The sequence below is a fragment of the Agelaius tricolor genome, unplaced genomic scaffold, assembly GCF_023055355.1.
Source record: "Agelaius tricolor isolate 1412-34295 unplaced genomic scaffold, bAgeTri1.0.p SCAF_1, whole genome shotgun sequence".
NCBI lineage: Eukaryota > Metazoa > Chordata > Aves > Passeriformes > Icteridae > Agelaius > Agelaius tricolor.
Genome location: NW_027269261.1, coordinates 86173280 through 86317458, shown reverse-complemented (window position 1 = coordinate 86317458; position 144179 = coordinate 86173280). Strand labels below are relative to the sequence as shown.

Below are 144179 nucleotides of genomic sequence, written 5' to 3'. Positions count from 1 at the left end.
TTTGTCTGACCAAAACAACACCTAGTGACTTGTGATTTAGGGAGAAAGAGACTGGACAATAAAAGACTTATTTAGTCTGTCATATTCTGAAAGAAATGTTGTTTCAAAGTAGTCAAACAAAATTTAATGTATCTTTAAACTGTGACATAAGGACTTCCTGTGCAAAGAAATTTACTTTTCCATTACTTAATTACACTTCCTTTTTTTTTTATCAGCAGAAGAAAAAATTAGCAAATATATTTACATGTCTAAGCTAAGTTACTATGTTACGCTGTTGCAGTATATAGTAGCCTCACATCTGCTTCCTGTACTCTCAATTTTTTTTGTAAAGAAGCCATATGTTTAAAAAGGCTTCCAGCTTATTTTTGTGTGCTGAGATATCAGTTATCACACTTAACACAAACAAAAGAGGCCTGATCTCTGATTGTTAAAGTGGTTGTAAATACTAAGAAATTAATTGTTTATGACACATGAAAGAAGATTATGATGTGTAACCTAAAAATTATGTCATAATCTCCTTTCATCACTATGTAAAGTTTATGACCAAAACTGTGATATTTTCCTATCCCAGCGTGTGAGTTTCTTTTTTTAATTCTGTGGCTTATTGTTTGCAACTCAAACCATGGGATCATGCATTAGTACTCTGATTTCAGGGAAAGCTTTGGGATAGAAGGGTGGGTCCAGGCTGAATGTTCCCACTTTTGAGAAAAATTTCACTCCATCCACGTGCCAGAACAGTTTTCTCTTCTAGACTTTTCATTTTTCAGGTTCTTTTTATTACAGAATCGTAGAATTAGCTGAGTTGGAAGGGACCCACAAGGATCATTGAGTCCAACTTCTGACCCTGCCCAGGACCATTCCCAAGAATCCCACCATGTGCCTGAGTACCCATTTTTCAGCATATCTTTTACTTCTCTCTGAGGAATTCTATTCATTTGCTCTATTAGATGGTTTTAATTTTGTTACCTTTATTTTTCTTCTTCTTCCTCTTTCCTTACAAGCTTTCTCAAGTGCACTTGATATGGACCACTATACATTGTTCTATATAAAACCAGAAAGTCATGTTCAGACAGTAAAATTGGCTATCAGTCCAGTCCTCTGTTAATTTTTACATAATTACACCCTTGAAGAAGCTGCCAGAATATCGGTGAGGTCAGTACAGCCCTCTGATTGCAGTAGCACAAGTGTGGCACAAAACTGACTCTATTCCTTCTCACTTAAAGCTCTGCATACCTCTGAATAAGAGTCCAGAAAAGCTCAACTCCCCACATTTTTGTGTTAGGATATGAATGGGGTTTGAAAATCATTCATCAAGAGTATCGAGTCAACCAGCAGCTATGGTAAGCTTTCTCCTTCTTCCTTCTGGCAATTTAAAATGTGGTCTTATGGGTAAATCAAGCTTTTTAATGCAGTATCATTCTTTGAAACCTAAGCAAAAAAAAGAAAATCTAGCATAATAAAATCTCATTTGCTGCTAGGTTTAATCAAGTGATTATGTGTTTCATTCAGTCTCTAGAAACTTCTTAATGTATTGCTAGAGGTTTTTCCCCCAGAATCAATGCATCTAAACACAAGAAACTCCTAGCCTTTTGGCTGAGGCTGTAGTTTTATTTGGCTTTAGTTTGCACAGAAAGAAAGATTTACTAGTGTAGAAACATAAATCTAAAGAATGGAGGACATGACCTATGGGAAACCTACAGGAAGCAGAGATATGGAGGGGTTTCTAAATGATCTATCAACAGAATGATTAGACAGGTAAAAAGAGAGACATGGTGAGAGCAGTTGCAGAAGCAAAGACAGAAAATTATTTCAAGCAAAATAAAAAGCAGTTTAGAGGTCAAAGATGATGAAGAAATATTGTGAATGTCTAAGGTTTTGCTAAAATGTCACTTAAGATATTAACAAAAATAGTACCCTTCAATGTAAGGGATAAATTGACCATAAATAAATGGGGAAAACCAGTCTGCATTTAATGAGCTTGAAGTAAAAGGGATTAACAAGACAGTACAACAAATGAGAATACATTTAAGATAAAGGTGGGATATCTTTCAAAGAGCAAAGGCTGCCCTTTTTACATTGTTAAATAAAAGGTCCAGAAAGTAGTGAGAAATTATGTGGAAAGAAAATGCAAAGGTGAGAATTGTGTGGAAGAGTTTGAGAGTTAAAGAGAGGTCACAATAACAAGAGCAAAGTTGAGGGGAGAACTGCTAGAAAGTATGCAGATCAGCAGGGAGAAAGGAGAACTAAATGTCAGGAAGAAAACAAGGAGGCAAAACAAAGTTGAGAAGAAAGTTGTGGTGCATTTCAGTAATATCATCTTGCAAGAAATGGACAGAGTCTTACATGGGGAAGAGGAAAAGAGAGAGGGATGAAGGGAGAAAGAGAGAGAGAGAAAGAGAGGCAGGGAGGGAAGGAGAAGACAGAGGAAGGTTTGAAGTCTGAGTCAATGGTGGGGAAAAACAGATGGAACTGAGGAAATTTAAAGTAGCTGGAAAATAGTTATTTAGGTAAACAGATGGTAGAACTGAACAGAAAAAGCAGATTTGAAGTGAAAAGAGACAGCCTTCACAAGTACTTAAGAAAACATTCCGCTGTGTTGAGGAAAGTGTGAAATATGCATATTCAATGACATGAGAAAATAATAGTTAAATGCAGCAGTGGAACGCCAAGGACGCATTGATCAGGAACCGGTGTGACGACAAAAGAGAAAATAAGAGAGATGCTAAACTCAAATTTTTGCCATGTTTAGCTTTCCTTTAATCTATTTTATCTTCCTGATCAATTTATTAGCTATTCTCAAAAAGGATGCTACCACAGCTCTCTAGTTTTCTTTATTCAAAACAGTTCTGAAAAGCACTTAAAATTTTCTCTTACTCTCTTTTTAAGATAGGAAGTTAAAAGTCTCACATTATTTTTTGACTCCAAGAGATATTTAGAATAAATCTTACCACCAGCTCTGCTGCCATTTTTCCCCTGAGGAAGCACAAAGCTGGAACATCAGTAAATATTGCCTTTTTGCCTAACCTTTTTCCATGACCTTATATTGACTTAACAGAATCTTTACCACTGTAAGGGACCAAGAGTTGGTCAGGTCCACAGGAGCAGCATATGTTTTCACAATGGTAAAGAGTAGAACAATTCCCATTGCTCTAATATAGTTCATTTCCAAAAAGCTTTGTGGTTTTTAATGACATATTCTTTATGCTGTAAAACTGAGCACTAAAAAAGCCACAATACATATAAGATTTAAATGTTTGAAAAGGCTCAAAATTAGAGGAAATCTGAATATTCAAACCAGAATAACTATGCTATAAATTACTCACAAAAAAACCTTTCCTTTCAACAGTGACCTTGGTCCCAATCAAGAATTTAAGGAAAAAAAACCCCAACTCTGGGGAGTTTTTTTAAATGCATGCCTCATCAAGTTATCATAATTAAATCATCATTTTCATCAAGCAGTAAAATGTGACCAAAGTAGCATGCAAAATTATTAATCACAGCACATATAGAATTTCAATTGCAAACAGTTTAAGATGCATTTATTAAAGTTTTCCTAAGATAACAATGAAATAAAATCATGTTAATGTTTTGTTATTGGAGGAGGAGTTAGAGGTATTTTAGAAAGCTTATTATTGAAAATATTAAATCCCCAATCCTTAAAATTACTGATATGGATAAGGGATTCATTTTGATATATGTTTCTAGGATTCTTGCATCATCACTTAATAAACTGAAAAAATTAAGCATGTTCTTTATATGCTTATACACACTATAGTTAAAGTCAATGCCAAAGACAGCCAGAAATCCTTACCCACAGATTTAAGTCCTCTCTACTATAAATTTCGACATTCTTAAAAAGATTTGGTTATTTTTTTATAGAAATGGGAGGCATATTAATACACATAATCTATATATGCATGCATAGAATACCCCATGGGAAATAATTTGATTCAATTATATGAACACTTAACCTGTTATAGAAAATGAAACTATGTAATTTAGAGAATATAACTGAGATCACTTTAAGACTCGTATTCTGCAACAAGGATGTAGTATGCTAAGCAAAACTTAATGCCTGGTCAATGTTGTTTTGACAAGAAAAAAAATAGAAATGACAGAATTTCAAATTCATCACTTTAATCTCTGTAATTTTTTTTAAGCAAACATCCCATATGATTTGCCAGAACACTATTCTGTGTTGGTATTCTTTATTTCCCTTCACATCAGATTTTTTCATGGTTTTTATATTGATACGAAAAGTAGTGAACAACATTCTTATTTAGAAATTATGCCCTGTTGACTCAGAAAGCAAGACCTGACAATTAGATCTACCTTTCTAATGATAATCAGCACTGTTACAAGTTCACATATCCATATTAATTTCTTGTTTCAAGGTATACAGATGTCTTTTATCTTAACTCCACATGATCCCTTTTTTTGTTTGTCCTTTCTTCCTACTGATCTCTCTTTGGTTTAGTTACAATCACTCTGGCAAACACACAAGAGACAGTGTCTCCTCCATTCTCTCTTCTTCTGTTCTGTTCATTTCTTTTGGGAGGGCAGTTCCAGGGAGCTCAAGCTACAGTAACACCAATTGGGCCAGTCAGAAGAGCTCCACATCCTGATATACCTGCTTGTTTGTCCTTCTGTCATTCTTTGCCTTCTTTACAGAGGAAAGGCTTTCCTTCATATGAAGTGTCCTGAACCACTTCTATATTTTCTGAATGTTTTTTGATCATTGAGGAGTCTCCTTGCTGTCTGCCTATCGATTAGGAGGATTTGTTTCTTATAAAAATACAGGGGGGTTCTGATTTCTGAGAGATTGATTGTTCCTTCTGGCTTGGTCATATCTGGTGTTTTGCTGCTCTGAACTAAGTTTTCAGTGATGCATTTACCATATTTATCTGAAAGAAATAGGTGGGGCAAAACATCCTACTCCCAGGTGCTCTGGGTACATCTACACTGTAATTTTGCTGGGAGGCCACAGATGCTGCCTGAAGGTTAGGAGAGCACAACTCCTTCTACCTTCACTGCATTTGTGAACAGCCCAGGCTCCAGCTGATTCTGTAACAAACAGTGCCGAGGCTATCCTTTCTACTCAAAATCAGCCAAACCTCAGGGAGTTAGGTTGCAAAAAGAAGACAGCAATTCCAAAGTACTTTTCTCCTCCAACACTATGAAACATTAACAAATTCAATAATAAAGTATAAAAATAGGTGTGCTTTACAGATATAAGTATACTTGGAGATATTTTCCCTAAGAAGGAATACAAACTGGTTTACATCAAACTCAGACACAACTGGAGTTCTAAAAAAAACAGAGCTATTATGGAAATTTCTGACTTGAAAGGGACTAGTTTTATTTTGTTTGGGTTTTTTTCTCTTTATTTTAAATAATTATGCCAACAATGATAATGCAAGGAGCTTAATAAACAACGAGGACTGTTATTGGACTTGACAAAAAGATCATCTTTAAAATTGTAGGTTGTGATTAAAAAATGTCCCCTTTTCTTCAATTTAGTGGGCAGGTAAAATACAGTTTGGAGAGCTTTTCCTGCAATGCCCTCAATCAAAAGCAGGGTAAGCCAAAGCAGTTTTCTTGGGTCTGTGTGCCATCAAGTTGTAACATCTCTAAGGACAAAGAGTCCACAATATCCTTCTGGGAAACTTGTGCCAGAGTTCAGTTACTTTCAGAGTAAAAATGTTTTACCATGTGTTCAGATTGAACCTCCTGAATTCCAGTTTGTGCTCATTGCCTCTCATCCTGTACTTGGACATCCCTTAAAAGAGTCTGGCTCTGTCCTCTTTGCACCCTCCCTTCAGGCATTTACAGGCATTGCCAAATTATTCCTCCTCAGGTGAAAGAATTGGTATTTCCTTTTGTCTAGTTTCATGAGGTTCCTATCTGCCCAATTCTTCAGCCTACCCAGGTGAAAGGCAGCACAAACACCTAATTTATCAGCCACTCCTCTCAATTTTTTACCATCTGTGAACTTGATCAGTGTGCACTCAGTTATGTTTCCCATGTCATTAATAAAAATATTAAAGAGAATTTCACTCAGTATTGACCACTGGGGTACCCTACTGGTTATGGCCTCCAACTAGAGTCCAGTCATTCAACCAGCTCTAATTCCACCTCATTGTCTGCTCAGCCAGCTCATACCTCATCAGTTTCTCTATAAGAATCTATCTCACAGCAGACAAGGTTGAAAAAGTTACTGAAATCAAAGTAGATGAAATTCACTGCTCACCCCTCAAATACCAAGACACTCATTCATCATGCAAGGTTATCAACTTGGTCAAGCATTACTTCTCCTTGAACTTATGCTGATGTCTTGTATCTTGTACTCACCTCCTTGCTTCCATGCAAATTCTTGAGGTAACCCTGCTTCAGCTGTGCTTCATTGTATTTACTTTACCTTTCTTTCACATTGCTCCAGGCTCTTTGGGCATCAAAGGTGTCCTTCACTATCCCCATCAGACCTTCTGGTAACTTAATTTCCTCTGAAATTCCAACTTAAACCCCTCTTTACCAGGTCAGCCATCCTGCTGGCAAATATACTTTTGCCATGGTTAGTCAGGTGGATCCCATCTCTCCTAAGCAGATCTTGATCTTCAAACAGATCATGGCGATAGAAAACAAAATTCTGCTCCCAGCACCAGCTCTGCAATTAATTGTTAACACATTGAATCACTGCCCTCCTCCTTATATCCTTTGCCTTCATCAGCTGAATTCTGGAGAGCACTATCAGTCTTTCATAGCCCCAGCCGTCACCCTCTGCAGTCACTTTCCATACCCACCAGGGTGCCACTAGTGTTCCCACTTGTGTCCTTTCAGAAAAATGGGGGATTTTCAGATGGGGGTCTGAACAGGGCTCAGCAGTCTCTCCACATCCCATAACACAGCCAGTGGCAAGCAGCAAACTTTTCTAGACAACAGGCCAGCCTAACATATCCATGTTATTTATCAGTGCATTTCTTGAAAGAATTTCCACTCAGCCCAAGGTTTCCCCCTTTAAAATGCCCAAGAGTAGTTCAGACAGAATGGTCACTTGCCAACAAGAAGAAAAGACAAGGCCATGATGCTTTTTGCCATCTGTTGCCATCCTTGCTATGTCGTGCTGTTCTTCCTGAGGTCAGCCGAGAGGACCTTAGTCCATTCTCTCTTCTAGAATAAAGAGGAAATTGAGGACCTGAAATGATGGATCCCTCAGAGGAAAAGGTGTTTTTAGTTTAATGAATGTAGGAGAAGGGGAAAATGTTAGTGGCTATAAAGACAACAAGAGATGGAAAGAGAGATCATCCAGTATGTGTTTTACTTATGAATCTTAATACAACAACAAAAAGAAACGTCATATAATTCACAAGGGGTTACTCAGAATTGAATGGGTCATATACTGAAAGAATTTGAACAGAGGATGACTCTTTGTTAGTGGACTGGTTTTAAAAAAATGAAAAACATTTTCCAAGTTGGACACAGCACAAAAAGGCAAACACAGCAGGATAAAGCAAAAGAAGAATACCATAAAGGGGTTGATAGAAATGAAGATAAAACTCAAGTGTGCACTCAGCATAGAAATGAGCTAAATAAGAGATTAAATTTGAATTTATGGAGACTAATAAAAATGGATGTAAGATCATTAACAGAAGATTAGTAAAGTCCATCCAGTTATTTGCATACAAATAAATATGTGATACAATGAGCCCAAGTAGAATTTTTTTTAGAAGATAAAAACAAAAGTATATTAATATCATGGGATATAAATTGTCTTTAGAATAGACCAAAAGCACAATGATGCTTGAGCAATTAAGACAGAAAAGGAGAATGAGAATTGTGATATATAGGTAGGAGGATGATTTTGCTAATATATCTCTTGTGCATTTTTAGAATTGATGCAGTTGAACAATCACCATGAAGGCTGTATTCAGAGAGGGAAAACATGGACTCAGGTAATCACATGCTCACAGGCCAGATTGTGAACAATTTAAGATGGAGTGAAAATAATTAAAGTGCTTATCTCAGCTAGGATTTGCTAGGATAGCAACTTGTGCTATCTTATTATACATATACTAGTGTTTGTATAGGTGGTGGAGGGAATGTTATTTCAAACAAATACTTAGCTACAGCTGGACATTTTCTCCATAAACTTTATGTTCTGTGTCCAAAATCCTAGAGGCTGTGATTTAATCCTGCCTTTTTTTTTCTTTTCTTTTTTTTTTAATTTCTGCTCAGACCCTTGCATTTGTATTCCTACTAGCATTACTTTTTTTACTTGTCATTTCCAATTGAAGTTATCTCTCCTGATTCTTAAGGATAAGCAGTCTTAGACATTGGTAAGGACTATCAGTACATTTGGTTTGTTCTCCAAGGGCCCAGAGGTTGGCAGGATTCACAAAAACTTCAAAATTTACAGCTAATCCATGAGAATATCCCTCCCCTTGGAAAGGGTTAATGAAGAATTTAAGAAAGAACTTGACATCAGCCAAATTATCAACAATTCAGCATCAAGAATTTAAGCCACTTGCTTTCCAAGGGGAAAAGGAAAGGAGAGTTCATGGTGATCTTTTCACATTTGATCTGAGCACATGTACCTTATTCCTTATTCCAATCTATTTTAACTACATTTATATGCTCTTTTACTATCTCTCTTAGTTTGATGTGTTTCTTTCAAAGCTGATTACTATCTTCTTGACAATAATAAAAAGTAGTTAGATGTCTTCATTTGTCTGTGATTCAAGACTCTGGGTCTTTGAACATATCTGTGGCTTTGTATGTCTTTTCAGGGGAATTTTCAACATCCCTCAAACAATGCAATGCATTTGGTTCATAGTTCTCATAACACTGCTCGGAATCAAAAAGACAAAAAGTTAAAACATGAAATAAGCACAAAAAATATCTTTGCTGCAACCATTACTTATTTGTACTCAATATGGGAATAGATTGTAGACATGCAGCAGGATTTCATTGGAGCTTTACATTGCTTAAATATGAAAAGAAAGGATTCTTTTCAGTTCTTTTAAGAAATCACACTTTAACACATTTTTTTTCAAAGAAATTAGAATGGTTTAATTCAGCAAGTGAAGACTGGAATATGGCTACTGTGTTGGAATATGATAGGGGGAGCAAGGAACAAAGGAAGCAAATAAATTCTAACTTTGACAATTAAAGCAAATTAGTCTGGCATAACCATGAATGAATGCTGAAACTCAATGGATTTTTTTTTCCAAGCTATAAGATTAAATTGAAAGATTCTGGAACATCTTTTTATTTAGATAAAGAAATGTAAATAGCAGTTTTATGGTGGAATTTAGTACGTTTGTGAAGTGTTTGGGCTGAAAAATTTCCTAGTACTGTTCTTGGGAGACAGTCTGAAATTAATCCATCTGGAGGAAAATATTTGAGGCACATGAATGGAAGCCAGCCCATATAATTTTGTCTCAGAAGCAAAGGATGGTCTCTGGCCTGTTACATTAGTAATCTAGTTTGCAAGTCTTCACTCCTTTCTATTGACTTTCTTGTCCCCAGATGCATCTTATTCTAGAGTTCCGTGTTTTCCTTTCTTTCATAAGCACCATTTCTCCTCACAAACATCCTTATACTACCTATGCCTTTTTTTTTCTGAGTTTTCCACTCCTACCATTTCATTTTCCTGGTCTAGGGGCTCTGTGTGACCTGACTTGGCCATGACAGAAGGTCTGTGTGTGCCCATTCTTCTTTCTTCCTTTGACTTTTGTTTACAGATGATCAGAGAAATGCTTTGAATCAAAAATATTTTTAATGACACCTCTACAGGTTTAGTAGGAACAAACTTGCATATTTCCACCCCTCTAGGGTCAGGCCAAACATCCTTGGTTCTGAATTAGACATTTGTTTTGAGAGCTATATCATGCAAACTTTAGTTCCTAGACCTCATACATTATTTTAAATTAAGGAAAGAGGATTAAGCAGATGTCAATGCCCTTGTGCATGAGCTACCAGAAAGCACAACATGTAGCATTCCAAAATCATGATCACTTGTCATCAATATTTAAAGGCATATTTCTGTATTATTTCAGGAATGACAGGGGAAAAGATATTATCTTCTAGAATGATTTTAAAGAAAAAAATAAAGAGAACACATATTCAAATGTGAAGTAGGGACAGATAAGAAACAAAATTTGGCAGCACTTCCACTTTTATGATGGGAAGATAGCTTCACTGACTTAACTTTTTGCCAAGACAAAGTACTTCCACAGTATTCTTCTAGCGGAAGACAGAAATTTGACATAAAGGTACAAAATGGTTGACATCAACTTATAAAATACTTTCAGCATATTATCTGATACTGGAGATTTATATCCTTCAGTAAAAGTATGTTGTCAGTCTGTGCATTCCAGTGGGAACTTAGCTAACTCATAGATTACTTTAATATATATATCTCATAAATCAAAGATTCAAATTGAATCAAAAGGAGTGAAAATCTCAAAGAATAGAACAGAGGGGACATTTAAAAATCCCAGATATTCCCTTTTTGAAATATGGCCGTTATTCATGGGCAAACTTAAAATGAAATTTTAAACAGGCTGTCAAATTCATAATTTAATTTTGACTCAGTAAATTTACTCATATGGTAACCTGATATCTAGAAGAGAAGTAATTCTGCTAAGATCTGTTCAGACATTCAAAAAATGGTGAAGAAAACTTTAGGCATTGGAGGGAAACCCAAGTAAATTAGAAACCAAATTAAACACAAATATGAATAGAAATCATAGAAACAGAAACAAAAATAGAAATATTGCCAAGGAACTTGAGTAAACCCAAAATATACCCCATTTCCCAAGTGAGTAATATATTCTTTAAAGAAAATCAAAAAGTTGTTCACAGTAAAACAAACAAATACATGAACAAACAAACAGCAGAAACACTATCTAAAATAGCTGCTAAACAAGTCTGTGTAAGAGGCTGAACTTCTCCCTCTGCTTTCAAGAAATTCGATGCAGAAAGAAAATATTTAATCTACTTGTTTATCCCAAACCTTTAATTTTAATCACGATTAAACAAGATTTAGTTTATTAAGGCTAAATTTTTCTGTCACTGGGAACTCCTATGCAGCACAGTGAGATCAAGCTAGTATTTATGGTAAGAACACCTTTGTGAGAAACTAACAAATAAAAAACAAAAGCTCTCCACAAACATGCACATAGTTAACTCCTATCCAGCCTCCCTGAACTTCCTTCTCAGCCCCAGGTCCATTGACTGCTCAGGCCAGAGCCAAGGAAAGCCCATCATCTCCATGGTATCAGAGACAAATAGTTCGTGCCTCAAACTGACATAGAAAAGTTTTGCCCATTGTAACAAAAACTGTAAAAATGCAACCAAAGAAGCCTCCCTGAAAATACCTGACTGGAAGTTTGGACTGTGAGTTAAACCACCTAGATAAGATGCTACTGTCCAATCATTCCAGCTTAGGGAAAGTCAAACAAGGCTGAGGCAGAGGAGTGCATTCCCAAGTGATTTGTTGTGAAAGCCAAATGTAGCAGAGATTCTTCCCTGGCTGAGTTTGGGGTGGGGAGGCCACAGCCCACAGACACCAGGTTTACTTCCCCCAAAATGAGGAAGGGGAGAAGGTTTCAGGTGTAACCTCTGGTTAGAGGAAGCGAATACCCATCCTCCCTAACACAAACTGGCCAAGCTGTGGAACCCCCAACCCCACAGGCCACATCCATGGGACATTCACATGAGAGGCAGCTGAGAGGGTGTCATAATCCAGCAAAGAGCCCCTGAAGTGCCCCCCCGAAAGCCATTCCTGAAGCCTTGCACCACAGGACTGCATGTGATGCAACAAACCCGGGGTTTTAGGAGACAATGGCAAACTCTCCCCCACAGGGAGATGCCTGGGTTTTCCTACCTAGCCTGAGCATATATTAACCCATTGAATTCTGTGCTTTTTGGGGGTGGATCTTCACTGCCAAGAAGATGAGCTGGGAAGAATCAACAGAGTGTTGTTGGGAACCACAGAGTGGTGATATTTTCCTTATTCTGTCACTCTCTTTCCCCCTATCTATTTCTCTCTCTCTCTCTCTCTCTCATATTTGCTATCAAATAAAACCCATACTAATGTCACTGACATAGGGTCTTGTTTGCACCTTAATTCAGGCAGAGGCATTTGTAAGAACTTTAGTAATTGGATATTGACACATGGTCTGGGGAAGGTCGGATTCCCCTGGGCCTTTGACAGCGCCTGGGCACAGTGCAGAAGGCAGATGGCCCCACCTCTGGCATTTTACTTAACACCTGTACCCTGAAAATCTGCAAACATTCAGACCTGAAGTTAAGAATATCTGTTAAGGCAGAGCTAGAGGTGTCTATTGATGTTAGTGTGAGGTGCCTAGTGATGTTAGGCTCATATTTTCCCAGTTAAAGAAGGAAAAACTGGAATGTTTTGCTAATAAATAAATGCTGAAGACAAAAACCATCACCAGAGCTATGCAGACTATCCTGCTGTATGTGCACTGACCACTTCAAGAGGCTGAATGATAAATAGGTTTGAGCCCACAGGATGCAGAAGATGAAAATCAAACCTTTCAGAAGTTAAAATTTTGATTTTCATAATTCCCAATTATTTTGTAATAGTACCTCACAGCAGTAAGAATCCAGAACCAAGTAAGGAAAACAGCAGCGAGATATTGGAGGTTTTTCAGTTCAGGATTTTTCACTTTGTTTCATATTTTCAGTAAAAGTGTGGTTAACAGGAAGACAATTCATAAGCATTTTTTTTTGAATAATGATTTTTCACTTTCCAGTCAGCTACATGTAAAATAAAGGCTAAAGGAAAATGAAGTTCATTGAGAGAGAACAAGCCTTTTGATCCCTGAAAAACTCACGTCATTATATCTCTAAGAGACTATCACCATTATATTAACAATCATCATCTCTAGGATGAAATAGATTTTTTTATCTAAGAGACTGACCAAGCTTTCAAGCCCAATTTCTCCATTTCCTCCACTTGCTATACTTTTTTTCATGTTCTGAGAGAAGTCCTGGAGCATATAAACTCGATTACTTTTGGATGGAACTAAATTTCCTGAGCACACATAACATTTTCCAGTTGCTAATGTGCTTGCAGTCCACAGGAGCACTCTTGAGCTGCTGCAGAATAAAACTCTCAAAAGAGCAGTGTGGAAGTCAGGCTCTCAGCACCAGTCATTTGATTGCATCTGTCCTGTCCTCTGATCATACAACATGCTTATGTACAGCATTCATCAAATCAATGCTAGGATCAAAGATATTTAAATACTTATCTTCTCAGTCAATAGCTGTTAGCTGCCTCAGAACCTCTGAGTGTGCAGGAATATTCTGATGCAAAAGATTAAGAAACAGAGGAACATCAATATCTAGTGTCAGTGCAAAACTTCAAGCACCACCCAGCTGCATTCCTTGCAAACAGTACATGTTATGTTTTTAACTTTGCTTTCATTCAGTCTTAAATACTTTGACTATAATTATAGAGGGAAAAAGATATAATTCTTGTAAATAACAGCTTGGACTATTAATTTCAGTTTAATGAGACTATACTATTACTCAAAACTTAGGTATGCAATTTGATTTGGATCTATTTTTCATTTTAGTCCAACGGCATTTAAATCAGGTCACTGACCAGTACATTTGCACATCCTCAGTGAAAGCAAATTTACCCACATTATGCTTTGTGAAGCATTTTAATGTAGCAGCAAGAACTAAGATTTTATTATAAAATCATGCAGATAAGGGCATATAATTTTATCTGAATAGCAATGCTAGTTAAACATACCATGTCAGTACAGCTCTTCTCATTCCTGTTCTTTACCATTTAGCAGCAAAAATTCCTGACTGTCAGTTAACATATTTATCTACTGAGATCTCAAGAGTTAACCAAGTAAAGAAGTGGGACCAATTTAAAAGAAAATCTTGAAAACAATGCAACAATGTCTGACTTGGGGGTTTTTTGCAGCATTTGCTACGTCTGATCATTCTGCAGTTCCAACATTAGTATTGACACAAGGTGCTATATTGAACCTAAAATAAATTTCTTATTAAATGTTAGGCCTTCTATTTATCTTTAATTTTTTTTTGCTATGACACATGATATTAGATTTAATTCTCCATTGCAAAATTTTTTAAGATAGAGATTTTTTATTTGTGGAGTTGTTATTATTATTATTATTATTATTATTATTATTATTATTATTATTATTATTATTAGTTTATTCTACCTGTTATAAGGCCAGCCAGAAAATCTTATATTGTTTTATAACCTATGTAATATCCCAAAGGAGAAAAACTTTGAAAGGCACGTTTAAATAACCTTTACAATTAATTCATTTAAACATAGAAATCCTAAAATGATTGTCAAAAAAATAGAGCTTTTATGTTAATATGAAAGAAGTCTTTGGAAAGACATTAAAATCATGAAATGAGATGTGATTCTCTGCCACAATGACCAAAGTGGAATTGAACTTAAGGAAATCTAACCTTTATCAAAAAATTATTCAAACGAAGAGATATCTGATTTAGAAAGAAAGCTCCCAACAGCTATAAATTGACACTATAATTCAATAGTAACTATAAACATGTTCTTTCAGTTGAATAGCTGGAGCTAAAAAGAAAACATCCAAATGCTTAAATTTAAATATTGAACAAGAATATTTCCAGTATCTTAAGTATCGGACTTGGAATAACAGCATGCCAGTAATCTGCTACAGAAGAATTTTTTTATAAATATTAATTATAAGATATAAATTATTTTGCATCTCTCTTCATTTTATTTCAAATAAAATAAATATTGCTGACACTGAGGGGACTTTTTCACTCTAACATAATTACTACCATATGTTTTAACATTAATCTAAGACATGTAAGTTGTGTCCAATATTTTGGACTCAAAACCCAAATAGTTCTCTGATTGAGTGACCCACAGATCCCTGCTTCACCTGGTGGGCAGGATGTGTGCTGTGTCTCACTGTTGCATTGTTAGCCAGCCTCCCAGTGGGTGGAGGAGGTCTGCTGCTGTAAACCTTCATCCTCACCTGTGCAGAGATGCTGCTTTTGATGGTGTGGCTCATTGTCGGCAATTAATAAACTCAAATAAAAGAACATACCATAAAATTATGCTTTTCTTTTGAGAGAAGCAAGCTGTTATATACTTTTCTCAGTTTCCAGGCCTTAGGCAAGAGAAAGCAATCTATAAGGGACCACAAGGTACTCTGGTGATAGATTTGGGTGATATAAGTACATTCAGATCAATAATATAGTAACACCTACTGTTGCTCCAATGTGTTCAAGTTTTTCTCTTCAAGACCAGGTTGGATGGGGCTTTTGAGTAATCTGGTCTGGTGGAAGGTGTCCCTGCCCATAGTAGGGGGCTTGGAACTGGATGATTCTTAAGGTTCTTTCTGACCTGACCCATCCCATGATTCTGTTATCCAGAAACATCTGATGCCTGAGTAAAAACATAGGAGAAATAATATTTATCAATAAATATTAGACCAATAGCCACAATAAAAAAACATTTCTTTTCCTTCTAAACTTCCTCAAATTCTGGGAAAAGGACATAATACACACATATTATACAATAATCTGACTGTTAAAATATCTAATGGCTGTTTTAATATACAAAGTAATTTTTACTTAAAAATGGTCTTTATCTTTTCCTAATAGGAACCTTTTGAGGTAAAATGGATGCAATTATGAAAAATAATATTATATTTTCTCACATATAATAATCTATTTCCTATCACATTAATAGAGATTGTCAAGGCATAAGAGAATGATCTGGTTACAAAAGAATATAAAAATTTGAAAATAGGTTCATTAAGGATTTTAAAAGAAGGGAAACCTAATCAACATTCAACTTTTGTGTTCTAATTACATGATGATTGATCAGTAGTCACCATTGTCTCCTGTCACATGCACTAATAAAAATCTCTCCCAAGTGCACAATAAAGTGCCAAACATTAACTGAATTACATAGCAAGCAGTTTTTGGTTTAAACATTTTTAGTAGTCTTGGTTGCATTGTTCAGAGTTTGATTTTTCTTTAGTTATAGTGATAAGGGGACATTATAGATTCTTTCCAAAATATATTTTTAAAAAAGAAGGAAAAAAGGAAAAAAAAAAGAGAAATCTAGCATATTCACAAATGAGCTTTAGGTAATGAGCTTTAATTTATTGAGCTTTAGTTAGTTACTAGACTACTGCAGTAGCTTCAGAATAATCTCCAATAATCCTGCCAATGAGGCCATGGACTGCAATCTATGCACTGGCTTGGAGGAAATTTCCACTTCTCTCAGACAGCTCTGACAGGGAGTTTAGAACTGAAATGCCATTGAATTAATAACGTTCCAATTTATCAAACCTGCAGAGGATTCATTTTTTTTTCTCTTCTCCCCTTATAGAACAAGTGATAAGGACATTATTGATGAAATGGTCATATGCTAGTCCATCATATGGAGCATTCCAGGTCAGTCTGTAATTTATGCTTTTTGTGCAAAGAAGAAAAAAACCCAAAAACTCCAAGCCATTTTCAGAGGGTGACAAATGTCAACATTCAGCACCTTGTGATCAGTTTTAATTCCTGTATTATGTAAACACACGTGTTAATTTCCTGTCATTACAGTAATTTCAGTAAACATAATTAAAATAAATATGGATCTGCAGTTAATTTACAGTTGTACCTTGAGCTATTACTGCTATTTCTGATTCTAAATGTGTGTACCTAGCTGTAAACAGAATATAGAAATTGCACAGCTAGTTTTTACTGCACTGAAATACAAAATAGTTCTTACAGTTTGGGACTGGAACTGAACAGTCTCCTCTATTTAATGAAAAGATGAAGTGAGGAGAAGGATTTCAGAAGCAAGACATTCTCATACAAAAGCAAAAGGTTTACATTCTTGGTGTCTGCAGAGATTACCTTTACAAAAGATATTATCCTTAGGAAAGGTTAAAATAAAAGTCAGAAATTGGTTGCTAACAGCTATAACTGTATACCAAAATTAGGAAGCATAACTTTTAACAAGTACATATAATTTTGAGAAAACCAGCAAATTAAACTTTTTTTTTGAGAAAAAAGCAAATTTCTTTTGTTTGAAACACAAAACATAAGGACAAAATTCCCATACATTTAATAAAATTTTACACGACCCTGAAAACAACATGAAACACATTTTCTTGCAGACCAGATTAAATTCTTTCTTTTTCTTATAATTAGTTTTAGATGCATTTTTAATTTATTTTGTTGGAGGAGTGAAAACAGCAGGTTTAAAAGAAAAAAACTTGATTTAGATTATTTAGATTCTGAGATTTGACCTGAGCTGAGAAAAGGCTTTGGCACAGTGAGAAGATGTAGACTCTTTCTGGCAAACTCTGCAGCTTTGCAGAAGTGTTTATCAGCCTTGTAGGGCACACTTGGACTCATAAGAACAGTTTTGGCTGCGCTTCAGGACCTTAATTCCTGACTGCATGGTTCTTGCCTGTTCTCAAGATCAGCACAATAGTGTTTATGCTGCACAAGAGCCAAACTCAGCAATGCCCAGCTTTAAGCTGGCCTCCCAGCACATTCTCAAGCAGGAAAAGGACCATAGTCATTAAATCCCAAATATATTCTGTGTCTGTAGGTCACACACCAGCATTTGCTTGCCTTCACATAATAAGATGACTAGACCTCTCATTTACCTGGAACATCAAGTTACAACCAAAAGCACCTGAAGTCTTGTCAAAAAGAAAGGCACACAGCTGAGAAAAAAATGTTAAAATCTCCTTAAACTTCAGAGGATTCTCAATAATATCACTAAAGGAAGTCTCACCCTCATTGTCAGGAGTGGAAAGGGCTCCAGGCAGACTGACACCCCAGCCAAGCATCCAGAAAGCCTGCTTGATGCTGCAGATTAAATGCCTGGTTTTAGTTTTCTGAGCAAAAGAAATTTTCTAGCATTGCAACTCTTTGATACCACAGGTAGAAAAAATATGTGTGCAGCTAGACAGAACCACAGAGATGCTAGAGTCCAATTTGACTCACACCATGAGTATCTGGTGATATCATGATATCTGACACCTCCTGTGCACATTCCTTTTCCCTCCACACACACCACAGAGGAGTTGCCATGTGCTCTGCCTTTTGGTTATCCACACTGTACATTCAGAGTCCACAAATCTAAATCAGATTCTCTTTTTTCAGACCTTCCCCAGCCTTGAGAAGTAATGCTGGCCATATGGAGAAAGGAGAGACTGTAAGTTCTAAGAGTTGTAGTTTTGACTTAACTTAAGAGCATTTAGAGGAACACAGGGCAGGATCATCTCTTACTCTGAGGAGAAAAATCACCACCAGTTCTGAATATTGGTAATTTTCCAGTTTCCTGTAGTTTACAGAATCATAGAATAGTTTGGGCTGGAAGGTACCTTAAAGACCATTTAGTTCTAATCACCCCACCATAGATGGGGACCTTCCATGAGACCAGGCTACTCAGAGCCAGCCTTATCCAGTCTAGTCTTAATATGTCCAGGGATGGGAGTTCCCACCTCTGTGGGAAACATTTTCCAATTTTTCACAACCTGCATAGTAAAGAATTTCTTCCTAGTATCTAATCTAAACATTCCTTCTACCCTCCTTCAGTTTAAGGCCATTCCCCATTGTGCTGTCACTACACACCCTTGTGAAAAATTCCTCTCCAGCTCTCTTGCAGGCCCCCTTTAGGTACAGGCAGGTGCTCTAAGGTCTGCACAGAACCTCTCCTTCTCCAGGCTGAACAGCCCTCTCCCTTCAGCCTGTCTTCATAGGAGAGGTGCTCCAGCCCTCTGATCAATTTAGTAGCTCTTCTCTGGATTTGTTCCATCAAATTCATGTCTTTGCTTTGTGTAGTTATCAGTTTCTTTTTATGTATAAGTATACATTGTTTGTAAATTGTGAATTCTATTTTGGCATTCATTCTTCTTCATGTTAGAAAGCCTGCACTCAGTAAGCAGCTTGTGTAAGAAGAATTGTTTGGGAAGATTCTACTCATGAGTCCTTTAATCCTTCTTCACAGATGATGAACCCAGAGGATACTGACTGAGCTAAATCACTGCCTTCTTCTCTATGTGGGCTGGAGGGAAAAATCAGCAGTGTTAAACAACACTTTCAAGTTTCAATATTGTTGAAACATGAGTAATTTTTCTTTATTACCTTCTTTTCATAAACTATATTCTTCATCCTTTTTTTACCATCTCAGAATTCTAGAATCATCTTTACTGAATTCATTTTAAGAGTGTCTTTGACATCATTAATACTTCTTTACCTTTCCTGGAAAGAAGCATCACAATGATGATGTCCATGATAACATCTATCTTTTCATAATTAGACCCTGATGATGGCTTCTAGTCATTCTACTAGCAATGAAAGCACCTTCTTCTGTTTGCAATGTCTTAAAACAGATATGAGCCTCTATTGCTTAGGATCCATCTAGACTAAGATTAGCTTAAAAATTAGCAAAATATAATCTCTTTGATAATTTCACCTATTATCGAAACTGCATTATGTAGCAACATCATTACCTATGGCTACATGGGTTTATATTAGAAAAATATTTGTTTGAAATTACACTCAAATTTACCAAATTTCAAACTTTCATAAAGTCATTTTTCTGACTCTGCTTTCTGCCCAAGGCATTTTTATGTGTCACGGGTGAAAACACTTCAACAACTTTTAAGTACAGTGAGCAAAACAAATACTTTGTCACCATTATTTAAACATTTTAGAATGAATTTAATACCTTTGGTTTGCAATAAACCCTTGATATTTGACAAGAAAAGTCTTGGAACAATAAAAGAAAGCCCACATCTATGTGTAAACTAAGCAAAATGATTTTTAAATCCAGATATTCCCAAGTTTTCTTGGTACCAGATGTGCATCTATAACAAAGAAACTGAAATAAGGAGGAAGCTGTTAAAAAGTTCTCAGTCATTATGTTTATAGGATAAAACAGGAATTTATTTCAGTCATCTGATCTGAACAACCAAAAACCAGCTGAGAGGTTTTGCCTCACTTGTAGAGGAAGGCAATATAAGGACTAGCAGCCAGATTTACCCTGCTTAGGGGAGTCTGGTTTTGTGTTTGGAGCTTCTAAATAGCTAGTGATTGTCTCTTTGGCTTCTTTTTCACTGAATAAGAATTTATCTTGGAAGAAGAATATTAGAGCCTCTGGCTGAGTAGTCTTTGCAGACAACAAGGAGAGACTCAGGGAACATTTAAGATCATGACTTTACCAGTACACAGGATGTGCCAAGCAGCAATCTTCAAAATGACCTGTCTAGGCAAAACACTTTGATATATTCTATTAAAATATCCTCCAATATATAAGATAGCTGAGTGCAAGTTGTCTAGTGAGAGTCATCCATGGCTCATGCTAATCCTGAACCATGCCAAAAAATCTTTTGAGAAAGCGTGAGATCTAAAAGCACATCATGAGCTGCTCTGGCAACCCACAAAATGGAGTTCCAGGATGAAAAAATATTCCTTGACATTATCATGTTTGCTAGCAAAGTAGCAAAAAGATGTGGTTAAACTATACAACTTTTATGCCTTTCAGCAGGATTCATGTTTGTTTAGTTAGCTTTTATTTTCTAATGGTCTCAGAGAAGGATTAAGCATCTCAGGAGGTATCTGACTGTAAGGACACACGGTCAATATGCAGTGAGATGTAGCAGAGACGAGTTTGCTTAAGTGTGTTACCAAAGAGAGCTAGGTTTCACAGCAATGTCAGTAATGTTGGCCTGAACCTCAGACTGGTCCAAGTTTCTTGCTCTGTATCTCATTTCTGAATCTGTATTTGATGCTACGTAGGGTTAGTATAAAATCCAGGAATAATGCCGTGAGCACAGAAAAGGAGACACATCATCCATCTAACAGGAATTTTCTTCCTTGCAAAGTCATGTTTATTCTTGTATGGTCTTATTGTCTGGCAAATATTGTTACCACATTTGCACAGCCTTGCAGAAAATGCGATTCAGTGGAAAAACAGCAATGTTTTTCTACCTAAAAAAGGCCATTTTCTCATGGTTCAAATACTGTCACGTAGAGCACGGGCAGGAACACAGAAGCTGAGAAGGGAAATATATTGATTTGGAAGAACTTCAAAAGAAACTGGTAACTGCAGATGTATTGTGTGAGGAGCAAGATACTATTGGTGTGAGTTGAAATACGCTCTGAAAATTCAGCCTGAACCATTTTTGTATTGGAAAGGACCTAAAAAATCATCTAGCTCCAGCCTAGTGACCTACCATAGGCAAGGTCACTTTCTACTAGAACAGGTTGCTCATAACCCCTCCAAGCTAACTGTGACAGGGATTAGGCATGCACAGCTTCTGTGGGCAACCTGTGCAAGTGCCTCATCACTCCTACAGTAAAGAATTTCTTCCAAACAGCTAATCTAAAGCCATTCCCCCCTTGTCCTGTCACTACATGTGTTTGTAAAAAGTCCCTCTCCAGCTCTCTTGTAAGTCCCTTTAGGTACTGACTAAGCACTAAAGGCTGCTCTAAGGTCCCCTCAGAACCTTGTCCTGCCCAGGTTAAGCAGCCCCAGCTCTCTCAGCCTGTCCTCATGGGAGAGATGCTCCAGCCCTCTGGTCATATTTGTGGCCTCCTCTGGAGCTGCTTAAACGGGTCCATGCTGTTCTTGTGTTGGGGCCCCAGAGCTGGACACACCACTTCAGGTGGGGTGTCATGAGAGCAGAGCAGAAGGGTTGCATCAATTTCCACTTGTTTTATCTTTTTCCTGATATATTCTTTCATCACACTTTGATACCATAACCTTTCACTAGAGAAGGAAAGGAAATAAATGAAATTAATTGATTCTTTTCTCTGATGCTCAATTACCATCCTTATAGATAAATTCACATGCTTTAAAATTTCCCTCCCCAAACAGGTCATGTGTAGGCATGGAGAAAGATAGGAAGCAAAATAATAAGCTCCACTTACATATTCTATTTTCTGTGTAGCTTTATAATGCGCAAATTATTCAAGAGAAATAGTTTCTTGGATCAAACTGAGCTGAAAAAAACATTAGTGATTGCCTAAAGCAACATAAATAAAAGAACAAAGTTATGGTTTTTATTGAGTGTTTGACTTTTGTTCTTGTTTTCTTTTCCATTGCTGAACCACACTTCTCAACAAAAAAAAGACCCTGGGTGTTTGCAAGTCTTACATAATTTCACTTGGGGACTGTAAGCTTTAGCTCTCCAAAATCAATGTCAAATACAGCCAAAAACACAAAGAGAAAGATCCAGCACCAAGTAGCACTGGAATGTTTCCAATTTTTAATTTTGCTGTAAAGGAAATACACACTTCAGCACATAGACAAAAAGTCTACACCCTTGTAAATAAGTCCTCAAGACAACCCATACAAGACTGCAATAAGGAAGAGGTAAAATGAGGAAATTCACATGAAAAGGCAGTACTAATGGGAAGAGAGCAAGCTTGTAAAACAAGAGACTTCTCAGCTGAGGTCTTTACAAAACCTGTACACATACATCACCTGTAGCACTCATAAAACTGAGGGATTTACAAATAATTTACAGGTCATACATCTGAAAATATGGTAGTGATTATCTGACACAACTTGCCAAGCAACAAACAGACCATCTTATCAATTTTGATTTCCATTTTCATCAGTGTAACCTTGAACGTGCCCTAGACCTGTATAAACAGACAATCTGTTAAGTATTATAATTCTTATTTAAATGAAGTGAAAAAGTAATAATTCCACATATTGCAAAGCAGTTAGTGATCTCATCATCCCCTTGTGTTGTATGCATATTTGTTTATCAGCATGAAGCAGCTTCTTATCTCTTTTCAAAGCCCAAGGCAAACAAAGTAAACATTTAATTATAAACATCAGTTCCTAAACTTATTGGCATTTTTGACTTACAGTGAACTCCCAGCTCATTGACAAACACCCAAAAAACACAACTTTCTCTACAATTGTATCTACTGGTGTGGGAGAAGTCATTGTTAATATCACTGATGCCTGTTCTTATACAAGCTCCTTTATTCCAATATCATTTGAGAAAACATTAAGCAGACATGGATTGATGATTTAAACAGATAAACTCAACACTAGTTTTTAATCCCCTGAATATATATGCAAATGGATGATGATGGCTTTAATGGAAATTTTGCCTACATAAACATTGCCCTCTAATGGGAGAGGAGGAACAAGAGCTATTCAGAATTTATATTTGGATCCCATGAGTCATAAACATTTTAAAGGAATGGGTCTTATTGTGCTTTTATGTAGTGCTTTGATTAACCTTCCATCGCTCCATGGAGTTTGAGGCTTCAGGGATCTTCATCCAGACTGATTTCCTGGATAACACAGACCATTTATTTTCACCCAGCAACCCTTTTATTAGTACAAAAAAAAAATCCCAAATGTTTTATGTTAAAGCATTTCACTTCATAGAGACTGAGACTGTTGCATAGCACTGCAATGAAGCAGAGAAGCTCAGTATCACTTCAGAGCCCCACAGTAGCAGAGAACAAAATAAAGGATATACACTTCAATAATTCTGCAGGATACTCCCTGCTTCAGGTTGCCAAGGAGGAAAAAAAGAAGGAACTCTGCAGCCCTGTGAATATGAATGGCAAAAATACTTCTTTCCACTTCTAGTCCTGACAGTTGCTCTGCCTGTATTTTTCTTAACACAAATGATTGTTTTATTCCCCAGCCAAGTGACATGGTTGGCCTCAGGGCACTGCCTTACACTGTCTTGGTCACCTCTGAGGTAAGAGTGAGCAAAACAAAATAAAAATAAAGTTAAAAAAACCCCACAAACAGGAAAAAAACCCCTCCTAAACAACTAAAATGCCATACAAAGGCAAACACAAAAAATGCCCCAATCTCAACATACAAAAAAAAATCCACCAAAAAAAAAAAAAAAAGAAATCTAAAAGACACAAAACATAAACAAATGAGCAAAAAACTTCCTTGATTGTGACTAGAGGAAAACTTTCCTACGGATCCTGGAGAAAATATTAGAAGTGGCGTTCTCCAATACTAATTGTCCTAATGCTGAGTTACCCTTCTTTGGGCAATATGAATGCTCTCAAAAGGTGAAGTAAAGCTTTTTTCTTTCTTTTTTTTTTTCCTTTTTTTATTACCCAAACTAATTTATATTTCTCTGAACTATGGTGAGTCCAGCGCCTCCCCAATGTTTAATTATCTGCACAGCAAGTAAAATTCATCTTACCTTAAGGCTAATTTTTTCTAACATTAACCACCAGTCACTGAATCCTGTTCTGACTTTTTCTAAGAATGTTATAAAGTTTCCACCCATCAGGTTCACTTATGTGTGAAATGATCTTTCAAGCTGCTTTTCAACAAGCTCGAAGGGTTGAGTGCTGTAAGTCTCACATTGTTTTGCAATTCATAGATCACTTTGAGTGCCTTCCTTCAAGCTGTCTCAATACACCCTCCTTGAATTACAGAGGCAGATGCAATGGATTATCATTTCAGCCTGTACAGCAGTGCAGCTAGAGGCAAGCTCATGACCCTATATCTACTCCTTACCTATACAGGGATCACATTACTTCTTCTTGCCCCCAGCATTACACTGTGGAAGACACGAGGAGCTGGATATTCTGGATATCTTAAAGCCTTATTTTCCAAGATTTACATTCTTCCCCTGCAGACTGCCTTCTTTCTTACCTATACTAACTTATTTTTCAGCATTTAAGTGCCTTTTTTGGGGCATCTGAACACTTACCCTGGTGTTTCTATTTCTGCATAAGAATATGCAGTCCTCCTTGCTTATTTTTCCATCAATAGTTTTGTCATGGCTGCACTTGCCTGGTAAATTGCTTCATGATCTTAAAGAAAATGTTACATAAATGAATACTAAAATGATAAACCAAGGGTAGACTTTTATTATTTGCAAAAACTAAAAAAATAAATTAAGAGATTTGCAGTAGACAAGCCTTTAATTCATCTGATAGAACTCCTATTATTTCTAAGGTCAAAAATTTTTATTTTGACTTTGGTTACCACATTATACCACACAATATAAATAATAAATAAGTGTAATGCATCCAAAAGCAGTTCTTACTATACGGTTATAACAATATTTTTAAACACTAAATTTCTTTACTAAGGCTCAGTGAAACAGGAAATCAAAAAAAGACAGCAGGTCTGCATGAAATATTGAGATGTTTGATTGAGGAAGGGTGGGAAACAAATAAGAAAGGTAAGGACATGATAGGCTAAGTACACCTCAGGGTCATGATTGAAGCATCTGTCATACAAGGAGCATCTGACATATAGGGAGAGGCTTAGAGATCTGGGAATGCTGAGAGGGATCCCAGAGGGATCTGAGAACTCAGGAGAGATCTTATCATTGTTCATAAATACCTGATGAGAAGGAGCAAAAACTCTTCTCAATAATTTCCACTGGCAGAAAGAAAGGTAATGGGCAGAAAATGAAACACCTGAGAATACATCCAGGCACAGCAAAACTCCTTTTTACTGCAAGGATGGTCAAACAGCAGAACAGGTTGGCCAAGGAAGTTGCAGAGTCCCAATTCTTAAACCCAGTTGGGCATGGTCCTGGATAACCTGCTTTGGCCCTGCTTGAGCTTGGAGAGGATTATCTCCAGCAGACCTTTCCAGCCTCAATTGTTCTGTGCTTCTGTGCTTCCATAAATGTGTCATACCATTTTCGTAGTCTTTAGTCTATCAGTCTCTAATATTTCCTTGAATCTTTCTCTTTTTAGCCAGTAAGGGCAATTATATATAGCTTATCTACTCTATTTTCAGAGAAGATGACAGATTGACTGACTGAACACTGCCAGCAGCAGGGGTTAATATCCAAGGCTCTGAGGTGATGGAAAGAATATTTTCCTAAAAATCCACATACTTCAAAAAGCCATTGGTAAAAGCCAGACTGGAAAGACTAGAGGAAGGACTGTCAAGAAACAACACAATAAGTAGGTGACAAGTTGCTCAGCATATCTGAATTTCCTCATGTTTAAAACTTACATTATACCAGAGTTAATACACTTTTAAAGCACTGGCTTCAAGCTTGGAATGCTGCAATGCCATTTGATAACATTCACTCTGAAGTTCAGCTCTGATCTCAGTGCGTTGAGACACAGCTTCACCTGCAGCTGTAGTAGAGCAATTTCAAGATGACTGGTAAACACCAAAGCATTCAACTTCTATGCATTTCTATTTTTAAAACTGGACTAGAAGTTCATTCATACAGTACTCAGCATCTCAGTGTCCTCAACTAAAATGCAAACAGGAGACCCTCCCAGTAACTTTTAAGATAACTTTGTGTGCATGTATATGTGTGAGTATATTGCATGCCCAGGCTGTAGCAGCAGCAGAGGCTGCTGGGGAGCTCTGTGAGGGGAGGCCAGGACTGCCTTGAGCCAGAGATTCCAGCCCATTCCAGCCAGCTCCAACCAACCCACTACAGGACACAGCTAAGCCCCACGGATGGGGTGGGAGCACTTCTGGCAAAGTGTATGTAAGAAAGGGTAAAAATGATACAGAGGTAGTGAGGATTGAGGGGGGGAAAGTCAGAGAAACAGCCCTGTGGGATAGGGACAGGAGGAAAAAGAGAGAAGGAGCAGGTATTCCCAAAGGCACTGCCGCCATAGAAGACCTCCAGGGCAGCACAGATTTATCATAAACACTCAAACTTCTTTAGGTCTTTCTGTAATTAATGTCAGCAAAAGTACTTCAAAGGGCTTTGTCATAAGGCAAAAACACACAAAAGAGGTTGAGAAGTATGAAGTGTCAAAAAGGCGCTAAAATATCCGGACTACAGATCATTATGCAAGCCCTATTCTGTCATGGGAGGAACAGAGTGCCTGTTGCAATAACAAGGGGGAGAAGAGGAGTTGTCTTTTGAACCTGGGGAAGGAAGAGTTGTGTGTTTTCCCTCACTGTTTTAATGTTCACTTTTTTGTCTCACTGCTAATTTTCAATACCTAAATTAATAATTAAGTACTCATATCAATTGGCAACAAATGAAATTAATTTTCCCAAGTCGAGGTTTTTTTTTTTTCCCCACAAGGATTTACCAATGTAAATTATGTCCCTGTCACTATCTCAACCCATGGATTTTCTCACTCTTCTTTACCCATTTGCTCCTCTGTCCCATTGAGGGGAGGGAGGGAGGGAGAGGTGTGGCTGCACAGGGCCTTGGCTGTCAGTGGAGGCCAGTCTGCCACAGACCAGAGGCTCCTGATATGAATCTAGAACCTTGAAACCTCAGGTCTCCCAAGTGTGCTACAAAGGCACTTGGTCAGTGATTTTACTGTGTGATCACTACAGTTTGTTGGGAAAAGTATCAGTAACACTGTTGGGAGATGATGCTATTTTATGCAGAGCTATTTTTAGTGTCTGTCTCAGTATAGGAAACTTATTCTAAAGAGTGTATAAAAACTCCAGCTGGTGTTGCCTTTTGACAGTGTAGTGCATGTTAGCACACACAACCACCTGGAGAGATGGGGCTTGGTAGATATCTAGCTAATCCTGATGCACAGAAGCAGTAGAGAGAGGTTCAATGAAGCTTCCCTAATTACACCTCAATTTATGTATATATCTTTTCTATAAACATTGGTGCCTTTTCCTCCCACAATACCATTCTAAGGATCAGCATTCTACTTTTAACCACTCAAATAATCATGGTCCATAAAGGGCAAGAAACCAGGAACAAGAGATCTGCTGTTTGTCACTTAGCATTGGAGTGCTTAGAATTTAAGGAGTGGGGTTGGATGGCTTGGAGGCAAAGCCTTGCTCTCATCCATGGTCTTTGCATCATCTCCCTGAACTGCATGCATGGGTTAAGCTCAGAAGTTCTTGGAGATTGCCTGTGGGTCTGGGCTTAAAGCTGACCTTTTGCTTGAGTGCAAAAATTAATGTGCATTGCAGACTTGGTAATGCTCAAAAACTTTTTTTACTGAAGTACTGTGAATGGAAAAGTTTGTCTTCTTTGTTTTGCAGTGCATTTTCAGGGAAGTCGCTGTTGTTATTGTTTGTCACTTGTATTTCATTGGATTTCAGAAGAAGTACAATACTCTGGTCCTCAAATTTACACAGTATTCCTAAGAGACAGAAACATTGTTGAAAAACAGTGAGGTCTCAAAGGTTCCAAGACCTACTATCTTCAAAACTGTTAAGATTCCTTCCACAGAAATAACTCTTTTAAGGCTTCTTGGCAGCTGCTGATTCAGAAATACATTTCAATAAAACAGCTAGTCAAATCAAAAAAGTGGCAGTAACAAATAATGAACACTCCATTAGGAATGAGAACATCTGGTCATCCTAAGATGTGGATGTTTAAAAACTACAGCACTTAAGGCCAACCTCCCATTGTCTTCTGAATATTTTATCATAAACATCCAAACTTACTCAGCTCTTTCTCTAATTAATGTCAACAAAAGTATTTCACAGGGCTTTGTCACAAGGCAAAAACACAAAAGCAGTTAAGTGCATGAAGAGGATAATATATAACTGAAATAATGACTATAAACAAAAAGTGCTAGAGAATTAATAATTCATAACCAGACCTGTCCAACTGTCTTAGTAAAGCTAAAAAGACAGGCATATGTTTATCCAAAATACTCCTATAAAAATTACATTCTACCACAAAAATAACACTAAATCTCAGATGTTGCTTAGAGCAGACAGAATAAACCATGAAAGGTCATCATATATTTAAAAGCATTGTGGAAATACTGAGTAGTTCTGTATTGCAGCTATGAGGTATAGTGACTTGGTTTGCCTGTTTAATTTGATGCTGTGGGATAAGTGACTCTAAATAAATAATTTGTTTCAACAGACTCTGCCTGCAAATGCCAAACAGCATGCACATGTTTGTTCATCATGTCATCATTTCTGTTTAGGCTAAGGAGATTGTGAGGACTTGCATATTTTTCGATATGCCTATCTGAGTAAAACTAGTATATACAAAATAAGTAATGCCAGTACTACTGTTCTTGTCTAAATTTGATTAAAAGATTAAAAAGCAGATGAGCTGTGGTAAAATTAAGCTCACAGATAATCCACAACACATATTGCATCTGTGTACTAACATACTCTCCTTCTCATTTGAGTAAATTAGCCCTCATTTAGTGATGTGTTGTGCTGCCAAACCACTTCCAAGCAGTTTGTTTTATCTCTACTTAATCTCACAATTTAGACATCCCATAAAAATTACACATGAGTGCAGACTTTGAAACCACAGAACTAGGAAAGGAACTTTAAGAGCCTGCTCTTGTGGCAGAGAATTTGTTTCTATTATTCATTTAGCTGGGAATGAACAAACACAAGGGGACAAATAGGAAAAAAAAGGGGGGAGGAGGAGGCACTCAGTGAATTTATAACAGAAAAAGAGGGCACATTTAGGAAAAGACACTCCAGAAATATGGAATCCATATTCCAGAGATTATTTCTAAGGGTTGGGTATAACTAGAAATATACAGACACGGTTTACTTGTTTTGTACAGACCTACACATCATTTATGCCATTAAAATTAAAGAGCAGTTGTCCTGTAAACCTTTCGGCAGTCCTTCTGTTTTGTTGCTGTACTGCAAATTGACCATGAAAAGGTTTGTTTGATGGCAGATACCCACAGAGCAGCCAAGGTGGGCACTGGCACCAGGCAAGAGGGCTAGCTGGATCACAAACTGGAGTGATGAGAGGACCAGATTTGGAGCCTACAGAACATGACAGTGAGAACAAAGAAAGGTAAATTTGTGGAACCAAATTTACCTTTGGTACCACAGGAACCATAACAGTCCCCCACAGAGAGAATCACAGCAGATTTGTACATGCTGGAAATTTGGGGCTTGCAACTCTTAAAAAATCTGCCTGGCTGTTTAAAGGATAAGCTGCAGGGACAAGAATGTGCAGTACACATTTGTATATACTGATACACAAATACACAGGAACAAATATATTTCTGAAATTAAACCCTCAGGAAAATTAGTTAAGTGATCTGTGGGAATACCTGGCAATCACATGATTTTGGTACAACAGCATGAAATACTGAGGAGCGTGAGCAGCATTTTCCTGGGATATTGGTTCACAGTCCTAGAAGACAGGAAAACACTGGGCTGAGAGTTGAGCTTGCCATGATTCATTGAAATCAGAATAGGAAATGGCTCAAAAGTCATCCTCATACCTGAATTATGTTCCTTCAAATATTCTTTAAAGGTTTTCTTTGCCCCAATGGCTACAAGAACCTAGAGCACATGACACCTGTGGATGTTCAGGGTCAGCTGAGATTCTCGCACAATCTTCTACACTTTCAGCTTTTCCTGTCTCTCTGCTGCCTCCAAATTTTCAGTTCTGCAGTGTAAGGTCTTCTGTTCTGTGCCCAATTTGCACATAGTGTCCATTTCATTCATTTGATTCCTCTGTATTACAATATGAATGTATTACAGCAGAAAAACAGTTTTTCTTTATAATATGGCATATTGCAAAGATTTTCTTCTTTCAAGAGTTTCATAGAAGGTAGACATTGTTATGGGGGTTTTGTTAAAATAGGACTGTATTTTCCATACCTCTACAAATCTCCAGATTTACGTTTGATACTGTTACAAGTTCTGCTTTATGAACACCTGCTTTTTCTGTGGCTAATTTATGTAGTAGGTTTATCTGTTAAATTTTACTGTGTTTTTTTACCAGAGCCCAAACCCTTTTAAAACAATTGAGATGAAACTAGGCTTCTTGTTGGTTTATTTTATCTCTTTCAGTTAGCTCCAGGGGGTATTCTCCATCAAGCAAGTATCTACCAATCAGTTTAAAAATTAAAACAATTGTTCCCCTAACTATACCAATAGAAATATTGCATAACCCAAAAGAATTAGGGTTGTGGGTTTTTTTTAAACAAGGGTTCTGTTTCATTGAACAAATATTATATCTGAATGGAGCCTTGAAAGAATGTTCATATGCTTTCTTTAATTTCATTTTAGACATGTTTAGTGAAGAGAATAATTCAAATTATTTTAACTGTCCTTTAGGAATAAAAAGTCTGAATCTAACTGATAGTAAACTCCATTAAACTTCTAATACCTTTTCAGTGTGTTATTAGCTACACAAACAAAAGGCTCAGAAGAAAAAACAAGATATAAAAAAGCTGGTTTTATTTTTACCTCATTTATCATTCATGTACAATCACTACTTGTAACCCAAGGCTTTTTTATACTGTTGGATATTCTTTTAATTTGGCCTTCAGACAGGAAAATGTAATATATTGTTGACATTTGTTTCTACACCTGTGATATAAATGCATGATGTGATTACTGTCACTTTAGTCTTTGGAACATTTCTACATCCCTAGCAACAAGAAGACACAAAGGTGGTGGTGTTTTGTTCTGTAAAATGGTGTCACGCGTTTGTCCCTGTCATTGAATGCGTTGTTTACAAAGACAGAGTATTTGAGGTTGGAAGAAGCTTTAGAAGGTCACCCAGTGTGCAAGCAGGGTCACCTAGACCTTGTTACCCAGGTCCTATTTATCTTCAAGGGAGTCAACAGCTCCTCCCAATTTAGGAAGATGAGCAAAGCTACTGCAAATACCTTGGATTTCTGTGTCCAAGGGCCAGTACAGGGCTATGAATGGTACATAATGAAGCCTGAACTTAATTGGTGGGCACCAGGAACACAAGCTATTTTCAATAGAAACCAGTGGAAGGAAAATAAAATCTTGGTCAAGTGTTAACAATATACCCTTAAAAACAGAGTAAACTAACATAATTCCATTTTTTGCTGTTTGCTTATGTGTCCTCGAGTAGGAGCTTATTGCTTCCTACTTTAAAAGTAAATACTGTGGTGATTTTCTTGAGCCAATAGCCTGTGAACAGCTTTTTAGTGGAGGAGAGAATGAAGTGGATGGAGGACCACTGCTCCTTTTTCCTTACAGAGAGCAAAGCCCTTCTGCTTTGCAAATAACATCTTGAATAACATCAGCCATGGTTAGGTTTATGTGAGTGGGATGACACACATCACTCTAAGGAAATGAAAGAGAACATCAGCAGGCAGCCTAAATGGCAATGTATTTACTTCTACACTATTCATATATTCATAAATTCACACCAGCTGAGGATCTGGCTCCTGAAGCTCCCTTTCAGTCCAAGAAAGCAAAGTGCCTCATCACAGAGCAACAAACTGCTCACAGTTGGTGCCATTCAAGGTGCAGTTTGCAAAAGCAGAAGTACTTTGGAAATGCTGGAAAAATAGAAAGGACAGTGGTTTCATATCCAGTTCACTGAAATACTCTGTTCTCAGATTCAGGGGAATGACCAGAACAATATAGTATTTACTGCTATTTTATAAGACTCTGAGAAAGCAAAAACCTGAATAATTATGTTTGAAAATTAATAATTCTTCTGTTAACATGTATATCATATCATGAATATTATAGTGAGCAGTTTGTGGAGATGAGATTTTCTCATTTTCATAATTCAAAAAACTCCCTTTCTCAAGCAGGCAAGCCACCCAGTCAAAAAAACATACAAACCTGAAAGAGGCAGATCCCATTAAGATGGATGTTGTTTAACAGTGCAGAAAATGTGCTTTGTTACAGAAAAAAATAATTCTCTAGTAAATTATATGAAAGTGAAGTAATGATATTGGATTTCTACTTCTTTATCAGGAATTGATTGAATTTACAAGGTAGGGCCAAAAAATGCTTACAGAAGTAACATTGATCAATTATATACTGCTCAAATTGTCAGTGTATTATTTTTTCAGGATGAGTTAATTACATTTGTCTCTTTTTCTGAGCATTCTTAACATCATTGTGCTAGAAAGGATATTTTAACACAGGCTAGATTTTGGAGATGGCATTGAGCAGGAGGTCACTAATTAGTAATAGTGCCTAACAGCAGTTTTGCTGGCTCAAGGAGCAGCTTTTTTTAATAACATTTATTAAAAAAATACCTTTATACTACCTCTGCGTGGCACATACATGTGGAAGAGAAAAATATGCAGAAGAGAGAAGTCTAGCGGAGGTAAGTTAACATCTCAGCAATATTTTCCCTTTGCAGTAGGCCAGTACAGAGGCAGTCAGCGAAGAGCTGCAGTATGTGCTGCTGTGAGCTGTGCCAGCAAATAATTCTGAACAGCAGAAATGCAGAGAACCACTGAGGTGGTTGACACAGTGCTTGTAGCAGTCTGCAGTGGACCAGTGTATTGCGACACTGAGAAACTTGCCTTTGTCTGCATCTCCTCATCTCCTAGCCCTTCCATATATAAAAATTTGCACTTGATCTACCCGGTCCTTGGCAAATACTCTCATCATTTATGCTTTTTTCGGTAGGGAAAAAAAAAAAAGAAAGAAAAATAAAAAAGAAGAAGAAAAGAAGGTAAATATATAAAGGATGCAGAGAGAGACCAGGGCAGAGAGCTCATAAAAAGCAACTGAAAGGGATAGAGGACAGTATGCTAAGATCAGCATTCATTTAATTAGAGAATTTAGTTGTGCATCTTTCTCGGCAAAGATCTTTCCTCTATTCTTGCAAAAGCTCTGCAAGCAGGAGAAATTTTCACCCATATTAAACATGACAGAGCTTAAAATATCCACCTGTTCAAGCTGCCCATGTTTAATTTTTTTTACTTTTTTAAGGTAAATTTATACTCAGATTAGCAAACTCCTTTTCTAAATCACCACCTCTGAAATGAGGGGCTGAGAGGATGACAAGAGGAGTAAAATTTTCCCCAAAATGGGGAGACTCATAACTGGTCTGTTAGAAACAGCACAAGTAACAACTTTACTGCATAATTTTCTCTGGCACTGCTCCTACCCGTGGCAGGCTGAGCTTTAGGAATGAGCAGTCCAAGACACTGTGAAAAAGTCCATGTTCCTGGGCTTCTGAGCTTGACCATTACCCTTCTGCATCATCCTGTATGCCATCTTCAGCATGGGCTTTTGTTCCACCCATTTCCCTCAGGTCTGCTTTCATATAACTCCAGATAAGCTCGTCTTGGACAAGCAATTTCTTGGGCAGAGCACATGGAACCTGTTCCTGTGTGAGAAAGGTTGGAGTACCAAAGCCTTCCATGGCTGAACTTGTGCTGGGGTCTCTTTGTGCATGGGAGTGGAAATCCAAACAGCAGCTCTAAAAAAAGGGGGAGAAGCAGGATCTGGGCAAGGGGGGAGGGAGGGGTGCAGTGAGTGGGCAGCAGCATGGGACTGGCTGTAGGAAATTGAGACAAGCTAAATGATTTTTTTGGAGGGCCAGTTTGTGTCCAGGCTCTGCATCTTACCATGAAACTAAATTTTACATGTCACCATTTCTGTTATATTCTCAGCTCTGCTCTGGAATCACCAGTCTGGATACACTTTCAGAAGCCATCTGTACCCAGTGTAGGTGATCAACATGCTTTCTGCATGGCCAAGATCTGTTCTTTATCAGCTGTAAACAGTGGAAATAAAAATGATTGAATAGCATGCACTTATCTCTGCAGCCAAAATACCAGACCACTGCCTGTGCATAGCCCATATATTCACACTTTAAGATACAAGCACAAATATGACAGATTAAAACTTTCTGTGTTCCTTGTTGCCATATGTTCAAAGGATAAAAAACCTAGACAGAATCAATCATCTTTTATATAACCCAAGTATTAATTGGAGTGAGACTAATTAGTTGCCTACCTTTGATGAGAAATGAGAAATTAGTTCTCCTCCTCCTCTCTTTTTTAAACTGAAAGATTTACTACTCAATTTTAATGACATTTTAAACATTTTCTTTGCTTTTAATTTGTGGTACAAATTTAATAGTGATACCTCTGCAGCAGAAAAGCTTTCTGCAAACTGATTCTGATACATAAGCTGCAACAAGACCATTTTTCAATAAATTCTAGGAGTCAGCAGTAAGCTGAATATAATGCTCTGCTGCTGGTCAAAATTAAAAAATTTGGACCGTGGATTTAAAATGTCAACATCTGATGTAAATGCTAATAAATTATGTTATCATTAGTATATCTGACTATACTATCTCCATTCCAATCTCTCTTAAAAGTAAACAAAGAAATATATATTGCAATTTGGTGTGCTGACCCAATAAAGCCTTGCTCATTATCACAAAGTAATGAATAAGTGTGTCATAAATAGTTTTGTTGGCTTAAAAGAGCTGTACTCTATGTGAACTATGTATTAATGGCAAAGAGCTTTTCTAGTAAAAATTTACTCATATCTGTGTAATGGAAGAAAAAATATCTATACTTTTCAATGTCATTTGAGGAATGATACTCTGTATTCTCACTGTTCATGATATAGGCAGTAGTAGTATTGTACTATATATTGTAGTATATAGCTACAATGTATTGAAATATAAAATACTCATTATGAAAGTATTCTTCTCTGCTAGAAGTTAATGTAAACGAGAAAGCTGCACCTTCTGAGAATTTTTCTGTCAAGAAAATAAGTGTACAACAGTTTTCCCTCACATCATAATGGATTTGAGAGGTTCTAACACAGCTGGCAGTCTGTTGGTACATCTATTTTATCAGTTAATGGATGATAAATTCAGTAGAAAATGCTTATTGAAAGCTTCATGAACTACCCCAGGTCTCCCGAGGCTTACACAGAACAATTCTAATCTTTCATAGCATGATTTAGTAAACTGCATCAGTGCCATGCATTTCTAGCACACACAGATTTAGTGAACAACTTAGAATTGAAACAAGGCATCATTATTTTGAATAAAAACATGATAGACAGAATTTTATCAGCAAAAATGTACCAGAATTCAAATGCATCCTCAGGAACATATCTTGAATACTCATTTTCTATTGAGGAATTCTCTTTCTCATAATAATACATTCAAAGTTCATCAACCCTGTGGGGCAAAGTTTTCCTTACATAACTTTATATTTACAGGGAGAAAAAATAGTAGCATTTCTCTGTCTTTGTCTTTTTTACTATCATCAGTTTAAATCTTGTGTAAAAATTATGTTTGTATACACATAGTTTTATTTAATTGGAAAATTTTATAACATTACATATGGGATGAAAATACTGCACTCTAAAAATTACTTTCAAAAGAGAACATTCTTTATGGTGAACAATTGGATATAATAAATGGATTATGCATATAATTTTTTTATTAAGAACTAAAAATATAGATTTATGAAGTGCAGTTTTGTTCATATTATCTATACTGTAATTTCAGAAATACTCTACCTAGTGTATATTACTACTTAATATGAAATATGCTGAACATTATCAGGGAGTGTGGTTTCAATGGAATTTTGTGGGTCTGTGTTAGCTCTTGGCCTGGGTCTAGACTATTTCCACAATATCTAAGTATCAGATGATTTGTCATCAATGAGCTGCTGCTTAGCCTCCCTGAAATACTTATGAAGACTTTGCCTTCACAGCATCTATATTTACCTAGTAGAGGTCTGAATAAATATCCTCAGTTTTTTCACAAAAGAAATTAATTTTTGAGTCTCTGTATGAAGTGACACAACAAAGCAGAAATGAGCTGAAGATAAAACTGGACAGTGGGTATGCTTTAATTCTTCTAATGTTACAACATCATCCATGTTGGTTCCCAAAATAAATATTTTTTTCTGTTCAGTTTCCCTGTCTCCAAATCAAAAAGGGTAACAGATCTTGTACAATTTGTGGAAAACTTTCAATTTGCTACTGCCTTACACACTCAGTAGCCAAGACAGTGTTCAGCATACAGAAACTGCATGACAGAGAGGACCCATAAATTCTCCACCTATTGGACTGAAAGTTTGTAGTAAGAATTAAATATTGGTTTGTTCTGATAGGATTTTGCAGCTAGAACATACCACCACACTGAGATTGCAAGCAACAATTCTGACAACCACCCTGACCATCTCTGTCCTTGGTTCCATCCTCCCCCTTCTTCTGTGTGACCCAATTTCCTTGCCTGCATTCTTCACTAAGTGCCTTTCCTAATGGGAAAAAAGTGGCTTTGGGGGAAGAAAAGGGAAGCCAGGGCCAGAGGTTTCCCCAGCTGCAAAGACTGCTCATGGTAGGGAAGCCAGAGACACTGGTGCACATTTCCTGGTCCAACCATCACTCTCTCTTGCCTCTCTGCTTTCATGTATCTCTATCATGTGTCTCTACTGACAGCTGTTCAGTAAAGACACATCCAAATTCAACTAAAATGCAAAATATTAAAATGTTGAAAGAGGAAATGGAGGGGAGAGTAAGTCTCATGTGTGCTTGGAAAACCAAATGGAAAAAAGAGCTTATTGATTCCTGAGAAAAAGAAAGCTTTGCATGATTAGTGATTTACTTGGAAAGAAAAGAAAAAGTCATTTTGATATACACTTACAATAAAAGCCTAACATAAATTCATCACAAACAAAGATATTTAAAATGTACATTACATTTTAAATGTACAAAAAGCCACAGATTATTGCATTGTCAATGATGAGATAATCAAATTTATCAAAGTTTTGTTTATGCTTGGATATAGAAGAGATACATGAATGTCAAGCAACTACCATTTTGCTGAAATCAGAGAGGAAGTAAAAGCCTCAAATAACACAAACCATGACATTTTCCACCTTCCTCCTCTCTTTTACAAACTATTCATTCCAATGCAAGGGCATATAGGCTTACCTTTCTCCCTGCATAACACACTGCACAGTTGAAACTAACAGCAAATTCCTCTTCTCCCAAGAAAAAAGGGACATAGGTCCAGTAAAGTGACTTGCTTAGGAACTGTCGAAATATTATCCTAATGACAAGTGAAAGGACCCTTAAATGACTGCTGAATGACAGAGTTCTAGACTGTGGCCCTTGCATCCACCCTGAATCCTGTCCTGCTCTGCTGGGAGTCCAGATAAGGCACAGCTGGCTGAAAGGTGAGTCAGAGCTAGATTTATGGCTTAATTTAGATGCAATCATTTTAGGAAAGGACCAGTAAATTCTCATAAGTATAAATCAGTCTCAGAGCTCATCAGGTGCTTTTTAAATTTTAGTTGGAAGACTGACTAAAGTTAACCAGAGGGCTGTGGTCAAGCAGAGAGATTCAGAGAAAATGTTACACCTGAGTGAGCCTGCTAATACAGGAGAAGCTTAAAGCATTACAGTTGAAAAGAAACCCAGTTTGAAAAAACTCTGATTGGTAGCAGAAATCAAGCAACTTCAATTAGACTTGCCCTTAAGGAGATGTCTGGAGCTGCAATATGGGTACAAATTGCATTGCATTGAGAAAATACAGAAACTGTCTCTTTCAGAAACACAAAAATCTACTTTGAACAAACAATAGGCCTGCTAACATACCAAGTGGAACAAATTAAAACTGTCAACATCACAGAAACTGTTTAAAATTGGTAACTTAGCATGACCCTAAAGCGGAATAGAAATTAGATGTTCCGATAATGTTCAGAAAAATGAACAGAGAGATGCAGAGATCGGCAGCCTGCCCTAGAAACAGCAAAGTTGTAACATGCAGACCCCTTCAATGGAGTGTTGGCTCACCCACACAAAACACAGCTTTAGAAACTTTCAAAGGTTGTACAGTAATCTCCTACAGAATAATCACCCAAGGAAAAGAGGTCATTAGCACTGAGCAATCATCAGATGAGTGATTTATCACTAGTCTTCTGAAAATCATTCATGATGGTCATAAAAACATCATTTAAAATGCTATGGAATCAATATATAATCTCTGCTGTAATGTAATGTGTAATCAATAAGCACGTGGAGGGTCTAGTAACATGCAACCCTGCTGTCTTCCTAGTGCTGCTGTCTGGTTAAAAAAAAATGTATATATATATATATGCAAATTGTAGCAAAGTAAACACCTGTCCCTGGCATGTGTTTTTCAAATTCAGTTGACAAATTGACAAATTTGATAAACAGATAAGAAAATTAAGACTTTCTAAGTGTTTCCTGTATGCACAGCAACCAGTCCCACAAGAATGTAGGAATCAAACTGTTAAGCAGTGTTGTACCTAGCCTTTAGGTATTCCAGTGCAGGACAACTAGACCCACAAGAAACACTGTACCAAGCACAGAGCAGCCTAAGGGGAAGAGGTCCTGAAGAAAGGGTTTACACTTAGTAGGTGCCCACTAGTACCAGGCAGCACAGGCTTCCCCTTGGGATTTGCAACTTGGAGAGTTCTTCAACACATTTCCCTCTACCCTCAAAACAAACCAATCAAACAAGTTCTCTCAAGTAACAGCTTTTTCTAGGTGTAATTGTCTAAAATGAGAATCAGCTCTCTGCAAATGCTTTCTGAGGACACAAGAAAAAAGGCAGAGTTTGACAGATGCAAGCTTGGCCCAGGAGCTCCCTGTTCCCACCAGAGCTACAGTGCTACCAGGTAATTGTAGTGTTCTATTCTAGCTATTTAGCAAATGTAAATAATGAAGATTAGGGAGAAGCTGGATGAGGGTTTGAGGATCATGGGTTTGGTATTAGGTGTTTCCACTTAGTCTAAATCCCCCATCAGACAACATGGCCTTTTCCTAATCTTTGAATGAACAGCTTTAGGATGGCCTACAAAAGCTGCTTCATTCATTCAAAGTCAAGGAAAACAAAGTGTGAGGCTGCAGCACATTTAATGCTGGCCAGATAAATGTAATAATGTGGTATTATGCTGAACTGATATGCTTGGCTGGTTTCTTGCTGACTGGACCACAATATGCTGGAACTGCAGACTGTGACCTTTCAGGGGTGAAAGTTGTTCCACGGTGCTGACATTTACCCAGGCTTTGTGAGTTTCTGTCTCCTAATATAGTGACTGCTTTATGAGAGGTCTTGGCATATTCCATGGGAAAAAAAATAGAAGAGAAGAGAGCAGTGTAAAACAGACTTCAGCAACATAGGTTACCAGGATAAGGAAAGGAGAACGTAAGAAATCTTACATTCATAAGACATATAAACTTACTATTATCCCCAGGGAGTGGCAGCTTACAAAAACTCCATTAATTTTACAGCTGTGGCTTAAAGTAAGTGGGTTTTAATGCACAGATGAACAGTGTCTGTTCCTTGCTAGGTCTGTCCTAGTTTCACAAGATTCATTTGCTACCTCTAAACTTCTGTTTGCCAGTGTTCCTGGCTGTAGATGTTTCTTCCTGTTCTTCCACTTGAATAATATCTGTTTGCAGCAATTATCTGCAGATGATAAAACCTGAAGATCTTGAGATATTTTCAGAAAACTGCAAAATACACAAAGCTTTGACCAAAAGTTCCTGCAACATCATAGATAAAACTTATCACTTTAAAGCAGGCAGCAGAGCAGGCAGGCAGCCTTCACATGCACTAGTAACATCACACTGTGAAAGCTGTAGAGAGGATGCTGTTGCCCTGACAGATAATTTTGTCAATAACATTGCTTTTCAGCTACCATTTTTACCCAGCTGAATAGTCATTTGATATTGTTAAAAGCATTTTCTTGGATCCAAGATTTACAATTAAAGTGAGTGTCCATGCTATTACAATAAAATATAATGTAAAACAGAAAAATATGCAAAGCAAGGGAAAGTATATTGCCTTGGCTTGACTCATGTTCAAGATGACTTACAGCATTTTACTGGATTATAAGGGAAAGATTATTCAGGGTGGGATAATTCCCTAGTGGGGCAGAAAAAATGCAGCAGACCCCAGGTTGCCCTCAACCCTACAGCCAGAATAAGGAAGGAAAAGTAAAAAAAAGGGACTTATGTGTGACAGTGACATTACATCTGCCACAACAGCCACTCAGGATCGCTCACAGCAGCAGTTACATTATTGTAACTTATGCCACCAGTCTGGTCTGATACACAGCTGGCCCAGGGTCATGGTGCTGGCATCCAAAGTAATTTACAGCATCTGTGCACCTCCCCCAAGTCACACTGTGTGCCCCGCAGCTGCAATGAAGAGTTTGCATCATTAACTTTAGAGGCATTTAACTTATGCTTGCATTATGACTGCTGCCTGATGGCATCCTACTCCTCTCTCTTCCCAGGTTGCCATGACAAACTAAAAATCTTGATGCAAGGACTAGTTAGTAAATCAGATAAGTTCCATGAGAATTTAGAGGATAGTAGAGTAGCTCTGCCTCCAATATCTTAACAGATAATAATTTTCATGGCCCCTTGACAGAGGCAACAGTTATGACTTCTGCATACTGCCTCATTAGCATTTCCAGGATTCAGCATTTTCCAAAGATGCAGCCATTATTTGATTCATGAACACTGCAGCACTGCACAGAGGATACACATGGCCAAATATTCATTAGCCTGGATTTAGGCACCTGTGTATATGACCTGCATTTTGTCATTATGGATAACATTTAGCACCTCTTGGCATCATGAGAGTGTTTCTACTCTTATTCTGATAAGAAATCAGCTCCTTTTTCTCCCTTTTGTCTTCGCCCTTAACCTAAAACATTTGTTTCATGAAGTTATAAATGATCATTTTAGATGTTGATGAGTTTGGGTTTCTACCTGCACATGAGTTAAACTGCTTGATTTATGCATCTTGCTACTGAGCATATGCAGAGCTAGGTACTTCCCGGACCTAAGATTCCCCCTCAAGAAAGCAAATACTAAAGATCAATGTGAATTGAATTCTGGAAAATCTTCATTTTTATAAAAGTACTTCAAGAACATTGGTTTTTTATTCAAAAGCTATGAAAAAGAATGGCTTGTATTACTCTTGTCAAGAACAGCAGTATTATGTGCAAATTATGTTAATAAGTATATAAAATTTTTCTTTAGAGTAGCAAGCTGCCATTATGGCAAGAACAGCATATTTTTTTGTATAAAGAACTTATTTATGAGTTTATAGCTAAAGATAACAGATCTGCCATGTTAAGCTTACATTGCATTATTGTATATTGCAGTAAGTAGACTATTATGTGAACATGACCAAGAAGGCTTCTAGCACAGATGAGAACATTGCTGTACCTGGAAATCAAACTTCCATACAAATGATTGTTTTGGGGTTGGTTTCAAGCAGTCCCTTTTCTAAAATATCTTGATTCTCACACCATTTTAATTACACATGGCATAAAAGTAATCTTATTGTGTTCATAAATTATTAACTATCATTCTTCAAGTTTATGATAAAATTACAACCCAGGGATGCTCACCTCACACCCAGTGGGACTTTCTGCAGCCCATCAGAAAGAAGAATCCAGTGTACAGCTGCTTTCTCTTCAACCAGTTCAGCAGCAATCCAGAGCAGGGTTAATTCTAATAAATTGATTTGCTTCTGTCATGTCGTGAGGGAACAATCACAAGGGAAAATGGTGGTGAGGAGCAGATTGCAATTCTAACAAGGACAGTTCCTGTAGCCAGTCTTTTCTGACTCTTTCCTGACACCTCCAAAGAAAGGGGCTCCATAGCAGATAGTTTGCCAAGTTGCTCAGATAATTTGCCAAGTTGCTCCAGGGGCAGCAACCAACTCCAGGATGTTCTTCTTTGGGTGCATCTGGGGAGACCATATTTGTGAATAATGTGGTTGAACTGGACAGAATAAGTCCAGTTCTCTTGAGAAGTATTAAATGCCCTTGGCTTCCCCTGGCCCTGAAGGGCAAACTTTTCTATTTGCTGCCTCTTCTGGTTCAGGTTCTTTAGCTTTTCTGCACAACAACCACCGGATTAGAATTGAATTCTTATGTTTTAAATAAAAACTGAGATACTAGCTTCAGTCTAGGACTTCCAAGTCTAAATTATGAGGAGATGCAGTGGAAATTCCGGCCATTGGCAATGTTACATCTCATCAATGGATATGAGGCTTTTTGTACATCTTCTGGCACCATTCAGCCATGATTTTTATCAGAAATTTGAATTTTATTGTAATAAAAAATAATTAACATTTGTATTTTTACTATGATTTTTGAAGAGGTTTTATCCATCCTTATCGCAAACACCACTTGAAAGATAAATCATCCTGCTACTGAAATGCAAAATGATTTAATGAGACACAGTACTGTAAACTCTGTCTTGTTCTCGTCAGCCTTTTTCATTATCAAGGGAGTGCAATATCAAATTAGTTTAACTTCTTGACTCAAGAGAATGCAAAGAGCTCACAAATTAAGATTCACCTGCAAGAATGTTTCAGCACCAGGATTAAATGTGAATGCCCAGTTGATTGATAAGCAGATTTTAGCACAGGCGAATAAAGTCCTTGGGGACCAAACCTTGCCAGTGCCCAACAACATGTCACTTTGTATGACCCCCATTTGTTTCAATTATATGACAAGTCTGAAACTCAAAATTTCAGCCTGATGATATACAAAGGGCTGCATCCAGCTCAAGGTCCTTAATGATCCCCATTTCTGAATGCAAATACAACTGTACTTGTCACATATCTTTTACAGTGACAAAAGCTTCATTTTGCCTCACCAGTAAGGGAAGAGATGCCTCATTGCTGTTGAGTTGTACACCCTTCAAAATGACAGGGTCTCATTCTTTTATTCAACACCTTGTCCCTAAATCCATGCTCTGGAGAAAGAATTAAGGTATCCCTTAATGTGGCCAGACTACATGGGACTACTGAAATAGCCTTGTAGATTTTTACAGCAGGAAGAAAAATCAGTGACCAGCCTGGACAAAAGAGCTGCAAGCCAGCCCCTCCCCTCCTAGACAAAACCAAAACAAACAAAAATGCAGTTGACTGCAAGCATTAAATAACTTGGAATTTAACTAACCTTTATTTATTCAGAAAGAACCTCTGTCTCTCAGCTGCTATTGAAGTTATGTCCCACATGTTAATTGAATCTCACTGTTAAAAATTAGTGAGTTGCTTCCATTTTGAATTCTGTTGCCCTCAAGGAGGGTTGCTTCCTCATAATACCTGGTGTTGAATGTTTATCCATTAGTCATTTATCAAGCAACAGAAGGATGGCTGGACTATAGCACTGTGCATATTTTCACATGGTTTTTTTACATGCTTTCACGCATGGTACATCATATAACACACAGATTCATCTGTCTGTAGAGGTATATGTGCTGTAGCCCCTCTGAAAAATGTATCCCTCTAGGGAAGGATATCCCTGACAAAAATTGAGATTTTTATGGTGGATTAGTCACTGTGTAGAAGTACTCAAGTTCTCTTAATTTTTTCATTTTAATTTCTTTAAATTTTGACAGAGGCACAGGATCAGTTAGGTTGGAGCAGATCTTCAAGTTCATCAAGTCCAATCTTTTATCAATCACCACTCTTTAAACTAGACCATGGCACTGAGTGTCATATCCAGCTATTTCTTGAAAGCTTCCAGGGATGGTGACTCCACCATTTCCATGCACAGCCCATTCCAATGTTTTATAACCCTTACCATGAAGAAATTCTTCCTGTCATCTAACCTAAGCCTCCCTTTGTTCTGCTTGAAGCCATCTTCTCTGGAAGAGGATAACACCCACCTTGCTACAACTTCTTTCCAGGTAGTTGTAGAGAGCAACAGATGGGACAAGTTACAAGACATCTATTTTTTCCAAGCTGTTTTGTCAGAGTTTCCTACATGCTAATTTTACTCCAGGTCACAACCTCAATTTCTTAAGAGCCTCAGTTTCCCAGGACATTTCTTTCATGACATTTCTTTCATGACATTTCTTTCATGACACTTCTTATCCCTGTAGTGCAATACCTCTTCTCTACTATCCTATCCTCATAATTTTGCTTTTCTGTGAAGAATTTGAAGACTGATCTATTAAAGTTTTTTACTATAAAATGCACTTCTAGTAAATGATAGCTAAGGTGTTGCCACTCTGGGTTGAATAGGAATACTGCAGCAGTTATTACTAAGTTTCTCCAATATGATTCATACTGCAAAGAGTTTATGCACTCAATCAAATACTGGTAAAAAAAAAAGATGGAATAATCATATCCCGTCTGAAATTATCCATCAAAATAAAATAGAATTTATAAAAAGGAAAATAAGAGCTATGTGAAATAGCTTCTCTTTGTCTTTCAAATTAGGTGTAGGTTAATCACCAAATCATTTATTATAATTCAGAAAAGTAAAGAAAACAGAGCAGAACTTAATAATCAGAAAATGACAGTTAAACTATGCACCTTTTTTTGTTTGGTTGGTTTTTTGTTTGTTTGTTGTTGGGGTTTTTTTGTTTTGTTTCAAAGGTGGAGCTGCAACTCTTCACAAAATAACTTATGGCAAGGTAATGAAAACAAAAGAGAAGTTTGAAAGCAAAGTACTTCTAGAGGTGAGAAAAACATATTCTAGATTCTGGAGGTTTGTTTTGTACCATGTCAGAAGAGGAAAAGAGACGTAAACACTGAGGTTAGGGCCACAATGAGTCACTGAATCGGGGTACAGAGAACCAGGGACACATCAGTGAAACTGGCAGGTCACAGGATCCCTTATTGTTTTTTCTATTAAAGATTTTGGCTCTACAAAACCAAAGCAAAAAGCTGTATGCAGCTTGACAGATGAAATCACTGCAGAGAGAAAACTGATAGCTGTGCAGCTCCTGCTCTGCCTTATATGATATCCATCCCACTGCCAGTCAACCAGAAATGAACATTTAATCAGGTTATGTAGCCCAAACACAATCTTTATTTTGTGGCAGCTCTGTTATTGGTATCTGAACAGCTGGTATAGAGAAGAAAATCTTCAAACTGAACAATTCCCAGCTAGCACCTCCTCAGACAGAAGAGTGTGTCCCACTTTTCACAATGAATAGCAGGTTCAGGTCACCCTACGTGTTAAGTTTAGCAGGTCCAGTGCTGCTCAGAGGTCCTGAGAAGGGGAAAGCAAGGGTTGCCTAGAGCTTGATCTGTGTGCACAGAACCATCAGACACTTTTACCACTAGGAAATCTCTACTCATGTGCAAACTAAAATTTGGCCACATTTACACAGGTTTTGAAAAGGACAGAAAGAGACAACTTTCTTCCTCAGATCCCCTTTCCTGCTCCTCCTCCATTCAATCTGTCATGAATTTAGATCACTTAAAAGAATTGCTGTCAAAGGTATTGGCAAAAGCAATTTTAATATGATGCTGTAAAGCTGTGGTGTAACAAAGTTCCACGACAAGGTTCAATATTTTACTGTAGAGTACAATCATTTGAACTCTGATTCAAAACTTATCAAGACAAAAGTCTGAGCTGGAATTCAAATCAAAGTTATCATATTGCAAGTTTATGCTCAATATTGGTTGCTACCAAAGATCAGTCACTGGTAAAAGCTCTGTCACAAGTAGAAACCTTGAGAGGTTTCCCAAGTCGGGGGGAGATCACCATCATGTAGCCATGCTGCTAAGCAGGGAGAGCTCAAAGAATGCTCATTTAGGCTGTCAATATTATGTAAGGGTCTCCACACTGTGGGTCAAGCTTGTTACCATGTGAACCAGATTCAGCTTATGCTGAAAATGAATGCTCCTGCAAGAAGGATAAGCAATCCTCCAAAGGTTAGCCCAATCTCTAGGGAATGTGTGCTGGTGTTATTCTCAGATTCATTCCTGAAAGGGAAAAGCACTATGAGTTTTGGTAGCATTTTTCTGGATGGATTAACCCTTAGAGGCTCAACTTGTTTAACTGTTCAGACTAAAGACAAAGGTCTCTTTGGCCACTCAGAATGTCCCTTTCTCTTTAACATCAAAATACAAGATATCTGAAAGAATAAAGACAGATATAAGCAAGCTGCCAATCCTGAAACGCCTGTGGAGCATCTTTAATTACAGTTTGAGGCCTCAGGAGGAGACTTGGGAGCACAGTTACTGTAAAGTCATTAGCCCATGGCATTTTCAATTAAAGCCTGTCAGGCCCAACGAGATGTGCTCTGATGGAAGGGGAATTGCTAGCTATGTTCTTTGGAATGAAATAGTCATATATTTTGGCATCAAATGGACATGAGGCCTGATCAGAGCCCATCAGAATGTATTGTGCAGAGCTTGGAAAGTGATGTTTCTGAATCTTACTACTATCAGGTAAGGATAAGTTTCTGAGAGGGGAAATCATGGCTAATTAAATGGGTTACAATACAGGTGATTTGATGTCCTGATTCCAGCTGGGATAAAGTTAATTTTCTTCTTAATAGCTTATAAAGTTCTGTATTTTGGATTTAGTCTGAGAATAATCTTGATAACACACTGATGTTTTAGTTCTTATAGTGCTTACTCTAAATAAAGGACTTTTCAGTGTCTCATGCCTTGCTGGCAGGTGTACAAGAAGCTGGAAAGGAGTGTAGCTAGGAAAGCTAACCTGAGCTGCACAAAGGGATATTCCACACCAGAGAATGTCATGTTCAGTTTACAAAACTGGAAGCAGTTAGCTGGGGGTTGCTGATTGTTGTCCAGGAACAGTCTGGACAGCATGTGGTGAGTAATTGGGCACCACTTTTTTCTCTTGAATTTTATTCCTCTCTCTTGCTCTTACCCCTTTTCATTACAATTATTATTAGTAGTAGTGGTATTTTTTATTTTTAATTATTAAACTGTGATGATATCAACACCCAAAGTTTGCCTTTTCTTTCCCATTCTTCTCCCCCCAAGGTTGAAGAGCTGGGGGAAGTGAGCAAGCAGCTCCATGGTGCTTAGTTGCCAGCTGGTGCTAAACCATGGCACTTAATGATGTAGAAGACAGAGAGGTCTGCAAGAGATATTCTCTGATTTGTGGCAGGACACTTCAGGCAGTCACAAAAGGATGGGACACAGACTCCTGTCATACGAGTAAGCCTAAAGAAATAAGATTCATAAGAATTTAACTGCCTTTCTAATAGGAGGGCTGTGCATGTAAAACATGACTGTGTTTAAAGAGAGCACAAAAGCAGGTTTAAGACCTCACGACAGAGTGAAACAGGTTTGCATGTCATGCTTAGAGGAAAAGATACATCTCAGAAAAATTGGAATCCCATTGACGAGTCATAAATGCCAGACTGCAGCAGCAGGGGATATGCACCAAGATAAGCAAAAAGATCACACAAGAGCCCAACCCGTTCCTGAAAGGTCAGAACATAACCTTTAACAGCCAAAGCTGCCACAGGTGTTTACTGTACGTGACCTGGTGGTCTATCCAAAATCCAAGAAAATTAGGAAGTTTAAGGTTTAAGCCTGAAAAATTCAGTTATCTCGCAGATGAGTTCAAGTACAAATGTGCCAATTAATCTTAACACATTTTCCCCTAAGTTACCCAAAAATTAGTGGAAAGATAATCATTGGTAAATGATAATTAAAAGCATCATAAACAGGAAATGATGTTATCACATACACATTTCATGTGGCTACTGGTGCTCGGACACCTCAGTTACAACCTCTGAGAAAATTAACCAGTGCTAAGGCATCAGCACTGAACTTAATCAGCTAGTACTTCTATTTGTTTGGACTGACCTTAGCAAAGTTTTGGTGCAGGTCAGCTCACACACTCCTAAACATCTCTTGATCTGAAGTTAGGGTGGGTAAGTACTGTCTTCACTTAAGATGATACTGAAGTTTGTGGTGGGCACTAGAAGAGGTAAATGTGGTATGTACTGGGTGTTGGTCTGGAGAATAGAAAAGTAAGCCTTGAAAGCAAGGCTTATTTCTTGGGACAGTTTCTGCCATTAAAGCAGGATAAAATGACAGAGGAAGAAAGATCATACCAAGAAATCACAAAACCTAGAGAGTAACAGAGCTGAACAGAAGGACAACTGGAACTTGTCAAACAGAAGACTAAGGCAGACAGATTCTAGCCCAGAAGCAGGAGTATTCAGAGCATTTGCCAGTTACTGAGCTGCCTTGGGCAGAGGAACTTGGACTTATCAGAACTGCAGAATGGTGCTTCTCCAGCCAGAGGGTGTGTTTTGCCAGCACGACAGAGAAACTGCACAAGGCACTTCTTATGGGCTTAGCTAAAGGACACAAACAGACCATGAAAGGCTTATGGCATCCATTGGTTGAGAAGTTGCCACAGAGAGGAGATAAGCAAAAGTAGAAACAATTCCTACACTAACAGCAGCATCACAAACAATAAAAAAGTGGTATGAAGACCTACATATTTAAAAGGCTTGAATTGAATGCAATGTCTTCATGAAGGCCAAGTGATGAGAATCAGCTATGAGTTGGGACCAAGTGACTGATGGAAAACACAAATGCTTCCAGAGACTGAAATAAGATGGATATCACAAAGAAGGCAGAAAATTACAAGAGTTCAGTAGAGGAAGACGGCCTGTAAAAACACACAAAAAAGTTCTGGTATTAAGAAAGAAAGCTTTAAATAAATTCTTCAACTAAGGACCTAAATTAGAGAAAGATGGTGCAGAATTTATCACACCTGACTTCAAACATCAGCCAATGCAATGTCTCCCATCCAAGCAGTTTATACAAAGCTCCCTTTACAGACAGTGGAAAGGATATATGATTCATCTCACTTATTTGAGAGACCTGTTTTAGAATGACATGACTTGTGCCCTACTGGTACTTGTTTCTCTCCATTTCCAAGACAGGAGTTTCAGTGATTAGCTCAGATGGAGACATCTGCATGTGGGCTTGTAACTCCCAGCCAGGGAGTTGTCTTGTGTTTTACCTCCCATTAAGCACTGTGCAGGAGGTTGATTGCCATTTTCATATGTGGAAGGAATTTTTTTCCCAGGCAGCTAAAGCTATATGGGGTTCTTTTTCACATACTACCTTGCAATCAGGAGGGCTAGCTTTGGGTTGATTTACAATTGTTGGATTGGCTTTTAGTGCACTTCTTTATTCAAAATGGTCCAGTGGAGGTCACCAAGCCAGCGCACTAAAATTTTGATCACCATTTGTACTGTGATTTAAAATGGTAAAGGGCTGCACTGCCTCAGTCTTTAACAGAAGTTGTAGTTCTTTCCATCTGCCTCTCTTCTCCATGCTGTGTGCACCAAAGTCATTGGATGGATAATGGCTTCCCACAGAGGCCCTCAGTAGAGTGGAGGGCAGATTCACTCTTGGGATGTGATGGTGTCTGGTGAAATCTGCATTGGGTAACCTTGCTGGATAATTTAGAATACCATGTGAAAGGCTTTAGCTGCAGCTATTAACCATATCACTTCTAACTGCAGTAGAGTGTCTAAATCTCTTTTTCCTATCAGATGTCAGCTGTACAATATGAATGTAACAGAGGAGAAACAATAACATAAAATGAAGTTACATTAACCTAAAAAATGGCACATGTTTATTACAAGTTAACAGTCCTTTATTGCACCCACAGGAAGTTGAAATGTTCACAAACAAAATGATGTGAAGACAAGTGCACTATTTTTAAAATAAAACAGTCTGATAAACCTTGAGCTACCTGAGGACAAAGCTAGTACTGAGAGTTACAGACACATTCTAATGAGGAATTAAATATTAATCTAGAAGGCTAGTGGTAGTTTCTTACAGGTCTTGACATCACTGAATCTTGCAGAGGCAGTACTGAGAGCTAGACCTGTGCTCCTTGCTCACACATCTCACGTTAATTTTTAATGGAATAATCCCTCCGTAAAACTGAATAAAAATTGTAGGGCATGGGTCTTACAGTATTGGAAACAGTGTTGTGGAAGATGCTAAGTCTGAGAGGCTTGCATTCAGAGCTGGAACTCAAATCTTCCTTCATAAATATCGTTGATACTCTGGGCTTTTCATATCCTAAGGAGAAGACTTGCTCTAAAATGAGTCTTGCCATATTTTACAAGGCATGCTTAACCTCTTAATGTGTGTCATGAAAAGATTAAGAGGCAGTGTTATTGCTTGCAAAATCACCTGCTATTTCCAGGAAACAGTCGTTTGCTGGACCTGTCCTTGTCACTGGCATAAGTATAATGCTTTTAATAATCTCCCATTGCCTAAGTGATGTGTTTGCATCAAAATGATGGATATGCTATAGCTGGCAAAACTTTTTAAGATCTACTTATTTCTATCTTGTTCTTCTGCTGCCATCTAGAGGTTTTATTCTTAGATTTGCAAAAAAGAGAATAAAGTGCTTTATTATATTGCAAAGTTGCCTTTAAAAATTTCCTGCACCTTAACATCACTTAAGGTGCTATTATCACTGAACCTCTGTCTCCATACAAGAACAGATTAATGAAGTGTGCACAAGCTTTTGAGCTGTGGGATGCAAGAGAGTCTTATGGGCTGAAGTAAGATTTCTACTAGAGGCAAACACTGTCATAAAAAAAAATCTTTTCCTCATAAAAAGCACCGGTAAATTTGCCTTGGGAGGAATTTTGATAAAACCTGTTTTTCAGCAAATAAACAGTAACATATCAAAGCAGCCTCAAAGTAAGCAGGTGCTTGGAGAAAAGGCAGCCTTGCCAGCCTTGCAGCAGAATGCCAAGATGACAGGCACAGCTAGGACTTTGGCCCGTCAGCACAACTGGCTGACATCTTCTGTGCCTCCCGTGACAAGGCAGTGATGCTCCATTTCACGCTAGCATTGCCCAGAAAGGCGCAACATGGAACTCAGACAACACAAAACTCACCAGTGAGACAGAAAATCATTCTAATAGAAACATGTCTTCTTAAAGGTAACAGAAACAGCCTGTTCACTGCAATGGGCTCCTGGCTTTGTAAAAATAATAGATTCACATGCAGTATAAATGAGTCCATCTCCCTTGACCTCAGTGTGAATAGGTTAATTTGGCAACAGACCTTCTTGAGCAAATCTCACCTTCTTGCTTTGCCCCTTCAAATGTTTATTAATTAAACTAATGCTAGCACCAGGTCTGTGGAGAGAAGGTGCAAATGCTAATATGTTTCACCATGTATTTCATCTGAATAGATTACCAGAGCATCCTTTTTGTCCCTTTGATATCCATCCAATTGTATTGCCCCTCCTGGCAACAAGGAGCACGTTGACTCTGAAAAGACAGTTCCTTTTAAACAGAGTTGAACCAATTCATTTCCTGGAACTGATAACAAGATTTTTAAATGTGTATAAAGGAACCAAATGTACACTGAACACTGAAATATGGGAAAGAGTTTCTAGGAAGTCCTTAGCCTTTAGAATACAATGTTCCTGTGAATGATAATTTCTGTACTTAAGCAGAGGATTAGCTGTCATAATAAATTATTTCTGTTTGCCTGGAAGGAAATAAGTGAAACTTCCTTAACTAAGAAGGCCAGTAAAAGGTACAGCAGAGATGAGACTAACCTTGTCTCCTGTGCCCAAGGATACCTCTGAAAAGCTGCCATAACATGCAGTAATTTGATAGTGTCAGCTAAAATTAACCTGTGTACTGTAGAAGGAGATAAGAATAATATTAAATTCCTGCTGATACTCACTTTGTATGCTATGAAGACTGGCTCTGATGCTTTGTGAGCCTGCCATAATAAGATTTTGAAAATCTTAAATACCTTTAATAAGAAATTAGAATATAAAAGAAGAAAATATGGTTTATTTTGTTGAGACTTGCTGAAGTTCTTGTGATGACGGATTGCTATGAAAATATATTTTCTTATTTTGACAGATACTAAGATGGTAAATCCTTACTTTTCTTTGTGTCCTAAAATCTCCTAATTTAACTACTTCATATTAGTACCATGTTCTTCAGTCATTAAACATCTTGGACACTTTCATTCAACAACCAGATACAGAACATGGGTACCAAACCAGAAGTTTTCACCCTAAAAAAAGTATTTTTTATCACCATTCAGTATAATTCCTGGATGTTTAAGCTGCATTTAAACTCACTGTTCATTTGCTCTGGGTACAAAAATATTTCAAAAATATTTTTATTTAAAATCAAATCATCTCTTAATAAAGTGTACTCAAAGGCTATTTCCTTTCCAGAGCTGGCCTGTTGTTTTTTATCATGACTGCTCACAGATATCAGTGAGTTGCAAAGGAAGTTTGCAGTCCTTGGAGAATTTGAAACTACAGTGAATCCATCGTCATCATTACTTGTTCAAACCATCAAGTTCCTAACTAGTTTACACTACCATGCCCTCAGTCCCTCCTTGACTACTGAAAATTAGGATAAAATTCAAGAAAGGGAGAGAACCTCTCAAATCTAGCATTTAACAAGCTCATGTGAGAGTCAGGATGCCTAGGTCTAGTCTCTTTTTCTTCTGTCTCCCAGATGTGTGCTCCAACCTACTGCATCTGACAGATGGTAAGTCGGTTTCTCATTTCATCTGCTTTTCATCTTTCTCCAAAATAAAAAACATGGTGGTTCAAGTGAATTGGGTTCCAGACAAAGCAATGAAAGGTGTATATGTCACTGAAATTAAAATTGAAAAAAAAAAAAGAATAAAGGAAACCCTTAAATTAAATTTGTTCCAGAACTGTCGATTTCCTTGGGGTTTTTTCAGTTTGTCCGCTGGATGGGGAAAGGGGTAGGGGGAGAAGTCAGAACAATTGTTTCTATATTTCCCACACTTAAGATCAGAAGCTGAAACTCAGAGTGAAAGACTCAGCATCAGCTTTCAGCAGTGACCCCCAAACACAAATTTCTAATCTGTTCACTTGTGCCAAACTCTTTCATCCAGTTTCTTCAGTGAAGATTGTGCAGTGCCATTTCTTCATGTGACCCCTCATCCAAGCTCCCATCTCCCACAATGCTCCCTTCTCACCTCATTTATCCTAGAGACTGGAAGAAGTCACAAGAGAGGAGGGCTGCCTTCAATGCCTATCATGAGTGTTACTTACCATTTGAACTCTCTGCTGGAAGCTGCATAGCAAGGAACAAAACTTCTTCTAGGTACAGAGGTGGTTTTTATTGAACAGGGAACCTGATCCAAAAAAGCCATCCCTGTAAACACTCAATTATGTATCATATGAGAGATATGTGAGCAACCGATGCCCATCCTATTTATGTTTCACAATAAAAGTGTATTGAAAATTTTGCCTAGTAGAGCATCACTTCACACATGGAAGAGCTCCCTTGTTCTTTTCACTAAGAGGAGAATCAAAAACATAATTATTTTAAGTGACTGAATTGTATACATATCTTCTGGTGCCAGGTTAAGCTTGACCTGTATTGTAAAAAGTAAAATTAATGTTGCAAGTGCCACCCAGTGACTGTGATTAACTATAATTTGCATTCTTTATTGAAAGTCGATAGTCTGCATGCTACCAGCTGTGAAATTGTGCAATAAGCAATAATTAAACAATGAAGAAGAGTAAATAGAACTAGTTAGGCATGATTTGGAGTAGTGAGTAGCAAAGGTGACTTTTAAAGTTTTATTAGCACAGAGCAGGAAAAACAAAATACAACCATGTGATCTATGGCTCAGTGAGTAAAAAGTGAACATTTGTAAAAGTCTACTAAAGTCACACTATTGATAGAACAAGAGTATCACTACTGAAGCAAGACTATTCACTAAACTTACAGGACTAAGGGCTTCAAAGCCCAAAGGACCATCTCTGAATATCTATCTAACTGCAGATCACCACCTTTACTGGCAGGACATTTGTTCTTAGAGGCTTGTTGGATTGCTTGGACTTTGGGGTTTTTTTGCAGAGGACTGACAAGTGTGAAAATAAAAGTTTACTGCAGGTTTGTAGGTTTTGGAACTTGCCATTTCATATGGGAACCCCTGGCAGGAATTTGTCTTTTCACTGTTTGCAAGTCTTACTCAATTATATGCATTCAAAATGAGATTGTTGCAGATGTGTACAGCACCACTGCACAGCTACCTCCCTAAGCAAACTTAAAAACTCAGTTTCCCTTTGGACATTACCAACAAATTTTGTGTGGCAATAGCTCAAACACAGCTCATGTATTCTATTCATTTGTCAAACACAGAGTGAAGCTTCACTTGTTACAGAATCTTCATTTGCCCTCAGGTTTGAGGACTTCTTCTGATGGTGGTATTGGCCTAGGTTTAGCAAGTTGGCCAGGCTTAATTTCAGGCATTTTTTCACCATGTCTGTACACACTTACAGTGACATCCACTGTTTCCCCACCATACTTGTTCTTGACATGGATGCTGTATTTGCCTGAATCTTCTGAAGTCACCCCCTTGATGCTTAAACTGGCATATTTCCCCTGTTCCAGTGAATACGCAATGTGCTCATCAATTTCAAAGGCCTTGTCATTCTTGAACCAAACCACTTCAGGGTCAGGATTTCCAAATACAGTACAGGTCAGATTCAGTGTCTGAGGGAGATAAACAGAAGTTTGAGATCAGTATTTGTTTAACTTCTGTATTACTTTTAGGCATTTTTTATTCTTAGCTAATTAAACTAAGACATGATATCATATTCTTGAAGACTGAAAAGTAAAGTCCCTAATATTTATTTTTCCCTTGATTCAGACTTTCCACCATCTCACCAGTAACTGTGATACAGTAATAGCCTCAGGGCTGCAGTGTCTGAAGATGGTAAGTTGGACTGTCATTTCAGTCCTGCCTGCAGGAGACTCCTGACAACCCATTAGTCTGACATGAGGTTCAGGCAATGATAGTTTTAAAAACATCCTTGAAGCTTCCCTGTACACAGCAGGGAGGAGAACTGAGCAAATCTTTTCTGACCAAGGCCTCCTGAGGTTATTGCTTGAGATGATTAAAAAAAAAATCACTTAAAAATAGAATACATAACATGAATCACTGGACATTGATTCCAGGTGTGGCTGACTGGAAAAGTGGAAATACTTTATGAAGAATAAATAATACATAAATACTGGTAAAATGCTCTTAAAATCATAGAATGGTTTGGGTTAGAAGGGACACTAAATATCATCTGCTTGCCATCCCCCTGCCTTGGGGAGGGACATCTTCCTTTCACTAGACAGGGCTGCTCACAGTCCTGTCCAACCTGGCCATGTGTTACATGCATGTGAAGCATATTCAGAAAATAGCTGACATTATCTAATGGACCATCCTGGCAGCTTAGCATTTCTCAATGACTGAACTGAGATTTGAGGAGCTTGTAAAATTTTCATGAGCATTCTTCCAAATTTTTAGAGATGTACTGCTGAACCCAATTTTGACCATCCTCTAAGTGTGTGTGTGTAAACTTCATGTATTTAGGTACAGTGATCACAGAAAAAAAAGGAAAGAAACATCTGAAAACTCACTGCACAGAATTTGGCTCTAGATAAAGTCACCTTAAGAATTCAACATGTGCAGCATTGTGTTTGGAAAGAAAAGAAAAAAGAAAACAGGAAAAAATAAAACAAAGACCCTACTGTTAACAACCCCAAACTGACAATTTCTACCAGAATTGTTCCTTATATTCTCTATTCTCTCCACATTCCCCTTCAGGGAATGAACAATCTTGAGGAATGTTTTTCTTGATTGACGATGACTGAATAGGTGTGATATAACTCAGAGTAAAAATAAAACAGGAAGAAGTTTTCAGTGATCAAAAGCCACATATGTTCACAAATAGAAGTGGTCTTGGACAATTCATGCATCCGAAGTCAGAATGCTGAAGGAAGATTTGCATACTAGGGGTACAACGTAGTGGCAAGCTGAGTCAGTGGGTATTCTCAAAGTGATATTGTGTAGGAGGCAAAGTCAACTAATAGCACACAGGAACTAGACTTACTATAAAATATGTAAAGGACTGATGAAGCAAACACAAAAACAAAATTTTGGGAAAGTAACCTTGTGTCTAATAGAGTGAGTTTTATTCTTTCAGTCCTTTTTTTAACATGAGCAACATTTAATTTCTATTGCTTTCAAAAGTGACGTCATTTAAGAGGAATTAATAATTAAATCATAATAATTAATCAAGTCTCAGTAAGTCGGTATTAAAAACTTATCAGATATATTCCATAGTCATTTTAGATAATTTGGGTCTATTCTACTTATGAAATTATAGATTTGAACTAAAAATAAAATTATTCTCCTGCTTTCAGTTTCATGAAACCATTAGCATTCCCTCACATTTTGATATCAAAGTAAACCTCTCACACTGCTCAGCATGACAAAAGCTGTCCTTACCTTCCCATCCATTATAGTAACAACATCAGGCAAACCACCAATGACTTTACCACGATCTAGGGGTTAAAGAAAAATATGGTAATCATATGAAGTTTACACCTCAAAATTACTCATTTCTTAATGATTTTGGAGTCATGACTCACGGCTTTTTTTCTGCCTTTTTTTTTTTAATCTTAAAAAAAAATACAATTTTTGTGATATTTTGGGAGGGGTTTAATGTGTTGCATAGTCAGTCCCTTTAGATTTTTTTTGCCAAGATTTTGCTACAGCATTCTAAACTGATTCACATAACAACCTTGAAGGTACTGCTGAGCTTGACAGTTTATGTTTTGGGCCCAGAGCAAAGTAAGGAGGGTGCTTTTAGCATCTTAGTGGTATCCAAAATCTAAGGAAAAATTTGTTCTGCCACAGACTTTGTGGGCAGAAGCATCATGTCATCACCAGGGAATTGATATAATTTCCAGTACTCCTACAGTCCCTAACTGTAATGAGCTTCCCCACAGTCTGGGTCTCAGCAAGTACTGCAGAACAGGCAGACAATTTTTTACTTAATAGATAGATCCCAATATTCAGTATTCTCAGAAGCTTTCAGACTCAACACCTCCTTGTATGACACACAATTCACATTTCACCAAATCTCTGCAGACACAAGAAGATACAGTGGAGGCTTACAAAATATGTGAAGTGTTTAGTGCATTTCCATTGCAATTAAAGACAACTAAATCCACAAATTACTATTGCTATTGCAATATATTGTGCTAACAGAGGATTTCTGCAGCCACAGAACTCAGTAAGTTATAGCAGCATATCATGATAAATGCTTTAAAAAGAACACTAGATCACATTGTAAAACAGCTATGATAAAATGTAAAATAAACTTACTCTTCTCAGCAAAAGCAGCTGCCCTAAAGTTGTTGAGAAAGAAAGAGAAACATATAATGTTATTGATGAAATTAATAATAAAATATATTTTGACACAGCTGACACTGTTGCTATGGCATTAAAATACAAAAGATGCAGCACTTACTTGAGTCGCTGGAACTCTTCATATGCTTCATCAAAAGCTATAACCAAACAATTGAGAGAGTTATTTTCCATGAACATAACTTGCACTGGGGCTCAATAAACATTTAAACACATACCCATGTTAAAATCCCTTTTAAAACCTGTACAGTGTCACACAGTAGCACAATTAGAAACCAGACCCTTGAAAACTAATGCAGCTGGTGTTGAAAACAGATACAGGACTAAAAATATAATAACAGTTATAAAACTTACCTATGACTGGTTTTGATCAAAGACTATCTGTTTTTACAGTAATTCTTCTATTTCCAATAAAATCTGCATAATCTATGAAAAGGCACAATACAAATCTGATCTAATAAATATACCTTGCCCAGACAGATCAAGTGTGCGTTTGAAGGTTTCCTTGCCACCAAAGATTTCAAAGGTGTAGTTCCCCTTATCCTTTTCAGTGGGTTCACGTATCTGCAACCAGGCAACATCTTCTCCACCTCCAATCTTCATCTTTTCACCAGAAGAAATCTTAGATTCCCTGGGGAAAAAAAAAATATTTGTAGAGATGAGTTTGAGTCTTTTCCTGTATGTTGTCCATAGGAAACCATCTATAAAAAAATCTCAAATGATAACATAGTATTCCTAAGTTATAAATAGATTGCAACTAATGGGCTCATTTTTCCAGAATACTCTTTGCTTCTGGGAGGGAGTATCTAACACTTTGAAAATATTAGCTTGAGTTTTCATTTCTAAGATTCTTTTGTTCACCCTTTTCTCATTCTCCTACGCTCCTCACACAGAGGTATGCTTACATCTTTATGCACATACATGACTCTGTGTGAAAAGGCTTAGGGTTCTGTACACTTCATCCACAGTAAAATATAATACAAGGGGGTTGTAAATTATAGGCAAATCACCTTTTTTGATGAAGGAAAGATGTATTTCATTACCTTCAAAAATCAATTAAAAAAAAGGTTCGTGTAAAATTACCCTTGCATCAAGTTGAAGTATGTTTTTGTTTTTAAAAAAAAAAACAAGAAAAAATTTATTAACTGTAGATAAGTAATAAAAACTTTTTAAAAAACAATGACATTAGCTTGACTTATCATCACTTCCTAGTTAAGGAAAAAGGAAATGCTCTGCAGATTCAGATCAGGTGGTCTCCTTGTCCACAGTCTGTCATGAACAGAGGAAACAGAAGCAGCTATTTAATGAGAGCATATAAACCAGACCATTTTCAATGGCTCAAGGAGAACTTTCTACTTTCACTCATTAACTACAGAAATACTTCTTTCCATTCTTCCTCCCCAAGCATCTTTAGCTGGAATTTTTTATAAATGAAGTCAGTTTTAGCTTTTTCTTGATCACTCATTTTATTTCCCTAGACAGAAGTGATTTGACTTCATAGCTAGAATTATTTTGATGGTGAAAAAGTATTTTTACCATTTCCTTTTCTTTAAGACAACTTCATTGAGTTCAGCCTACCAAATTAGATTTCTGGATAGAAATGGCTATATATTAGAAAATATTACATATAAAGTTTCCCACCATGCCCTGAGTAGATGATGAATACTAGGTCTAGGACTTGTATTGTATTTCATGCTATGCAAGACAGTGGATAATTAAATGCTAGCGAGAAATTTACATGGTGGGAAAAAAAATTAAAATAATGGGTTGTGTAGCATTTTAATTTTTCCAGGAAAAACATTTTATATGACTCCATTTAAAGAAGATTGGAGGTTGGGACAGGTTGTTCATTTGGTTAGTTGGTTTTGGTCTTTAACAGCTCTGATTATAGTCATTGTATTCATATAAGAATTGAAATTTTATTAATTCAGAATCTCTGTTCAATGATCTTCAAGACAATCAAAGTGTAAGACATTATAAAATCTTAAATAATCAGGGGGTTCTCTATGTAAATGCAAATGTAAATGTAAATGTAAATAATATAAATATACTATTTATAATAATATTATATTTCCATATTAGCCATGTAGCATTCTTTACTTTTATACTTCTATGAAATGGATAGTAAAACAGACTGTCACTTTTAAAACTCAAGCAGATACAGTAAAAGGCAGAGGCAATTTTTTTTTATTTTCCTTGTCATCACACTCATATCACTATTATGAAAGAAGAAGAACTTTGTAAATACATAGTCTGAGATATAAATACAGTTGCACAGCCCTGGAGAAGCATTCTTGAGCTCCCTGGATGTGATAATTGATGCTCTGATTGTGTTCCTGTCTTCATAGAAAGCATTGCAAATCTAGGACAACACATTGATAAGCCAGACTATTCCTGTCTGAGTCAGACCGGTTCACTGAAGAATGTGGAAGTTGAAACTTCTTGAAACTTTTTAAAATCCTTTCAAATATTAACTGCAGTTTCAAACAACTGAGGGCTTGACATAACAAAACATTTGAACACATAATTACCTGTAAATAGATTATTTGACTGTCTCCAAAGTCAAAGATTAATGTAACATGAGAGTGGAAAACTATTTGCAACTTTAAATCTCATTTTCAGCCATAATCGCAGCTCTGAGGAGTATTCTCAAGGTATCCTGTGCCCCATTGAATATCTTTTCAAAGAGGATTATCAAAATTAAAATATTTTTGGTTACTTAAGACTGTATCAGTTTGGAAAACAATAATTCTAATACAGGCTTTTATTAAACTGTGAGTGCAGCTCCTTGGTATTCACCTAGAACTGGATGAGAGTTTCATGCACTTTAGAGAAAGGGCAGCCCTGAATCAGAAACTTTGCCCAAATATTTTGCTATCTTTTAACTAGTCAGATAATACAACAGAAGACAAACAGCCCTGTGTTGAATAAGAGAACACAATATAGTAAATTCCTTTTTTCTGTCTGTTACAGCCCTCCTGAGGGTGTTGGATGAGCCTTTTAATATTTCTTTTACCTTATGTACTTTCCATGTTGAAAGAGAATATACTGTTCTGGAAAGAGAAATTCATTATTTTGTTCCAATTCATAAATTAATGCCATGGAATAGTAAATATTAAATTGTAAAGACAGTATTTTTTCTCAAATAAAATTGAAAAAATATTCTCATATACCTGTGGTACCAGCTGACTTTCATTTCTTCATTGTAGTATTTCAAGAAACACTGGAGCCTTATTCCTTCCTCAGTGCAAAGAATCTTCAGTGGAGAGGCTGACTTACCTAGATTAAATAGAGAATATGGGGATCAAATAAGAGAGATAGTGGAATGAACAGGAAATGGAGGAGTGGATTATTTGTACTGTCTGGACAAAAGAAAATTCAAGACCTGGGTCATGATTTTCAAGTATCACAGAGACAATTGCCATACCTCTCAGGGAACATGTGCTGATTTATATCAGGTGAAAGTTCAGTATAAGTTTATGAGTTTATTGTCATATACAAGCATCACGACTGGCAAGATCCATTGTGAAATAATAATCTAATCATGTAATTGCCATGAAAGAGTAGTGTAATTATTCTATTTGCATAAAAATTTTATTCTTGTGAAAACCCTGTTCTTTAAGGGGAAAGAACAGCTTCTCACTGGGAACAGATTCAGAACCTCCTTCTCTCTATATCAAGGTTCACTTACTGATGGAAGCCAGGAAGAAAATTATTGCTGCAACAATTTCACAGTATCTAAACCAAACAAGCCAGGTGGAATAATACTTTATTCCCTTTTAACAGTGCCAATTAGCAAGGTCAAAACTGCCTGTTCAGAAAATTATTAATGCCCATAATAATATACCATTGGGACTCTCAGAGATTTCCCACTTAAAATAAAAGTTTTCTGTCTCAGCCTCACATGACTTCAAAATAAAAAACTACACAAAAATTCAAGACAGCATTTACTTACCACTCATTCCACTCAATGCTAGCATTATATCATCATAAACTGCAAAGAGAAAGAAAAAAAAAGGAAGAAAATGTACCATCAAATTTCAATCAGAATATAGCTTTTTTATGTTCAGTTTAATTAAAGCAATATGGGTAATCTTCATATCCTTAAGCAAAGAAAACCATTAAATTGCAACAGGTGTAAAAGACAAATTGGAAACTGTCTGTGTACAGCATATGAATTCTATGCTATGTCACTCAGGATCTCAGCCTTTTGTGGAGTCAGCTGTCTGGTACCAAATCTTTGTCTCTCTCCCTTAGGCCAGCAAAAAGAAAAAAAAGTCATTAAAACTGAATAGTTCACATTCAAAGGAGAGTGCAAGTGAAAAAGAAATTATCTCATTCTTGGCAAAAACAGTTTCACCTTCTCGCTGTAGGGTGGTATTTGACAGAAATGAAGTCCTTTAACAGCAAGTGAAATAAAGCAGGTATCATATCAAGCTTTTGAAATATCACAGAGCTGATGGGTTTGCAGCAGGAGAGAACCCCAGAGACAAGGGCACGAGAGTGAGGGACCCTTTCATAGCAGAAGAATCATATTGAATGACACCATGTAAGATGAAAGGAAAGAACCACCATAGTCTAAGGAATGCATAGTCAAGTCTGAAGGATGCTTATTCAACACTGGTGAATTTTTATGAAAATAGTAGACAGAGAAATGTGTGAAGTTCAGAAAATACTACTTATATATTTGTTCTGTATTGATTTGTATATGCACATTTTTGTCTCAGCTAAAAAATCATGATACAGTTCCATAATTTTTTGCTATCTCCAGTATGCTTCTACTAACACCTTGACATAAAGACATGAATTGCTTATTATATATATCTTACATTACAGGTGTCAGAGAAGGTAGGGTTATGTTAACCATACCATCTGAATGAGGCTGGGGGTTTTTTTCTGAGAAAATAATGGGCAGAATTAATGCAAAGGAAAAACACCTGGGAGACTATCAATTGATAATACAGCCTTCTGCAATAAACCACAGCTTAAGACTTCAGCCTGATACTCATCTTTTCCTCTTGTTACAGATACTTCCTCCATCTGCTGAAAATGAATGTTAAGATTTCTGTTAAACTGAGTTAATTTTTTAACACATCTTTCTCTTCCTATTAGGAGCTGGGCAAAAAATATTCATTATTTAGGACAAATGTCTACATGTGGTTGGGATGAATGTAGATTCACTTTGGCCTGTTTGGTGTGACCTAAGGAAATATATCCAGGGAAGCACTCTTCACCAAATTCACTCATGTTGGCAACAGATCAGTGTTTGTTATGCACTCAGAATCACAGAATATTATGAGTTGGAAGTGACCTACAAGAATCTTGAAGCCCAAGTCTTAGGTGACTAGCCCATACAGGGATCAAACCAACCACTTTGGCATTATTAGCACTATGCTTTAACCAACTGAGCTCATCTCAGGGTCAAAGTAAACAGACATTTTTAAGTGAAAAAATATTAAATGTAAATAGAATTGCTGTATCTCACTGTGATGTCTGATATTATACAAAACCTTTTCTAAATATCTATCGTGCATCTATTTTAGATTATAGTCTCTTATTTGCATTTAACTTCATTTGAATGTCAGTGGATGCTGAGCTTGAAGTAACGTGCCCCACAGAATAAGCAGTCTTCCCTGCTCCTGCTTGACTGCTCTTTTTATCCTTTATGTTTCAAGGCTAACTCCACCATTTAGGAGAGCCATTTTCTGGTTTAATAGGGCAGTTTTCATGGGTTTGCTGGTTGACATTTTCAAAGCCTCCTGGACCCACAGAATTAGATACTGTGAATTCTCTAAACAGGCATTTCACTGTACATTTCAAGGTGTGCAACGCAGTTTGCCATACCTGAAGTATAGTCACTGGAAGCCCTGACCATATGAGGGAGACCTACTGACCCTTTTGTTTATTCCAGTGGTCAGGATACACATACACAAATCCATAGACTAAGGGAATATCTGTGTATATATCAAAGGGCAGGAAGGGAGGAGGTGATTAATGAGAATATATTGCAAAGTGTGGGACCTGAGCGTGACATAAATAGTATGGAATAAGGGACAGAAATTGTACTGGTTTTGCCTGGAATAGAGTTAATTTTCTTCATAGCAGCTTTACGGTGCTGTGTTCTGGATTTGTGACTAAACCAGTGTTGGTAACACAGGGAGGTTTTAGCTGCTCCTGAGAAGTGCTTGTACAATGTGGAAATCTTTTATTTCTTCTCCTCAGACTGCCTCACCAAGAGGAGGCTGGGGGTGCACAAGAAGTCAGGAGATGACACAGCCAAGAACAATTGACCCCAAGTGACCCAAAAGATATTTCATACCATATGATATCATACCCAGTATAGAAAGCTCAAGGAAGAAGGAGGAAGTGAGGAGCATTTGAAGTCATGGTGTTTGTCTACCCAAGTCACTGTTACATGTGATGGAACCCAGCTTTACAAGAGATGGCTGAACACCTACCTGTCCATGGGAAACTGTGAATGAATTCTTTGTTTTGCTTTGCTTGTATGCACAGCTTTTGCTCTACCTATTAAACCAAATTAAACCTATTTAGCTCAACCCAGGATTTTTTCACTTTTCTTCTTCCAATTCTCTCCCCCATCTCACTGAAAGAGAGTGAGCAAAAGGCTGTGTGGGGCTGAGATGCCAGCTGACACTAACCCACAGAACAGTTTTATAATTTAGAATCAAAAGCACACTCGGTCCCCACTGAGAGTCCCACATGAACATAGCACTTTGTTGCTTTAGGGTTTTTTGTAGATATTAAAGCTTAAGAAACCTGAGAGAGAGTGACCTCCTATAAAATGGAGTGTCTGTCTGGTTAGAAACATACTTCATCTCCTGCCTGTCAAAATGCTTGAGATTAATCACAAAAATGCCCAGTGTCACCCCTCCTAAAGTGCTGATCTGTAGTTCAGGTCTCTATAACAGAGAAATGAAATTCAAAGAATGCTAAAAATATATGCAAATTTGCCATTTGCAAGGATAGATCTTTGACACCTCTGGAGAACAGGTGGAGATCATTATTCCATTACAGTAGATTGAATGTTACCTTTTCCTGATAATTCAAGAGAAGATACATCATGACCTCTATCATCTGATAGGGTCGCCTTATAAACTCCTTCATCTTTGCGAGACAGCTGCAAGGAAAACACAAGATATTTACTGACAAACTTGATAGTACTACATAGTACTCAATTTGCTCAACACCTGCACAATTTTCTAATTAAAACAACATAAATTGTACTGTCTTCTGGATAAATAATCTTACCAGAGAGGAGATGGAAGCTATGAACTGCTGTTTCATGCTTTTAAGAATGGAGATGCATTTAGTTCTTAAGCCTAAAACTTATTCTGATTTCAGTTCAATTTCCTCTAGAAACCATGAGGTTTTTTGACTTGTTCCAAAATTACAAGCACTGTAGTAAGATGTAACAAGGCATAACTGCAACCTACAAAAACTTTAGAAATCTAATTTTTCTTCAAAAAATGATTATTTTTTGAATTATGTAAATCATAACAGCAAATCTATGTCCTGTAACATCAGCTCCTTCATGCTGCTTGCATTCAAGCAGCAACTGCAGCGAAATTATATCTATTCTAAATAATTAATTCAGACTTTATATTCTGAAATCTATCACAGGGATATTGCATTAAAGGCAGTAGGGATTTTTGGGTTTTGTGGGTTTGTTTTAATTTCTTTTAAAACCTGAAGGAAAATATACAAACATTTATATATAGATTGGAGATGACTTAATGCTTACACTTATACAAATCCAGAAGCACATAAACCATAGCAGAAATATCATAAAATTTAATGGCAAGTAAAAAGAGCGATCCAAGACAAGTAGAAACTACCCTCCCCAAGAAAGACTACTCAAGAAAAATGAAGTCAGTATCCTCTTTCAAGGGAAATGAAGGAAGGAAATTAGAAGAATATGAAGCCAATAAATAAACTATTTAGATGTAATGCACATTACTGAAAGCAGAAAATCTCATTCTGGTAGGTTTTGTCACTTCACAAAGGCAGCAACTATGCAAGTTAAGGTTTCAAATAGAAGTTGGGTTATCATGTTTGCATAAAGATAAATCTTAAGAAGCCATAAACTTCAAACTTATTTATTTTAGGCAATAAAACTGAAACACTGTTAAAAATGAGGTGCTTGAACAAGTTGAAAAATTAAGGAGTAATAATAAAGAATGAGGTACAGGTCACCCAAGGACTCTAAAGCAACTTAAGCATGAACTCTGAGCTGATTAATAAAAACAGATACTCTTTGCTAGCAATAGTTATTCGCCAGCTAATTGAAGAGTAGAAAATATGTCTTTTCTTACAACTGTTCATAAAAATCATGATAGCTGGCTTGCTGCTTTGTCTGGCAAATCTACAGTGTGTCAAGCAGAAGCTGTCATTTGTAACTGGCAGGCAATACAGTACCTTGGGAATACTGAGGTGACATTCTCCCTTCTGAAGATCAGGCAGCTCCTCAACATCAACCCCAGAACCATCCTTATACCACTTAAAATCAGTCTCCTTCTTTGTGTTTGCAACCTGTACAACAGAAAAGGCACATAAGCCTAGCTATGTCCTGAGGAAATGTATTGCACTGTGGGAAGCCACACAGGTACTTTCAACATATGAAACCAATTTTTTTATAACACATGTCAAATAAAGCTAAGTAAAAAACCAATTTCAACCAAGTCCTACTAAGCAAGTCTCAGTCCTACAGTGTTTCTTTGCAGCACAGTATACAGGTTACAACTTCAGAGCCCTGTAAAATCCTTAAAGAAAATCCCAGCAATCTCTTCCCTTAAATGGTTTTTCACCCTTGCTCTGTGCTTTTGGTTTGTCTAGAGATAGCTGTGGAAGAAGTATCTTTCAAATTAGAGCTTCTGAACTCTCCTTTATCTTTTTGTGTTTGCCCTGTGACTCCAGAGAGCTGTAACACAGAACTTAGGCCCTATCTTAGTCTTCGGCCAATTTGGAGATTTATCCCAGCTACCTAAGCACTATCTCCCGTGGATAAGTTGTAGGAAGCAACTGAAATCACTATTCTGAAAGCATCCAAGACTTCAAAACTGTGACCTGCACCAAAAATCCTTTTTTATTTTACCTTCTACGTTGAGTCCTATGGGATAGACAAAGACCTGAGGAATCTTACAAATTGCAGTCTTTCCCAACAAAAATGGGCTTAACAACATAGTGCATATGCAGAACAGCTGTTTGAAAGCAAGAATTTTGCTGTAGTAGCAGCAATTCATTGAAACAATACTTAAATAGACTACAGCTGTACCTGAAGTACTGTTCTAATTTTGATATAAAAACTGTATATTGGATACACTTGAAGTATTGCTGGATAAACTACCTCAAACTGTGAATTCAAGAAAGCTAAAAGTGCAGGTTTTTTTAGAAACCCCATATATTTTTACCCTCACTTTCAAAAACACTGTTTATCCCCATACCCTTCTAAAAGTCATAAAGGTGCAATGGTATTTTCATGTGTAGCCTGAATTCCCAGTCATTGTGGCTTTGGTAAAAAGACAGAGCCGGCAAGATATTTCTCAGTCCCCAGGCAGTTGTTTTAAAAAGGCTCCTTAAAGAAAAGGTAAAAAACAGAACAAATTACTAGAGGGCAGCCAGGAACTTAATACAGGTCTGCAATAGTTTTCAAGTGGCTTGCTTGAAGGAAAAAAACATGCACCAATTTCTAACCCTTTTATATTAGAGTAGTCATTCCATAGAGGAACAGCTCTATGAAAGAGCTCTGTAAAGGTGACAAATAAGAGGGTCTTCTATACTCATTCCTAGCCATCTCTATCAGACATGCTCAAATTAATCACATCTATTCTTGCTTAATAGCCAGCATGGTTGCTATGGATCTCTGACAGTATTTGAGATCGCCACCTGGCCCAAAGCAATGACTTGCTGAAGAAAAGTGAGCAGCATTTTACACTTACCAGTAACTACAAAGTGAATGTTCCTGTAGTCCTATGACATGAGTGGCAATTTTATTTGAACAAAGCCTGAAGGAACAAGCCTTTAATGCTTTTCAACAATTTTTCATCAAAGACTGTTAGCAATCAATCTGACAATAAATAGACTGAGTTTCAGACACATGCAATTTGCAGTGCTGAAGTTATTTCATAATGGCATTTACTATGAAATGTTATGCTTTTCACTGTTAGCCACACACCAAAAATCTTGCTTTTAACAGACACAGTACAAATAAGGGCCAAAGTTGTGCAAGAGCAAGTAGCTTCTGAATGTTCTGAAATTTAGAATTACTAGAAGTAAAATGACAGTAGTTGCTAGCATAGGAAGAAAAACAAACACAAAACAAAAACACCATCAAATAACTTTCAAATGGACAACTGTGTTCCACTGACATTGAGGGGCTACAATACCAAGAACATGGTCATTAATCCCAGCTAATTCAGAATTAAATACTAAGTCAATCCAAAGTCAATCAGGTCCGATCATACAGAAAATAAGGGATATATGAAGTAATATTTGGTATACTCTTTTATAACACCATCCATATTTCTACATCATTTCTGTTATGGGCCTGGATCATACAGTCAGTCCTTTGCCCTACGCAAGCTTCCAGTTGACATGATTTCCTGGCTTCCCTGTGCCATGCAATGGCTTTTAAAATAGTCAAGGTAAAATGCCCTCTCTTACAGATACTTCCTTCACATTATCCCAGGCTCTTCGAAGAGGCAAAAACTCCCTTGACAATTTTTTTTTTTTTTTTGCAGAGGTGAAGTAAACAGAGCCTGGAAGAGACCTGGGTCCAGTATTACGATATGGCCTGAGATGGCAGAGATTATTCCTTTATTGTTTTTATTACCACAGAAATAGTGTGGAGTGGCCACACCTCTGACTTGTTTGTCAGGTGTCTGGAGTTTGAAGGACAAACCCGGGCTTTGTTTTGCAAACTCTTCCTGTGTATAAATACAAGTTAAACAGCCATAAACAACAGTTCCATGTGAACCTAACGGCCAGTCACATACTAACAGTAACAAACATTATAAGGTCAATAGCATAGTTAAAATGATGAGTGTGCAAGCAGCCCACATCCTAGATTTCATTTACATAAAATGTTCTGACCTTGTGAACAAAAAGCACACTGGTGAAAAGCAAATAATCAGATGCTCAGCCTTTCACAGCTTCAGTGCTATAAACAGGCTTGACAGTCAATGAAAGAAGGATAATTTCAGATTAATTTGTAGAGAATTAACACTAGCAAAACTGGTTCAGCAACATTAAATTCCCCATGTGAATGATAGGATAAGCAGGGTTCATGCCTGAGGCACATGCATGTGGAGATTATAAAGTACTCCAGCAAAGGTACTGTGTTAACTAATGAGTGTTGAGCCCTAAAATGTGAACACATGGAATGGCAGCTTCAGTACCAGGTCAGTTCTGCTGGGAACTGAGGTTAAGGGTGTCCTAGTTAATGAGCAGGAAAAAAAAAAGAAATCCCACAAATGTGCATGCAAATTGCTCATAAAGAATGATTCAAGTTAGTCTAATTATAAGTCAAAAGTTTTTTCAAAAGAAGAGGAGAAAATTGATACAAAATAATCCATATTAGAGTGAAAGAGAATGAAGAAGAGTTTGATGCCTGAATTCAATTTACTTAGTTTTTCAGACCTCTAATTGGTCATTCTAGAAGAACAAAACAAATGAAAATTTATCTGTTTAGAAAGGTATTTAAAGATGTTAATAGCAGAAGGTACACTGAAATCAATATACATTATCGTTACTTAAGATTCAAAAGTCATTAGCCAAAAATAATTTTAAAATCATCTTTTATAACCTTAATACTAGAAGTCCTTGTAGCACATTTGATTACAGTTGATTAAAGAACAGACTATTAGAGAAATAAGTAAACAGTAAAGAAAGATTTTGAACTCTGGCTTCTTTTAGCCGTTTCTAAGGAAGAAGAAAAGGGATACATCTTAAGGAACGTATATTTTCTGTAAATTATTCTTATGGCTCATAATTTTTATAAACAATTGGACCACCTAATAATACATTTAGAAATTTCCTATAATTATTTTTGTTTTCATTAACTCTACTGCTGAAGAATAGTATGTCATAAATTTTTATATTCAAATTTTCCAAATAATAAAAAATAGTTTTCAAATGAAACTTTTGGTTTTAAAGGTATCTAAGTAATTTTTTACATTTTTCTACCTCAATTCTTCTTCAACATATTCTAAAAAATAATTTCAAGTATATTTCCTTACCTTACAAGAAAGTAAAACTTCACATTCCTCTGTAACGTTCCAATACAAAAACTCTGAGAAGTGAGGACCTAAGAAACAAAACAATCTTAAAGCAATGTTGTAGAATGAAGAGTAGCAGGAAAAAACAGTGAAAGAAAGAAAAAAGATGACAATTTCAACATCCTTACACAAGAACAAGAGGGAACTCCTGAACTACCCATGCACTAGAAGGAAAATCCTGCAAGTTTTTATCATAATTACCCAGTGTCTACATTTCAGCTTAGGAACATGAATCTCATCTCTGAATCTGTATGAATCAAGTAATTTTCCAAAATATAAAATGGTGAGTGAGAAGAATTACTTTATTGAATATCTTTGTGTCAAATTGCCAACTAAGCAGAGGAAAGAAACAAAGTAGCTACAAACAAGCATCCAAATAATGTATTTAATGTAAAAACAACACGACAAACATTGTTTGCCCAAATAATGTAAAGCTTAAAAACATGTTAAATCTACAGGCAGAACAGAAATTATTGCTTTTCCCCCAACCTACAAAGAAATACATCCTGATGAAAATTTGCTGAACACACATACCTTTTTTAAATTATTGTGTTTACTTATCTCAATAAATGTACATGTCTTTGTGATGGCAGGATAAGGGGCCTTAATTCTGATACCCAAACCTGGGAAGTTGCAAAGTCCAAGACTTTGACTTAAATCATTCAGTACTGAAAGATTTTGTCAGTTTATGCTGTAAGTTTTTATTTCTTTCCTAAATCAATTTTAAACAGCCTTCAAAAAATAGAATTACATTGCTTCTGTACAGAATCTTACAAAGATATTAAGATATTTAGGAAATACTTAAGATATTTAGGAAAAAAAGTTTTTAATCATTATTGTTACTTTCATCTGGAAAGCCATCTGCTTACAAGTGAAATTTACAAACTAGAGCTCAAGTTCAATTTTTTAAGGATTTCACAGGGATAGAATTCTGAATTAGATATCCAATTGGAATTTTCTCATTCAGCTGCAAGCAATATTGATAACGAGTATGTAACAAACTCTACAACTGCATAGCAACTATGCAACAAATATACATTTAGTTCCTGGAATTTTGCCTCAATAGAAACCATTGGGTCAACCTTTTAATCTTCCTTATCCGGCACTACTTGTCTTGTCTGTCTACTCTTCTGTCAATTATATTGAGCAGACAACTTGTATGCTTAAACTAAATGTAATTAAATGTTTTGTTGGACTGGACCCTACAGTAGGCACACTTCTCATGAATATTGAGCAAAGATAACCTCTTGTGAGAAGTCATTTTTTCTCTGCTTAGTGAAGGTTCTGTCACAAATTGTCAATGTTGGAAAATAAGATCCACCAAGGTTCAAGTGTCTCCTAAGACTGAACAATATCTTCTAATAAAGAAGCTGTAAGTGTTTAGCATTCTCCAGGGATGAATCATCAGCTGCAAACCAGGCCTGAAGTCACCAATCTGCTCCATCTTACCTTGTTTTCTGAGATATTCCTTTCGTTGGAGCTCAGACTCAGCCAATACTCCCTTGAATGCTAAATTTTAGAAGAGGTGAATGAAATATGAGTTAGTCACAAAATTACTCAAAGAATAATTGAAGTTCACTTCGTCATCAGAGTCAAAGTTTCAGTACTTCAATGTTTCAGTGAACATACCATCTCCAATGAGAACTAATGAGGACTGGTTTTTGGCCTTTCCATCCTGAATCTGTACTGTGTAGGTACCTTCATTGTCAATTGTAAATTTTTCCATCACCATTTCTATAATGCCATTTGAACGGTCACAATTTATTTTATGCCTCTGAAATAAACAAATAAGTACTTTAGCATAGTATAAATTACTTATGATTTCTATTGAGTAAATTATGAATTATATTCCTTCCCCCACAGTCAACCTCTTTCATGTCCTTTTAATTGTAAACTAAGGGAAGAAAACTCTGCTTTTGTTTACTTTAGTGCAAAAAGATCCCAGTGGTGACAGAAACCTCTGGGTGCAGCTGCATTGGGAATCCTCAAGTCATCATAATATAGCTGGTTTGTATTTGAAAACAATTGTTTATGGCACTGTGCATATTTGAAGAGCCTAACAGCCGGCTTTTAGCTGCCTTACAGCTGCCAGTTAAACAAGGGGGTTTGCTAGGCAGAAGGATTATTCCTTGCAGAGTCCAGAAACAACTGGAAATATTAAATATGGATCTTCAAATAAGATCACACCAAATCTAAAAGGTCATCCCTACTAAATATCTGAGATATATATAGTAGTCAATAGTGTATCTTATTTTCTCATAAGAAGAAATTATTTTCTTATTTAATTTTAGGTGTAATTTTCAAAGAACACTTTAAGCAAACAACCATGAGAAAAGTAACTTGTGCAAACCCCACAGAGTTTCTGGGACCCAAAAGCAATTGACCAAGTCCCACAAAAGAGAGGTATAATTCTCTCAGGATATATAGTTACTCTCTTAAGTGTTCACAGAATACACAAAACACCAAATATTGACTTGAATTCAAAGTTAAATATGCTTTTCACTGTTTGTGTCCTTTGCATGTTTGCTTTTTATTAAATATTCCAGAAAGATAAATTATTGGCAATCATCATCATGGAAACAGAAAATTACAAGCTAGTATTGCACAATCTTCGCAGAATATGTGTTAGAATTTTCAGGTACTGTTTTAGATACAACCATGTTTTACTAATATCCTCTTTTATTCAGTGAGTTACAACTATGAAGACAATGTCCCCCAGTGACAGTGATGTTTTTTGAATCTCAACTAACAAACACCTAAAGCTAAGCAAAGATAACCCATAGAAGTTTGTTGGTGAATACTTTTAGGTAAACAACGTGGCCAAGGATATTACATACTAAGTTCCAGTCACGATTGCACAGAACAGTAAATGTCACTATCTAGGAGTTATATGCAGTGAATTACTATAGACCCTGTTACTTTTGAACATACTGTTAAGAGGAGACATGATGTCTTATAAATAGAATCCTTTGATAAACCTCTTTATTGGTCTCCAAAAGTAAAAAATGGTACTAAGATAAGAGATAGACAAAATTTAAAGAAGGAGAAGAAAGAAGAAATGTAAAAAAAGCTAGTAAAAATGCCACTTATTAAGCTCTCTAGAATCTTATTGAAATGGAAGAACCTCTAAGTCCTCTAAGATCCAAAAGTAGGAATGACTCCACAGATATATTTGCTTTAGCTTTGAGGAATGCATCTCGGCCAGCCTCAAAAACAGACTCACTGTTGTATGGATAACAAGTCTGGAAGAACAGTGTCAAACAGTCAAGATATTTAGCATTCAGTACTGGTATTTTCAAATATATAAATATTTTAAATCTTAATGGAAGTAATGAGGTAATGGAAGAATGAAGAAAAAGAAAATAGGTGGAATTGACAAAGCAGTCAGCTAACAGATTGATCAGAATAATAATTTTTTAAGGGATATGCATCTTAACTTGGATACATGATTTCCCATACATACTGCATTGTCAAGATACAATGTCAAAGAATAAGACAAGATAAAATTAATTGGGAAATTAAGTAGAAAATCTACTTCTGTTAGAGTTCATCTGTGAGAATTAAGGTGATAGGTGAGGGAGGTTAAAAAGAGCATTAATAAACTTACCTAAACTATCAATATGTTCAAATTTCAATGTGCAAAAGTCAAATTCTTGCTTACAGCCTCTTCCCCTCAGAAGTCAAGGACTACACTGGCATTTACTTGAAGAGTTCCCAGGGAGAAAATTAAATTAAATTTTGCCAGAAGCAAAAAAGTTTAAAAAAAAGCAAGATGTATGTTTTTATCTGATTCTTTATGACACTTTTCTTTTTATTCTCTAGTTTTATTTAAAAAAATATTAAAATATTAAAATAAAATGTGATTAAATGGGGCTCAGTTCATTCCATTTTAAGCTTATTTTGAAATCTTACCAAAAAAACTCCCTGCTAGGATCTAGCAGGAAAAATTTATCACTTTAGCCAATGTCATGAATCAGGCCACAATTCACCAGCATAATGGTCTATTGAACATGTTCAGTGACTGTAGCCCAGTCTCCAGACAGGTTTTAGAGTGCAATTAGGCTTCTAACTATTGCCATTATGCAGCAAGATGAAGTTCAATGATTTTATGGGCATCATAAATATTAGGCTTTTATGTGACTTTCCACAAAAATATCATCTGTCTCCAAACATAAATGTCACCTGTGGGTTACTAATTAAAGAGGTGAAATAATGCAGCTTCATTTCAAGACTTTTTCTGATGTCAACACTTCCAGAACATATGCAAACTAAAAATAGCTCATTCTGTCTCATGAACATTGCCAAAACAAAGTATTGTCATTTCAATACATCCTAGGCACAAGATTTTCAGTGCTATAGTTTATTACTTCTTACAGAAAGATAAACAGATAATTATTTTACTCAGAAATACTTCTTCTTCCACTCGTCAATATGTAATTAAAGTAAATGCTCTTTGCCTTTCTATGGTATAAAAATGCTGATAAAGCTTCTCTGACCCAAACCAGGATTTGCATTCTCAGGAATTAACCAAATCTTTCAAACAGCTGCAATGGAGATGAAGTCTTCACAGGAAAGTATTTCCAGTGCTGGGCTTATGGCCTGTAGATGAACCATACTTGTGCCCTGCAAAGGCATGACCTTACTTTCTTCTCAGCCCATCTTTTTATGCCCCTTTATATGAGAGGTCTTCCTAGAGCTATAAAAATGTGGGAAGCTGGTGGCCTACCCTCTCATCTCTATGTAGCTGCTCAATGAACAGTTTCTACTCCAAAATCAAAATTAAAAACCAAAATAGAAAGTGATAGCATATAACATTTTTAAGTCTATGAACACTGCTGCATTGTCAAGTGCCTCCCACATTATACATAAAACTATTAATATCAGCCTCAGAAAGTCTTTGGGAACAGCATGTCTTGTTGGTTTGGAATCCAAAACTGAAGCAACCATTTTCTTGAGCTATTTTTCTAAAATATTTGTGTCTAACACTGGTCTGTGTGTAAATTCTCCTTCTGAATAGAGAAAAAGAAAAAGAGTCCAACTCTTTTTCCAGTATGAATAGGCTCACTCTGCAACAAGAATTCTACAATGAAAAAAATATTTGAGTGATAGATTGGCCTTCGTTTCAGGTATTATCACACCTTAATAACATGACATTAAGAAGCTATGGGATCCAGGGAATTACAGGCCTGTCAGCCTGACCTCAGTGCCAGGGAATATAAAGAAGTGGATACACCTTAAGAGACACCAAGCAACATGCCCAGGAAGACTAGGGGATGAGTCTAGTCTTCAGCCAGCACAGACTTGTGACAGGCAAGTCCTGCTTTACTGACCTGATAACCTTCAGTGACAAGGTGACCCACTTAGTGGATGAAGGAAGGGCTGCGGATGTTGCCTACTGGGAATTAAGCCAAGACTTTGATACTGTTTCCCACAGCTTTCTCCTGGAGATACTGGCTGCTCATAGCTTGGATACAAGCAGTAGCTCCTGGCTGGATGGCCAAGGGCAAAGTGGTGGTGAATGGAGTTAAATCCAGTTGGTAGATATCACAAATTATGTTCTCCAGGGCTCAGCAGTGGGGCCAGTCCTGTTTAATATTGTTCCATATTTAATAATCATCTAGAGAAAAGGATCAAGTTGAGTGGGAGTGTTGATCTGCTGGAAGGTAGGAAGACTCTGCAGAGATATCTCGACAAGTTGAATAGATGGCTCGAGACCAATTGCATGAGGTTTCAACAAAGCCAAGTGCCAGGTCCCGCCCTTGGGTCAAAACAAGACTTGGGGAGGAATTGCTGGAAAGTGGCCCAGTGGGAAAGGACCTGGAGGTGCTGGTTGACAGCTGGTTGAGCATGAGCCATCAGCATGTAACCAGGAGGTCAAGAAGACCAATGGCATCCTGGCCTGTGTCAGCAACAGTGTGGGCAGCAGCACCGGAGCAGGGATTGTACTCAGCACTGGTGAGGCCATATCTCAAATCCTGTGCTCAGTTCTGGGCTCATCACTGCAAGATAGACATTGAGGTGCTGGAGTGTGCCAGAGGACAGCAGAGCTGGTGAAGGGTTGGGAGCACAAGTCCTGTGAGAAGCATTTGGGGGAGGTGGGGTTGTTTAGCCTAGAGAAACAGAGGCTCAGGGGGGACCATTAATGTTCTCTACAACTTCATGAAGGAGGTTGTACCCAGGTTGAGATCAGTCCTTTCTCCCAAGTAACAAGTAATAGGACAAGAAGAAAAGGCCTCAAGTTGCATCAAGTGAGTTTAGACTGGATATTAGGAAAAATTTCTTAACTGAAAGAAGAAGGCTGCCCAGGGAAGTGGTTGAGTCACCATCATTGGAGGTATTTAAAAGAAAAATAGATGTGGCATTTACGGACATGGTTTAGTGGTGGACTTGGCAGTGTCATGTTAACTGTTGGATTCCATGATCTTAAAAGTCTTTTCCAACTTAAATAACTCTATGATTCTGTGATAACAATAGAAACCTGCAGGTTTCTTAAAAAAAATCACTTATGTATAGTACTCATTATATACTTACGTCACTGTTTTCGACTTCTTTATCATTAATGACAAATCTGAAAGTAGAATCTGGAGATAAGCTTTCAGCCTGAATCCAGAAACGAACTTCTCCTTTATCAAGAACCTCATAAGCTAACTCTGATTTCAGTGGTATTGCTACAAAAAGAAAATAATTAAAAATCAGTAGTTCATGAAACCTTGTGAGAAATAGGAATATCAAAGTAAAATACTAGCAATTCCCTATTATTTGTGGATTTCTGGGTATCAAATTATACACAGGGAAAAGTCCCCTAATGCAGAACTGATGATTTGGCTGATTTTTAAATTAATTTCTCAAAGGGAGAAGAGAATGTACATCTTACTGTTTGTACATTGTGTAAGGATTTTGCGAGTAACAATTTGTAATGTATTGTCAAAGTTAAACTTGAGACATTTAGGAACAATGATCTTATTTGATGTCAACTAATATTCTTCTAAAGAAAGTAAAATATAAGGAAGCAAAGTGTTCTATGCTCAGTGAAACTGCCATGAAAAATGAATTTGCCATTGTCTCAGGAAGAATCTTTCTGGAACTCCAGTCATTAGTATGTAATTATATTCCTTCTAGAAGTGTCTAATAGATTCATATCTTCAACTTACTTGGATTCTTTATTTCATAGCTTAATGCCATCAAACGTTCAAACTCTGAAAATAAGAAAAAAGTTCACATTTTAATTTATTCTGAATACAGACAGCAAATGGGTGTTGATGAAAAATACCAGCATCAACAAAGTTATCTCCTTGAAGCTTGTATATGAATACACAACTCTTAAAAAATGACTGAAAAAAAAGATTTAGGAAACTTAACTTCTTATACATGGATTTAGCAAATGTTCCTACTGCATGCATTTTAGTACACATTCTCTTATGCAAGGGAATCTAAACAAAGGCCAAAACCTATTTTATACTTTAAAAATAGAAATATAAAAGAAAGATTGGAAACCATAACTTCTAATCAGTGTATAAGGTTCCTTTATGCCCTGACTTCCTTTCTCAGACTGGTCCTGAAAATTTTGTTTTATTGTGGCAGGAAAAAAGATTGAGTGCAGGTTAGTCAGAAATTAGTACAGAAAGTTTTAGTTAATGCAGCAAATCCTCATGAAGGCTGTGTGAGAGTCTTGAATTTAGTTTTTTAGATTTTCATACTAATCCTATTTATCATAGTCATTGCCAATAAAGATTTGGAAAATGAACATTACTGCCAATTCCAAATTTACAGATAATGCAAAGACAGAGAAAATTAGCACGGATTTATGACATGATAGAGGATTTAGCAAAATTAAAGGAGAAGTTATAGCTTTTGAGAGAGTAAATGGGCAGTGAAATTATGGTTTTCAGTGTTAAGATGAAAAATCTGATACTTGTGCAGGGATCCAGTGTAAACAAAATTGTAATTTTCAGTGATATATGATCAGAAAAGACTTAGGGGAAGTATGGGATGGGAAAGAGCTTCAGTGTTTTATTAAAAAAAAATAAAAATTCAAAGCTAGAGCAGATGATGACAAGATCTACAGAAAGATTTCAGAGTGATGCTTCAAAACTTAGCTAAAGGGCAGTGCTCATGATAACGACTCATAAATCTTCCATGTCCTGGAGAACTTTTTTTTCCCCCTGAACATGGATTTCTTCTCAACACCTACTTGGACAGGGTGGTTTGACATGTTTCTCACTGTGATTCCTTAAATGGCTCAGTAGGTTGAGAAGCGGAGGGATTTTAATACTTGAGGAACTGGGCAGAGCAATTACAACTGAGAACTGGGAAAGCAGCAAATTTTTATCTTTGTTTTTTATGTCAGCATTTCTCAATGATAGAACAAAGTGAGACTGAAGCAAATTAATTGTGAATCCAATGAAAAAAAATAGCTACAATGAAATAAAGTAAAACTAATACATATGCAAGCTAAATGATAATTTGACCCAATGTATTTAGACATTGTTAAAGCATCATCATTTTTCTCACTAATTTCCTGCATCTCAGTTATGAGAAACTGCATCTAGAGCCTCAAGCTGAAAGTGTAAGGGATATTTACAAACATCCTTATAATCCCAGCATACCGAAAACAATTCTAATTTGCCATATTTTTTATCTTCATCTAGAAAATGTTGCCTGAAGATATCCCAGCTTTCATTATTATGATAATCAGAAAAATAAGTAATCACACAAAGCCTGTTGAGGGTTCGTTTTTGTTTTTCTTTAATGCACAGGAAATAATGTGAGAGTGGTAGGGTTCTATTCTGCTTTTTCCTTGGGCAATTTTTAGTGCAGTTGAGGTGATACAGTGAAAAAAGATTTGAAATTATAAGGACCTTACCTTGATCATCCATAACAAAGCTGGAGGAAATCCCATCTGTGTCACTAACTGAGATAGAGTAAGTTCCCAAGTCTGATTTATCAGGATTTTTGAAGTACAGCTTAGAACTAAAAACACCAATTAAAAAGAATATCATTAGCTGTGTATCACATTTTTAACATGACTTACTGATTTCCTTTGGTAGATTGGCATGACTTACTGATTTCCTTCTGTTTCAATCTTAAACTTATGAGAATCATCAATCTCCTCATAAGATTTACCCCATGCAAAATGAGATGCATCTGTTGCTTCTTTGCAGTCAAAAGCCAGGTAAATATTACCCTCATCATCCACACCTGAATAGATTTCTTTTGTTCCTGAAAAATAGGAATCAACTCAAATGTCAAGACTGCATTTTCTTGCCAAGGTGCAATTCATAAATTACTAAAGCCCAGATCTATTTTGTCCTAAAAGATACTGATTTTATTAGCAGGTCCTAAAGCAGGTTTATGTCATATGCTGGCTCAGCATCACATGCTATTAAGTTTCTTACTCTACATGCAAGAAATGAATGATAATACTAATAAATTCTTATTGAGAAACAAATGAATAAGATATAACTGAATATGAGAAGACATGATTGTAAAAACAAACCAATTTTATTATCATTCCTGAAGCTTTAATAAATGTGTTTCACAACAAATAGCACCTCTGTTGGAATAAAACACCAAAATAATTGATTATCAAATAACTCCTGAAGTTAGAATAAAAACCAAAATAATTGATTATCAAATAACTCCTGAACTAAGTAAAGGAAAAAATTCTAATCGCTGTCTCCATATCCACATGAGTGAAGTTTTAAGGCTAAGAGATTCTTAATTCTTTAAATACTTATATGTGATATAATATCAAATTAGGTTGATGAAATGCAATTCCAAGTATTTAAGAAACAGAGGAGATTAAACAGTTCATTTTACCTGGCCGTTCCTCAACAAGCACTGGTTCAGATATTTCAGATGACTTGCCTACTCCAGCATCATTCACTGCACGAACTTTGAAAACATAGGTATGACCCTGATGTAAATCAGTGACCTTAAACAAGATAAAGGGCAAAGCCAATTTAAAAAACAATCTAAACTATTTTGTTTACTCATATGAAGATATTAGCAGAAGCTGAAGTTCGAATGCATATCTTTTTTATACTCAATCAGAACTTCTAGCACTCAGCTTTATATTAATATTATTCAATGAAAATGTTACCTTAAAATAACGCTTTGAAGTAGGTTTTTCATTAGCAGTGATCCAGTCTTCTGTATCTACTTCTTTATAGTCCACTAAATACCCAGTAATAGGGCTTTTTCCTTCATACACAGGAGCTTTCCACAGAAGAACTAGTGATGTATTTCTAACTTCACATATCATGAGATCATAGGCAGGACCTAAAATATTTCAGATATTGGAAATTCACTTCAATATAATAAAGTTTTTCAAGCTGATCCAGTAGAGGCTGAAATGTATTGCCATAATTTTGACTGCATCTGCTTTCAAAAATCTCATCCTTTATAATACACCTGGTATATGTGGTATTTAGGCCATTTCCTCCTCATGGCTGTATAGGCAATACCTGCCTCAAACAGTGAGTTACATTAGTATTCCAAAGCACACTAGCTTAGCTAGATCTCAGTAACTCTATTTTAAGGTTAAGCTAATCATGTGGAAAATCCATGCAGTTTAAGATTTTCCAACAAGAAAGAGAGGCTTCTTGTCTATTATTTAATTCACCAGCCTCACATCAAAGCTGCTTCACTGAGTCTGATTCAGGTTCATAATTTAACATCAGGGTTTTTATCTTTTCATTACTATACATGAGCCATGATCTTTCAAAATAATCCCAAAACCAGTGGCACCAAGGGACTTTGGATCAGGCTTCTTGTTCCCTGACAAAAGAATTTTTATTGTGAGGCAGACAGCTGAGAGGAACTTCTCAGAATGAATGATATCTGTTAGAAGAAATATTTAAACCAAAAATATCCTGATACTCTACAAATAAGTGAGAGTTTATGTTTCCAACTACCAGGTTATGTTCTTCCTACTATACTTTCCTTCTCCTTCATCACATGTTGAAGAGCCATTCAGTCTAACTTACAGTAATTATTTTTACTATACTCTTGATATTTATTTACACTAGCAAACAAATATAAATGTAAAGGCATATAAGTTTCCTACCATGGTCAAATTATATTGCTTGCTTCTTGTGCTTTAGATCTAGAAAGCTGAAGACTTAAGAATTAACTTGAGACATAAGGATTTCCTTAGTTTTCAAGATATTAATTTTCCCTACAACACATCTTACCATTTAAAATAATCACAAAAAAGGAGTGGAAAGCCTTACAAATAAATCTAATTGCCATTCCAGCCTACATGATTTTAAACAATGATGAATGAACATAAAATTTGTAAAGGATGTAATTCAGCAAATACACTGGGGAAGAGAAAAAAAGTTAGAAAAGTTTTTCTCCAAAGTGGATAAACACATTTCAGAAAATAAACATATTAAATACCTGCTTCAGACCTTATAAGGATAAATATTAGATTTCTCATGGAAAGAATGCCATTTTCAAGGAACCTAAAGTGTTCCCTCAGGGATCTTTAAAAATCCCAATCTGAATGTTCATATATCCACAGATAATTAAGAATACACTGTCAAATGGAGCTGTTAGAAATCTAGACAGTAGAAGGAAAAATGTTCTATTCTGAGGAGTCTGAGACCCCAGACATTTCTTTTTATTTAAAGCAATGTAAGATAATCCATTAACTATCATTGCTAACACACAGAAATTCACAGAGACACCTAAGACTAAAATTCTGTGGAAGGATGAAATAATTATGGACTCTGGGCAAAGGATCCATCACTTATGCTGGAAATCCTGCAAAGGTTTTGGCCTTTCTAAGGAAACCTTCCTTCCATATCAAAAGGTGGAAGAATATTTTGTTGACACTGGGAGTGTATTGCAGTCACATTGCACTAGTCCTCAGTACCTTCAGTAAGTCTGGGAAGAGGGTCAGGCTCTTCATTATTCATTATTTATTTTCATTATTGCTGAACCATTGTTTAAAAATATATTTTAAAAAAGGCTTGTGAAATATTTAACAGGCTCAGAGATTTGAGGTTTTTTTGCAGGATGGGCAATGTTCTTTGCTTGTAGTGGGTTTTTTTAAGCAGGAGGAAAGCAATACTATGCTATTCAACTCATAGCATAATGAGAACAGTGTAATCACCCAAACACTAAAAAGGTCGGATTGTTCATTATGAAAATTTCACTCTTTCCATTTCCTGAAAACACATTTCATTTCATTTCTTTATCTGTCATTTAAAATGAAGGATAATTTTCACTTCTTTACACACTGCATAATTTCAATTTTGTTTTGAAAAAACTGTAGAGAGCATAAATTGTAGCTAATTTCTTTAAAAAAATAATTGTTCAAATGATGATGCATTTACACTAAATATCACAAGATTATAAGAAAATGTAATTAAAGTGAGTTAAGGTCAGGAGATTAACTGTTTTGTTATTGACATTTTGGTGATGTCATTAAATCCATTTGGTAAGATTTTTGAATTCTGAAGAATTTAACTAGAAAACATAAAGACAAACACCTTTTCAGCAAAGAATATGGGCATATAAAGGAACCACTTGGAACTTAATAGTGTTGTTTTTGCTTTAGAGGGCAAAAAGAGAGGGATTTGTAAGCAGGCAAATGACCTGCAGAAATTAGAGTTGCAGGTGCTCTATTCAGCATTGAAAAATACTTATTTGGAGTAGGGTTTCCCATTTTGTGCACTGCCACTACTACTGTAGGTTTGTTAACACATTTTTTCAACACCTGGCTAATAATAATCTCTCAGGTAACACCTAGGTACAATCCAGCACACCTACATGGGCACACTATTGGAGAATATAAGACTAGCTGTGCCACTTGTCTCTACACCAAGAAATAGAAGAAACAGACCCCTCTCCTGTTATTTATGACCGAAAGCTAATGTAGTTTTGGAGTCTGAAACTCCAGGAATATTCTTAACAGCCTGCATTTATGGTGCAGAGATATGTACAGTGTGAGGTGGAGCATGTAGAGCTTGAAGAGGTGATAGAGATACAAGCATAGACCAAAGGCTCAACATTCTTCTGAGGTGGCGAGAGCAGGGAGAGAAAGGGACACTCAACAAGCTAAGGAAAAGTCATCTGTTTCCCAGGAAAGAGATGTCATCATTAGAGTTGTGGCGGTAACTTTTAACAGATCTCAGAAGCAAGGGCAATCTCAACAGGAACTATGGAAGAAATTAAGCAAAATATATCCTGCAGAGTTTAGCTGGAACTCCATGGCTGTGTTTTAAGGACTTTGAGATTCATGAAGAACTAATATACTTACCAGGTTCTGGCATGGTCCAAGCTTTACACTTAAAATGCTCACTGGGATCTGAAGGTTGACCTATTCCAACCAGATTTGCAGCAGCAACTTTGAATTCATAGAAGGCATCTTCAGTCAAATCCTCTACCTTTTTTTCATTTGAGAAAACAATTCAATATATCAAAAGCCATGATTTATATTCATTTAATAAATACTTGGATATAAACATTAGTTAATTGATTATCAGGCCTTACTGCCATGCTGAAGGGTCTAATTTGAAGACTTTACTCTTAAACCAAACACACTGGAGAGTTCTATATTATATGTCCACGTTTCAGTCATATAATCCTAGGCATAACAGCACTCATATTTTGGCATGAAAAGTTGTAAGAGTTTAGAGCAAAGATTCAAGGAGCCCAGTCAATGAATGACCACTAGCAGATACTTACAGGTGGGTGTTCTAAAATTAAACACCTTCTTGCATTGCTTGTGAATGGCTGTTCATAAGCCATTCACTTAAGCAAGAGTTAAAATTGTATTTTGCTTTAAAAGGTCCAAAGGACTGACCTAGGAAGAAAAGGAAATTATAGGAAAAGAAAAGAAAAAACAATCCAATTAGTTCCACAATGTTCTGATGTAACTCCAGGGAAGAGCCTCTCAGTAGTATTTTGTGGCTTGTATGAATCTTTCTCTTGATGTTACCTACCATTACAAAGTGAGAAAGTAAGCACTGGTAATGGGATGAGCAGAATCCATAATAATCCTCTGCAAACATCCCTGGTAAATGAACTCTTATTTATCTAATGAGCCCATCCCCATACCAGCATCTCAGATTTTGAGCTCAAAGGAGAGGACTAAAAGGCATGAATGTCTTGACCCAGAACACCTCACAGCAGCAGCCCTCTTGCATCCTTCTTCTTCCAGAACACCTAAATACAAAAAAACCAAGTCTTCTACACCTGATTCCTCTGAATAATTTTCCCACAGTTATATTTAATCATATGTCTCAAGAGAGACAGCTAAGAGTAGTAGTCCTAGTGGAGATACCAAAGAGTTTTAGATTTTCATGAATAAATAGCTGTCTTTGAAAATGTGAGATAAAAAATTATTTTGGTGTGATTTTTTTAATGATAAAAAACATGTGATGGTAACAAACATACGGCATAGCATCAAATACAAGACCAAAGCAAACAAGGTAACACAGAAAAGTCAGACACTAAAATAATCTAGACACACTTTCCTGAAGACAAGAAGCTATAAAGTTTGACCCAAAAGATAGAAAAATAGATCAGTCTGTAAAAATGACTTTGAAATCCCAGGTTATTAAGGGAAAGAATATTTGTGGGGCTCCCATAGAACTATTTTATCAGAGAAGATTAAACCTTTAGTGATTTCCCAGAGGTGTACTGAATATCTCAGGCATTCTCTGTTTGCAGTATGTCATAAAATATTCTGTGCTACTAAAAGCTATCTTGGTTTTGTTTACCATCAGTATTTCACATTCTAGCCATTCAAACTAATGTACGAAGATGCACCTTTAGGCACAAATACAGTTACTGGCAGGACTGACACTTAAATACCTAGTTAAATTCCCAGTGGTAAGCCCTAATTTACATTACTCATTTATTTGCAAATGCATTAAAAATAAAAATATGTGAAAAGCATTGTTTAAAATTGGTCTTTCATGCCTATCCTACCTGCCCTTTTTTATTTCTCACTATCCATGGCCCATCTGCTATGTCAGAGGTGCCACTCATAGAATCAATCATAAGCACACATGCATCTGAGTATTGCTTCCTGCCTTCTATGCATGAAATGCTCTTCCTCAGCTCATCTGCATTATTATCTTCTACTTAAGTGTCAAATACCTGCAAGACTTACTTCTGTCCTAAGGTTTACAGGAAATTTGCTGACTTGCAGAAATAAAATTTTAAGTCTTTGTGAGTAAAATCTGATTGTTTGACTTAATTTAAAAAGCATCACATTGATTGATTACTTGCTATATCCATTCTCTCTAACTTTTCTCCATGGAAGTTCACATCCAAATTTCCCTATTTTAAGAAACATTACATGAGTTGCAAGTGCAAGCAGAAGTAATTTATTTCAAAACTGTACTCTGTGAAGGAGGTGATGAGACATAATGCTGAGTCCATTAATAAACATGCTTTTTCAGCTGAAGGCAGATTTTGAGAGTAAGAACAGAGACAGTTATATTTTTTCTCAACTCATCTCCATTTTGTTTGCAAGTCCTCAGTCCTACAGAGAGCAGTTATCTGTCCTGCTAAATGCTTCCATCCTTTCTCTGTATGTTGTTATAGTGGTGATGTATACAGTGATCATTAACGAAAATAGCTTGGGGAACATCTTATGGCTCACTCCTCTTATTCCTTGTGAAAAATGTGCTTCACATTTTCCCTCCAAAATTTAGTTATCTCAATGGTCTTATTTGTATTAGAATTTCACAGTAGGGGATGGCAATGATCTTTTAGCCCAGGTGTAACGCTGCTGCACTCCGAATGGAAGTGTCTAGTTTTGTTGAAGTAATTATTTAAAGAATTTCTCTGTTAAAAAAAGCTGAAGAAAAAAATTCAACTGCAAAAATATAATGAGCAGAAAATACTAACCGTATAAATCGTCCGGGTAATAAGGGAAGAGTTGACTTCATGCCAGTTTTGATGGTTAGCTTCCCTTTTATCTATATAATAACCAAGGATTGGTGAGCCTCCACTGTATGTTGGTGCTTTCCAGCCAAGGGTCATTGAATGCCCATCACAGTTCAGAAGAGTGATACCATGAGGATATGAAGGACAAGCTACAAGGAAATAAGCAACCTGAGAGTTAGGACAGAGTCTAAAGCACTGCAGTGTAGAAGTTGCTTAGCATTTTTGATATTGCTTCTGTCTTCTGCAGCATACTGCTCTCAACTGCACAATGAGAGCAAAGTAATTGTAAAGTTGCTAACCAACATTCATCTTATGACCAGACATAAACATGGAAGGTTTTAAAACATCTGTCTAATGTTTTGCCCTCTCAGAAGGTAGCAAGGAAGAATAGATGATCTTTGCAGGGAAATAGTAATGCCAGTGTCTCCAAACCAAAAATTATGCTAAAATATTTAAATAGGTCAGAAGACCTCTTCCTAGGAAGAAAAAAGAAAAAAAAATTAGCTGCTCAAGTAGTTATGGAATACAGTAAAAATCATCCAGTACAAAAAGAAAAAAGTCTATAAATTTGAGTGAAATTAAGTCATGTGACTGACTGATCTATGGCCACCACAGCTTTCCTGTACTGTCCTGATATTATATGCTTTATTCAGACTGTGACTGCTTTTTGACCCAGAAAGAAGATATTTAGATTTTCAGTAACTTAACTTTTCTGCCTATGTTGAGGCAGAAAAGTAATGTCCTTCATGAAGTTCCTTGCATGGGTTTACTCCCTTCTGTAGCAGAAGCAGAAATGTCACCAAGGCACCTTCCTAGAGATGAAGAAAACCCTTTTTCTGAGCTTTTTAATCCCCTCCTACTGGCAAGCACCCCGTGAAGCAAGCAGTTTTGCATTTGTCATCCATACTTGAAAGTCTGCCCAAAGATACCCCTTTTTGACACTGGAGTGCTTCAATCAGTACAGCTAAACACCTGTCCCTAAAGCTGTTCTGATACCTTCAGCTGAGCTACCAGTATAACTTGAGAGAATGTAACTTACCTCATTCAGAAGAGAATACATTAGTACAGTCCCTGATCTTGTAGCTGTACTACTGATCACAATGAAAACCAATAGCAATCAGCAGAGCTAACCTTTCATACTTTTTTTTCAGCCGTGGTGCTATACTCAGAGGTCACAAAATGTGGCCTTTGTGTTTGCCGCCACTTCTTGGTAAATAAGAATAACTGTAGAAAATTCCTGTAAATAATCTTAAAGTCATACCTGTAAATAATCTTGAAGTAATACTACAGAAAGATTCTGGCCGTGCTAATGCTAGGTCATCTATAAAATAGTCCTGCTAAATTCCTGTAAAGGCTACAAAAATGGATAAAAGCTGTCCACATCCCGTAAGTGTGTGTAAGATCCACGTGCTCTGTGTTTGATGATACACCCCATGCAACCCTCATCTGCAAAGCACATAGTGACAAATAGGTGCAAGTGCATTTACAATATTGTGGTGATAGATGTGAAAGTGTCCATGCACCACCTACCCATATGAGACACACTTCCTCCTAAAAAAGTCAAATAGAGTAACTTTGTCAGTAATATACAAATGTACTTTCTATTGACTACACTGAATTATAAATCTTTTAGAGAATTATTTCTCACAAATATGTCTACTGGTTTTCTCCAAAAGTTGAGGGCACTCTGCTGGGGAAAATGGATCCTATTTAAAATTTTTCAGTATGGAGCTGACACTGTCCCTTAATTCAAATTGAACCATGATAGTCCAGACCTGTGTATTCTTTGGTGCAAATACTTATTTAACCCTTCACTCAACATGTACCGTTCCCACTGAAGGCTGCACGACTGACCTTACACAGAAATTTTGTTTGTGAGACACCAGAGGAGGTAGACTGTGCTCCAACCTGGAGCAAACAAAGGGGATTTTCTGTTTGGTTCAGTTACACAGTAATAAAGCTTACTGAAACTCTTCTAAATGGAGTAGATACCGTGCTAAAATATTTTGCACCACTCCAAGTCACTCAGAAACTAATTGTCTAACTTACTCAGTAGTTAAATTTCTTTGATACAGCCTAGGAGCAAAAGGCAACCTGGCCATTAAAGTTCATCTTACCCAATATTTCTAACAGTCTTTATAAATAACTTTTTTTATAAAACAATGTCTTTTCTCTAGAACAGCCACATGCCAGAGAATAGACATCATTAAACAGACGTGCATGAGGGGTGCAAGGTATATTATTATAGTAAATCAGACCAAAGAAGGTGATTGCTGAAGATATGTCACTCATTTGGGAAAGAAGAAGCTGAGTTGCACAGAATCACACTTACTAAGGGCTGCCTGCACTGTTACAGCCTCCGACTCCTGCGAGTTTTCACTCAATCCTAAAGCATTCGCAGCTTTCACACGGAAGACATATTGCTCTCCAGTTTCCAAACCATGAACAACAAACCTGGGTCAAAAAAGACAGCATCACATATTAGTGTATATTTTACAGAAATCATTCTATGCTGTAACATTATATTGTTGTATCAATTAAAAAGCTCAACTTCACGAGTGCCTCACAAAGGAAAATATTTCCAAGAGGGAAACTGCAATAAAAGGCATGATGTAGTACAATACAACTGGAAGGGACACTGTAGCAAAAATTGCAGTACTCATCAGATTGTTAGTACTGATCTGGCAGGTGAAGTCAGATAAAATATATTATATTCCCTCTGAACTTTGTCTTGCTAAATTCTAATCTATTCTGGGAAGGAACTGTATTTTTCACTGTAGTTTTATAGTCATTGTCAAGAATAGTTTTCAGTTTTGACCTGAGTTTCTTAGGTAATTACTGTACTAAATAAAATACTCAGAGCTATCCTATTGTTATATATGTTCATGTATGAAGAAATGAATTTTTTTTATTATTTTTGTGCTTTCTCAACCCCCTTTGACCAACAACTAGTCTCTACTTTTTTTTTTTTGATCAAATTTCTTGACTACTTGAAAAAAGGACTCATCATTTTACAAAGTCACTCAGTTAATGACTGACATAATACACTAAACAATATGATGTGCTTGTTATAGAAAATATAGACTAAAAATCTAATCTTTGAATTTGGTGATTGATTCCAAAAAAAATAAATATGATTTTCACAGAGGAAATTGCTTGAAGAATCTCATAATGAATTTGACATCTTCAGGAGGGAGTAAGAAATCATCAGAAATTGAAACAGTGCTAGTATCATGACAAGGGAATCAGAGGGTTTCAAACAGAAACAGGGTCCAGTGTTCTTTATCCAGAGATGTAACAGATCAGGGAGCTCTGATGTTTCTGGAATGGGACACTTGGCTTTCCTGCACAATAGTGTCAGCTGCCAAAGCACTTTCGCCACCATATTTATAGCAGAAATGGCCTGACCTTTTGCTCTGTCATTCATGGACTATGATAAAGCTTTAGAGCTCCCTCTCCTTTCTCATTCTCTTCCTCATCAGGTCTGTTTACCCCACAACTAACTCATACTTTAAAAGGGCATATTTTGCTCTTACTCATGTCCAAGACACTCAGAATAATACCTCCAGAGTTTGCTTTTAAAACTTAAAGTCATGGAATATAAAAATATATGAAAAAAAATTAAAAGCTGAGGAGAATTTCTCTGCAATTTGGAAATCTTGGCTCTGGGAGTCTGCAGACTGTTTTTCTTCCCATTCATTCAACATTCTCCTTCAATTATAATCCTATGGCTTAGCACATAAATTATCTTAAAAATACCCTGCAGTTTTCAAACTTCCCAAAAACACAGGAATGTTATCAATACCTGTTATATTTAATAGGTTTATGGTTACTGGGTTCCCAGCGATTTGATCCCACCACAGAATACTCAATGTAGTAGCCATATAAATCCTCTTCATGTTTTGGTTTATCCCATTGAACTACAACTGATGTTTTTGTATTCCTTGTGGCCACCACCTGACCAGGTGCAGATGGTAAAACTAAGAAAAAGAAATAAAACATATACATATTAGAAAATACCTAAAAATAAAAGTTGAATTAGATGAAAAACTGTATAATTTGATCATATTTAATCACTACAGCTGTAACTACTCCTACTATGTTAATATTGTTATATGATATGTATTTTAATATATTTCTTTAAGTCTGGATACCTATATATATGTGTATATAAAAAAGTATACAAATATACTTTTTTCTATTTTTTTCTCAGAATGCTCTGTGAGGCTCCTTACCTATATGATCTTATACAGGTTTTATGATAGCCAATTATAGGACCACATATTTTCAAATATGAGTATGGATAAAAGCATACAGATATGAAAATCTTCACTCACTAATTTCTCTCTCAAATAAGAGGTTGATGTATAGACTATGTCTCTGTAGCATTACTGTGCCAGTAAGAAATGCACATAAACCATAGAATATGATATCATGAGGATTAAGAAATATTGTCTTACAGTTAACTAATGACAGCCCCAATTCCAAAAATATGAGCTTTTCAGGATAACTTTAAGCATATATTTGAATGCCAAAAGTTTATCTAAAAGTAGCTAGATGAATATCATAGAAGCATAGGAACACTGGTTGGAAGGGATCTCTGGGGATCATTTAGTCCCTCTACCCCATCACTGAGAGTGGGATCCTCACAAACACTAAACTAGTGTGTCAGTCACAGACTTGTACAAGTCTTGAAACCTTCTGACAATGGAGATTTCACAGCTTACCTGCACAACCTTTTCCAGCACTGCACTCTTGCACCTTGCACCTCTCTCGTTAAAAGACTATGTCTAGAATGAATTTACTAGGCTACAATTTTTGGCTCTTGCCTCTATTTGTCATTTGACAATGCTGAGAAGTTTGGCACCATCATCTTCGTAAGTCTTCAAACTAAATAAACACCTCTCTAATAATTCTCTAATCCCTCGGTCATCTTGGTTGCCATTCAGAGGACCTCTCCACTTTACAACCATCCCTCTTGACTAAGGAAGCCAGAACTGGAAACAGTACTCCAGGACCAACCTCAACACCACCTCAGCATCACCTCAACGTCACCAAGAAAAAGAGGATAAAGCTTTCTCCAATCTGTTGACTATAGTTCTCTCAATGTACTGTAGTATGTAGTTTACTTTACATGCAAAGAAAGTTCATTGTCAGTTTACACCGACCTAAACAGATGAATGTGCATAAATAGAACCAGAAATATTGAGATCCAAATGGAAAAAAAAATCTTAGTAAGAACAAGCACACAGTCTGTACACTATAAAATATCTGTCTGAGCTTTCACAATGCAAGAAACTAAAGCAAGGTCTCAGCCTAACACATCAGACAAGCACCCAGTACTCGCCTTTTGAAGATATTTTATTTTCCTCAGATTGATAATGCAGAGAACTGTAAGCAGCATGAAACAAAAGAAAGGCAGCATGTTTTCCACTTAGTCTTTCAATATTAAAATAAAAATTAATACTTACATACTGCTATACTTTATGCAATAAATTTCTAAGATCAAATGGATTCAGTCTGATAAATGTACCTACATTTAGGCTTTTATGTGCATCTACAAGCACATATTCTTGAGCTGCCACTATAGTCAAAGAGCTAGGTCTTAACTCAGTTACAAAAATTATTTTAGGGCCATTTTGGACCATCTGTCCCTTCTTCATGGAGTTGCCACATATGACTCGAGAGATAGTACCTACAGTCCTCTGAAATGGCAAGCTGAAAGCATTTGAAAAGGATGTCACTTTGGCCAGTTAAACTGAACCTTCCATCAGTCCTAGGTAGAGTCCTGAAAATTATTCTTCTCACCCCAAAACAGACATTCTACAGCTGGGTGACATGGAGCAATTTATGACATCATCAGCCAGCTTATATTCCAGGCTCCAGTTGCCAGAGTCAGAGCAGAAGCATCTACTGCACCTGTAGATACCTACATGAAAACTCCTAAACTGGGATTTTAACCTCAACCTGAATATTCCTTTACCACTAAATTAAATTGCATGATTTTAAGTATCATTTAGGATGGCCTAGGATGTCGCAACCATTCTTTAGTTTCTGCTCATAAGGTACCAACAGTCACTGTGTAATGATTTCTGTCCTCATGAAGGTGTCCCTGTCACCCTTAAGAATATCAAATGACACTAAGTGCAGGCAACTAAAAGGAGCCAAGTGTTTCTGATATATTTTAGCTCAGGTAGCAAACTCTGTCTCTGAAAATAGTGCTGAAGTTTCTCTTTAAAATAGATTCTTCTGCATTTTGCTTAATTTAAAGCTGTGAGTTATGCAGAAGGTGTTGTGTTAACCCCTAAGGGATAGCTTATTTTCTGTACTAAGTACAATAAATACAGTGTTTTTCTTCCCTACCGTGGGGAATGTTGAATGGTTTAAATAATTTATATGTATTAATGAGACATCAAATCAAGAGTATATGAAAGCAAAAGATGCTTTTCTTTGTCATGTAGTCACAGATCAAGCTGAAAGTATGGATTATATTTTTAACTATGGTATATCAAATACTGTAAATATTTTGTATATTACTAGAAAGTGTACTAGTAAGATATGTGCACTTAAGGTGACAGTTATTAATACATCAAGCTGTTGTGTGTGGCTTCTGTAAAACTGCAAAAACAAAACAAATATTTCAAAAACAAGATTAATAGCCACTCCCTAAATTTTCATTTGTGTTTTTTGAATGTAACCCCAAGATAAACACTTCATTTTCATTTGGAAAATCACCACTGAATATGTAGTTGTATCTTTCCCTGAAATCTACTCATCTGTATGACAGAGGAATAGTGCACTGGCAGCAATTTGCAACTCAGAATACTAAGAAAGAAATGAAAGGCTACCTTTTCTAGATGAAACTGTAGCGAAAAAATAATTATACTGATTATTGTTTTCAGTAGCAAGGCTTGTGATCACTAAGAAAATTCAGGGACGTCTCTAAAATTTAGCATCTTGGTCTTTTTTAAATCCTTCACAGAACTGAACACAAATTAAGTCAACTACTATTATTATAGTTATACTCTAATGAAAGCTTTCTATTTCCAGTTTGCAAAATATCTATTGTTTTTTAATATAATGTCTTGCAATTAATACCTTACCAATAGTATCTTGTGGTTGAATAGGTTCTGTGATTTCAGATGGATCACTGATGCCATTTTTATTTGCTGACAACACTCGGAAAACATATGGTTTTCCTTCTGCAAGGTCAAACACTGCATAGCGAGGAGATTTTACTGCAACCTGTGCATTGACTCTTTGCCAACTTCCACTGCCAACCATGGACTACAAAAAACAACAAAAAAGCCATGAATCATTTCTGTGAACTGTCAAAAATTGAACATATTGCTGTACTGCATCCTGTCATGAATTTATTTAAGAGCTATGACAGAAGGATCACTCTCAAATGCCTGACTTAAACATATGCAAATTCTCATTGCTGGTGCATTCCATTACTCTACAAAAAGATCTGAATATCTCACTGTCTCCTTGCCTGTCTTGACTTCAATACATGCACACTTGTACACACATCCAGCCTTCTTTTAAGGCTGTGACTGTCAACTGTGATTGGCCCCAAAGAATTACTTACATGTCCTGAAAAACTCACATGAACACCTAAAGGTTTGGAGTCAAGTGAACGAGCCCTAATCCAAACTCTGCAGAAGGGTAGGGAGGGAAATGCTACTTTACTCACAACTTTATTTATTCTGTTGAGTAAGGTCATGTCCCCTAAAAACATTCATCAAATAAGGTAATTACTTTTGTGTATTCTCAGTGCAGCAGCTGAGCTTATCATCACCACAACTGCACATGGAGGAGAGCCAGAAAATCAGTACTCTGAGAGAAGCCTGCTGTCCATTCGATTTCCCACATAAACAGTTTAACCAAAAATTAGTCATGGAATCTTTCAGAAATTTCAGTAAAACCCAAGTGCCTAATAAATAGATTGAAGAAAATTTCCTTGGCACGTAGGTGCATAGAAATTTTGTTTATAAAATTTTGGAACAGAAAGTCTTGGAGCAAAATCTGATAGACTCTGTGAATTTCTTAGAGGAGGAAGACTCTGTGAATTTCTTAGAGGAAGAACAGTGTTTCATGGGTGCTTGAAAACTACCCTGTATATAATGACACCTACAATAGACTAATAATAATAATAATAATAATAATAATAATAATAATGTAAACAGCTGGAGTCTCTTCATCTAAATCTTTCTCAGAGGTACTGAACCCACCTAGTGTTCTCAAAAAAAAAAAAAAAAAGAAATATAACATCAATTTTCTTCGTAATAAAAAGCTGTAAAATATGAAATAAATATTATTTTGCCATATATTTTACTTCTTGCCATGAAAAACATAAATTTCTTCTTTTCACAAAGAATCAGCATCTCATTTTGTTCTGTGGTTTGATATGATTTATCTGTTAAAAAAGTATTTAAAGAGAACATAGAAAATTCATTTCTATTTTGTGTCTTTTGAAAGCTTTACAAATACATTTTTATTCTTCAGGATGGAATCTTCTTTATTTAAAATAAAATAGTTAGAAACTGTTGTAAATTAACAGATGACAGTGGAAAGCAAAAAACAAACATTCACCTATGAACTGACTAAGCTGTTCATAGATATCAGTTATTTTTGCAAAAGTATTTTAGATTCAGGTATTAATTAGTACAATGAAGCTCTTTTTTCTAATAATAGCCTTTCTGTCCCCGTTCTCACTTTCCTTCAGTAAATCTGATTTATAAATGGGACACTTTTTTCCATCATTGTCACTGCTGTGTACTGTTTCTGGAGCTATATAAATTTATTTGTATAAAACAAGCAGATAATCCATCTTTTCCAATTCATTCTTAGAATGAAATTCATCCAGCCAGGTGTAGGTGTCCACTCAATGGAAATCTACCTCTGAGCTTTTTATCTGGACTTTTCTGCATATTCTGGAACTAAAAAGGTGTTTCCATGACAAGAGCTAGTTCAAAATCCTTATAATGATATCCTTGAAATTTATAGATAAGCAAAGACATATGTAAGTGGGAATAAATGCAAGAAAGGATTGTATTTTATTGCATAGAAAGAAAAACTAGATACTTATTCCTATGAAAATTTTCGTTACTTCTTTTGAATCCATATGGCAGAATGGGAGAAATGGTCATGCTTGCTGGAAAATTTAACTAGTGAGTGGTGTTCACTTTGCATCAATTTGTTCAACATCCAGCAAGTAATGATGATGAAGAGTGTAGAAATGGCCTATGGAGTTCTTTTAAAGTGGAGGGGTTTTTTGTGTGTCTGAGAGGGAAAAGACAAGCTGGGGGGGCTGCAAAAAGAGGAGTGTCATGAACAGGACAGCAGAGGAATAAATTGTGGAGGAATGTGCAGAATTTTAGATGTGCAAAGAAAAAAACTGGCATAGTAAGGGCCTGAGAAAAGGCTGTTACAATATTCATGGTGCAAATTGAACATGTGGCAGTTTAATTAAGAGGTTTAGTGTATGTGGACTGGTAAGAGGGTGCATGTACTAGAGGCATAATTCATAAAAACTAAGTATAGCTTGACCTGTGTTTTAGAGGTCAGGTATGAGGCCCATTTTACCTACAAGGAAAATTCTGAAACAAGTTGCTCCAACCCAATATAATTTAGAAACATGTTTCAGGGAGAGATTTATTTAAATTTTATTCACTTAGGTGGATGAAGAACAAACCTCTCCTACTGTGAACACTGAAGTCCCCTTTCAATTCAAAGGGAGGAGGAAGGCAGCCATGAAGAGTACCAGGGACCAGTGAACTTGAGACAGGCATCTGCCTCTTTGCTGACCTTACAGGAGATAAATTGGAAATGTCAGTGTATAGTAGATGCTGCCATTAGCCTGCAAATAAGTGAGGATCAAATTATGAGTTACTGTTTATTCCTTGTTCTATCACAAAACTAACAGAAACTTCCCTTTTTTACAGAGATTGAAAATTTACAATTGTGCCTGATTGTGAAAACTATGGATGTTTCTTTTATTTATTTTCTTTTTTAACTCTTGCATACATAATTATTTGTTCCCATTTAGACAGCAGTGAGCAAATAGCATAGGGGAATCCTTTTCTCTGGTCCTTGAATTTCAATGCTCATTAAAACTTGCAGTAAGACATTTGATTATCCATGCTTCTCTAATATCCCACTTCCAAATCCTGGAAGACCACAGTTTTATTGCTCATTCTGCAGATCTGAAAATGGTTTGAGTGTAACAGCACACAGCAATAAAGCACCTTTCAACAGAACACCACTGTACAGTGCAGTACCTTCTCAATGAAATACGTCAGTGGCTCCCTGCCACGGGGAACAGGTGGATCCCAGCTCAGTACAACATATGTTTTGCTGATTTCTGAAGCATGTACATTGGTGGGAGGGCTTGGAATCTGAACATCCCCTGTAAGATTAATAAATGTAGCAAGTGTTAAACAGCAGATTAACTCCTGGGTCAGCATTCAGGGTACAGCTCATCTTTCTGATTCAACTTTCCCACCCTGCACTGCAATGCTCAGCTATTAGGGGCTGTGATATCATCTGTGCAGTTCACCTGATCACTTCAATTAGATTTTGATAAATAAAACTTCAGTATTAATAGCTAGTTACTTACTCTTTCAGTAAAGGTCAAATGTGCTCCCTGAAACTCTTGTGCATTTGTCACACTTTTTTCTTTGATCACATTTGAATTACTTCAATCTCCTAGTAAAACCCTACTCACTATATGCCAACATTTTTTGATCAAAGACAGAAGTCAAAAGAGTTATTATGAGAAATTAGAATTTAAAAAAAATAGCTGGAAGAGAAGTACAATCAGAAAAGAAGCTTTAAAACAAAGAGAAAAGCAGGAAAAGGAGCAGAACCTATTAGCAATATATCCTATAACATAATGGCATTATCAGCTGTATAGTCTAAAGCATTTCTAAAATCTGTGAATCAGAGACATAAATATATGTCACCAGCCCTCTGACAGCTCTACCACACATTGTGACCTGATCAAACCCCTCTCCCCACTCACTCTGCAGAGTCACCAGCACTGTTAGAGCCAACCTGCCTACCCTGGGCCAGGTAGGAAGAATTCTGCTCAGCCTTTCATGGTCCTGCTCACTGACTGCAACATGAGAAAAAGCTGGTTCTGCTAACCAAGGGATTACAATGGGGTAAAACAGCACCAGATGGGAGAGTGACCTGTGATGGTCCTGTGATGGACCTCTACACAGGCACAGCTACACAGCCCTGAAGAAGCTTCAACTTGGTAGTAGGTCAGAAGTAGCAACTCAGCAGGCACCTAAAAATTTTTTCTTTGTGGCTTGTGATAGAAAAATAAAAAAATCTTTGTTCTTTGAAGGTAATTTTTTCTACCTCTCAGGCTAAGAAAAGAGTATATATCCTCTAAATGTTTGTCTTTAAAAAAGAGAAAAATATTTCAGTAATAATCTCTAAATCATGGCAGTGATATTTTAAACTATTAGACATATCTGTAGAATGAATCAGACTCAAAATGTACACAAATACTATTTCATCATATCTAGTTACCAAATCACAACCAAACCTTTTTTAAAGCAAACTGATATATCCAATGAAAATTTATTTCTCACAATGCTTTCTATATTTGATTTCCTACAAATCTATTTTTTTCTCTCAGAAAATACATGAATCAGCTGAGTCTAAGATGAAATTGATGACATATACTCAAGATAATTAAAATAATCCTTCACAGCATTAAGACAAAAGGCTTCCAAGTGATTTCAGGTAACAAAATCTCAACATGTTTTCTTCCATTCTTGAAAAAACAAAAGCTTCCATACTTTGTAATGATATAACATGGTGGTACAGAATGGTTGCCAGAAAGGGATATCAGCCTGCACTAAAAAGGAAAACCATTTGTGATCTGTAAGATTGCTCTTTCAGAAATAGTCTCCAATCTTGCAGATGAAAGTAGTGATCTACATAAAAAATGATATTTCAATATTCATACTCTATTAAACATGAATATTCATGTGACAGAAATCCAAATATCATTATATATGACTATTCCAGAGTGGCCATTTACTTGACCTGATCATTCTAATCCTGAGAGCGGAAGAATGATCTGTGAAGCCAAACAAGACAATTACAATCTGATATTGTGATGTGCCTCTGATCCTGTAATACCCATATCAATTAATTTAGGGTACTATTATAAAAATAGAGGAACTTCATCTGTCCTGTCCATGCACTGGGAAAGCCATTTAATGTCTGATTCTCCTTCAAACTACATTTGTTCTCAGACACTTTTTTTAAAATTTTGATCCAATGTAGTTAATAATTTTAGCAGTTTAAGTGTAAAGAAGGTCATTATTCTAGTATAAAAGCCTAATCATTCCATAGAGAAACAACCAAAACCAGAAAAAATTCAAACTTTATCTCAAAAGCGTCAGGGATCTCTCCAATTCTCCTGAGGAAAAACATTACTTAGTCTATAATTTTAACCTTAAGAAAAACCTCCATATTCAGGTAGATATATATTATTTAAAGAATTGATATAAATTGTGCAAGTTTTTATGAGAATGGCAATAACTTGCTCAAATAGTCAAAATCAGTCTAAAAAAAGCTATACTTAGCTCCCAGAAAGCTAGAAAGAGGGGAAATATGGGCAATCAAATGGGCAATCAAATGTTCAGCCATTTAAGTCAGCTTAGCACTAGTAAAAGCAAAAAGGTGAGAAAATGCTGTTGACATATAAAAGTTTTGCTGTTGAGAGTGTGATGTTCTCCATCTTTTTAGACCTCACTCCTCACTTGTGTTCTTTCAGCCTTGCAAGTCATAATGTAGCTTTATTTCTTAATATAGAGACTTTATCACTAGATGGATTTCTTTTCAATTTATGTTTCTAGCTATGATGCAAAATTACTGGAGAATAAGCAGATGTAGTGAAATTGCAGAAATGCTACTTACCTTCAAGGTCATCCTTACTGATCACAATCTTTCTCCCTTCATCCACATGAACAACTGTCAATCAAAATATTCAATTAGTTTCTCAAACTAGTTCAATATATTTACAAATTTTGCAAATTATTGTTTGTCATGCATTCAAAAGCCTGTATACCTCTGTTTCTATAATGTTGTAATAAAATCTTTCCCCATATAGAGTCAACTCGAAGTCATATACTAGTTTATTCACTTTCCTAGAAAAACAGGGCTGGATAAGACAGTACTATTCAAAGATGTGCTAAAAAGCAAGAGCCATAGTCACAGTAGATGGATTTGAGGCAGATTAGTAATCAATTGTGTTGTGAAGTTCACTTTTGTTATAGGAATTAATCATAAAGCATACACACATACATAAAACACACGTAAAGGAAATCTGAGCATATTCAGCTCAGATTTTACAGGCAACACTGGGGCAGTGCTTTAAGGTATTCGTAATTACTTTAATTCCCCTCTGACCAAAAGGAGGACATGAAACAGAAGGTGTGCAAGTACATGATATACAGAATCTGCACAGGGGTTTAGGACAAGGCTAAATCAATAAAACTACTCCCCAGGGTAAGCTGGCTTGCTCTATTCATGAAGAAGCTCTCATAACGCTACTTTGCAGTCTGTAGTGAGATATTCAATCAAAGGAAGAAATAAACTCTTCTCCTTAGGTTAACTGGGTAAACAGAATCTTAATTTTTTTTTATTTTAAGAAGCCTTGAATAACCTACTTTGTGTTCTCTCCAGGTCAAGGGGGTCAAGCGCTGCCACTGGTTCGGAGGCTCGAGAAGGCCGGCTAATGCCAGCACTGTTCACTGCCCTCACACGGAATATGTAGGACCGTCCCTCTTGAAGACCAGTCACAGGATACTTGCAGACTTTCACAGGAGCATCATTGCACTGGACCCAGTTCTCCAGACCTACTTCACATCTTGGAATAGCAGAAGACAGCCTTTGTTAGTATCATCTCACAATAAATACACCCCATGCTACCCACACCAAGCCAGAACCACAGAAGTCACCTTTGCTAGGCTGAGGAGCTAAACCATATACCTCATTAATGAAAGTCGCACACTTTATACACTCTTCTCTGGTCAGAGATCCAATCCCCACTCTGTTCATATTTTTTTCATAATGCAAAGGTCATTTTTCTTCCATGGTTTTTGGCCTTTTCAAATCTATCTGCTTCCCTTCTGTTTGGTTCTTTTCCTTGCCATGTAAAGAATAAATTATTCACTTTCATTTTTAATATTCATCTCCACAGAACATGATGAATTTGCAAGATTCACCTAGTGATTTTAATTTCTTCTTTGTCATATTTTCAAGTAAACTTTTGTGTCTTTCCCTCCCAAAATGACTGGGCCACAGAGTATAGGAGTCATCAAGAAGAAGAGTGATATTATCATATTGACTCCTTTGTGTGTACATATACAGTTTGTGTCCTACTAATATAAACTTTTGTGTAGAAGACTCTCTGTTGCCCTGACTGTACCAGAAAAAAGTCACGTCATGATCAAGAGCTCCTTGGCACTGCAGTGATACCAGCAATGTGTCAAATGGCACATCTGACTAGATTATACACAATTAGGTTAGATATTCCTATGATCTATGTACTGCCTAAATTGGATATAGATCGTAGAGTCCCCAGGTCTCAAGTTAATTTCCTCATACTGACTGCCATTCATAAACCTCTATTTTTCCAGTTATTCCCAGACAGTTATCTTTGAATTACACCAAATGACAGGGAAGCAAATAGCAATGAGCTGCAAATGTTGCTTTTAAGTGCACAGCAGTTTACATTATGAAATCATTTCAGTAAGGCTTTGCTGACTGACAGATTCAGACACTAAGGATCAGATGATCTGCTCTGGCTACAAGGAGCAAGCATTCACTTCAGTCAAAGAACAAAACATAGAAATCAGCGCTTGGATCCCCTGCTCACCAGCTGCCTGCACTGAGCTGAAACCCCAGCAAAGTGCAAAGCTCACTGAAGGACAGAAGCCTGCCAGTCTGACTTAAACTGCCAACTCCCAGGAGTCCAGACCTTGAACTCCTGATGTACTACATTTAAGAAAGAAAGAAAAACATAATGTAATAACTCCTAGGTTTCAGCTTTTGCAGTATAGAGATTAATGAGGCTAAATCTAATTCAAGATGCCCATGGACTCTAGCTTTTATAAATTAAATACTGTCAGGGCTCATTCTCTGATGTGCCCACATCCATACTATTGAATGTTTTAAGTGTATGATAAAATGTGTCTGCCTGCAAATATTACTTGGAATGGCCTCCAGCCCCTGTTAATTCCCAGACTATGCCCAGAATTGCCTGTGAAAGTACTAAATCATCTGGGCCAAAAGTTTGCCAGGGAACAATCTTGTAATTTAACACAGAGTGTAACTGAATTCCAGTGCCAAGTGTCTGTAAAAATATGTTCAAAGAACACACACATTGAAAAGATATAATGGTATTTTTTTCTCTTCAGTATAAACATATTTCTGGCAATTAACAAAATCAAATAAATGTTAAGATTTACATACTTGTCAACAAAATATCCAATAACAGGGCTCTCACTGGTTGTATTCGGTGGTTTCCAGGTAACAATAACATAGTCTCTGTTAGCATCATGGCATTTGACATCCATTGGTGCCCCTGGTGCTCCTGCGATCAATGCATCAGCATCTGGACCACAAATTAAAATAAATTGGTTTTTACTCCAACCCTTCTGATATACATCAAAAAGTCAAAGGGAATACTTGCAGTTCATTGTGCTACTTGTTTATATGAATGGAAGCCCAAACATTTCATGATGTACTAATTCACTGCAATAATGATTCAGAACCATATTGTCTATATTTTTATACAGACAAAATGTTCAAGGATATTTTTGAGAACAGAAAAGCTTTTTAGGAACCAAACACGTCTTGTTTTTCATGAGAATTAAAAGCTTAACCCACCCATGTGTTTTTGATGCTCTGTCACACTGAAAGCTGTGACTCAGTGTGTTACCAATCAGACCAAAGTACTCAATAAAAAACATGCAGATTAGGAAAAAAATCTCTTAAAGAATGAAAAATTTGCAAACTCCTGGAATATTTATAATGCTATGTTTTATTTAGAGTCCTAAATGCCACCTTTAAGACAACCTTTTGCGGCTTCATTTTGAGAGACATTGACTAATCTGGACCCACAACTCCTAATGAAATCTCTTAACAGGTAAAATTCTCTCCCTTCAAAGGAAGATTTCTATAACAAAAAAATACCCTGCAGAGAGTCTAAATTTACAGAGTCTAAACCCAATCAGTTGTGAAGTAGTTCATGCTCAGTATCAGATCACAGCCTTCATGAAAAAAGGCAAGAGAATGGCCAACAGACAACACTAGAGACTCCAGAGGACACAGCACAAGGCCAGGGTCCTGGGCATGCAAAGGCATCACATATAGTATAAAATAGACAAGAGAGATGCCTAAGATTTACCCATCACTTCAACAAAAACTTCTAAGAAAGTTTTTTATATATTAGTGGGTGTTTTTCACCTGAATAATGTCTTTTGTGGAATGTAACCTGGACAGAAATAGCTTTAGCAAATTGATCTCATTTTCCTAATGAGATCAGGATGCCAGAGTGGCTTGTTCAAGACATACTGCAAAGCTGATGAAGCCCTTGCACTACTCCTGTGAGGAAGTTGGATTTCAGACCTCTGAAAAAGACATTCCCTACCTGTACCCCACACAAACTGTCTGGATGACACTCCCACAAGGCACACTTAAACCAAGAAGAACAAGGTTTAAAATTAATAGAGCTACAGTGGCCTCAGTGGGGATGTTCCAGTTTGCCCATATCAAGGATATTGTCCAATGTGTTTAAGAGAGTGAAAGAACTGCTCTACCAGAAATATTTTTATCTTTCAAATAAAAAATATAAAACTAAATACTAAATTCTGCTCACAGGTACATGTAGAAGTTAATTTTTACTTCACTGAGAGCTGTGCATGGAAATGTGATGAAAAATTCTGACCTTTATTCTATTTTAAAACATTTACCTCCTTTTATCTATGTCTTTTGTGAAAACTGTATTTCTTCAGTCAGCTAGTTTCTTACTTTGTTTCTTTTCTCTGGTTAATGACATGACTATGACTGGTATAGTGGTGGGAATATTTCTTTTGCTTTCTCCTGCACGTATCCCTAAGACCAGGCACAAGGTACAAGAATGCCCAACAAGGCTCATTCCCAATGTCCAATCTCTAAAGCCAAAACCATTACAGTGAGAACTGATTGTATGCAAAGATGTTTATTTCCTACCAGGAAAGGAGGTGGAAAATAAAGAAATAAGTTGTTTCTTCACAAGTATGCTTTCTCTGGTTCTCCAGGAAACAAAATGTCCTCAGGAGCATGCTCCTCTTGAAGCTTCCCATTCATGTAAGGTGACTGATTTTTAGTACAGACTACTATATACAAATGAAATTACTATGAAATTCCACAGGGCTAAATTTCTTTCATACTTCAGTTATTACATGGGATTTTTTCATAAAACTAAACTCCATAATGTTTTTTAATTTCTCCTCAAGAACCAGATTAAAAGTTTACCTCTTACAAACAGGTATGCACTGCATTCACTGATTCCACCTCTTGAAACCATGCGCAGGGTGTATAAACCTTCATCATCTTTGTTCAGATGAGTAAAGGAAAGAGCTGCCTGGCCTTCTCCAAAATACAGCTGTGTCCACTTGGAATCCTTTAGCAGCACATCTGGAAGAGAAGACCCATCAGACACATTATTGTGCTGCTAGAACAACCTTCATCCTAGTGCAGTTCTCTGCCAGCCAGGGACACAAACTAATATTTATGCCAGTTTTATTCAGAATTATAGTGCTTTGGATGCCATGAAAACTCTACAGAGAGTAAGTTGCATTTCTCTAAAATTATTTGACCAGTGACTTTTAGAGAACATGAGGTCTAGTAATATATTATGCAGTGCCAAACACAAAATTCCTATCACTATTCTTTTTAATACACTGAGAGACAAAAATGTTACTCACATTTAGAAATACTAACATGAAAACCTGCCATACCCTATAATGAATGCAGGGTAGGACCTTTTTTCATTTTTAATAAGTTTTGCTTGCTGTTCAGGTCAAATGCCAGTTTACTCAATTTTTCTTCCAAATTTAAAAAAACAGATTTCAATTTAATCTGAAAACTGCAATAAATATACACCAAACTTTGATCTTCAAGGCATGCCTGTTGAACATTGAATTAAATTAAATTTAAATCTCTCAAAAGTGAGAGGTGGTGACCCATGATTAATGCACATTAATCTGATTACCTAGTGAAACCAGAGCAAAAAGTGAACAGGATGCTTTATGCTAGGCAAGGGGCTTTCTCCTGTCATCCTTTTAAATAACTGATTGGATTATTTTTGATTTTTAACTCCCTAAGGCCAATCACATACAAATTTATTGTAATCAATGCAGCAGAACTGTATTTAAAAGATCTGAATATCTATGAATGTTCATTATTCTACAGCTTAAATAGATTTTGGAGCTGATACTCAAACATCTGCAAAGGAATCAGTGTTCTCACCTACCAGCTGAGTTTCATAAGCAGGTATAAAACATGATACACATTCCAATAACAAAGCATGTGCAAAACACAAGCTACTAAATCTTACAGCAGTAAATTGCATAATCAGCTAAGCATGTAGTGCTTATGAGAAGCACACAAACTAAATTCAATCAGATTCCTTCCCATGAGATCCTTACCTAGAAAACCTGAGTGTCCCCTTTCTGTCATGCCTGCCACAATGGTACTCAGACTTGTGTAGAGAGACATGATGTACTTAAAATTAAATCAGAAAATATCTTCACCTAGAAACTTTAACCAATGCATGAGCTCTGCAGAAAATCCTAAGCATAAAAATATTGATTAACCAGCATCTCTGAAAAGCTGGTCACTTATTTAGACTCAAAGTTTCAGTGGATTGGTAGCCACCATTGTTTGAGTATATAGAAATTGTAGGCAAGCCTGTAATGCTACTAAGGTCAGAATCACCCATTTCCATTCTTTAAGTGTACTGATAGCAGAAATTGAGGAGGCAGTTGTGTTTGGTAAGGGCAGAAAAACTTCTCTTCCCCACACAAGGCCAAAGATTCACCAGAAATTAACAGAAGCCTGCTTTTTTTAATGCAGTCTGGATGAATGACTTTGTAGGCAAGACAATTAGAATAAAGTTTGGACATATTTAAAAGTTCCAATAGAACAAGTATCCGTAAGTCTGCCGCCACAATAATATCACAAATACAAGTTCTCACTCTTCACAGTCTGTTTGTGTGTTGTGCTCTATTATTTTTCCCAGAATTTACTTGCAGAAGACTAATCCTCAGAAGCAGCATGTCTCAAACCTCAGATGCTGTTTATAATATGTAAGATAATTTTCCTTATACATTACTTTGATTAAAATTCATACAAAGAGTGGGGAACTACTATATACTGAAATTTATTTTCATCGTGTATTTTTTGTTCTGCTGAAATATTAGCTAGATTCTTCACTCCATGATTTTTCCTCCTGAAATCAATTATTTTATTCTAGATTACAATATAAATAGCTGCAGAATGCTGGTACATAAAGCTTTATAGTGTTTATATTACATTAGAGATCAATAATGGAAAATTCCTATTATCAGCTGAAGTCATGTCCAGATTAGATATACATTCCTGAGGCATTATTTGGATTTTGTTCTTTCAGTATCTTGACTTGTTCTTTCAGTATCCTAAATTGCTCTAAGTGGGCCATGAATAATAGACATCATATTCATGTTTGTGAAATCCCAAATCAATTCAGAGGATTTCACTGAGCTGACTTATATGCCCCTAGGAGTCTACTAGATACCCCCAGTAAGGTTCACTAGTGTGAACATTATTTATACTAAACACATACCTCTCCTGTGTATAATTATAAGTAAATCATACATATCCATCTCAGGGCTTTAGTTGCTATTATTTGATTAACACAAACTGAAAAATTTTAGGAAGAGTACCGTTAGAATGCATGAAATAGAAGTCTCTCTGAGTCCCTCAGAGAGAGAAAGGAAAGCAGTGATTGAATTGGAACCTTTAGAGAAACTGGAATATATTAAACCACACAGACATGAAGTAGGAGTGTAAGTTTCAGTTTTAAGCAGAAATATATCTTAAGTGCCTTAAGGGACTGTGTTAGCTAGTAAAAAGCCTTGAAGCCTAGTTCAGGGCTAAAGTTCAGTAGTGTTACTTTTCAGAAAATTAACTTAGCTCCAGACATAATGAAAACATAGCAGAACATTGCTTGCATTTCTAGATAGAACAGATAGAACAGATTTGCATGAACAGATAGAACTACGTGTGTAGATTTTGTGTAAGAACTGACACTACTTCCACACGTTAGAATTAAGCTCGGATAGGTGTAGGAAAAATGCTTTAGAATGGTGTTTTTAGTTGATTGGATGATTTATGAATAAAATCCCCCTGTATTGGGATGAAAAGGAGGTGGTAGTAACTTCTGCTAGCTGCTACTGCTTCTGCTGCTTCTGCTTGGAACATTGGGACTGTTCCAAGTGCTTCTGCTGCTTCTGCTTGGAACTTTGGGACTTCTATGCCAGAATGCTTGTAGCACAGACTTGGATACTCTCAACTCTGCGCCTTCGAGGCTGATGTATTCATGCAATAAACAACTTCACAACAACCAACCATGGCTCCTGTCTCTTTGAAGACCCAAGACCCACTCATAATTCAACAGAGCACAGTCTTAATGCAAGAGTAGAATTAAATATTACCTCTCTAAAGAACCAGAATGTCTTAAGCACATGAGGTTGGACAAGTTATTAACTTCTCATTGCTTATATTTATGCATTGCCTCCAGCTCTCAAGGGACTCAACACAGGGAACTGTAGCACATAACAAAGGTTTGTAACGCATGAATTCCTGCTGTGTTTGGGAAAAAGTTCTGCCAGTTAATGCACCTGTATACCTCCTGGAAATACTGTGATCCACGTACTTGTAATGAAGGAAAAATCTAAGCTTGTTTGTAACATCCTATTTCACAGAAGTAGAATAATGGGATGAACACCTATCTGACTCCCTACCAAAAATCTATTGGCTTAAAACAAAACAAGTTTTCATCTCAGGTTTTCACAAGGACTTATTAAGTTAAATAAGGGGAAAAACAAAGAACATAGTATTGTTACATATCAAGAAGGAATTATCTCGTCATTATGAAAGAACAAAGAGAAAGGGTCATGAGCTTTGGTTCATAGTGCAAGAAAATTTCATGTCCAATGAAAAGTGGAACAATACTGTGCATTCCTTGAAAATTAGAAGTTCTTCTTAGCTGCAGTTTCAAATTTAGAATTTGAGAGATTTGTCACCTTGTGAAACTGCACCCAGTAAGACACAAAGCAAAGGTACCCTTAAAAATGATGGTCCATCTGAGAGTGAAGTAAGAGATTTTTTTTTAGTTATTAAAAATCCTGAAGCATATAGCAAAATTCCTTTATCTTTCAGTGGGAACAGAATCTGAATTAAAGTATCAGCCTTAGATTTTAGGCTATTCAAACAGAAAAAGTCATTTTTATTATCTCATATTTTTACTTTAGTGACATCTAATATCTCATCACAAGGAAGTATCCACAATGATAGAAAAATAGGAATAAAAAATTAAGTAGTAGTTTGTTCCCTGAAGAATCAGTTGTGAATCTATGTAAAACCATGATGTACATGAAACAAAAGGCATAAAAAGCAGTCACAAAATCATTCTTTTTCTGATTTTTGTAATCTTGAATTTTCTTGACTGCCTTATTAATCTTACTGTCATTTCTTAGTTTTTTTGTCCATTATGGAAGTTTCTGCCAATATTTTTGGGACCAGTCCAAACACCAGTCTCGGAAGTCCACCATTCTCAAATGTGGTCCCTTTGGGGAAAGGTCTAACCATTCAAAAATAACAAAGGCTTTCCTTAAATCCTCAGGTAGAATAATTACTTTACAATCCTACACAGGTTGTGGTTGGTGAAAAGTGGTGGGATAAATATCTACAACAGGCTGCTATCCTAAGCTCTAAGTAGCTAGTTTTATGTTTCAAAACCCTTCTTTGCTGCAGTGAACAAACAGTACTCATCCAGGATTTGTGTACCAGTCACCCCAGTATATGATAAGTTTAGTGATGTTATTTTGAGTGCTTCGTGGTAAGACTGTTTCACCTGGCATAAAATAAGTTTTCACAGACAAAAGAGACAAGGAAGAAACCTACTAACATGGCACATAAACAGCAGAGCAAACATATGTGTATCAGGCCTGGCTACTATAAGTGTTGCCTAACCATTGACATGATTTTAATATAAAATTCACAACAAATGCTGGAGCAAGATTAAAGTGGAGAGCCATACCTCATTCAGTACTTCAAACTTTACTGCCCTGTGAGTACCCTTCAGCTGAGTGGTCACAGTATTCAACTATGAGTCATTGTGAAATTTAAGAACTGGCTTTGGATCTCTTCCAAGTAAATGTTCTAACTATTGTACTATCACAATATGAGGTTACCTCCTGCTGCTATCAATGTGGGCTCAAAAAATGTTGACCAAATCACTTAATTGAGAGTGCAGGACTATAAATTCTAACTAGAGATATTTCTTTTTCTCTATTCCAAATTTAATTCTGAGAATATAACGCTCTAAACCTGACCTGTATCCTCAATGTCTCCTCCAGCATTTTCCAGGTAGATTCTATTCAATGTAATAACTTACCATCTCTATACCACTCAGCACGAGGTCGTAGTCTTTTCAACTCTGGAGTGATCAACATAGAACACTTCAAGGTCAGTGTTTCACCTTCAGTTGCAAAAGTGACTCCAAACTTCTCCAGAAACTGGACATCAATGTGGGTGAAGCAAACATCGTGTGACAGGGGCACTATGCATGAGAAAATGAAAGGGTTCTTGAGTACAAGTAAATTGTACTTGGCACAGATTAGTGTCTGATCTGAGCAGGAGATGGGAGTTTTCTGTTATATCGTATGCTGATCTAGAAATTCAACTGGGAAAGCAAGAGCATCTGGACAGCTCCTACTGTAACTCAATGCTTAGAAAGCAAAGTCAGAAGAAGCAAGTTTTATCCAGTTTTCTAATCTGTGAAACATTGCCCTGACAAGAGGACATAAATTATCTAAGCAAATAGAAAAAAAAGGCTTACAGTGGAAGGGCATTATCGCAGCTGGGTGAGGCTCTTCCTCCTCTCTGAACCCTATGAATAAACATAGAAGAAATATTCAATGACATGAGCATTATATTTATTTACTGTTTTAAATATGAAGTAGGACTTACTTCGCACAATCACAGCACAATTAGTTGATGCCTGACCATGGACGTTTGTTGCAACTGCTGAATATGTTGCAGAATCATCAAAGTCAGCTCTGAAAAGGGGAAGGAGAAAAACAGATATCTCTTTATGCAAAGAAAAATTCTCTTAATGATTGATATTACAAGCTAAACTATGTGAACCATCAGGAAAGAGCATAAAGCTCTTTACTGGTAGGGGAAGTGTAGAAAGCTCTTTGCTGTCTACACAGTGCAAGACATCCATGAAAGACAATCAGGAAGCTGCTAATGTTTTTAACTGAAGTTTTATCTCAGTTTAGTGTGCAGGCTGCATTAACTTTAGCAAACTGGAAATGACCTTTAGAGAATGATCAAAAGGAGATAGCTGGACAATGCCAGTCTGACTATTCCCTTTCTGTATGTAACCTTCTTTAATCCATCTTGCCTTTCTGCCATATTTTAGAAAAGAGACATAGAATAAAAGTACATGTCATTCTTGCTAAAAATGTGCCTTCTGTGGCTATTCCCATCTGGCAGACACTGGTATTTTTTGCTCTCTTATATCTCAATCCAGGAAAATGATAAAAACTCAGGAACACTGTTCAAAATTGTTTATGTGCATAAATGTTTGGTTTGTTTGATATTTTAGTGAGAAAAAAATTCATTATGCAAGAACAGTATAAACAAATATAAAGTAAAAAATAATTACTTGGTGCAAAACACTGATAGATTGTCTCACTTAATACATCCTTCCTTGAAGTTCCATGAGCACATATATGACCAATTATGGTATAGGTACAAACCTCGATGCCCCAGTTCTTTTCTTATTTAAAATGGAGTCCATCATGAATAGTTTATTTAGTAATAAATTTAATGGAGGCCACTCAAAAGTTTTCAATTATGAGATACAATAGTGTGAATGCATCCATTTAGTTTCTTCTCAGAAGAACAAATTTGTGTCTTCTTGGCAACTGCCAAGTGATGAAATTCTGATTGCACTTGTCCTCTAAGAGGTCATGTATCCCAGATGTGGGAGAAGGAATATGTTAGGGGGTTTTATGCAAATTGCAAAACAGGATGCCAATTTTGGAGTATATAGCAGCTGTCACAGAGACATCAGACACCTATTTTTCACTTCTTGTATATGTTCTGGACAGTGTCATATCATAAAATGATACTATCAGTACTGTGATGTCTAAAGCACAACTTGATGAAAGTCCCATTAAATTGCAATTTATCTCTAAATTTACAGGTCTAACAGCTCCTCCTGGAGGCAACCCTACAGCCACATAATTCACAAAATCAAGAAATCAATTACAAAGTCTATCATACAATTAATTATCAAAGACAAAAGGGTAAGTCCTAAGACTACAGTCTTAACCAAAGAAAGCCTGCAGCTGGGTAGGAAACCCTAATACAGTCTGGACAGGTACAGTGAGACTGAAAAACAATTTAAAAGAATTGAAATCATAGAATTGTTAAGTTTGGAAAAGACCTCTAAGATCATCAAGTCCAACTGTCAACCCAGCACTACCACCATGTTAAACCATTAAACCATGACTTCATGGGCTAGAGCTGCAGGATTTTTGAAAACTTCCAGGAATGGTGACTCAACCACTTCCCTAGGCAGCCTGGTCCAATGCTTGACAACCCTTCCAGTGAATAAATTTTTCTTAATATCTAAACTAAACCTCTCTGGTGCAGTTGAGGCTGTTTTCTCTTGCCTTGTTACTTGGGAAAAGAGCCTGGCCCCACCTGGCTATAACCTCCTTTGAGGCAGTTGTAGGAGCAATAAGGTCCCTCTGAGCCTCTTTTTTTTTTCTGCAGGCTAAACACCCCCACTTCCCTCAGCTGCTGCTCACATGACTTGTGCTCCAGACTCTTTCCACCAGCTCCATTGCCTTTCTCTGGACACACTGCACTTCAATGTTCTTCTTGCAGTGAGGGGCCCAGAACTAACACAGGACTCCAGATGTGGCCTCAGCAGTGTCAACTACAGGGAGGCAATCCCTGCCCTGCTCCTGCTGGCCACACTATTGCTCATACAGGCCAGGATGCCATTGGCCTTCTTGGCCACCTGGGCACACATTGACTCATGATCAGCTGCTGTCAACCAGCACCTTCAGCTCCTTTTCCACTGGGCAGCTTTCCAGACACTCTGTGCCCAACTTGTAGCCCTGCCTGGTGTTGTTTTGATCCAAGGGCAGGATTCATCATTTTGCCTTGTTGAACCACACACAGCTGGCCTCGGCCCATTGATCCAGCCTGTCCAGATCCCTCTGCAGACCCTTCCCACCCTCCAACAGATAAGCACACCCACCCAACTTGGTGACATCTGCAGACCGACTGTGGCTGCACCTGTTCCCCTCATCCACATCACTGATGACAGTATCAGAGTTCTTGCTCCAGCACTGAGCACTGGGGATCACCACTTATGACTGGCACTAGCTGGATGTAATCTCATTCATCACCATTCTCTGAGCTGGATGCTATTTAACAGTTTGTTTCCATGAAGGATTTTAAGGAATTAAGCAATACCTGTTCCCAGAGCTATATAAAGCTTAACTGATTCTGGACTTGTTTGAGAGATGTCAGACTTGACAGCACTTCTTCGCAATGAATTTTTAAAAGCAGAACATTTTTTTCACTATCCCAGTTTCACACTGTTTAACACTTGTGTAATAAAATGCCAAAAAGCAATATAAAACTGCAGTAAAGGACAATTTCCTAAGGCATGTTATGCCTCTATACTGAAATGTGCATAGTTCGTGCATTTATCACAGTCTGGTACAGTATCTTACTATAGCAAGTTAACAACAAATGAAGAAGCTCAAAGATTTCTTACAAGGGGCATTGCAGAATTGACTGTTCTGTAGCTTTAAGGCATTTTTGTCACTCTGCTATATCCCTAACTTAAGAATCTATATATAAAGAACATACAGTAAATATAGTAGGTAGTATATTTAATAACATATATTACATATTAGCAAATTAAACAGCATTCATCCCCAGAAACTGGATCTTGATTGCCCTAATGTTGATGCTTTAAACACCCCTTGCCAAGCCTTGGTGTGCTCCAGCTCACCAAAAGGATTCCCACACACAGCTCAGGAGATAGTGAAGGACCTTTTCCAGAAAGCAGTCTGGATGTCTGGCAGCCCTGTCCTGAAGGGTGAGAAAATTAGTCTATCTCACACCAGGAGGTCACTGTGGCAGAGCATGTCTTTAATTTGCTGTGCAGGCAGAGCCCAGGAGTGCATTTGCTAGGCACTGGTGGCAGGAATATGTCACAGCATGCCCTGCAGTCCTTGTCCCCAGATACCTGCCCTACAAAGGCTTCCTGCCCTCCAAGCCACATCCCAACCACATCCTGCCTAAGACCCACAGAGGTACACAGTGTCTTCCTACCACCTGCAAGCCCAGTTTCCCCTGGATGAGCCAGACCCTCCCAAAGGATGGTGCACACTTACCCCTGGCAGGACACTGCTGGGAGAGCCATCCTGTGTATGCTGACCAGGCCAGATCCCTCCCTGGCCTGGGCATGATTTAGACAGCACACAGCACCCAGCTCATAAATGAGTGATGAACATTCCACCTGCACTGCTGCACTAGGCCATTTCCTCACATAAACAAAGCATTACTTCAGGCTGCTTCAATTCTCTTAAATCCAACTTAACTACTCTCTAACATTTTGTTGTTCCTATAGAGTGCTGACAACAAAGACAACAAAAAAAAATCAGCATGGCTTGACTGAGCTTAACACTGACTAAACCTCACTTTAAACCAGTCATCATCTGCTCTCAGTGTCGACATCATTTTCCAGTAGAACACCAGATAAAATTGTTAAATAGGAACCAATACCTGTAAGAATTATACAGGATTTAGGATCTAAAGAGAGATTTATTGTTAAAAAACAGGTGGCCTAAAAGTAATACATAAAATAAAGAAACATGTATTGTGGACTAACTTGGGGTCCCAAACTGTGCTAAACCACTCAAAGTGTCAGAAATGTAAAGGTGTAAGAATTTCAAAGTTGTCTCCCAAAAATGAAGTAGAATGGCAGATATCTGATTAACTTTTGAAATGGATATAGATCTGTGCTCATCTAAATCCCCTCCCCATAGTTTTGCTCTCTTAAGAAACAGCAAAACACATCTTTTGATGAGCTGTGTGTGATGGTGTCCAAGGTAGAGAAAACAGAATATTATCTTAAATGTCTCTAGAACAGACAGGAGTGTCACAAAAGGGTCATATCTTTAGCCAAATGAAGTTCAAAATCTAAAAGAAAATATTTCACAAAAGTTAGTGACAGAATTATAATTAATTTTCTCAGGAAGAACATTAGAAGTAACTGACCAAATAGCTGACCACATTCTTACAGCATCCTTTGGTTTTTATGAAGAGAAATGAGGCTCTTACAGTTATTATGAACACACAATTCCACAGGCCAGGCACTTCTTGCTATTTAAGAGGTCAAAACAACTCTACCATTTTCTGTAGCTTAGTGCTTTGAAAGCAATTTATATGTCTTTGCTATGATCACTCCTCTGACTGTCCAGAACAGAAATAATCTTAGACAGCCTAGTACTCACTGAGACCCCTTTAAATCTTATATTGGAAATGTAGGGTTTTAGTGGCTAGGAGCTAGACAGCACTTTTGTTTCATATTCACTATGAAGAAAGTTGGACAGGACAGTAAGTTACATAATGTTCTGACTTTTCTTTTGTGCTAGATAATGCTCAGATGGAAGATTATCCTGGAAATTATCTATTTCCTTGCATGCTAAAAAAATCTTAGATTTCCTAAATTGCACTGTCAAGTGCACTGAGTCAAGACCAGCTAGAAACTACATTTGAAGTACCCAGGAGGCAAGGTGTGGTCTAACAGTTATTCTTGTTTTATGATGGAGAATCTGTTTTTCAGCCTTTACAAAGGTCAGATAAAATATGCATAGAGTACATTTAGATAGCATAAAGTGTGACTGCAGAACTGTATCTCTCCCAAGGTACTAATTCTTTTTTGCAAATATTAAATTGCTCTGAATCCACATGAGGTTCTGAAGTGCTAATACATGTATGGGGAATATTCCCCAGGCAGATACATCTATTTAAAATGCATATATTCATCCAACTGCCTAGTGTACATTTAAACACAGGAGTTAAGAGTGAAATAGCATCTTTGCCTGAATTAGAACACAATTCAGTGCATGTAAAGAACACGAAGCAGTAGATAGTAAATTACAGAGTTAAAAATTATTCCTTTGAATTCAAATGACAAAATTTTCAGTGTTATGTGACATCAAATTGTGGAAATACTCTGCAGAATTGCCATCGCCTGCCCTGATTCTCCAGTCAGAATGAACCTGACTGATTCTTTTTGTTTAGTTGGATTTCATGTTTAGGAAGAGGGACCTCATTTCCCCATTTCCTGAAGCCCCCAGCTACAGCAGCTTATAGGGGACGGTGACTGACAAACCAGCAGATCACGGATTTGGGGGCTGTTGTTTACCTTTCAGCAAGGAAAGGAGAGCAGTACACCATTTTGCTGCCTGTACAGCCACTGATACTGCATTCCTGCAAAAGCCAGGGAGCTGCAGCCTGTCACCCACCCACCGGGCACACCCAAAGGCTCTGCGGGCTCCGCCGGAGGATTGCCTTTGTCTCAGCACCTCTGCTCTGCCCTGCTTCCCCCTCCGGCGGAGAACGGGCGCGCCTCGCTCTCAGCTCTCCAGATTAAATCACCTCAAGCCTTTCGTGCCTAATCAAACTAAAATAGCACTCTACTGACCGCACAGGGTCATTTGTTAAATGAGAATAGCTAGAAGAGAAGGTTAATTCAATTTTTAAGCTTTCCTTTTTTGAGGCGGCGCGGGTGGTGCTGAGGGCGGGGGCGCCGGAGCGGAGGCTGGCTCTGCCTGTGCCGGCAGAGTTACAGTGCACTCTGCAGGCAGGAGTTGCACTGCAGTACACTGCACTCTGCAGGCCCTGCCTGTGCCGGCAGGGTTACAGTGCACTCTGCAGGCAGGAGTTGCACTGCATTACACTGCTCTCTGCAGGCCCTGCCTGTGCCGGCAGAGTTACAGTGCACTCTGCAGGCAGGAGTTACCCTGCATTACACTGCTCTCTGCAGGCAGGAGTTACACTGCATTACACTGCACTCTGCAGGCCCTGCCTGTGCCAGCAGAGTTACAGTGCACTCTGCAGGCAGGAGTTACAGTGCACTCTGCCCGCTCTGCCTCACGCTGCTGCTGCTGCTGCAGCTGCAAACCTGCTCCTCTGCCACTGCTTGGGCTGGGACTTCATCAAATAGGAAAGGGAGAGGGCCCTAAGGAAAGACAAAATGCTGTCAGACCTTGAGCCCTATATAGACAGAACCTGTGTATATATGAATCAGTTGTATATATGAACCAGTGTGGCCACACCACACTGGCAGTGCCCTGAAATGTCGAATGTTCCCTGCCCAGCTCAGCTCATCCTCCTGCTCACTGAGGGGTGGGAGTCAGGAATGTCCCCAGGGAGCAGCATCTTGCAGTCTCCTCTACACAGCAGCCAATGTAGATGGGAGTATAACACAGTCAATCACAGCTAAATAAAACCAGGTGGTCCATTTAATAAGTCTTCACGGTAAACAAACACAAAAGCTCAACTCTGTTGCTAAACAAGTATTAGCAACCAAGAAGTTTAAAATGTTACAACTGTTAATTACAAGACATTCACTAAGAAAATATTTTTCAGCTATTTCATAAAGCAATGGCCACCCTCATCTTGACTACCACTGATACAGAAATCTTTTCGAAATCTTTTCTTTTACTATGTGCCTATCCATAGTTAAATTATGCGAGATAAAAAATACATTTTAAACAAACCCGCACATTCTCAGACATGTATGATTTATTTGAACTACCAGGAGCTTTCCCTCCAAGGATTCCTCACAGTCTCCTCCTAATAACCTATCAGATGTGAGTTGAAAGATGGGATGAACCACTACCCCAGTGCATATCACTTCTGCAATAATTATGAGATCTGCAAAGAACAGAATTAAACTCTAAACTCCTTTTCTTCACTGCTCAAGGGAGATTTTGAGCTCAAACTCCAATTTGAAGAAGTTTAAAAAGAGCAAGAAAGAAATACTATATGATCATGTTAGCCCTGAATGCATGTAAAAAATGTGGTAAATTGAGAACATAGCATCATGAAAAAATATGAGACAGAGAAATTAAAATTATCTGGTTACTGTATAGGCTTATGGGTTCTGGAGAACAGCAAACAGTGGGGGATGAAATTGTGTCCAGTTACTACTTTAAGACAACAAGGTGACAGTAAGGTTTTGGTGCCTCAAGAATGTTTCCACTGGGCTCAGGGAATACTCACAAGAATAAATAACACCCTTGCATCAGAAGGAAAAAGTTCACTCCCTGGGCTTCGCTGAAGTGCTAGAAAAGTAGCCAAGAAATTCCAAGGCCGTTCTGAGCGGCTGTGGATAAGATTACATTCAGCTCAGCACTTTAGTATGAACAGCTGAGAAGAGCACAGAAGTGGATAGGAAGAAACTCCTGATGGCTCCACCTCCCAGAGAAACAAATTATTCATAAAATACAAAACGTAAGTGCACAAAGATATTAATGGAAGATACAGAATTAATTGATATGTTGGTATAAAAGCATTAATAACTTATATATTTTAAGCATTCTCTATACATCTATTTCTTTCAATACAAAATACACTTAATTATGGGCTAGCAAAACATTCTTCCATTTCCTGCATGTCCATCTTCTGTGTTTTTAGGGAAGAAAACACAGCTGATGATCAAGTTTTGAAATAAAATGGATTAGTAACAAAGAAAAAAATTAATTAGAAATTTTAATTTAATAAGGTCTATAAATCATAACCATCCCCCAGTATTAAATGTAGAAGGGAAATCTCTGGGAGAGCAGCTAGGAATCTTTAGGTGGCAAAAAGACCACACTGCCAGACAGAATGAAAGAGAAATGGAGCAAAAGTTTCTGAAGATGGCAGCTTGGCTGAATGTGAGGGAGTCTGCATAAGTAGATACAGGTCTGGGACTAGCAGACAAGGGGTGGGGAAACCTGAGTGGGTGCCCATAAATGACTCTGTGGTATGTCTGAACTTGCCTGAAATACAGCTGGGTCTGAACACTCCCAAACCTGGTTGTGCCTACATGACCAATAACCAGCAGAGAAAATATAAAACTCACCAAGGGGATGGAAGCCATTATTATCCTTCAGCCTCATTATTACAGGTGTTCAGAAAGCAGCATCAGCACTGATTCTCATTTCTTCTAAAAGCTATTTACTCCCAAAATGTCACAAAGGGACCTACTACTACATAACTGGCATCTGGAGTCACCAAGCAGCTCCTCAGGAGTGCTTACCAAGGGAAATAAACAGTCACAGCCACTCGCCATCAGGAAGTGACCAAAGTTTCATCTCCTGACTGGCACTCACACATATCCAGACAAAGGGGAGACTTTTCCATTTCCCTGCTAAAAGGGAGAGGAATGAAAAAGGACAAGCTGGTTTCATATTTTAACCTCCTATTATTATTTTCAGAAGTAATCTTGGTAGGAAGAAGCAGTGGTATGAACAGATTCCATGGGTACAGAGAGCAGTTAGCAAGCATGGCCTGGGGGTAGAAGACTGAGTGCCTTTGAAGCATCTTAGGAAGCAACAATCTGGTGATTCTTGCTGCCAGGTTCTCTACAGGGATGTGTTTCTCCCATCCTGAGCTGTGAAAAGGTTGAGAGTTGGGCTGGACTTGGCTGCAGGATGACAAAGGCAAGTAGTTTTTCCCAAAGACAGAAGAAATTATACACTTATTTTCTGTACTAATGCCACAAGGCTGTGCTCAGGGCTGCTTCTACTGCTGACAGATGGAGACAGGATAGAAGATTAAATGTTTGGCCAGCCAAGTGTTAGCCACAAATATTCCAGCGCAGCTGATGCTCATGCTCTGGAGAAATTAAAGAAGAGGTTTCTGTCTCTGCTCTAGACACTAATTTTCTATTTAAATATTGTAGTAATTTCTTCATTTTTATTTGGGTTTTTTTTTTTTTTTTTAAAAAGCATACCCCAAGTCACATGTAACATTTTAATTGTTTCAGAAAGCATGGGATTAGTTTATGGGAAGCTATTATACTCAAGCATGTTCTATATCACAAAGTTAACATTTTGAAAAATAAAATTAATTTCATTAGAACCTTTTAAAAAAGTTATTTACACTTCCCTACTTTGGAAGAAGAAAAAAAAAAGGTGAAAAATTAAGCAGGACCTAGCATACAGCTAAACAAATACAGCCGTGTATCCATGTCCTGCCCGGCTATAATTTTGTTTACCTAAAAGAGCTTCATCATGACAAGAAAATATAATTTTCCACTTCAAATGCTGAGAATATATAATTCTAATAAAAAAGGAACTACCATTTTTTCAGCTACCTGCCTCTTCTTTTCATATCGCATAGATTGCTGAAGTTAATGAATAAAAATATCTACTTTATCATTTCATTTTCATAATCTAATATTCGGGTACTCAGTGAACCTTCTCCAGCCTAAAAGTGAGTGCCAACAGAAAAGTGTGCTGAATTTAACAATTCTCTTACAGCCCTTGTGTGAATTTTAAATTTTATTTGATATAAAATACTTTGTATAGAGTATAAAAAAGCTGGTTTATTCTCCAGAAAGATTTACCTGTGTATATGTAATACATGTACTCCATATTTGCTTTCAATTCTGTACTTTGTTGGATCACTTGCAGGAGAAATCAGTTCCTCATTTTTGTACCTGACAATCAAGAAAAAAATAAAACTCATTAATATCAGCAACTATTCCTTAATCTGGTAGATCTTTGGATCAACATATAATTTACTATTATCTGAACTCTCTCTGCTTGCACAGAGTATTTTCCAGTATGTGTGGATAGATAAGTATTGGGCCATGAAGGTAAAGCAGGGCCATCACAGCAGCAAGAAAGTGGAAAGAGAAGATGTGCACTCAATCTAGAAGATGAGAAAAAGAAGTAAAGAGAAGATGGCATGGGGCTTGAACTTTCAAATCCACTAACCCTGACACAAGATGGGAAGCAAACTTTATCTTCCACCACAGTAAAACACTTCAGCACAATAAAAAAGGGGAGCAGCAACAGAATTATGCCTCATGTTAGGTCTTTACAGTCCAGCCTAAGGCTTTCATATTCATAGGACAGCACCTGTCCAGGGAGGAGGGCAGCTGAAAGAACCTTTATGTCCTCCTCAATGACCACAGATACGGCCCATGACAACAGTGGCGCTATGCACATTTACCCAGGCTTAGAAAGTAGCCTGTGAGTTCTGTGTGTTTTGCCACTTGCTACTTTGTATTCAGGAAACTCAATGGCCAGAAAGACTGGAATGCCTTCCACTGTTTGCCTTCTGAAATGCTTGAGTTTGTTTCTCACATTGCACGGGGCCACTCAGCAAGTTTTCCTCCCACTCCTCCCACTGCAGTATCAACTGCTACAATCCAGCACATCTAGGAGGATTATAAAGAGGATTTAACAAAGCCATTATACATGACACTTATCAGTTATGGCATAACTTTCAAATGAAAAAAGCTTAACAACATTTTTAGAGGGCTAGGAAAGGCCAGTCTCTTACCATTGTACAACAGGCGTTGGAAATCCTTGCACAGTAAAGCAGAGGCTCACAGACATCTTCTCCCAGATGGTGTGAGACCTCAGGCGCACTAGAATTTCAGGGGCTCGACTTATTCTTTCTTCAATGATATGTCTTTCCAGAGCCATATTTTCTTCTACCTATTAAACATGAGAAAAGAAAAGAAGCATCTGGCACCAGACTCAAACAGGGTAGGAGATCCAACCTTAAATTCACAAAAACATGTTTAATCATTACTCATATTTGAAGCACAGGCCCAAATTTCAGTACACCTTGTAATTATTTTTGCATAGGAGCAAAAAGATTCAGCAGGTACCATTCTTTGCACAGCAAGTCTATCCAGATGTTCTCGAGCTCGGTGCCTGGCAGTGTGAATCTCTTTTTCCAAAGCCGACAACTCACTGGCAAAACGGATCCTTTTCTCATCACTTACATGAGACTTTTCCTCATGAGTCCTGTGGGACAAGAAAAAAAATCAGGTAACCACTGTGATGGTTTAAGTTTGTCACTCATACACATCAGGGCACCAAGGGCTATGAAACCATATCAGTAGGATGTAAAATTTAGGTTTGGAATAATTCTTCGCATCTATGTGCATATCCTGAGGATGCAAAATCATGGGAACTTTCTTCATATTCTTCCCCTCTGTATTTGTGGGGCCATATCTCTAAGTCTTGAATTCTGCTATGGTGACATTGACATGGTTCCCCACAGTCCTCTGGTAATCAAGATCAAGAACCTGCCTAGCCTCCTTGTGACCCCTGATTTTCCTTCCCATGGGCACAAGGAGGCAGAGAAGTGAAGGCAAGTTCTGTGCCTGTCCACAACCTTTTAAAAGTTGTGCCTAGGTTACATAGTACCCTTAGCTTTACAAGCTTTAGAACCTGGGAGCTCTTGTAGCTCCATGGGCTGTATCATCTGACCTCACCTGAAAGATACAGACCAAGGAATTTACAAGGATTTGATGAACAGTTGCATGCAAAAAAAGCTGTCCCTTGACAAGGATGAGCAGGAAATATTATAGAAACTACCAGGAAAAATATAAAGTTTGGGAAAAATTGTGAGTTGTTCCCTGAAAACCTAATTCCACAGATTTTCCAGAATTCCTAAAAATACCCCAAGTCATAAATGTTTTTTAGGAGGAGCTAGCTCAGTTTCCTTCATTCATGCTGATTCAGTAAACATGCTGATTCTCTTTTCTTTCCCAGGACAAAAGAAGGTAGTGAATATCAAATATTTCTAACATGTCTATCAATATAATCAACATATGGCAAGACTCTGAGAGCATAACCCAAATAAGAAAACTTCCACAAAATTCAGTGAATCAAGATATTTTTTGTCTGATACTTAAAAAAAAATTATTTGTACCTACCATTTTAATGTACTTTAAATACCAGCCATGTCTTGCCATTTTTTATATTGCTGAGTTTTAAAACAGTTTTAAAACCCTAAATTAAAGTATACAAAATCATTTGATTTTCCTAGACATTTCTGTTCTGAGGTTACATATTTCAAACCAATCCAAGTACCAGAATCATACAGATGTGTATGATTTGCACCACATATTTTCTACAAACAAAGCAGAATTCCTTCTTGTAATATAAATCCTCCATGTCTTTCATGCAGTAACTGTAGAGCAAAGCAGAGCAGAAACAGTGAAATTCACTAAGGGGAATTATTGCCATCAACATGGTTACTCTGGGATATCTTATCAAGCAGTAACTGAGACATGACAGTAAACCCTCTTGATATTCAGGAAAGAATTTAAAACATTTAAATTGATCCAAATTAGAAATTTAGGAATAGTAGAGTAGCTCTGTTCAAAATGAGTTCTGGGTACCAGGTGGATTCTAATTTAATTTTGGTTTAAAGCTGTTTTCAAGGGTCAGAGTGGGGACCAGGAGAACAACTCTGGGTTGAAATATGAGACTGAAAGTGACACTCAGTCATTTAGTGTTCCAGCCAAAATAGATTAGTGAAGAACAGTGACAGAGAAGCCTCCAGTCTTGTCAACTCTGAAAAGAGCCCTGGCAAAAGAGTTGGGACCAGAGCCACTACACAGGTCAGAGTGGACCAAGAGAGCTTTACCTTTTCCTGGATTCCTGCATTGCTTCATGTGCCAAGGTGCGTGCCCTCCTGGCACAGAGTCTGCATGTGGTTTTGCCCAAGCCAGTCGATTCATAATAAGCAGCCTGCCTGGAAGCAGCCCTTCAAATATAAAAGACATTGTTATAACCCAGCAATTCAGGTAAAACATGAACTCACAAATGTCAAAGAAATTACTTTGAGCTCAATGAGCTGAAGACCATGACTGAGCATTGTTCAGCGAGAAATCTTTGCATTCTCACTGACTGCACTAAGTGGTGATTGTCACTTGTCCTTCCAGGGCTTAATGCCCATCATCTGTCACTGGGGTCATTAGGCATTTTTATTTCATTCTATTAAATTTGTATTTATTTCAGTCTTCAATCATTCAGGTGTGATGATAGCATTTCAGTGAACCCCAAGGGTACCAGACTGTCTAATACACAAATCATAAAGATTCCCCATAGCATTGTCTGTTTCAAAGTGTTCCTGCTTTTCTATATTTCACAGATCTTTCTGCAACTTTCCTCTTTCATAAGGGAAACTGGACCAGCTAGACAATTAGGTAGGCATGTTAGTTACTAAGTAGGGAGAATGGCAATTCTGAAGCAACCGCAATACAAAGTTTCAGGCTTTGAGATACAAAGAATGTGTTTTTTCTGGTTAAAACTCTGAGATTTCAAATGAGAAGCATTAAGCTTTCATTTAAGTTTAAAAAGGAAATTGAATCACAAAACCTATAATTAGTTATAGCCAACTTCAAGAGAAGGAATATCATCATCATGTCATACAGAAGAATGGGTAAAAAGTTGTTTCTATGACTTACAATAAATTTCACGGCTTATGACTTTCTATGACTTACAATAAATTTTTCTTAATTCAGAGTTTCAATTTTAGCCTACAAAGAATAATTTTAAATTTAGAGGTACCAAACAGGACAGATCCTAAGCTAAAAGGCCTGTGTAGGTATCTTGCAATGCTGCTAGGAAGTTTAGCTATGCTGGTGGGAGACTACAGACAAGGAGCATGCCAATGGAAGGAAGTGGGAAACTATCATTCTGTATAAATCACACTTTTTGGGGTGGAGGGGAAAGGTAAGTATCTTGATTTTAAGGACTGACTACCCAAAACAGAGACCTGCTTATGCTCAAATACACAGCACTTACTTTCTTGCTGCATATTCCTCAAGTATATATCTTGTCTGAATGTTGCGATAGGACTGATCAAAGTGCTTGTGCCTCCTCTGGTAAAATGGCACTGCTACTGAAGACATGCTTCCTCTGTGACAGCCAGTAATTCCTGCAGAGAGTAAAGTTAGCCATACATTTAACCATGCACACATTTAGTCATATATTTCAGACTCTTTGGTGTGGTATTTTTTGATATGTAGACATGTGTGTGAATATGTCCAAAATCTATAAAATTGCACCAATTTGTGACAAATAGAGCCATCAGTCACACGCCTCAGACTGTAACTTATCAGTCGTGCAGTGTGAGCTATGGAATCACAGATGATAGCATAAAAGATATTCCACCAGATCATTTTTCTCCTTCTTTGCAGATGTCATTTAACGCCTCCAGAGAAATTTCCAGGGATGGAAATTTGACAGTTTTTTGGCTGTTGTTAGACAGTTCAGCGCTCTCTTCTTCAAACCTTTCACTTTTTCCACTTTGGCAATTTATGCTCACTGTGTTTTGTTCAATTCACCATGACAAAAAATAGACAATATTCTCTCACTTTTGTAGCAGCCTGTTGAAGATTTTCTCTACTTTTCTTTCCTGCTCTCTTGTTTAAACTCAACAAAGCTGGCTTATGCAATCTTCCCTCATGGGTTATTTTTTCTGGACTATAAATCATTTTGGCTTCCTTCTTGTGGACTTTCTCCAAAGCATGGCATAGTTTTTGATCAATATTTGGATAGAAGGTTCTAAGAAACATTCTAGGTGCCCCTGGAAACAGTGTGGGGGACAAAACCACATTTCCCACTGAGTTAGATTTAAGCAGACTACCAACCACATTATTGAAAGAACATGGAGGTGCCTACATCCCTTTGTGCTCATTAGAAATATGATGACAACTTCTTGCAAAAGTGGGTAATATCATGAGCCATGTTGTGAGTAGGTGCCAGTTTGTGTAACTGCAGTCTTAGTGGGATATGGGGTTCTCTACTCCTGGGCCATTTGTCCCAACAGTGGTGAGGGATCCGACCTGAACAGCCAAAACCTCCCCCACAAGGTACCTACACTTCAGTGACAACAGAAGCAAACTCCTAGCATAAGTCAATAAAGCAGATAAAAATTTACTCAAGTAAATTACTGCAGTAACATCCAATACCCTACTAAAAGCTGAGAGGAGCATCCCTGCTGTTATGCTCCCTGTTGGGTGCAGGCTGCCAGCTCCATGCCAGCACCCAGGGCACAGGCTGAGGCACAGCCTGGGATCCACCTCAGGGCTCCCATGGCAATGGAAGCAGCACCAGCTCACCAGGGAACACCTTAGGAGTGTGCCAGGGTCCTGAGGACAGCAATGGACCTCACTGTCCCAGACCAGCCTCCTCCAGAGTTCCTCCTACCCTGCCCACAGCCCAGGACCCTATGTCAGTCCCCAGGGCCATCAGTTTCTGCCCCAGAAATGACACAGCAGAACCAGTCTCCAGCTCCCCACAGCCTGGTCCTGCCTGGATGTAGACCATGCAAGAAGAACGTGCCTCAGACCCACATCGAAAGTCCAAATTCGTAACAAAAAGTCACATGAATAAGCAGTGTCATGATGTACATCAAATGAAAGCTCAAATGGATAGGAAAAGAAATCTTATAAACTCATTTAGATAAACTCATTTAACAAGTTAAAATGACAGTTAATATGTACCATATTTCCAGCATATGGTATTTATCAAAAAAAGGAAATGCTAGCCATTGGTTAAGAAGAGTAAAAAACTGTAACTGTGTCTGATTGTTACATGCAGATAGTCAAAGGCAGAGCTAGGTGCTCCCAAATTAATATATTCTCATATCAGCTACTTTTACTTTTCAAAGAAAAATTGAGGAGAAAACAGTAGGTATACTTAATAGAAGTCACATCTTATTTTAAAATGTTCAGAGATCTAAAGAGATTTTTACAATTTATCACCGCATAGCTGCAGCTTCTGCATAACTTACAGTTACCTTTTCAGTTCTTTTTCAAGATATGAGAATGACCAGTCACAGGTTCAGCAATGACAGCTTTAGGCAAAGCACAAGACACTGCAAAACAAAAATTAAACAGGTTTACAATATTACTATGAGGCATTAAAAAAATATATTGCCACATTTATCAAGAAATATGAAAGTTAGCATGACCCAAGTTAGTTCAGTACCTCACAGAGATGCTGGCTCAGTAAGATGACCTCATACAATGCTGAGCTGACATGGACCCCTCATGGACCTATTAACCCATCACATGACAAAATGTTTTGGTTACATGAGCAGAGTTGCACAGACCCACGAGCAGCCTTGGCTTCTCCTAGTTTTGGTATCTCTACATCATGTGATTGTACATCTGCAGACATTGAACACTGGTTTTCTTCCTGCTGTCTAACTGTGTGACTATTGTGTATGTGACACTGGATTTCTACATTAGTTCTTATGTTAACTGGACAATGAATGGCATAATTTTCCCTTTTCTCTATTTTTAATTAGCCTTTTTGCCTAAATGAAAGTGCAAAAGTCGAACACAGATTAAGCTCACTCCACTGTTAAGAGTTACTCATGTTCACATGTGGCCAAGTTAAATAATTCTGTGAATTTATCAACATGCAATGTAAATGTTGCTATGTATATAATTCACACTGAGATCCACTTTATAAGGATTGCAGAGTAATGCCCCTTTATCCAGATAGATCAGTCTAAGTTATTTTAATTTTTGAGAGAGGAGAAAACACCATTGTCATTTACAGTCCAGCCTTTTTCACTAAATGTAAAATTTACATTTTAATTAGTCTATTTTCTTCTATTTGTCAGCACCCAGGACTCCTCGAATTTTGATTCATATATTTTTCAATTTACCCAAACACCTTTAGTATAGAAACAAGGGTAGCCATCCACTCACATCCTTCATGCAAGTAATTAACAGAGCTTTCTAGCAGCCAGACTCACTTTGCCTTCTGTTAACACAGAGGGGAGCTGCCTGGCAACAATTCCAAATGTAATAATAATCATCAGTTAATTGCAACAACATTTTCAGAGTATGTATTTAATACTTAATAGTGTTGCAAAGACAAGTATCAGAAGAGCAAAATCAAAGTCCCACTGTCAAAACAGCATATAGGGTATTGACCTCCTGATAAAAGAAATTTATACTGTATTCCTAGAAACAATATGTTGACTGTTTTACCAGTTTTCCACTGATACACATTTATATGAGATTTTTGAAATATATTCTAATATTTAGACAACCTACCACTAAGACAGTTAGAGAACATGATATGCTGATGACAGCTTAACCCCAGTGAATTTATTGATTTAGATGAACCAAAATTTTATTAATGACAGTGTCTGGAGACCTAGTTATATTGGCAAGTGAATTGGTAGAACTGACTCAAAAGTGAGATGAGGGAAGTGGTCCAATAACAACAGCAACAACAAAAAAAGCCTAAGTCCAGAGAAAGGCAAATTAATTATCTAAATGATTACAACAAATTAAAAAGCAAATCTCAAGTCTTATTTACCAAGTTCTACCACAAGAATTTTGGAGGCATTCCTGAAATACATGGCCTATGTGTCACAAACAATCCATGAATTACATCCATGCACATCCTATTAACAACCCTGGATTTCAAGAAAAAAAAACTAGAATTACAGGAAAAAGATGATCCTAAAACATTTGGTGTCTCATCTGACCTTTACATTGTTAGTGCAATGTAGCATCATTGTACTCCTTTCTTTTTATTATTATTATTATTCCTATTTGTTTCTTCTATTACTGTAAATGCTGGGGACATCAAAAGGACCTAAAGTGCACTAATCTAAGTGCTGTAAAAACCACCCAGAAGATTATTAAACACAAAGAAAAATATTACCTCAGCCAAAATCTCCTTAAAGATTAATGACATCAACCACAGGTGAATTAGACTCTTCAAGTCAGTTTACAAAAACATACATTTCTTCATGCTTTGTAGCATGTATATAACAATTTTTACTTGACCATGAGTAAAAGGCCAAGCTCCCAGGTCAGGATATGCATAGTTTTGTGACACAGTAATAGTGATCTGAATAGAAAGCCATAATCTAGGACCACGTGACAAGGGGCCACATTCTTGAGCAGAGAAGCCAAGGGTCTGATATAAACATTGTTAGTCTGATAAGTGAGTTAATTTAAGATTTAAAGGACAAGCAGTAAATTGTAGCATGATCATTTACATTGCCTCAGAGAGCAGGCACACATCCAACTAAATTGATGGATGGCTTGACAAATGCCATGGTAAGGAGAACATGGCTGCACTCACCATAGATAGATAACTTGCCCTCCCAGGTTCAGGAGGCTCGTGTCATGAGCAATGCACTGTACAGCATGTATTTTCTCAGCCTGACCTGCCTGTGCTATACCCTGCAACATGCACTTCTGTGCTCATCTCTGTTCCTGGCCACCTGCAGAAGTGCCAAAATTATTCACGTGTTCTTGCCTGTCCTCACGTAGACAGAAATTTCTTTGTCCATTTGCACTGATTTGAGGGCTTGTCCTGTTTTTCCGACGACTCTGACATTTTTTTCTCTACCTGTCTCTTGTTCTGCTAGCTGTTCTCCACATTGTTCAAAGTTAAATGTTTTCAGGAAGCTGCCAACTTATACTTTTATGGTGCATAAAAACCCTTGATATTTAACTGATAAAATACATTTAAATCCATATCACCTACATATCATAATGAAAGATAGAAATAAACCCCACCTTCTAATAGTTGCTCCTAATTACCAGTATAAAAAATTACCATATTGCCTCAAAAAATATGCAATCCTTTCCAGATGGTTATATCCATGCTGCAGACATTGCAGACTGAATAACATATTATCATTTTCTCCCATAAAATGACTTTGGTGTAAATCTTGTAAAACCTTCATGAGTCATTATGCAGCTCTAGACACTGCAGTCTAAACAGAATGGTATATAGAGGATCTGAGTTATTCTTCTCCATTTTGATAAGAAACTAATTTGATAAAAAACAGATTTGACAAAATTTCTAATATGTCTCTCCAGTCTTTTTTCTCTGTACACATGTGTATATTTAGATCTTCCACAAAAAATTATGTTTTGTGAATGAAAAACTTACTCAAATATACGGTCATTTTAAAATGTTTCAGGACTTCTGTTGAAGATCCTGTTCAGACCACATAATAATTCAGTTTTAGCTCTTTTGACAATAGAACAAAAATGCTCATCATTTAAAAAAAAAATATGGAATTCTCACTTGCTTACTCTGCTGAATTCCAGACATCATTCAGCGAGCTTGAACACATTTTGTGTTTTTCTTTTTGATTTCTTTAGCTACATCATGTTTAGTTTTATGTTTTACTGACCACAACTCCTTTTCATGGAAATAGTATTTTCCTCATTTCACCAATTGGTTTAAACAGATTCAAATAATCCCCCAAAATGCATGCATTACTTTTGTTATTAAACATAATAACAAAAAACAAAAAACCACGAATACCCATTTAAGCAACATTTCCAAGCAGCTGACAGTACCAGCCATCACAGATCTATCATTTTTACTAATTTCATATGTTCTGAATAAGTAGACTTTCAACATTTCCCAACATCAAATGATACTGTTTTCAATTACATACAGGTAGATGCAGCAGTTTAATGCCATTATTTCACTATAGCACATCTATGATTAATTAGATTGAACACCTTGATTTTTCAATAGTCACTGGAATGGCTTGCTTCACACTCTAGCCAGGACAGTTAGTGTGGAGGTAATTTGAAATATATAATGGGTGGTCACAGTCATATCCCAACCCTTGACAGGGACCTTTGCTCTGTGGAGGTGAGCAGCAGGCAGAGTCACGGGTACCCTTCCCTCCAGCAAGGTAATTGTTGTGGAGGGAAGCACCAGATCCTGTATTTTAGTGAGTCTATAAAATAATGTAATTTTGTATTTTCTGTGACTCTCGTGAAGGAGTGGAGGCTTCCAAACTTAATTTCTTTCCATATCTCTAATAGAAACTGAACATATATATCCCAGGTAGGGTACTAATATGGATTTCACCTTGTGAATTCAAGACTGGGAATTAAATGAGGCTAAATTTGTCCACATTGACTTGGATCCTTGCCACCCTAACATTCCAAATGTTCAAACATGTTCTGATAAAGTTTGAAGACTTCCCTTTACTTGGCAAGTGTATTCTATCCCTTCAACTCGACAGCTAAGAATGTTGGACAGTGAAATGATAAAAATCATTTCCCACTATCCCAACATCCATTATCCTTTATTATGGTACTTTTATTGGCTCATAGGCATTATCAACACACAGGCATCATTTCCAAGAGCATGAACTTGATTTCCCAGGACTCTATCAGTGGTATTTAGCTGGAACTTTCATGTGGCCCAGAACATATCACTTAGTTTAGAGCAATACAGACACCAGAAACATATCTTTTGGAAATATGTACTTGAAAGCATGGCAGACACAAAATAAAAGTAGATTTTTTTTTTTTTTTTTTTTTGCCTACCTACATCCCATTCTTTATCAGGCCAAATAGTTTTGCCAGCTACTATAGGATTGTATGCTTAATTATTTACACACAGACTTCAGAAAAAATCATACAGTATAAGCGCACAAGAAAGTGGCATTGCCAATATTTGTGCAATTGGACAAGCAAATACAGGAATAGAGCCATGGATTTCTGCAATGTAGTTCTTTATATGCAGAAAGAAACAGAGGGAATGTAATACACAATAAAATCAAGGTGACTATGGACAGGACAAAACAATCTTACTTTTTTTGTTTTGCTTTTCATGAATCAATTTGTGTTCTACTTATCTCTTGTTTTCCCTGAGGAAAGTAATTTTTTTTACAGGAAAGCACCCAACCTCCTCCTACAAGCACTCTCATTTGTTCTGTACAAGAAAAACATGGATAGAAAATTGACTTACCTAAGGATATAGAAAAACTGTAAAGCAGAGAGGAAGACCAGCCTTTCCCAGCTTAGCACACACTGCCCAAGGAAAACAAATAATTCTCCTCTCTAAAGCTACTGCCCCTTCACTCCTATTTAAGGGCAGATGCAGGGCTATATTTAGAACCAACCAAGTGATTCTCCCAAAACTGGGGTCAGCCTAATACGTAATAAGGGAGTGATATAAAGGCAAAAGAAAAGCATTAGCCTATATGGAGTTCAATACTGAATTTTAATAAAAGACAAACTCATTTTTTATAAAAGCAGTTGCTTATGTTAAAACTGGGGTTCCTTTCCCCAGCAACACCAAGCACATAGGAAGCAATTGAATGCCAGAAAACAGTTTAATTTTTTTATTTAGAAAAGTTTAAAGTTTTAAATAATCAGTAACTTAGAAGACCAGTGAGGAGACATAAACTCCAGAATATTATTAGTAGAGACATGAGATCCCCTCGGTGCTTCAGGCTGTAAAATGAGCCTCCCTATTGCTTCCTTAAGAGCTCTCTGATGTGAGAATGTCTGCAGCAAATGAAGGCACACCAGTTGTATAAAACCCCTATTATTTCCATCTCTAATACATCACCAGTCAATCTGAGAGAGATTTTTCAATGTCTTGTAGGTAAAGTAGGAAGAATTTAATATGTATAGAGACATAAGCATGCAGAGGGAAAAATACAGCCAAAGCAGTCAGCTCTGTGAGACCTTGGTGGTCCCTGATGGTTCTTGATTATTACTAACTAAAATGGATGCTTGCTCCCTGCAGGGCTCCCAGGTTTCTGTCCAGAAGTTACAAGGCACCACTGTGGTGGCTCTGATGTCCAGATGGCAGGGGGTAGCAGCACTGGCTCTGCAGAGCTGGAAGGCTTGGGATCAGTCACTCTGCCCCACCCTGGTGAGACAGCTCCATAGGGATTGCATCCATTTGGAGGAAGGGAAGAGAAGGAAGGGTAGGACCTCTCACAAGGCTTTGTGACAAGCATGAATAATTAATCAACCTCTTCTTATTCTGTCTGGAAATAGGACAACATGCCTGAGAAAACCTGGCTATATGGCAGACCTAATCACACCTCATGACTTAGCCCACAATGACTCAAATAATCAGTGAGTCAGCAACATACAAACAGTAGGGAATTCATTGATCTTAAAATTATTTGAGAATGAAAAGATCTGTTTTCAATTTACTTATACAGAAATCCAGTCATTGTCAAACTCACTAAATTACAATCTATTGCACTGCTTGGTATGTGACACTTTGATACACGAACAATATTCTTATTAAGTCATATATTCTTCTTATGTATACATGTAGGGAAGCAGAGCAAGAGGTGGAAAAGCCTTTAAATCACTGATTTTTATCCCATCTGCAGTGTTCATCCAAGTTTCCTAAATAGCTCTGGTAAGGATCTTTCTTACTTTTGTATCATCTAGGGCTACCATTTGCTTGAAACAGACTTCTCCCTTCCTCCCATTGATCTTGAATTATAACTCAGTCTGACAGAATTGGATCTACAGAGACAGACAGAGTGGAATGACTGCATATGCCCTGAATGTAGATGTTGCTTCAGGAGCAGCTGTCAAAGTAATTAGCATGTAATAATCCAGAGCAAACCCACTTTACTTACCCAGCTCCATCTCTTCTCTCCTATTGAATTTTCCTGTGGGAGGTAAAAGGTCATTTTTCAGGAAGACTTTAAAGTTCTCACTGCACTCTGCTTTTCATTTCTCATTCTATATTTATTATCTCTACAGAAATGGAGGCATTTACAGCCTGCCCTGTCTGCCTTTACACTTGAGCACTCTTCTATTTTAAGTTTTCTTCAGGGTGTGGCTGGATGACAAAAATATGGAAGTGCATCCTAAGGACTGTGGGAAAACTGCCAAAGGCAAGAACAGGCTAGGTAGGAGGGCCAGTCCCAGGTTGTTTCCAGGAAAGACAATCAATAAATTCTTCTTCCCTTCATAGACATTACAAAATAAGATAGAAGAGAAAACTGCAGTATTGTGTTATTCACTGGTGGTGAAATTTAGGCAGCGGAGGACAAAAAATTGTCCATTATTTTAACTATGAAAGAATTCACATTATATTCCTACTTCCCCCCTAACAGAGAAGGTGCCTTCTCCTGATCCTTCCACTTCCCAAATAGAAGATCTTCCCTAAGAACTTTTCTAAAGCAGATATTTAACAGGGTATCAAAAGGATTACTCAAGCATTGTAAATTTAGCATGTGCTAAAATCCTTCTGTGAATTTGGTATTTTAGAATTACTTCTTTATCTTCTGCTAGTCCCTTGATGTGGGTTGCTTAACTGATACAGGCCCAAGTAATGTCTCAACTACTCCAGCAAAGGGAAAGACAAAGAACTGAAATGGAGCTCAGGAAAAAGAGGTGTTAGCATTTTAGCCATTGGATTAAACATCAAAACAGTAATGCAATTAAACATAATAGTGTTAGAGGAGGTATGTTTTTAGCCTATAACTGTGCCTTAATAGTGGCCTTGTACTTTTATCTTTCTCCAGTCCCAAGAAAGCCTAATGCATCTTTTTATGGCAGCTTCTGAAGCCCAACTTTGTTAATATGTTAACTGCTGATTTCTTCAAATGCTTGTTGCATATTTATAGCTTCATATAAATTAAAAGATAGGTAACTTGTAATGAGGCTCCTCATCTCTGCAGCAGTCCTAATTATTCACTCAGCCCTATGGTGAGGTTTCTAAAGCCATGCTAGAACAATGGATACTGTACACTGGTGATCTTAGAGCAGTCTCTCTTCAGTGTTACCTAAGTCGCAACATCTCCCTTGGTATTACAAATGAAAGACAAAACAGTGCATGCAAATTCAACCACATAAAAATAAAACACGTCCTTTCCTCTGTTGGTGCCTTTGGTCAGTGTAGGGGGATAGAACATACAGTACTCTTACCCCCTAAAGAGTTGCAGCTGAGCCAATTATTGAGGACTAGGAGCAGGCCTGATGTTAACAGGCCACACCTGCAGCCAATAAGAGAGTTATAAAAGAGTGGATTGGTGGGAACTGGAGTCAGTTGGTTGCTGTGAGGATAAGGAAGAGTCAGTGCCTAGAGGAGCTGCCTACAAGAAACATCAAGGAGGTATGAAACTCTAGCAATGTGGAACCTTTGTAATATAATGACAACAAAGGGGGACTCTGACATGATTCGGGAGAAAAAGGATTTAAATATTAAACTATATTTTTGGGATGGCCCTGTGGGTTCAGGACTGAACTATATAACCCTGTGGATTTGGGGAAACAGGACTTGGCTATATAACCCTGTGGATTTGGGGAAAAGGACTTGAATACTAAACTATTGGTAAAATACTCCAATTGCAGCTATTAGTGTTTGTTAAATATGAGTATAAAAGATTTCAAAGATAAGTACTTTGTAAACTGAGAAAAGCTGCAAAACTGAACTAACACTCAGAAATATATATATTTGTACTATAATATGTTGTCTGGACATTTGTATAACTCTTAGTTCTAAATGAAATATATGAATGCGTCATAATGTTAATTTATTTGAATATGTCCTTCTAGAAATGCTGCAACTCTGTAATTAAAAGAGAAAGGGGGAATTGTAGGGGAATAGAACATTTACATAGGTAAATGTAGTGTAGAAAGTAATCTTACCCCCTGAAGAGTTGCAGCTTTTATTAAGGATTAGGAGCAGGTCACACTTGTAGCCAATCAGAAGAGTGATATAAAAGAGTGGATTGGTTGGTTGAGGGGAACTGGAGTCAGTTGGCTACTGTGGGGACAAGGAAGAGTCAGTGCCTAGAGGAGATGCCTACAAGAAACATCAAGGAGGTACAAAGCTCTAGCAATATGGAACCTTTGTAACGTAATGACAGCAGGTCAGAAATTCAGGATTATCAGTTATGGGGTCCTCATAGGAACCCAGTAGAATGTGTCTCATTCAGAGGAGAGTACCAGCACCTGAAAGACTGAATTCAAAACAGTTTTGGAGGAACCGCATCTGTTCGTGAAGATGAGCTAGCAAGAGAGTAGTAACAGATGCGCTTGACTGCTGACAGCACTGTAAATGTGCAGTGGAGCACAAATCCCCAAGGGAAATACACCTTACTGCTTCTTTCAAGTGGGGAGAGAACAAACCCATACTGACTTCTAAGAAGCCTAAGCATTTATCTCTCTAATTCCTCTTTTCTGCTTATTTTCTTGTTTTTCCTGATGCATTTGCTCTTATTCTACTAGAACTTCCTGATTTTCTTTTTCAATGCCCAGCTTGCAAGTATTTTAAGGCTGGCTTCATGCAGCTGAAAACTGTCAAAAGCTTCAACTACCCTTCCCAGAAATGAGACTACGCTGTGTGGAGAAGAGACCAGAGAAGAGTAAAGTAATTTGGAAGAGGAGGAAGAAAACACACTTCCAACTAAGGGAAGGGTGCACAACTCCCAGGAGAGAGGACAATGGCAACTGAAGGAAAACAAAACCGCTGCAAAACCCCCACATTAGAAACAAGATGTTTTAAACAGCCAGACAAGGATTTTCCATTAGCAATTCATCTGAGCTAGATTGAACTGAACCAGAACATCAAACAATTTTAGCATAAATCTTTGAACAAACACTAAAATACCTGAGCATACAAAATGCTGAGATTTTTTTTCCCTGCAACATAAGGCAAAATGAATATCTTAGTAAGTATCCTCATTTATATCTAAGACAAACACACCCCTGAGCTACAACTCACTGAGTTACAGCAAATCATTTATTTTTTAAGATACCTAAACAGTAATGTGTCCCCCTGCTGTCCAAGAAGGTACTGTAAAGCCCATCAGAGTCAGTGCTAAGGTTTACTGACTCAGGAAAGCTCAGATTCATATCCTTCTTGATTTAATATCAGTTCAGTGGCATCTCTTCATTTACCTTTACAATGACCCCTGTACAAAGACAAGGACCATAAAGATGTCTGTCCTGTCCTGGTATATTTATTCCAGTGTCACACAACACACTTGGCAGGTACCTGCTGCTGCCACAGTTATCTTTATCAACTCACCCCAGTATCATCCACAGCACATTAAATCTAGAGAGAAGCACAGGCTGTAAGAAGGCAGAGACAGGGACTAATGCTGCAGTGGTGTGGTCCAGAGGTTTCACCACACTGGGAAATGAAGGCAAGGCAGCTGCCATTCAAAATCTGCCATTAAGCAGCACCATTGAAAGCCTGTTTTAATGTGCTCAGGCTTCAGTGGCTGTCAGCTGTGGGGATTTCTTCTCATAACAGCATTTACATACAGGATTCATGTCAGACAAGCACAGAGAACTGAGGCACAGAATCAGAGAATGTTTGAGGTTGGAAGGGACCTCTGAAGGTCATCTTATCCGACCTATTTCTCCAATTAAAATACGGTTGCAGAGGAATACTCAGCAGGCCAGTATGTGAAACAAGATCTAGTCTGGATGAATGATGAAAAAAGAGAACAAAGGCTATTTGGAGCTGGTTGTCCAGGATCACATCCAGTTTTTGAGTATTTCCATAGATGAAGACTTGTGGTAGTTTTGGCTGTGGTAGAATTATTTTTCTTCCCAGTGGCTGATATAGAGCTGTGATTTGGATTTTTTCTGAACGTAATAGAACTATTATCAATAGGGTTGATAATGGATGTTTTTGTTATTGCTGAGCAGGGCTTACACAGAGCCAAGGCTTTTTCTGCTTTTCATGCTGTCATGCTGGTGAGGGAGCTGGGGTGCATGGGAGGAGACACAGCCAGGAGAGGTGACCCAAACTGTCCAAAGGGGTATTCCAGACTATACAACATCATGCTCAGTATATAAAATGGAGGGAAGGAGAGAGAAGGAGGGGACATTTTGAGTGTTGACATTTGTCTTCCTAAGTAACTGCTGAGTGTGATAGGGCCCTGCTATTCTGGAGATGGGTGAACAAGTGCCTGCCCTTGGGAAGCAGTGAATTCCTTGGTTTGCTGTCCTTGTGTGTGCACCTTTTGCTTTTCCTGGTAAACCACCTTTATCTCAACCCAGGAGTATGTTTTACCCTTCCAATTCTCTCCCTGATCCTGCTAGTGGGAGTGAGCAAGCAGCTGTGTGGGGTTTGGCTGCCGGCTGGGGTTAGACCATGACAAGAATACAAAACCTCTCTGGGCAACCAGGGCCAGCTCTTGGGTGCTCTCACAGTGGGGAAGAAAAATTAAAAAGATAAGAACAAGTTTTCTAATGTTCATAACCTCTGTGTTTGAGTTTGTGTCTCTGACTGGAACTGACTCTGGTTCTGTCCCCTTCTCCTCTTGAGCTGGCAGAAGCTGAAGGTCAGACATGACATCCTCCAGGTTCACAAGCACACACACATTTGCTGTCTGGTTACCTCCTCTCTCTGTCAGTGCTTGCTGCAAACAGATGCACACTCATGATGGCTGATGTTGCAGGCACCCCACAGCCATGGGTGCCCCCAGATATGTAGAGTATAAGGGCACCTAAAACCCCCAGTCTGACACCAATAAATAGCTGGCACCTAGTTCCCCCAGAAACTGGCAGTCAGTCCATGCAGTACTCACACGCATGGAAGAAGAGTGAGATGGTTAAGAAAGGTTTGAATGAAACAGGACAGACTGTGGTGATCAGGCACAGTGCTTATTCAGATAGGTGTACTTTATAAAGTACAGTCAGCCCCACTGTAGCTGATAGCCCTTTCTGGCTCATGCTCTCTTTGTTCCTCTAATTTCTTCCCATGAACATTTCTTCATCACTTTATGCAGGTCTACCAATTCTCACTCCTCTAGTCCAGCACTCAGGATCTTCATTTACCCCATCTCAATATCTCCAGGTAAAATCTTCTCACACTCCACATATCCTTACACAGATAATGTGGAAATTATCTGCTCCTGTGTCACAGAAGAAAAGGAGAAGGAAAGGAATACACAGATCACACAGCAGTGCCTGATTATGAGTCCAACGTGAGAGCTGACATGAAAGCCTCAAACGGTATCAAGTTCAGGCATATCCTTCTATTCAAGGTCATTGAGCTTTTTCTGGCATCTCCAATAGTTCATGTCACTGAAAGCACATAGCTGTGATGTGATGTCCCATGCCACACAGCATAGTGCCTGACATACATGATCATTACTGTACTTCAGAATAATGAACTTTTACTGAATTCCTGGAAGCAGGTAACTTGCATTACAATTTTTTTTTGAATTTCAGAACTAAATGACTTACATCCACAGCAGCTCCAAGGAATGAAGATCTGACAAGATTTCACTGTAAATGGGCAAGAACTATTGCAAATGCAGATCAGGAACAATTTTCTTAAGGAGTTACATAGCTGGACCCCTTAATTCCCGTTCCTCACTGTTGCTGTATATCTTTGATTCTGTAGTTGCTATAAGCAAAAGACTGAGTTTACCATAGGTAGATATAACAAGAAGTGTGTTAAGACTGGTGGTCTCAGGCAGGCCCCAGATTTACACAGTTTTGATAGATTTTCATATTTTTAGTAAGAACCGAGAAAGAAACCACAGTTTAGCAGGAATGTTTAATGAACTATGCTGATTCTTCTCAACTGCTCAGTAGTTGCTTCTCCAGGTCTTCAAGTACAATGCCATAGTGCATAAAAAACAAAGCAGGACTTCATTACTTCTTCATACTGAAGAGACCTACTTCATTATTCCATCCCAATCTGCAGCTACTGTTTCTGTCCATAATGATGCTTCAGGTCAAGCTACATTTGGAGGTCACCAGTTCTCTCCATTGCTGCTACTGCTCCCCCTGTACAGCTGTGAGTATTCCTAATGGGCAGGTTTTGCTAAATCCTTTGTCCATGCCATTTCACTGATTGTTTAATCTTCTCACTCTTTGCCATTAAGTTGTCACTAAATCAGTCATCCACTATTGTACTTGATTCATTTGACATAGAGTCAAAGACTCATTTCCTTTCAAAGGGTGCTTTAACCCAAATAAAAACTGTAGGATTCCCCACTCAAACACCGTTCACATTAAAACAAAACTTAGAGAGGTTATTCTTAATTTGTTCTCTTTTTTCATCATTCATCCAGACTAGATCTTGTTTCACATACTGGCCTGCTGAGTATTCCTCTGCAACCGTATTTTAATCACAAGGTAATGTTTACATTACTGACTGAAAAACTTGCTGATATAAGTACATGTATTTTGATTTCTACCTTACTGATATCTGAATCAAACAATTTTTCTATTGTTCTTAACTTCAATCTGAGATAGATATGTGTTCCAGATACACAGATAGCTTGAGATGGCAGTAAAATTTTTGCACCACCTATCTCTTTTACTCTGATTTTCTACTGCAATTAGGCAGCATTAGGTACCACCAGCATCTGGTATCTACTGTAACATATCCTAAATAAATGCTAGGCAGATTCAGAGAGCTGCAAGACCAAAGCAGGCTTTCATCCAGCTTAATAAATATCTTGAGGCTTACGTCACATCAGAACGGCACAGAATGTAAAGCTCTGAATGCTTAGGACAGCTGTCCTCCTTCCCTGCCTCGGTGGCCTTTCTGATTACACTTGTACCCAATCCCATCCACTGGCACTGTTTCCCAAGTGACACAAATACTGCAGCAGCACAGGAGACGAAAAAATCTTGAGCTGAGTGTGGTCGTCAAGATGTCTGGGTATTTATGACAGCACAACAGCAACATCACAACACCACAGAAACCACTGAGGTTGCCTAGAACCCCAGCAAGTTCTGTGAGTGATAGATCCTCACAGTTCTTTACCTGCCAAAGGGACCCAAATCAGCTGCCTGGAATTTCCAGTGCACGGGATAGGAACTCTTGACTGGACACATATAGTTTGAGGCCAGAGTGTCATAGTCATCCTTGTCTTATTTATACCTCAGAGTCTATTCAGTTGTGTTGGCTACTTTTGTGCAGTGACACCACACAATTGATAAAACATATGGTAGAAACACCAGCTGGCTGAAGTATTTGCACTATAAAAGGAAATAGGTCTTAATTTGGATGTACCCAGGAATTAATCCTTATTTATTGCTCATGCTTTTCCCTAACTCTTATGTTTACTGTATGTAAAAAAAGTGCCTTTTTTTTAATTTAAATTTTCTTAGCTTTACCTTCCACACAGTAGTTTTTGCTGGCTTTTCAGATTTAAAAAAAACACAGTATTTTCTTCCTCTGAAGGTGCTCATGTACTAACTCTCAAACTTCACATTCCCACTGCTATTTCACTGCAATTGCTTTCTGATTGTATTCTGGCAGTGCAGAAACAATTGGTTTCTGATTGTATCCCGGCAGTGCAGCCTACTAGCACAAAGAAGTCAGGACTTCTGTGACCAAGGTAGGAAAAAACCAAATAATTTTTTAAAGTTTGGGTTTTAGATGTTTATATAATTGTAATTTTTCAGATGTGTGAAAAAGAGAATGATTCTTTGAAGATATTGCAAAAAGCAATGAAGTAACAAGGGAATTGGAACTATGTGTTGACATAACAGTGGACAGTCACCTGGAGAGGAGAGACAGACGTAGATCATGGTAAACATTAGCAGTGAAAGAAACAGTTTGCAGTGATACCTTACCAGCAGTGTGCCTTTGTGCCATTCTCCAACTTTTTATTATATTTAGTGTAAAAGAATTGTGTTGTTTTTTCTAGAGTTGAGATTTGCCTGTCATTACCTTCCATGCAGTAATTCATATCAGAGAAGCAGTATGAACTTGCCAGCAGTGTGTCTTTCTGGCCAAGAAGGCAAATTATACCCTGGGGTGTATTAGGAAGAGCATTGCCAGCAGGTCACAGGAGGTGACCCTGCCCCTGTGCTCAGCCCCAGTGAGGCCACGTCTGGAGTGCTGTGTCCAGTTCTGGGCTCCTCAGGACAAGAGAACCATGCAGCCCCTGGAGCAGGTCCAGCAGAGGGCTATGAAAATGATTAAGTGTCTGGAACATCTTGTACAAGGAAAGGGCAAGGGAGTTGGGCCTGTTCAGCCTCGAGAAGAGATGACTGAGATAGCTACAGGTATCTGAAGGGAGGGTGTCAGAGGATGTTTCCAGGCTCTGGTCAGTGGTGCCCAGCAATAGGACAAAAGGCAGAAACTGATGCACAGGAAGTTCCACCTGAACATGAGGATGAACTCCTTAACTCTGCAGGTGACTGAGCCCTGGAACAGACTGCCCAGAGAGGTTATGGAGTCTTCTTCCCTGGAGATATTCAAGAACCATTTGGGCACCATCCTGTGCTCTAGGATGGCTCTGCTTGAGCAGGGAGGTTGGACCAGAGGATCTACTGTGGTCCCTTCCACGTGACCCATTCTGTGATTCTGTTATGAAAAAAATAATATTCCAGAAAGAGGAAGTGTGTAGGAAAAGGAACCTTACCAAAAGGACACCTAAGGATTATGATATTTAGTTTTCTGGGAAATACTAATTAAGCAACCTGAATTGCATTCTTAAACTGTACAGCTGTGATATAAAAAATATAAAAATATAAAAATATATATATAAAAATATAAACTGTAATATAAAAGCTTTGACTTGAGCTTCAGCTTTGTGTCTATAAAAGCACTAATATCCTTTGTAGATGGTTTTTTTTTCCCTGCTTAATCCTAGGTAGAATTAGTATAGAAATGTAAAGGGTATAAAGCTGGTTGTGATAGCTGCTGGTGAAGACACTGCCCAACAGCTTGGAAGATCGTGTCTTTGCAGGAATCATGAAAGAAGCCAGTAAATAGAGACCTGTGTAAGGGAAAGTAAGAGCTCTGTTCTGGACTTGGTGAGTTCAGATGGGCAACAAAATATGATGACTGGTTTTCTGTGCACTTTTGATCAATAACACACCTTAAAGTCATGTATGATACATGAGGAACAGAAATACTGCCTTCATTTTCAGCTGGAAAAGAAAATACGGCACTGAAAAGAGAACAAACTAATACACATCTCTCTAATAGCAGAAAGGAATGCATGTGCAGTGTTATTCCCTTTCTAATGGAAGCATGACAGGAATTTCCTCATGTGTCACATACCCTGGGAAACAATTGTGCCTCATGACGACCACAGAGAAATAGTCCACTAAAGCTCAATTCTCAGGTAATAGAGAGCAGCTGTCTCAACAGTTTGACTTCTGATTTGCTGTGTGCCTTATTCATTATTATTGTTTGCTATTCCACCTCCTCCCACCTCCCCAAACCTCCCTTAATAATTCTCAAGAAGAAAGAAAAGGGAGATTTCCATAAGTCCCATCATTAGTGCCAGCTCAAAGGATGAGACAGTGACCAGGTAGACAATGCCACTACCTCTCACTACTCAGACACAAAACAGGCAGGGTAACACATAACTTACCAATATAACTAATAATGACACCCATTAGTCTTCTGATGGCTCTCTCTACAGCCAGCCAAACCTCCTGCTGATGGAACTCACAGGCACTTGGAAACTCTTAGGTTGATTCTGGTCCTGAAAGCAGCCCTCCACATCCAGCCCTTCTGAATTCACAGCTGCAGAGGTGCTATATTCCTCCCATAGAGAACTTCACCTAAAATTGGGTAAGAGGATGTAAATTGCTCTGGGGAATAGCACAGCACATACGTTTGCTTTGTTCTTTAAATCTTTCCTAGGGACTTGATATTTGCTGTAGACAGGGCAGGGACACCAAATGTACCTCTAGGCCTGGTATAATAAAGTCATACTTATGTTAAGACAAAAACTTATGAAATATGCACCAGGGATGTTAAGGAGGAAAAGGTCAGAGAATTGATCTACATTGCAGAAGCTAATGAACACTTGCTTGGTGAATGTAATCTGTTGAAAAAAGAGAATAGAAAACAGAAGCCAAGTAAGGAGGAAAGATAAATCATTGTGTATGACAGAGATCCGAAGAGGAACCAAGTATGATGACATCTTTCTAGACAGATTCATTATAGCTAAAGATCAACACCGAAGATCAACCACTTCCTCCAGGAAATAATTTGAATAGCAGCTATCCAAAGACAGATGCCTGTAAAAGTTCTTTAAAATTAATAATATCCAGAATCACCTCAGATTTCTTTAAAACATTCAAGGAAATTTCGTGACTTGATAATTCTGGCCACCATTTATAAGACTCCCAACTAGTATTTCATATACTATACTTGGAATAATTATGTGCAAAATTTGCATACCTAAGTGTTTACACTGACATACCATGATGATGAGTAAGGGATCAGAGCAACTGATATACAGGGAGAGGATGAGGAATCTTGGCTGCTTATCCTGAAGAACAGAAATGTCAGGGGATTTTATGAATGTGTATCAATACCCAAAGGGGGGATGTAGAGAAGACAGAACCAGGCTCTTCTTAGTGATGCTCAGGAATGTGATAAATTGTAGATTGGCCTTGGGGGACTGAGATGTGGCCAAGGGCAGGGCAGGAGGAGGCACTTATTAACTCCAAAATTACATTTGGGAGGGAGAGTTGGTGAAGGTCTCCTCCACACCTCTGACTTTTCTTCAAACACATTGCATTGTTTGGCTATCAGTGAAACTGCTTTGCTCAGGAAATGTCTTCTGCCTTCCTTATACCACAGAATGTAGCATTTGGTGAGGAAGGAATCCAAAATAACAGAGCAAGATTTCCATGATGTACTATTTGCCTTTAGAGAACTGGTTCATTCAGATGATGGATTTTATTTTAAAGCTTAATTTAACTTCTGCAATATATTATGACTCACAAACTCCAGTTTCAAATAGGCAAGTTTCAGTGATTTTAATATTGCAAATTATTTAAACTGTATGCAGCAATTTAATGATAAATATCAAACTTCGTATTAAATATCATATTTATAATATATGACATATTAGCTTACATTCAAGACATAAGTACATCTATGGATATTGAATTGCTAGCAAAGGCTTCTCAGGTCCAAGGCAGACTTTTAGGCCACAATGAAGGTGTATTTACATTGTTTATGAATTCTTAGGGTATGCTTCTGTCTTCTCTTTCACACTGGAAAAGTGCAGGACAGCAGATCAGCCATGGGTGGATGGCCCAGCCCATCCCACGCAGCTTGAGGAGCAGAGGAGAGGGCAGCCAGGAGCCAGGGGAGTGTCTGGGTGTGAGGCTGCTCCCACCAGCCTTGTAGCTGCTATTGCCAGTGGCTCACCAAGCCTGACACCCAGGTCAGAATGAAGGAAGCATTTTCCAAAGGTCTCCTCAGAGACAGCCTGCCCTCTGAGCTGGAGACAGCCACAGCCCCTGGCCAGGCAGCTCCAGGCTTGGCTCTCTGCCCTGCATCTGCCCATCTCCTCATCCCTGTGCTGGTTATCCCTGGGTCTGGGCCTCTGCTCCTCTGCTGCAACTCCTCCTCTTTGGTATTGACTTCCACATGGAATAAAAAGGGACTGAATTTTCCCTCTCTGAATGGCTATTTTTGACACCGTGCCCAATCTCTCTAAAATTTGAATATTAAGTATCATATGGAAATAGCTCACCTAGGACACCATACAGAATAAACCTGGGATGTGACACTCAATACAGGCAACAGAAGAACATTCATTTATCATTAGTATCAGTACTGTTCCAGTTCAAGATCTTTTTCTGAAACTCAGAAATCAGAGTGGAAAAGACATTTGCTATCTAGTCTAGAGTGGAATACATATATTTGTGATACAACACTTCTCTCACAAATAAGATCTATTTCCTAAAGATCGTATCAGCATTCACCTCTGTCAGACCTTCATGCCTTTCCTGGGGAGCTGAGCTAGGTCAATTTTTGTTCAGTGTAATGGGACTTATGGGACCATTCCAGCTGCTGTAACTCCAGCACTGTGCTTCAGATCATTTATTCTGAAAGTAATTTTTTCCAGGATCATTTATTTTGGAAACTATTTTAGTCCCTACAGGCTGAGAAATGCAGTGAAAGAAAAAAAAAATAATTTGGAGCTTCTCCAGGATTTGCACAGAGATAAATTTACACAATTTATCCACTCTCCACATGACTCCTGAGACAGCAGAAAACTAACCTAGGCTAACAAAATAAGGAAATGTAAGTGTGTTGTTGAAAGGATGCTGTTTATAGAAGCCAAAGAACAAAAGAGGCTGAAAACCAATAAAAATGATGCAAAAAATAATATGTCT

The 144179-nt window shown here is 37.4% G+C and overlaps 1 protein-coding gene across 1 annotated transcript; it reads right to left on the bottom strand.

Moving 5' to 3' along the window:
* Positions 1-54040: 54040 nt before the first annotated feature.
* MYOM2 (myomesin 2) lies at positions 54041-125193 on the bottom strand. Its single transcript, XM_071442179.1, has 37 exons — positions 125111-125193; positions 123112-123244; positions 121949-122068; positions 120177-120315; positions 119843-120000; positions 118899-118991; positions 109202-109290; positions 109071-109121; positions 108627-108791; positions 103442-103603; positions 101396-101537; positions 99589-99788; positions 98837-98890; positions 96175-96302; positions 92995-93178; positions 89697-89871; positions 88224-88345; positions 85853-86040; positions 83250-83376; positions 80082-80260; positions 79799-79913; positions 79042-79198; positions 78843-78949; positions 77131-77175; positions 76511-76647; positions 71609-71753; positions 71429-71488; positions 69941-70008; positions 66123-66236; positions 64737-64824; positions 61642-61680; positions 60860-60965; positions 58154-58317; positions 57790-57826; positions 57645-57667; positions 56763-56818; positions 54041-54973 (listed from the first exon to the last, which is right to left on the bottom strand). Exons 2-37 carry the CDS (start codon positions 123216-123218, stop codon positions 54647-54649), a joined length of 4371 nt encoding a protein of 1456 aa, XP_071298280.1. The 5' UTR covers positions 123219-123244; positions 125111-125193; the 3' UTR covers positions 54041-54646.
* Between the last annotated feature and the right edge of the window lie 18986 nt (positions 125194-144179).

What these genes read in the sequence shown, in the direction of transcription:
- MYOM2 (XM_071442179.1), bottom strand. Translation starts at nt 123,218, where the DNA reads ATGTCTTCAGTAGCAGTGCCATTTTACCAGAGGAGGCACAAGCACTTT. An exon ending in TTGTGCTGTGATTGTGCGAA is followed by an intron (nt 109,122 to 109,201) that starts GTAAGTCCTACT and finishes GTTTATTCATAG; the next exon opens with GGTTCAGAGAGGAGGAAGAG. An exon ending in TGCATACCTGTTTGTAAGAG is followed by an intron (nt 101,538 to 103,441) that starts GTAAACTTTTAA and finishes TTTGTGGTCCAG; the next exon opens with ATGCTGATGCATTGATCGCA.